At 39.1% G+C, this 144,179-nt stretch overlaps 2 protein-coding genes and 2 pseudogenes across 2 annotated transcripts in view; 1 reads left to right on the top strand and 3 right to left on the bottom strand.

Annotated features, from left to right (window-relative positions):
• Positions 1-23,258: 23,258 nt before the first annotated feature.
• Positions 23,259-23,402, bottom strand: LOC116457179 (U2 spliceosomal RNA; annotated as a pseudogene).
• A 25,900-nt stretch (positions 23,403-49,302) lies between these two features.
• MROH2B (maestro heat like repeat family member 2B) lies at positions 49,303-113,855 on the top strand. The gene is made up of 42 exons (XM_032135471.2): positions 49,303-49,820; positions 50,897-50,958; positions 53,393-53,503; positions 55,120-55,279; positions 56,478-56,576; positions 59,344-59,498; positions 63,176-63,316; positions 64,018-64,110; positions 64,200-64,269; positions 65,527-65,640; positions 66,533-66,606; positions 68,800-68,922; positions 70,299-70,412; positions 71,956-72,112; positions 72,251-72,291; positions 72,924-73,065; positions 73,629-73,672; positions 75,538-75,645; positions 79,193-79,309; positions 81,801-81,908; positions 82,472-82,624; positions 88,304-88,330; positions 89,036-89,155; positions 89,375-89,454; positions 92,674-92,809; positions 92,906-93,001; positions 93,261-93,350; positions 93,721-93,841; positions 96,233-96,330; positions 99,000-99,152; positions 101,640-101,797; positions 102,482-102,608; positions 103,096-103,283; positions 104,427-104,567; positions 106,239-106,353; positions 106,959-107,105; positions 107,351-107,533; positions 111,038-111,193; positions 111,524-111,655; positions 112,096-112,198; positions 113,198-113,263; positions 113,712-113,855. Exons 1-42 carry the CDS (start codon positions 49,793-49,795, stop codon positions 113,816-113,818), a joined length of 4,758 nt encoding a protein of 1,585 aa, XP_031991362.1. The 5' UTR covers positions 49,303-49,792; the 3' UTR covers positions 113,819-113,855.
• Positions 113,856-128,982: 15,127 nt separating this feature from the next.
• Positions 128,983-144,179, bottom strand: part of C7 (complement C7) — an 80,010-nt gene continuing 64,813 nt past the window's right edge. Inside the window, exons 15-18 of the mRNA XM_032135469.2 lie at positions 139,582-139,773; positions 135,070-135,160; positions 132,012-132,196; positions 128,983-130,528 (exon numbers count right to left, since the gene is read on the bottom strand). Coding sequence (XP_031991360.1) covers positions 130,347-130,528; positions 132,012-132,196; positions 135,070-135,160; positions 139,582-139,773 — 650 coding nt within the window. The 3' untranslated portion in view covers positions 128,983-130,346. The remainder of the gene's footprint in view (positions 130,529-132,011; positions 132,197-135,069; positions 135,161-139,581; positions 139,774-144,179) is intronic.
• On the bottom strand, positions 143,186-144,090 carry LOC116456699 (large ribosomal subunit protein uL18-like; annotated as a pseudogene).

Raw genomic sequence — 144,179 nt, 5'->3', positions numbered from 1 at the left:
GCACTGTCTGGTGTCTGCCTCGATGAGCTTAGGTGAGTGCCCCTGGGCACCTCCGGGGGGCCGAGGCCGAATGTGGTCCCTAGTGGTGGAAAGCGGGGACCTACCTGGGGTTCCAGCGCCTGGCCCATAGTCTTAGGTCCTGGATTCCCCCTTGGCCCCACAGCCTCATGGAAGCTGAGGCCCTGGGGGTCTGGCCTCTGTTGCATTATTATTTCTCTAGAACAATTTTCATTTTTAAATTTTGCAAAGTGCTCTTACCTGTGTGATCTCCTCTGGGTTTCTTTCTTTTTGTAGAGACGGGGGTGTCACTTTGTTGCCCAGGCTGGTCTCAAACTCCTGGCCTCAAGGGATCCTCCCTCCTTGGCCTCTCAAAGTGCTGGGATGACAGGTGCGAGCTACCGCAACTGGCTGCCTCTGAGTTTCCAGCCTCGTTGGCCTTCCAGCCCATTTAAGCTGTTGGGCCTAGACTCGGGAAAGGTTTGTTGAATGGGGAACAAAGAAGTGAATTCCTTCATTTTACAAACGTTTCGTAAGCAACCACTCAGTGTTAGGTGCCGTGCCAGCACAGAAGAGACCTGGTGCCCAAAGCTTGGAGCCACCATACAAAGCAGTATGGAAGTACAGAGGAGAGAAAGAAAGCTTCATTAGACCCATTGCTTGCTGTATTCTCCCTTGTACTTGCCTGACATATACTGTATTTACTGGCTTGTTTATTGACTTCCCTACCAGGCACTCAACTTTATTCACTGCTGTGTATCCTTAGTGCCTAGAACAGTGCTTGGAACATGATTCATCGATTCCAGGCAAATCAGAGAAACAAGCAGCATGAGCAGAAATATGTAGAATTTGCTATTATGCTGAAGCATGATTGTTGTTTGAGAAGTCCAGCATTGCTGTGGGTATAGCTCAAGGGTAGAGCATTTGACTGCAGAAGTGCAGCATTGAGTACACTTAACAATAAAGAATATATTAAATTCTTTCCAAAATTGGCTAGGCATAGTGGCTCACACCTGTAATCCTAGCACTTTGGGAGACCAAGGCGGGCAGATCATGACGTCAAGAGACGGAGACCATCCTGGCCAACATGGCGAAATCCCATCTCTACTAAAAATATAAAAATTAGCCAAGCGTGGTGGCACATGCCTGTAGTCCCAGTTACTCTTGAGGCTGAGGCAGGAGAATTGCTTGAACCGGGAGGTGGAGGTTACAGTGAGCTGAGATCGTGCCACTGCACTCCAGCCTGGCGACAGTACGAGACTCTGTAAAAAAAAAAAAAAAAAAAACAAACCAAGATAATTATTAAAAAAATTAAAAAAAAAAAAAAAAAAAAAAAAAAAAAAAAAATTCTTTCCAAGATTAAAAAAAAAAAGAAAGAAAGAAATAGGACATTAAAATACCTGTGATTATTATGTTCCAGACTATTTAAAAAAAAGAAGAAGAAGAAGGAAATAAGGCTAATGTAGCTAGACCATATAAGCAAGTGAGATACAAGACTAAAGAAATAGGCAAGAGTTGATCATGTAGAGCCTTCTAGGTCATGGTAAAAAATATATATTTTTTTAATTCTAAGTAATGGTTTTAAGTAAGAAAGTAAAATAACCCAGTTTACATTTTAAAAAGCAGAATCAAGAAAACCATGTAAGGAGCTATAACTCTTATCCAGGTGAGAGATGATGGTAGCTTGGACTGGGATTGTTGTAGAGGATTCAAAATATATTTTGGAGGTAGAACCAACACGACTTTCTGTTGGATTGAATGTAATTGACTGGAAAAAGAAAGCCATCAAAGATAACTCTCAGGTTTCTGGTTAAGCAAGATGCAGTAGATTGGTAGTAAAATAGAATAGGAAGCAAAAGCAAAGTCCCACTGAAGTTCAGAGGTTTTCCTAAGATTACTAACTAGTTAGTAGCAAAACAAGGACTGAAGGCCAGGCGTGGTGGCACGTGCCTGTAATCCCAGCACTTCAGAAGGCCAAGGCAGGTGGATCACTTGAGGTTGGAAGTTCGAGATCAGCCTAGCCAATATGGTGAAATCCTGTCCCTACTAAAAATACAAAAATTAGCCAGGCTTGGTGGCATGCACCTGTAGTCCCAGGTACTCAGGGGGCTGAGGCAGGAGGCTCACTTGTACCCAGGAAGCAGAGGTTACAGTGAGCCGAGTTCGTGCCATTGCATTTCAGCCTGGGCTTCGCACCAAGAATCTGTCTCAAAAAAAAAAAAACAAACAAACAAGGACTAGAATATAGGTCTCCTGACTCTTAGTCCAGTACTCTCTAGTATACTAAATTAACTTTTCCTTAGGAATTGTGTTCAGTAGTATTACATCTGTACATATTTTAAAGACAATACACACAAAAAATTTGTATTTAGAAGTCCAGTTTCCAAGAGTGGTCAATTAATTAATTCTGTGGCTTTCACCATAGGCAGCAAATGAAAATGTTTTCAGAGCTAGGAAACCTAAGATGGATAAAGATCAAGTTGTAGGATGACAGAGAATGGGGCGGGGGCATCCTTTGATGAACCTGCAGCATATATACCATCAGGAGGCATCCAAATTCAATTTTTAAAATATTTTCAACCACTTTCTTGGTGAAACTAAAACAGATTATTACATACAGTTTACCTGCTAATTAGATGCAAATATGCTTGTTACCATGTTATTTTACCTTCGAACATAAGCAAAAGATAGGCCATTCCTGTCTAGGTACTCTCTTTTTGCTTAACCACTTATTGAAAATGGCAATGTGTTTCTTTTTCCTTTTTTTTTTTTTTTTTGAGACAGAGCCTCACTTTGTCACCCAGGCTGGAGTGCAGTGGCTCAATCTCAGCTCACTGCAACCTTCGCCTCAATGGTTCAAGCGATTCTCCAGCCTCAGCCTCCCTAGTAGCTGGGATTACAGGTGTGCACCATCACACCCAACTAATTTTTGTATTTTTAGTAGAGATGGGGTTTCTCCATGTTGGCCAATCTGGTCTCAAACTCCTGATCTCAGGTGATCCACCTGCCTTTGCCTCCCAAAGTGCTGGGATTATAGGCATGAGCCACCGCACTTGTCTGGCAATGTGTTTCTAATTACGTGAATATTTATATTTAAGATAGAAGTCCAAATTTTATTCCATAAACAAAGAACTAAAACAGGGCCAAGCCTAACTGAACTAGTGATCAAAATATATTGCAATGCAGGGATTATGATTAATACAACGCTTTACAACTAAAATCCAAATTAATTAATGGGATTATCTTGCCTGATACATTTATATTTCCCTAAAGATATAATGCTAGGAATCCTCAACCTCATCACAGAAGGAAGAAACAATAGAAAGAAGAAGAAAAGGATGAACACAAAGAAGAAGCTGCCAGCGATTTTATCATATGGGTATTTAACAAGAAACCTTTGGGGAAAAAAATTGACACAGAAGAAACTATTTTACATCTATTCCATGAAATTACTTTTGCTTAAAGAAAATGTTTAATTGTTTATGTTTCAGCTGGGAAGGCAACCAGCTACAATATTTCTTAACAGTTTGTAATTTCTAAATATATTAATATAGAACCAAATTTAGCAGGGATCCATGTACTTGCCTTTGACAAAATGCCTGGATTATATGCTTGATTCTTAATTTGTAATTTAGAAATTACAAAACTGTCAAGGAATATTTTAGCTGGATGGCTTCCCAACTGAATTTGGTAGTTTGCCCCCTTCTGCTTAGAAAAATATATGAGCGTACACCAAAATTGTGTGCATATAGGAAATCCAACACTGACTTTACAATAATTCATATAAAAAAACTGAGACTTTCAGGTGATGACAAGCTTAGTGTGAACCAATACTGCAATAATTACCACTACTACTACTGTTACTACTGTTACCACTGATAATAATAGCAATATTTGATTCCAGTCAAAGTAGTATTATAAGGTTGCCCATTACATAAACAACTTTATTATCTACCCATAGCAATGATAAAATATGTGCATATATTTTGGAAGTTGTATTTGTGCTTAAGATGATATTAACTAGACATTCATAAATCAGAAATAATGAAGTTGGGTTAGGACCCCAGACCTTGTGAGCTTCCAGATCAATCCAGAACAAATATGTAGGTGATCAATTTCTAGGTGGTTGATTAGAAACCATAAACCCCAAACACATTTTAGACATGAGGGTGAGTTTTGTAGCATGAATCCAGGGGTGACTGGGGCTCCTTGCCATGGCCAAAGTCTTTATAAAAAGGTCCATCCATGCTAGAGAGGGTATCAACATTTAAGATTCCAAACTTGGGTGAAGCAAACCTGCTAACTTAGGAAATGACTCTGATAATCCTTCAGGATCACACACCCGTGCCACCAAAATAAGGTCTGATTCCAAGCCGAGGATTTCAGCATACTGGGCAAAGGCAGTTGTAACATACAAACATAGAGATATGTGTAGGGCAAAAGGAGGGAAAAATACATACAGGTGTACTTAAACATACACATAAATTCTACACAAGATGAACTGGGAAATGAAAATTTCCAAGCGCATGAGAACAATGAGCATCATAAAGATCAAAAGACAGGCGAAATTACTCTAGAATAATAGCAAATATTAAAGCATTCTTCTAAGAGGGACTTTAAAATCCTCATAGTTATGAGGAGGAGGAAAAGGAATACAATAAAAATGATAACAATATTGACACAAAATAATGGCAGCTAAAATATATTGAGTACTTTTGTCACTAAAGTTGACTGACTTATTTAATACAACAAATCACTGAGGAAAATATAGGAGGAAATGGCAATTTTTGCCTGAGCACCATTAAATCACTGAAACTCTACTTAGCTTCTCAATTTCTAGACACTGGCATTAGCAAACACCCTAAGAGAAAAAAAAAAATGGTGCCAAATGCTGGAGATTCTTTTGTGAACTTCCCTTCACCCCCCTGAGTCTTACTCTCACTTCCAAAAGCAAAATCAATAATTACGGAGCAAAGACAGGAAGGTATGAATCAAGAATAAGTAGAGCTAGAGGAAAACTAAAATCGTAGAAATGAAAAATACAATCACTGAAACAAGAAAGGTTAGGATAAAAATCCAACTGATGAGAGAGTTGGTGAACTGGAAGATAGTAGTTAGGAATATACCCAAAACAAAATATAGAGGATAAAGAAAAAAATCTTAGAAGATACAAAATAAGGAGAATAGATTGAGAAACTGCAACATATACCTCATAATTGTTCCAAAATTAAAGAACAGAGAACATGGTTGAAAATTTTGCTGAATTAAAGAAAAACAGAAGTCATCAGGAGGAAAATTATTGGTGCACAACAGAACAAATTAAAGTAAATCCACACCACTGAGTTGTATTGTAATAAGAGTGATGTTTCCATAGAGTGGCACACTGCTCTGAGCGCCTCACATAGGAATCTGCTTCTGGCAACAGGGTTTTCAGATTATTCTTCCAACTGAGAACAACTCAGAAGTACGGAATTTTTTTTAGTTTATGTAAAAGCATAAGAAAAGTCCCAAGAAAGTGAAGGTCTGGGGTACCACCGTCTAAGCAGAGGAAAGAGGCCCAAAGAGCTAAGCTCTTCCCCTTAAGGGAATTGCCAACTCTGAAAATGGCAGCTGAGGGCCGAGAAGCTGAGCGGAGCTTTACACCAATTTATGAGGCTACAAAAATTTGAGTTCAGTGATCACACACAAAGAGGATCCCTAAGAAATACCACATGGTTTTGATTGAAGTTTTATAGAGCTACACCCTAGGAATAATGCTGAACTAGAATTAAACCACATGTAGGTTCATCATGGTCAAGCGGTTAAAAACCAGATGGAAAAAAAAAAACAAAATAAAAAACAAAAACAAAAACTTGAAAGCTGTAAAGAAAAAAAAAAAAAAAAGAAAAAATCCCTTCAAAGGAACTAACCTTTTAATTAACAAATTAACCTCACAGCTGATTTCTAGACAGAAATAGTAGAAGCCAAAGACAATAAAATTATATTTTGAAAGAACAGAAAGAAAACATCTGCTATATCAATTTCTATATACAGCAAAAATACCTTCCAAAAACAACCTGATAAAAATAAATTTTTAAAGAAAAACACAGAGAATTTTTCATGAACAAAGCTGCATTAAAATAACAAATGTCATCATGTAGATAGAAGGAAAATGATTCAAGTGGAAAGTCTAATTTGTGGGTAAGTGAACACAGACTGAATAAACAATATGTGGGGGGATATATCTTTGTGGGGATTAAAATAAAATATGAAGAAAAATAACGACGGAATTAAATGTATGAAAATGACACCACATAATTTGAGAAAAGGATAAATGCAGTTAAAGTGTTCTAAGGCCTTCACATTGCCTAAAACATGTCCATGTATTAATTTATATTAGACTTTTATAACTCAGGATTGCAGACTGTAATCTCTGGATCAATAGCAACTAAACAATAGTAAAAACATATATAGTTATAACTTAATACTTCAAGTGTAAGGAATAAAATATAATTTAAAACAAGTCAAAAGGAGGAAAAAGAGATTAAGCATGGTTAAGACAACTGGAAGGCAAATATCAGGATAAAAAATATGTAACGGTAATTACATTCAATATAAAACAAGTACATTTCATCAGTTTGGGTCCTCCATGAAGCAGGTACCAAGATGAAATGAGAGGTGCAAAGCATTCATTGGCAAAAATAAAAATAATAAGAGAAAGCAGAAGTATACAGAAAGAGTCTCAGACCACCATGCAGGTCTGATACCTACAAAAAAATAGGAGGAAAGAAGGAGGATGGAGAGGGGAAAATACCAGGCTGCAATGCAGCTCTAAGGAAGTGTCAGCCAGTCTGATGTGGAGCCCCAGAGCAAAGATTGCCAGACATGGGAAAGAAAACGCTTGGCTCTGGTACCCCTGCCATGCTTACTCATTGGTTGAGAACAACCTAAGTAAAGAATGACCTTGGGCTGAATGCAGCAGTAGATCCCAAAGCAGTTGGAGGCTGTCAACTAACAACACTCCTTACAGTAGCTTCTCTCGTAAAAATATCTGTGCAACATACCTTATAGGTGTCACAGTCCACCCTTTGAGCTATATGGATTCACATCTCCACACATGTTCACACAGCAACTTCTGTGTGCCTTCCTTCCTGAGGAAAACATAGAAAAGGAAAGTTAGTAAGACAAACTGTTTCCCCTGCCACTACGATTGACCATGGGCTGCAACTGGTGCTCACTGTGTCCCTACTTCACTATCCATCCTCAATTCTCCTTACCCTCTGCTATCATTGCTGTGAGTTTTAATGCTTATCTGATAATATTACCCAAAGCCTCATTTCTGAAATGTCTGAGACTCTGGTAATCAGACTCTCCTCAGGACAGGGTTGCTGCGTTTGTGTATTCGCAATTACAACTGGGGAAGAAAGTAACAAAATGGACCCACTTGGATCTCTTGGATTCCATATTCCTTGGAATATCATATATTTGTGCCGTTTCCATTGTTAAAGCATCCCTACTTACATGATCCTGGGTATATCATTTTGATCTCTAAAGTCTTAATTCTGGATATACTACTTCTATTGTGCAATGGGCCACAGCTGGCTTCTCTGGTCTTATGATTTGGCAGGTCTGGCAGAACCCAGATTATAATAAGAAATTAGGGATGCATGGTCACTTGGTACCCATGATTAAGTGTTCTACCAGGACTCAGTAGCACTCAAGGGGCTGTTTCTCAGAAAGTATATCATTCTGTACTGCATATGGCTTGGTCTTTCTCCAGAACAACAGAAGCCTGAATTGTAATTATTTCACTGGTGCTGGCCATAAATTCCATAATGAATCCTTTTTAAACATAGCATACTTCCAATAGCATAGTGTTGACTGGACCATATGGTGCAAGGGCAAGGGTGCTGTGTCATAGCTGATAGCCTTTTGTGTATACGGGCCAGGGCACAGTTTCCAGGTATAGAATATACTGCCTCTAGAACAAAAAGAGGGCCATTAGGCATTGTGCAGCAATTTATATTTTATATTGGAAGAGATATCCTGACACACTCCTGAGTATGTGCCCTAAAAACTTTACCCATGTGTCAAGGCCATAAGTCTCCATAAATGTATCTTCCATCCTCTGGATTACCAAGACCTAGTTACCTCTTGCTTGTCTTGCCCAATCAGCATGATATCATCAGTGTAATAATGGGTCAGTGTGGTCTTCTGTGGGATACCCAGATGGTCCAGGTGGTTCCAATCTCCTTGAACTATGTTATGACAGAAAGTCATAGAGTTAGTATCTAAGGCGAAACTAAATTAATTGTTGTTCACATGGGTGCACATTGTTTCTATTCTACTGAGAATGGAAAAGAACACATTTACCAAATAAAGGACACATAGTATGTACCTGAGACATAATTGCTCTGCTCCACCAATGATACCATATCTGGCATGGCAACTGCAGTTGGGGCTGTCCCTTGGGTGACAGTGGAGGAGTGGACTTTAGCATCCATCTAATTTCTACAGGGGCCAGAGCGGCTAACCAGATGGATATGATAGGAACCTCCACCCATGCATCTTTTAGATCTTTAAATTTGACAGTAGTTTTCATACATACACACCAGAATAGTTTTATATTTAATATGTTCTCTGGCATTTGAGACAGTTTCAAGTCTTACATTTGTCCTTTCCCCACACAGTAGCTCTTAACCCACAAGCCAAAAACGCCATGTGAAGCTTTGTTGGCAACTATGGCAATCCCAATTATACACTAGTGACAAGGAATGGGCCCCTTATAAGGCAGGCTTTAGCCAGCACTCCATATTTTATCCAGCTCACCGGTGTCTCCACACTAAGAAAGAAGCTGCAGTGATCCTTCAAGTCTCAAGGTGTCAATGTCAACTAGGACTCTGTGTCCAGTAGTCCTCAAAAATATGTGGACATTGTCATTTCCCCTATGTACAGTATATAGTGACCCAAGTAAATGGCCCTAAGTCCATTTGTGGAAGACCTAGAGATATTTTTATAGTACTTACTTGCCATGGCACTGCAGGATTTTTCTTCTTGATCTTGCCATCCCTAGATTTATTGAATTCCTAATCTGACAATTGGCTAACCATGGAAAAGTCAGCTGAGCAAGGAATCACGTTGTTTTATTCGGCAGCCATTTCCCAGCCTTCAGTTCCTTTATTCTTGCCTTCTTCAGATGGTAAATGTAAGCAGTACCCCCTGTGGCTGTCCCCCTCATTGGCTGCCCCTCTGAGACATACCCAATGTTCTGAATGAATAGAGTGTCCTCTGGGTCTTTCCATGTAAGGTAATCCTCTGGTGAGTCTTCTGGCCTCATAATATATCCACTCTAGCTGCTCATCTCTCAGCATTTTTGCTTCCTCTAAAATCTGCCTTAGCAACTCAAGCATTTCAGTTTCACTCAGCAGGACTACTACTTTTTCCAGGCTTCTAAGAACCATCCAAGCCGTTAAATTTACCCATCCCCTAGGGTCTCTGACAGGGTGTTAAATCCCATGTTTGAGAAAGTATTCATAAGTCAGTGAAGCCTTACTTTTGTTTTAAAAAAGATATCAAATACAAACCAAAGTATTTTCACCTGAAATGTATGATATCTGTGATTTTCTTTCAATATTCCAACAGAAAGCTAAATAAAATACAATGTTTATGCATGGAGAGTGCTGAATGAACTTAGAATATGAAAATTTTAGTAATCATTGAAACTGGTTGATAGACACATAAGAGTATGTATCTTCCCTCTTTTGTGTGTATATTTGAAAATATCCATAATGAAAAGATAAACAACAAAAAGATATTAGAAAGCTCCAAATATTTTATTTTCCTGTGGAGTTTCAATGTTGGATTTTTTTAATGGAAGGTAGAAAGAAAAGTTTAAATGTAATGAGACTGGGCAATGTAAGAAGAGAGCAAATGAAAGAAGAGAAAGGAAAGAGGAAGATAAAAAGAGGAGGAGGAGGAAGGGGGAGAAAAAAAGGAATGCCCTGTATATAATAGGGTCTGGTGGAGATAAAAAACTTATGTATAATTGAAATACCTCCTCTTCGACATTTTTTGTTTGCCTTCACTTTAGTTGAAATACCTTGTTCCCACATAAGCAAGTTCCACTATTAAACTCAAGTGATAATATATCACTGCATTCATTTCCTTTCTTTAAGATACTTCAATCAAGTTTTCAAATGGTTATATAAGTAAAGTGAATTATGAGGCTGAGAGAGAAAAAGTAGCAAATAACTTTTGTAGATTTAGAAAAGAAGGCAAGTTTCAGAAACCACAAATGATTTGTCCACATTGCTGAAATTAATAAGAATGAAGTTAATTTCCCAGCACTTTGGGAGGCCGAGGCAGATGGGATCGCTTGAGGTCAGGAGTTTGAGACCAGCCTGGCCAACACGGTGAAGCCCCATCTCTACTAAAAATACAAAAATTAGCTGGTGTGGTGGTGCGTGCCTGTAGTCCCAGCTACTCAGGAAGCTGAGGCAGGACAGTCACTTGAACCTGGGAGGTGGAGGTTGCAGTGAGCCGAGATCGTGCCACTGCACTCCAGCTTAGTCAACAGAGCAAGACTCCGTCTCAAAAAAAAAAAAATGAAGCTAACTTAAGACAACTACCAAAATAAAAATCTTTCCCATCTCTGTCCATCACTGTTTCTTTGGTAATTTATTTTTTCTCTAATAATTGAAAAACTATACCAGTAATATACAATAAGATTCATATTATGAAAGACTGTTCATTCTTCTCCATTTGCCTATTCTTCTCTCCATAGATAGTGTCACAGAAGAGAGAAGATAATATGGGTATAGGTATAAACATGAGTAAAGATAAAAATAAGATAGACATATAGATTATGTAGATATAAAGACAGATCTTTTTTACACACATAGGGCCATATTTTACATATTGGTCTGCAACCTGTTTATTCTATTAACAATAGGTCTTTGATATCTTGCCATATCAGTACATATATGTCTACTTCATGACATTTTATATTATAATTATAACATGCTCTACTTAATGACTTTCCAACTGATGAATGTCATGGATTGACTTGTGTTTCCCTAAAAGATATATTAAAATCCTAACCTTCAGTATTGGTGAATGTGACCTCATTTCGATAGAGTATTTGCAGATGTAATTAAGTTACAATGAGGCATACTGAATTAAGTTGTGCTGAAATGGCTGGTGTCTTTATAAGAGACAGAGACACAGAGATGCAGACACAGGACAGAATACTAGGGATTGCTGACAAACCACCAGCAGCTTGGAATAGGCAAGAAAGGATTCTGCTCTAAAGGTTTCAAGAGGGAGTATGTCTTTGCTAATGCCTTGTTTTTTGACTTCTAGCCTCCAGAACTGTAGGATGATTAATTTTTGTTGTTTTAAGCTGCCATTTTGTGGTATGTTGTTATGGCAGCCTTAGGAAACTAATGCAGTGAATATTTAGATTATTTACAAATGTTTACACTGCAATACCATCTATGTGCACAGGGAATATCTCTCTTTAATACATCATCCAAACTCAATCAATCAACAATTTCAAAACATTCCAAGAGAGAAGATGTCCTAGGACTCAGGGGGATCTCACTTAAAATCATAGAGGAAAATTCATATAACTGTGATGGTCATTGTTATAATACTAAAAAAAGACACTTATGGTTTGAGGGATGTTCTGTATAGTATTTAAAGGAGGCACAATTATTTCACTGAGAAAAGATAGTTGTGTTCAATTACTGATAAATTTTTTTAAACAACTATACCCTGGAAAGACCTAGCCAGAGCAATCAGAGAACAGAAAGAAATAAAGGGCATCCAAATTGAAAAAGCAGAAGTCAAACTGTCACTGTTCATTGATGATATGATTGTATATCTAGAAAACTCTAAAGACTCAGCCAAAAAATTCAGATCTGACAAATGAATTCAGTAAAGTCTCAGGTTACAAAATCAATGTACACAAATCAGTAGCACTGCTGTACATCAACAATGACCAAGCTGAGAATTAAATCAAGGACTCAATCCCCTTTACAACAGCTGCACATATATATATATGTGTGTGTGCGTGTGAGTAGGAGAAAATAATAAGTATATTCCTATAATATTTAGGAATATACTTAACCAAGGAGGTGAAAAATATCTACAAGGAAAACTACAAAACACTGCTGAAAGAAATCATAGACAACACAAATCAATGGAAACACATCCCATGCTCACGGATGGGAAGAATCAATATTGTGAAAATGACCATACCGCCCGAAGCAATCTACAGATTCCATGTCACTTCCATCAAAATACCATCATCATTCACAAAACTGGAAAAAAAAATCCTAAAATTCATATGGAACCAAAAAGGAGCCTGCATGCCAAAGCAATACTAAGCAAACAGAACAAAACTAGAGGCATCACATTACCTGACTATATGACAAGGATATCATCACCAAAACAGCATGGTACTGGTATTTATACAAAAAGGGACGTAGACTGCCCGGGTGTGGTGGCTCATGCCTATAATCCCAGCACTTCAGGAGGCCAAGGTGGGTGGATCATGAAGTCAGGAGTTTGAGACCATTCTGGCTAACACAGTGAAACCCCATCTCTACTAAAAAATACAAAAAAAATTAGCCAGGCGTGGTAGCAGGCACCTGTAGTCCCGACCTGTAGTCGGAGAGGCTGAGGCAGGAGAATGGCGTGAACCCAGGAGGCGGAGCTTGCAGTGAGCCGAGATTGCACCACTGCACTCCAGCCTGGGCAACAGAGCAAGACTCTGCCTCAAAAAAAAAAAAAAAAAAAGTCATGTAGACCAATGGAATAGCATAGAGAACCCAGAAATAAAGCCGAATACTTACAGCCAACTGATCTTTGACAAAGCATATAAAAACATAAATTGAGGAAGAGGCACCCTATTTAATAAATGGTGCTTGGAAAACTGGCAAGCCACGTGTAAAAGAATGAAACTGGATCCCCATTTCACCTCATACAAAAATCACCTCAAGATGGATCACAGACTTAAATCTAACACCTGAAACCATAACAATTCTAGAAGATAACATCAGAGAAACTCATCTGGACATTGGCTTAGGCAAAGGATTCATGACTAAGACACCAAAAGCAAATGCAACAAATACAAAAATAAATACATGGGGCTAAAAAGCTTCTGCAGAGCAAAAAAAACATGTAGAGTGAGCAGACAACCCATAGAGTAGGAGAAAATATTCAGAAACTACGCATTTGACAAAAGTCTAGTGTTCGGAATCTGCAAGGAACTCAAACAAATCAACAAGAAAAAAACAAATAATCTCATCAAAAAATATGCAAAGGACGTGAATAGACATTTCTCAAAAGAAGGTATGCAAGCAGCCAACAACATTTCTTCCTGGCCTTTTGGCTAAGATCAAGTGTACAAACAGCCAACAAACATGAAAAAGTGGTCAACATCGCTAATCAGGGAAATGCAAATTAAAAACACAATGAGATACACCTAACTCCTGAAAGAATGGCCATAATTAAAATGTCAAAAAACAATAGATGTTGGCATGGATGTGATGCAAGTGGAACACTTTTACACTGTTTGTGGGAATGTAAATTAGTACATCCACTATGGAAAAAACTATGGCGATTCCTTAAAGAACTAAAATTAGAACTACCATTTGATCAGCAATCCCACTACTAATTATCTACCCATGGGAAAAGAAGTCATTATATGAAAAAGGCACATGCACATGCATGTTTATAGAAGCACAATTTGCAATTGCAAAGATATGGATCGAATCTAAGTTCTCATCAACCAACGAGTAGATAAAGAAAATGTGGTATGTATACACCACAGAACACCACTCAGCCATAAAAAGGAACAAAATAATGTCTTTTGCAGCAACTTAGATGGAGCTGCAGCCCATTATTCTAAGTGAAGTAACTCAGGAATGAAAAACCAAATATCATATGTTCTCACTTATAAGTGAAAGCTAAGCTATGAGGATGCAAAAGCACAATAATAATATAATAGACTTTGGGGACTTGGTTGGGGTAAGATTTGGAGGGGAGTGAGGAATAAAAGATTATATATTAGGTACAGTGTACACTGCTCAGGTGATGGGTGCATTAAAATCTCAGAAGTCATCACTAAAGAACTTATCCATGTAACCAAAAACGCCCTGTACCCTCAAAACTTTTGAAATTCTTTTAAAAATAAAATTAAGAGATACTCTGCAACTTAATTATACAAGAATGGTATAATACTATATATCAAACTTGAACAATTTATGCAATCATCTTACAGAAAAACATTCTTATAAACTACAGATATTTAAATTATTTTCACTATAGTGTTTAGTATATATTTTTTATATAAATTGAATCACACTATGATATATTGTTCTGTGACTATTTTTTCACTTAATATGTTTGGAGTATTTTTCATGAAGGAATATGCAGAGAAATCATATTTCTCTCTCTCTCTCTCTCTCTACTACATTGTTAGAAATTAAGAGGCAACCGACATTCAACATTTGGCTATTACAAATCATGCAGTATTGAGCATCACTGAACAAAAATTTTCATCCAGAAGTATGTCTAAGCATCAGATTTCTAGAAGTGGGATTTCTAGATCAAGTGAGATGATATACAAATCACAAATAAGCATACACATCATACATCATTAGGGAATAGCAAATTAAAACAACAGTGAGATACTGCTACACACCTTTTTAAATGGCTAAAATCCAAACACTGAAAACATCAAATACTGACAAGGATATGAAACAATGGGAACTCTAATTCATTTACTGATGGAATCCAAAATGGTACAGCCAGTTTGGAAGACAGTCTGGCAGTTTCTTACAAAACTAAACATAGTCTTACCATACAATCCAGCAATTATGCTCTTTAGTATTTACCAAATGAGTTGAAAACGTTTATGTCCACACAAAAACCTGCACATGAATGTTTATAGCACTTTACTTATTATTGCCAAATCTTGTAAGCAATCAAGATGTCCTTCAATTGGTAAATGGATACAGAAACTGTAGTACATCTATACAATGAAATATTGTTCACCAATAAAAAGAAAAGAGCTCAAGTCATGAAAAGACACAGAGAAGCCTTAAATGCATATTACTAAGTGAAATAAGCTAGTCTGAAACAGATACATAATATATGATTCCAACTATATGACACTGTGAGAAAAGCACAGCTATGGAGACAGTAAAAAGATCAGCTGTTGCCAGGGAATTAGGGGGAGAGAGGGATGATTAGGTAGATAGAGCACAGAGGATTTTTAGGGCAGTAAAATTATCTTCTATGATACTGTAATGGCAGATACGTGATATTATACATTTGTTAAAACCCAAATAACTATATAACACATAGAGTGAATCCTAATATAAACTGCGCACTTTAGTTAATGTATTAATACTGGTTCACCAATTGTAACAAGTATACCACACAAATGAAAGATAATGATAACAGAGGAAACTGGTGAGAAGGAAGATTATATGAGGACTCTGTACTTTCTACTCAATTTTTATGTAAATCTAAAACTGCTCTAAAAAATGCCCACTTTTCTATTCAACACCATGTTGGCTACTATATATATATTTTTTTACCTTTGTCAATCTGAGTGCAAAAAGACATCAATTACTATTTGGGTTGCATACTATTTTTCAGAAAAACATTTAATATATACAAAAAGTAGTACTTATAAGTTATGGTCACATACTAACTTATTTTTCCATTTACATGCTATTAGAGAATAGCAAATATAATTGATGCTGCTTGGAAGAAGCAAAAATCTAAAAAGACCCTCAATAATCTGTCTCTGTCAACTTCTTACTAAAGCTTCAATCAATAAATAATGGCACAAACAGAAGTTCCAAGCAAATGAAAGGATTAAATATATTTTTCATGATAGCTATAAAAAATATTGGAAATTAAGGGTGACAAATATTTTTAAGCATAAAATAAATGAAGAAATTATGAAGACAATGATCTTTTTTATTCCAAAAAATATATAATTTCTGCTCTTCAAAACAAATAAAAATCCCACCAAAATAAGAAGGTAAAGAACTGCCCAAATTGTTTTTGTGAACTTTCTAGGCTAGAGCTCACCACTTTCTTTCTCATTGAGCTTACTGGATTCTAACCATGCTTAATACACAATACCAGAGAAAGGTGCTAACACTTTGGAGGAATATAAACTCACAACCCAAAATAATAATAAATTTAAGGAGCACAACTTCTTCCAAAAAAAATTGATCAACATATACCATTGGAAATGAAATAAATATAATAACAGTCCGAGAATTTTTAAATAAGTATGATAAATATACAAAAGGAAATTAAGAAATTATGAGTAGGAAATAAAAGTAATGAACTTTTTAAATTAATAATTAAAGTTAGAAATACTAGATCAGAAAAAGGTAAATTGAAAAAACACAATCAATGAGATAAATACTAAAATGAATACACGTGAACAAAGAATTAATGAATTCTTTCTAGCAATTCCAGAAATGTTCCTAATGAAATAGAAAGAAGAGAATAATGCAAAAATATGAAAAGAAAATTTAAGAAAAATGAAAATAAGATTACAATTGCCAGCATGTAGATAATAAAACTTCCAGAAGCAGACAAATATAAAAATAATGAGGAGGAGATACTTAGAAAATAATTGTTATCATCCTTCAGAGTCAAGTAAGATAAATACCTTCACATTGAAGGAATACAGAGAATACCCTACAGGAGAGACTAAAACTTTATCTAGATGCAATATAGTAAATGTTAAGAATATAAAAAATAGGCCGGGTGTGGTGGCTCACACCTTTAATCCCAGCACTTTTGGAGGCCGAGGCAGGTGGATCACCTGAGGTCAGGAGTTCAAACCAGCCTGGCCAACATGGTGAAGCCCTGTTTCTACTAAACATACAAAAATTAGCAGGGTGTGGTGGTGCATGCCTGTAATCCCAGCTATTCGGGAGGCTGAGGCAGGAGAATCACTTGAACCTGGGAGGTGGAGGTAGCAGTGAGCCAAGATAGCCCCATTGCACTCCAGCCTGAGCAACAAGAGCCAAACTCTGTCCCCGCCCCACCCCCCCCAAAAATATATATAAAAAAATGAAGAAAAAATAAAGCTTCGGGGAAGGAAGAGCAAATTCCCTACAAAGGAAAAAGAATCCGTTTTAATCAGACCCTCAAATAGCATCAATGGATGCAAGAAGAAAATGAAAGAACAGTTTTAAAATGTCAACAGGAAAGAACTTAAACCTTGAATTGTATACCCAGACAAATTGTCACTCAGATGTAAAGGTTGAATAAAAATATTCCTAGACATAAAAGGCCTTAGAAGATTTGTCACAAAAAGTCCGTTATTGGATAATTTTGAGAAAAGCACTCAAATTATTAATAGAAAACAAACAAACACAGGAGATTCTGTAAGAGAAATTAAGGGTAATCAAACACACTTTCATAAATTTTATTGCTAAAAAATAAAGAAATCAATACCAAAAAAATTACGTATATCAAATAACCCATAAGAAGACATAACAAAAAAATCTAACTGTGAATGGCGGGGGCAGGTGAGAAAGAAATAAAGGGACAGGGGAGATGCTGATACTCTGTTTTCTAGCAAAAGACATGATTTCAGGATGAGGAGAAATTACTTAATGGCTACCGTGTACATTATTCAGGTGATAAATTAAAGCCTTGACTTCATCACTACTTAATGTATCCATGTAACAATATTACACTTGTACCCCATAATTTTGATTTTTTTTAAAAAAAAGAAATGTTAAAAGTAAAAGAATAGAAAACTATCATGCAAATAAAGATATGTATAGTTAAATTAAAAAAAAAATTATCATGGAGATGAGTTAGTACATAATTATACAATGTTCAATTCACCAGGAAAATGTAGCACTTTAAAACATGTATGCATCAAATAAAGTAACCTTAATATAAATAAAGCAAAAGTTGATAACATGTAGGGGGAATTTAGTAAATCATCTTTATAGTAGATGATTTTAATATATCTCAAAACTGTTGACAGGTGATGCAGAAAACAATTTGGAAGAGTTTTAGATGGTTTGAACACAAGTAAAGTATCATGATGAACATATTCTTATGTGACTCACAGTCCAGAAAGTAATCTTGAAGAGATCCTGGAGTTCATTTAGGGCATATGCATACCAATGCTGTTGACAGCAATCAGAGATCTTGTGATTCTCCCTTCCCTGATATGTTAAAGTACAGTTCCTTACGTAGCCACTCAAAGGGAAAGGGAGGAACTAAGCCCTCATGGCCATTTGACACAAAAGGTTTGTCCCTCCTCACATATATAGAAGTCTGCACTCAACTAAAGTATAGATTCTCCCAAACCATGCATACAACATTTACAAAATTTGACCATCTACTGAAACATATCAGTTCCCAACCAATTTTGATGAATAGATGCAATAAAAAGTGTGTTCTCCAACCATAATACATTTCAGATAGGAGCTAATAACAAAAATGATAAATTATGAATACCTGCATATTAGAAAATCTGTTAAAATATATTTTTAAATATCTCTTAGGTCAAGAAAGATACCATAATAAAAAATTTTAAATACTTACAAATGAATGATAATCAAAACTGATATTATCAAAATTTCTGGGAGGTAGTGACAGTGGTGCTTCATGTATTAGAATTATATTTTTAGATCATATACCTTTAAGGCTAGAGATTACAGAGCTAAAACAACAGAATAAATCTAAAAGAAGTAAAAAGATCATAAAGATGAGAAAAGATACAAATGAAATTTTTTAAAATATATAATGGAATCAACCAAATCAAATTCACAATTCTAATTAAATAGACAATATTTTTGGTATGAATGGTCATGGAGGGAAAACAGAGAGACAAGAAATAATATTTTAAATGAAAAATGGAGCATAACTGTGAACACTGCAGAGACTGAAAAGAAAATGAGGGAATACAATTTAATGCTAACAAATTTGAAAGCTTAAGAATAATTAATAAATGCCTTTAAAATTTTAACAAAACTGACTAAAGGAGATGTAGAAAGATTGCATTTTCCTATAACTAGTAGAGGATATAAAGTAAAAATTTTAAAATTTCCTACAGAGAAAAAAGCAGGTCTAGATGGTCATACAGTTTATTCTGAAGCAGTGGTCCCCTACCTTTTTGGCAACAGGGACCAGTTTCATGGAAGACAATTTTTCCACAGGATGGAGCAAGGAGGGGAAGAATGGAGGGGATGGGTGGATGGTTTGGGGATGAAACTGTTCCACCTCAGATCATCAGGCATTAGATTCTCTTAAGGAGCAAACAACCTAGATCCCTCCATGCAAGGTTCACAATAAGGCTCCTGCTCCTATGAGAATCTAATGCTCCCGTTGATCTGACAGGAGGTGGGGCTCAGGCGATAATGCTTACTTACCCGGGGCTCACCTCCTCCTCACTGGTTCATGGTCCAGGGGGCTGAGGACCCCTGTAATCTAAACAATTATTCCAGAAGATAGTATTAGAGGAAACAGACTTCAATTCACTTGTCAAGTCTTTAACAATAAGAGAAGACAAGATACAGCATATAAAAGAAAAATTGCAAGCTCATTATATCCATGATAAATACAGATGTAAAAACTATAATGAAAATACTAGCAAACCTTACTCAAAAGTGTATGAAAACGTATTATCCCCAAATTGTTTATCCCAGAATTACAAGCTGAGTTAATATTAGAAAATCTATAAATACCATTTTCTATCTATATGAGTAAATTGAGATCAATATTTTATTAAATTCAAAACCCATTCATGATAAAGCTCTGGCTCTTAGAAAACTAGAAATGGAAAGATAACTATTTTTTTAACCTACAAGCATGATCTTATGTGAGGAAACATCAAAGGAGTTGCTATATGAGATCAGATGGTTTTATAAGTGTTTGGCAAGTTCCTCCTTCACTTGCTTCTCCTGGTAAAGAAGGCGCCCGCTTCCCCTTCACCTTCTGCCATGATTGTAATTTTCCCGAGGCCTCCACAGTCATGTGGAACTGTGAGTAAATTAAACATCTTTTGTTTATAAATTACCCAGTCTCAGGTAGAATATTTACAGCAGTATGAGAATGGACTAATACAGCCCTTCATAATATAGAAAAAAAAATCAATAAATATCCAAGAAAATGCAAATCAAATCGCAATGAAAAATAAATGTACTCCCATACTATTAGGAAAAATAAAATCTGACAATACTAAGCATAAGAAGATAGCTACTGTTGGGTTCATTTATGTATGGCTGATGGAGTGTAATTATCATAAACACTTTGGAACATACTGTAGTATTGTACTGTATAGTTAAGCAGCCATATATTCTACAACTTAGCAATTCCACTTATAAGGGTATAACTAGGAGAAATTCCTGTACTTTTTGCCTGCAGACATGAGAAAAAGTCCATATTATTTCTAGGTTGTAATAGTGAAAAACTAGAAATAACCAAAGTGTCACAAAAATTCTCATTATAGAAAATATGGGTAAAAATAAAGAAGAAAATACAGGAATGTTATCTTCAGTATTTTTCCTATGTGTAAATACAATTTAATGGAATAATACTATAAATGCAGTTTTGTATTCTAACCTTTTGAGTTCACAAATGGGCTGATATTCAGCTGGAAGGCACAGTACAACCCTTTTAGTTTCCAAAATATCAAAATATTTCCACGGTGGTCAGAAATCGCTGTTGGCCCAAGTCTGCTCATTTGCCCCTAGGAAACTTGCCTCAGCTCCACTCCTGGACTTCCTTACATTTCAACCACTAGAGGAATATTTCTGACACTGTCGGAGGGTTCCAGATCTCTACTCCAGCATAATGGTCAGAATCGCATCTGATAAGTTGCACCTGTACCATACAAGTATACTATGCCCATGTAATGCATTTTTTAAATTATCACAATGCCTGTGTCATGGATATGCCATAATTTATTCAATTATGTTCTCATTATTGCACAATTAAGGTCTTAAATATATTTTCATTTTATAAATATCACTGTTAGTGGTATCCTTGTTTCATTGTTTGTGAAATTGCAACTAGGTCACAAAAAGATGAATACTGCTAAAGCACTTGGTATATGCTGCCTAATTTCAACAATACTTTTAAAACACGGCATTTGTTTGACTTGAAAAATACTCTGTAAAGCAAAGGAACCTCCAAGTCCAAAAGGTCCTGAAAATGTAAGAGCACTCCACTATAAGAATTTTCACAACAACTAAAAGAAATATGTACTGGAATTTAACATTTAAAAAAACTTTCTTGTTAGATATTGTTTCTTTCATTTGATACTCAAAACAATTCTGTAGAAGTGGTAAGACAGATATTTCCATTGGTAACTTGCTCAAAACCAATCAATTAAGAATTTATACAGGAAGACTAAAATGAATCTTCTACATCCATGTGCATTTTCCCTATTTCATAGCTTTCAATTTGATTTAATACTGTATGTGCACATTAGTTAATAGTAACCCTTTTCAAATGAGTGTCACTAGAGGTTTATTCTCATCTTTCAGTTCAATTTTGACATTGCAGAAACAGCCACTAGGAGCTAGTACTGACTTTATCCAGATTGTACCCATAATATCCTCAAAGCTGGGTGACCTCTATTCCCTGCTCATAAATGCACTCCAGTTGCTGATGAGGTTAGACAAAATGTCATGGTTTATTTTTATCTCTGACATAAGAGTTTTTATATCACTCCCACTCAATTTGTAGAAAACAAATAAAAATTGAGGTGCTCTAGGAAAGAAAAATATCTTGAATAGTCCTAAGGAACCCAAAAGAGGGTATATTTATTCCCAGAATTACTTGTTTCACTTTGAGTGGAAAATTCATTTGGTCTCATCTTTCCATTCTGCCTCATCTACACAAATTGGCATCCTTTGCAAAGCCTATATTATTCTGCAATAAAAATATCCCTGAATTTTTTTTGTTTGGGGGGAATTTGATGCATCCCTTGACAGCAAATCTGTTTCCATCCAGTTTTGTAATGTGAATTTAGTTTTAAACACATCCCCTTATGCACTCCCAGGATGCAGCACCTCTCTGTTACTTTAGACTTCAATCTGCTGCAGGTTCAGAGAATGCTGTGGTTTGTTTGTGGTTCATGTTTACTTTTAGAGTTATATGACTTCCATTAGAAATCACAAATCTATCTTAACTCAGTTTAGACTCGTGTTCTGACAAAAATGTTTATGCCAGGAGAGTTCCAATAAGCAGGTTTTGAAAGATAATTGAAGGAACTAATTTCCTAGGGAGGCATGATAGCCTTAGAATATGTTCATCTGCATCTCTCTGGTAGAATTTAAAGAGTCCTAGGTATTTGATTCATGTCACCAAACAATGTTAGGTGATGATTTATTGAAAGATAGAGATTGTTAAATGAGTCTGATAAATAAAGAACAACCCCATAAAGAAAGATGTAAAGATAATTGAAAGAAAAAATGTTTGCAGAGGGAGAGACCTGCCGTTCGTTAAGTGCCTGCTAGGCTCTAAATACTTCATGCAATCATAAAAAGTAGATATTACTACAATCCTCATTTTAGAGATGACAAAACTGATCGTATAAATAGCAGAGCCAAGATGTGAATCGAGGTCTGTTTGTTACAAAACCACCGATCTTTTCAGTTTTGTGTACTACAGTGCATATGTTGAATAAGCATGTGATCTGGCCTTAGTGGTAGGTTGCATTCATGCTCTCAACTCTTCACTGCTTCCTATGAAGATGCCCTTTGCCATGTAAATTCATAGGGCCCTGTCACTGTGGAAAGAGGTACCCCTCATATCTCAATTCTAGTTCCAGTATGTGACTTACTTTGGCCAGTGGGATATTAATAGGCATTATGTAAGCAGTGGCTTGAAGAGCATCTGCCTGATTGAACTTGTGCAACAGGGCAAGTCCAATCATGCAAATGAGCACCAGCACCATGAGAAAGACTCACTGGTCCAGAGAGAGGATGAAAAACACATGAATCGAATCCACCCAGCTTGAACCAGATGAGCCCAGTGAGTTGCAGGCACATGAGTGAACATAGCCATGACAACTAGAACCATCCAGCCACACCACTCCCAGTTCAGCCACTTTGGTCAACCTACAGATCTGTGAAAATAAATGCTATTGTTTCAAGCCACTGAGTTTTGAGATGATTTGTTATCAACAATTTTGTGGCAATTGCTGATGCATATACCTTCTTATACCCTGTACCGTAGGCACAAGGAATTAGGTTGTGATGCATGTTTTTCTTTTCTTTTTAATCCTACAGGTTGCAAAACTTACAAAAGATTGAATATTGTTTCTATACGCAGTTAAGGAAAATTTTTCAAAGAATTAATCCTAGACGTGTTCCCTACACTTGATCTTAGCCAAAAGGCCAAGAAGCGATGAAGTGTTCCCTAAAAGTCTTTGAAATATTGAAATGGCCAGCCATAATACACAATTAAACAACTATGAAATAAAAAGTCCCATTTAAAGTTTATAAAGTTTTTTAATCTTCCTCATTTTTCTTATTATTGCCCTTTTACTAACACTCAGGGCATGCTTCTATTTCATATATTCTTTAGTGGCTGCAGCCCACCTCTTAGAATAGGTCTTTGTGGCTATATATCAAACTTTTACCCATACTTGGAGACTTAGTTCCAATTTTCTCTCCTTAATAAATATTGCTATCAGCTAGTCTCCCTTTCTATCCTAATGACTTGTCACTAGCCAAAAATAATCTCTGTCACACAGTTTTTCCATGGCAATTTATCTGCCCCTTTTTATAGCCTCTTAATGCTTTTCAGTAGAGTTTTGAGGTATTTTTGTGCATTCTAACCCATCTGCTATACAGTAGGTCACAAGCTGAATTTTGCCTCCAGAAGCCAGGATGAAAATGATGATTAAATAGAGCTGACAAATGGCAATCAAGGGTGGTGGGGGTTCTAGTGAAACAAAAGAGCATATCCCATCAGACGGGAGAAAACTGCACTGGGGTCCACCTAGTTTTTGTCAACAAGAGAGTATAACATCAGAGTTGACAAATCTTCCAATTTTTAAGAAGATTAAAAAATTCACATTTTTATGTAAAATTTCCCAACTTTATGTGAAAATATTCACCTTAAAATATTGCTATGGTAGATTTGGTTACTGTTTTTGATTTCATTCTATCCCTGTAATAAAATTACATACCCACTTTCTTGAGGCAGAATACAATACCCTGCCCCACTAAGAAAGGCATTCACTATACATTGTACTCCAAGTCTAACCAGAGTTTTAAATGTGCCACCAGTAGTATCTGATCACAAAATGAGAGACACATGGAGCAGACCTGAACCCTGACCTGCAAGCAGAGTCACCCCAGCTGACCTGAAGACACAGGAGCAAAAAAGTTAAATATGTGTTGTGTGCCATTGAGATTTCCAGGGCTGTACTGTACACAACATTTTTGTGTCTAGAATCTGACTTTTAAAATTGGCCATACATTTTAAAAGAAAAGTTAAAGCACAAAACATTCTGGTAACCAAGTTTCACTCACAGCCTCTAGGTCTCAACCTCCATTACTGGGAGCTTTTTGAAGTGTGAAACAGGTTCACTGGGCACTGCTTACCAACTTGATTGAGGCTGATGAGACAGAATACACTCACATGTAACAAGCTACATAAAGCAGCTTTATTACTTATAGATAGACTGCAAGAGGAAACAGAAGCCTAGGATTTCCCCCAAGGCTCAGAAAAGCTGCCCATAGCAGATGGATTCTCAACTGCACATGCCCCAGTTGTACCATAGATAACTGACCCCAAAAAACAGCCTGCCCCGGGTTTTAAACACCAAGGTCGTGGAGCTCTCTGGGCTAAATCATTGAAGGATATCATGTTTCCAGCAGGAGACTGGAACAGAGCCTAGGCTAATCTGGCCAGCTTCTCCTTATCTCATGATCTTACGTCTTCAGCACATTCTGCAGTTATTTTTGAGAACTACAGGCAAGAAAGTGAGGAGATATGGGTTGGTCCAAGGACACCTGGAGAACTGTCCTACATGAGAGGCATTCACAGTGAGTGTACTTCTATTTAATTTCCTTGTTTCTCATCTTTGCAATATCAAACATTCTGTCCATTACAGGGAAAAAAAAAAAAACCTAACGTTTTGCCTAAGAACTGCCACTTTACATCAAATCTATTCTTTTGAAAGATAAAAAACGTAATTTGCAGAGTCAGATTACGGGCAGATCAATCATAAAACAATGCTGAGTCATCACTAGAGTAAACTAACTAGAGTTTCCACACACCATTACATACATAAACCCTACAAAAGTAAATAGCACCCTTGAAGGGAAATTTGATAAGGCTCCTCTTCATCACCGTCTTACCTCTATTGAGTATTCTGAGACAAGTAGGAGCTATCTCATTTAGCAACAAGCCGACAATTCAAAGTTGGCTGCAGTACTAATCCTGGATAACTAAAAATGTTATCCATAAAGAAGTTTATTTCTCTCTCTAGAGGTTTTGTTTGGCTGTCCTTGTTGGTACACGGACTCAGCAGTGTCTGAGACAGGTCTTCTACAGTACTTTTCTGCCACCCTAAATGACACCATTATTCTCAAGTCAAAATGACACACTACAATATCCACATTCCAGTCCACAAGGAGGTGAAAGGAAGCAGAGATCGGCCTCCTTTACTTGAATAGGCATGATCTTGAAGTTGTACACAGCACCTCTGCTCACATCCTAAAGGCCAGAGCATTGTCACATGGTTCCTTGATGGCAAGGAAGGCTGGGAAATGTAGTTTTTATGGAAATGTTGCTACCCAGCTAAAGCTTTTCAATTACTATTGAAGCAGAGAATATGTATTTAAGAGACAGTTAACAGTCTCTGTGTAACATTCAGATACACATTTTGACAACTTTTTAAACATTCGTTCTGCTTTGGTCAGTGCATGTTAATTCATAAGTAGATCTGTCTTTCTGTACATTTCTTTAATACAAATCACTTTTCTCCCTTACTTCCACTAAATAAATATGAAGAAAGAGGTTTTGAGAAATACATTTAAAATAGGGCCATAATTTTAGTCTGCCTGAAATGGCCAGAGGATTTTTCTTGCTACCACAGGATCGATATTGGGTAAACGTCATTTTGAAATAAAAAATGTATGACTTTCACAAGTGATACTCAGGCAAGTGAACTGTATTTATTCACTACATGGTTAGTGGTCACCTATTTATTGAAGAACAGCCATGGGCAAGTCATTTTGTGAGGCAGAAGGCATACAAATACATAGCAAGATGCACGTGATCCTTGTCTTCATGATATCAACCACATAACCAAAAATAGAAACATGATTACAAATGGAAGTGAGTGCAATTAAAGTTTATTCAGAGTGCTTGGCAGTATGTAGACAATGGGGATATGAAGATAAATGAGCCCTTAGAGACCACAAAAACTTCTCCTTTTGCCCTCCAGCATTGACTCTAGCTCTCTTTGTGTATCTTTTGCATTGAGGGGAGACCTAAGGGATTCTCAAAAAATATGCCGCTCAGAAAGTTAGCTTATTAGCTTCCAGACACCACAGAGTTACATCTGTTAAGAGTGATGTATTAATACAGCAATTAATTTTTACTCTAATATAGTTTTCTTCAAAAAAAAAAAAGCTGAGTAGCCTGTATGAATAATAGAAAAGAGCTCAAGGATGTGTTTGTTCCAAACCATGCTCTCTCTTTCTCTCCTGGAAGTCTTGTTGAACTGCCAAAATGATAATGGACTTCATTAAAAGTACTCCAACAATCAGTGCTCAGCAGAAATGAAGGAGTATGCTGGGAAGTTGCCATTGCTGTGCCAAGATTCTGGGTCTAAAAAAAGAAACAGGTTTTCCTTTACAGGAGAGTAAGGTACAAAATGAAGTAGCAGCTCTAGATTATATGTTATCAAGGACTTTTTAGAGTACCATGGTTTCTGTTTTTAGGGTTTTTCATTGTACACACTAATATTTTTCTATTTTATTATCAATATCTTATGACTACTACCCTTACAAAATGCCACTGTATATCCCCTGCCTCCTGGAATAGTTGCCCCTTTCTGCACTGTTGCCTCCGCCATGACACGCACAGGCTCCAGGATGATATTCACTCAATTCTCATCTCGGCCTTTAGCCCACACAAGCATCTTGCTCCTGCTGTCCTCCTCAGTGTTCAGCAAAATCACATGACTTAAACAACCAAGAATTCCATGTTCTAACACACAATGAGCACCTTCTGGCCTTGGTAAGGATAGTAGGAAGGGGGATTATCCCTGAAGTCAGGAGAACTTGGACAGTTTGCCAGGTCTCTGGGAACTTTGGTCTCCACAATAGTAAAACATAGTTAAGAATGACTGACCTCCTTTACCTTGTGAGGTTTTAATGAGACCAAGTATATGAAAGCACTTTGAAGATGACAGCGTATGCTATATAAGCCAAAGGAATGAGGATCAGGGTATTCCCTAAACACACTGGATATAGGATGTTTTAAAGATCCTGAAAATCTTGCTGTCTTTATGACTTCACCCCTCCCCCAAATCTCAATATAAACCAGCTTATCATAATACCTGCAATTTTCACTGTAACTGTTGTTGCTTTAGATTGGAATTTAGGTCTTCAAAAGTTTCTCTGAAAATACACATGTACCCAGTATTAATAACAACTGAAACTGGAGGGCAGATACAGAGAGAAATGTATCAGATTATTTCATTTTGTTCTTGCCATATGGAATATTGGATACCTTAGAAAATGGGACAACATGGAGAAAGCTGGACTGAATAAAGAAGTCTAGTTTCACTGAACTAATTATGTGCTAGGGTAGGACACAAGCAGGATGAAATTAGGATTCGTCTCAAAAAGGAAATGTGGAGGCAAGTGTTACAGAGAAACTCCATCTACTTAACCACTTGACTCAAATCTAGAGAATAAGGATTAAGTCTGGCTGTAAAGGTTAATTACCTTTCTTCCCCAGTCCCTCTTATCACATCCTCTGTGAGTCATGATTTCTTCCTTTATGAAATATAAATAGTAATGCTCACCTTTTAGGTTTATTGAAGGAATAAACATCAAAATAATAAAATGCACTAAGAGACAGTGTCTGGGATATAGTATGTGTTCAATAAATACTTTCCATGGACGCTTATTGTGTGAAGTTGTTATTAGGTGTGCAAAATAAAGAGTTGGCATAAAGGGGGAAACAACATTTAAATTCTTCTCTTGGTGGGACTTTTCCTCTCTTTTTTAAGTACTTCATATTCAAGGACAAATACAAAACAGAAGCAAGAGACTCTAAGAATTATCCAGGGGTGTTCAAAATTTAGAAGGCAGTGAGGCATGCAAGCATGAAAGACCACAGGACTTTGAGGACAGGGCTTGAAGGAAGGACTTAGAAAAAGAACAGTATGTCAGTGTTGTAAGGGGGTCACTGAGAACAGATAAAAGAGATAAAGCTGGGTGATTCAATCTTAAGTGACTTCCAACCTCTCCATGAATGAGAATTACTTTTGAAGGAAAAGTTAAAAGAAGCAAAATTAGGCAAGATAGATGAGAGTAGTGAGCAAGTGCCTAGCCATGTTAATGGAAGTCCAAGCTTCGATTGGAGTTAAATCACATTTAGCTTAACTCCTATTTGGGATTTCTTGGGCTTCATGGATCTGGATGTTCATTTTCTTTAGATCTGGGGAGCTTTATTTAAACAGCTTCTGCCTCCTTTATTTTTCTCTGCCTCTTCTGCAACACCCATAATACGTATATTGGTTCATTTGATGGTGTCCCATCACAGGCTTTCCTAATTCTTTTCAATTTTTTCTTTTTATTTCTCTGAGTAATTTCAAATTCTTATGCTTTATCAAGTCTACTGTTGAAGCTTTCTATGAAATTTTTCGTTTCATATATTGTATTCTTCAGCTCTAAAATTTCTGCTTTGTTTTTTATGATTTGTATCTCTTTATTGTACTTCTCATTTGTATTTTGCATTTCTGATTTTATTTAGTTGCTTATCTGTGTTTTCTTATATCTCACTAAAATGATTATTTTGAATTCTTTATCAGGTAGTTCACACATTTGCATTTTTAAGGTTACTGGAGCTTCATTTTATTCGTTTGGTGACATGATATTTCCCTGATTATTTGTGATCCTTGTGGCCATGCATTGGTGTCTGCACATTTGAGGAAACTGGTACTTATTCTGGTATTTACAGATTGGCTTTGGCCAGCAAAGCCCTTCATCAGTCAGCCCATTCAGAGATCATGAGTAGGCTTGCTGTTGGAGCCTTCAGGCAGGCAGGACTGGTGCCTAAGTCTGCAGTGGATAATGATGTGCCTGGATTTGTGAGGCCCAGTCCGGAGTCTGAGTCTGTAGGTGTGGCCTGGAGCCTGAGGCCACTGGGGCTGGTCTAGCATTGGAGAAGGCCTGGAAGCTCAATTCACAAATGCCAACCTAAAATCTGAAGCCTTGAGCACAAGGCTGATACTCAGTTTTATTGGGGAAGGCCTGGTGGTCAGGTCCACAACAAAGTCTGGTGCTCACTTCACTCTCCTACTCAGAAGCAGAGTATATCTTTCTCTGCACTGTGCTGGCTAGGCTGTGGGAAAGTGTGACATGTGTCATTTGAAACTGTCCTTCCTAATCTCTTCAATGATTTTGTTGTTCTTATTTCTGTATTATACCCAGGTGCTGTAATCTCTCACCTAAATACCTTAGCTCTTATGAAGGTATTTTTGCACATTGAGTTTTTCAAATTGATGTTTCTGCAAAGGGATGAGCACAAACAATCCTATTCTACCATCTTGCTGACATCACTAGGCTACATTTTTTATTATTATTATACTTTAAGTTCTGGGATAAATGTGCAGAACGTGCAGGTTTGTTACAAAGGTATACATGTGCCATGGTGGTTTGCTGCACCTATCAACCCGTCATCTACATTAGGTATTTCTCCTAATGCTATACCTCCCCCAGCCACCCACCCCTTGACAGGCCCCGGTGTGTGATGTTCCCCTCCCTGTGTCCATGTGTTCTCATTGTTCAACTCACACTTACGAATGAGAACATGCAGTGTTTGGTTTTCTGTTCTTGTGTTAGTTGGCTGAGAATGACAGTTTCCAGCTTCATCCATGTCTCTGCAAAGGACATGAACTCATCCTTTTTCATGGCTGCATAGTATTCCATGGTATATATGTGCCACATTTTCTTTATCCAGTCTATCATTGATGGACATTTGGGTTGGTTCCAAGTCTTTGCTATTGTGAATAGTGCCACAATAAACATATGTGTGCATGTGTCTTTATAGTAGAATGATTTATAATTCTTTGGGTATATACCCAGTAATGGGATTGCTGGGTTAAATGTTATTTTTGGTTCTAGATTATTGAGGAATTGCCACACTGTCTTCCACAATGGTTGAACTAATTTACACTCCCACCAACAGCATAAAAGTGTTCCTATTTCTCCACATCCTCTCCAACATCTGTTGTTTCCTGACATTTTAATGATCACCATTCTGACTGGCATGAGATGGCATCTCATTTTGGCTTTGATTTGCATTTTTCTAATAACCAGTGATGATGAGCTTTTTTTCATACGTTTGTAGGCCACATAAATGTCTTCTTTTGAGAAGTGTCTGTTCATATCCTTCACCCACTTTTTGATGGGGTTGATTTTAATTGGATTGGTTGATTTTAATCTCTTTCACTCAAATATAAGTTAAGGAGGGTCTTATATTTTGGAAATTCAAGTAAAAAAACTGTGAGTTAATTTGAGCATAGAAACACAATGTAATTGAACTGCAAAGAAATTTTAAAACCTTACATCTTAGGCTAAACTAAGAGAAATTTGATGTTCATATCAGTATGAAATATTCTGATCAGTTATTGATAACATAGAGGGGCTTCTAAACACTATCAATCCTTCAGAGAAAGTGAGAAAGACAGTAAGAGACCTGGAAATCAAATTATTAAAGGAACTATTAAGAGATCATTTAGAAACTTTTTTCCTAGAAAATAAAAAATCTTTGAGGTGTAGAGGGTTTCTGAAAATCTTTTTAAATATCTTAAATACCACTATACAGAAGAGAGAACATGAATTTTTCCTACTATGAAGAACAGAAGTATGGCCAAAGATGTGATTTTCAAAGTTAAAGAAATTGTCTCATAAGGTTGAACTTTCTAGTAATTTGAGTTGTGTCAAAATGGAATAGTCTTCCTGTGTACAAGTAGCAAAGTCTCTGTCCCTGGAAGTTTTTTAGAATAAGCCCAGTCACCATCTGCTAAGAATAGGACGGGGAATGGGGAAGGAAAAGAGAGTCTATAGTAGGAAAGAGGTTCCCTTGTATGAGCATCTGATTTTAGATTGAAAAATCCTCCAATTTTAAGGTCATTTCATCCATACATATTACTCCATATACCAAAAAAAAGAGAGAGATTTCATAGTAATTAGCCTGATGATATTCCTGCAGTGGAGAAAGCTATATCCAACAATGAATTCAGCACAAATTGAAACAAAAAGGCCCCTGTGAGAATTGCTAATTCAATACCTAAATAAAACTGTATAAATTTAAAAGTGCATAGTACTTATTTAATAAATTTTTAAGTGATATTTCTTGACAGACAAGATAAATATTTAAGCGCCAACTTTACAACCACAAATCTGTCTAAATACTATAACTTTAGAATGAGATACTTTGCCAATTTATAATGCAAATGAGGTATACAGACATACACACATCCATGCATGCTTTTTAAGGAATTCCTTCTTAGATTGTATCAATTTGTCTTTGTAAGTGTTTATAGCTGAATTGTACAGTATTGATGTCTTTAAGCTTACTTTTTTCTTTTCCTTGATACTGCTTTTTATTCTTATACTATGATTATTTAATTGCATCAAAAACTAATATGTTCCAAATAGCACAACTAAATTATTTAGATTGTATTGATTATTTAATTTGATGATGAGGGAGAAATTTTTTCACTCTTTACATAGAAATCAAATTAATAAAGTCCCAATTAAAATATATACATTTAAAGATATTTAAGAGACATATCGGCCGGGCGCAGTGGCTCACGTCTGTAATCCCAGCACTTTGGGAGGTCGAGGCAGGTGGATCACGAGGTCAGGAGATCAAGACCATCCTGGCTAACACAGTGAAACCCCGTCTCCACTAAAAAAATACAAAAAATTAGCCAGGCATTGTGGCAGGCACCTGTAGTCTCAGCTACTCGGGAGGCTGAGGCAGGAGAATGGTGTGAACCCGGGAGGCAGAGCTTGCAGTGAGCCGAGATCACGCCCATGCACTCCAGCCTGGGTGACAGAGAGAGACTCCATCTCAAAAAAACAAACAAAAAAAAGAGACATATCGACTAATTGCAATAGATGAGTCATAACTTGATCTTACTTAAACAAACTCTAAATATAATGATACTATGAGAAAATTGAGCTCTGACTAGGTCTTATTTTTTCTTGGCATACTCTTTTGAACCCTTACCTTTTAGGAAAAAAAAGTCTACAATATTTAGGAATGAATTATATAACATCTGGTATTTGCTTCAAAATAATATGCGAATGAAGGAAATAGGGATAGAAATAAAACATGATGAGCAATAACTTGATAATTATTAAAACTAGGATGTAAACATATACAATCATTCATTATGCAATTATCTCTTTTTATATATGTCTGATAATCTTCATATTTTAAAAATAAAGTTCAATCTCAATTAGACATTTGTCTCCCAAAGTCTTCAACCAGCAACCATCAAACTTTCTCATTTCACTGCATTTTTTTTCCAAACTCCTATATTTTCCCAAATAATTCAGCTCTCATCTCACACTTATAATCCTCAAACAGAAAAACAAAAGTCTTGTTGCTAACCACCCCCAGCCTGGAAAGAGCACATTAAAGATTATCATTAATAATTATGCTTAGAGCCTATCCCTTGATATCTTGCTTCTCACACTAAAACATATGTTTCATCAGCTAGCCTATGCGTAGTTCTCCTTGTATATCATTATGCTAGAATTTTTTAAACAAAGAAAATGTGTTACCAAAAACTTTATTATCAAAACAGCATCAAAGTTATTGTGTGTGTGTGCATGCACATACTCGCAGGTATCGTGAATATATGCATCTGTACATCTTTGATCAAGAGGCCCAAAAGCTTAAATGAGAGTTGAAAAAATGAATACTTTTGAGAGCTTCTGAGTTAAATAAAATGACAATTCAACATGGAGTAAAACTAATAAATTAGGACAACGATATAAAGCATAGTCTCTATTTGAATTTATTTTTTATAACCCAAACTAATTTTATCATCCTGCCTCTACTCTCATTCACTGTTCATGATTTACATATAGAAGACTGACTAACAGAAGAAAAATGTTATCAAACATGGGAAGTAAGTGGCTATTTCTGGCCACCACAGATCTTTAGTCATAGTTGCAGATTTAGGCTTGTGGCAATCTTGCATATCCTTAAACGTTGGGAACATGAAAGAATTATTATTCTAATAGATACCATAGATGCTCTATTTGAAAGATATTCACAGCCCTTTTCTTCCTTACCTTCCTCTATTGAGAAGCATTGAAACTACTAAAATACATGGTTTCCCAACCTACACTGCAGTGAAGAGTGGCTATGTGACCAAGTTCTTCCCAATAATATGTGAATGAAATTCACTGTGAATGTCTTCTCTTTCCAAATTGAAAATGTAAACTCCCACATGAAGAAAGTTTTGTATTTTACCTTCTTCCTGCCTGGAATGCAAACATGAGCTCTGGATATGTAGCAGTCATCTTGTAACTAAAGGTCAAATAACATGCTAAAGATAGTGAAAAAGAAAAAGAGCATAGATCTGTAACACATTACTGAAGAGCTGTTTTAGCCCTGGCTACCTGTCTCCAGGTGAGCTTTGTACAAGAGAACAAAAACATTATAGATTTAGGCAACTGTTGAGTGCTTTCTGGGTTTGTTTTTTGTTTGGGGGTTCATTATTTGGGGTTTTGGTGGGAGGGGAAGGGAGACATATTCCTAACTTACACGCTACTATTCCTGGGAGCAAAATAGGTAGCAGAAGTTCGTAAGACTTGAACAGCATAAATGCATACAAGAATCTTGGCAGACTTCTGATGCTGACAAAGATAAAGTAACAGGAACTGAATTTACCCTTCCACTGAAATAACTGAAAATAAAAGCAACCCAGATTCTTATAGTCTAAGAAATATCAGCTTTCAGACACTGGACACCATTGATGCAGGAATTGATCTCTGAGAGAGGGAAAAACTATGAGGTTAGCCCCAATGATTGCCCAAGCTCACTTTCTGGAGAAAGTTTCTGAGTGCCAGCACAGGAAAGAGAAACCAGAAGGAGCCTGGAGGTATCCTTGAGTTGGAGAGATGGAGCTGGGAGTCTGGGAATGGCAAAGTGGATACAGTTTAAGCAGAAGAATACTGGACAGGAGAGAGGTGCATACAGAGAAAACTCTGAAGATCTCCAGAGTATTCCCCTCTAGTCTTCAGTTGAGTACCTACTAGGATACGCATATAAGGAAAACTGAAGCTGGGAAACAAACCATGCAAAAAGAAAAGAATCAATAATCTCCAAAGTTCACACAGGTTTAGGAATAACCCATATTTTCAACCAGCCAGAGTGGAAAGCTTTATAATTCATGGGACATCAGATATACTCAAAAGAATATACCAAATTAGCCTTATATTAAGATTATCTGGTCCCTACATTTTACAAAACTTACAAACAAGCTTTGAAAGGATCAAATTGTTTCAAAATAACAAGTGAATCACAGAAAAAAGCTCAAGAGTATCTAACACCCAACAAAATAAAATTCACAATATCTACTATCTAATGGAGGGAAAGCATTCAAAAAAGCAGAAAATACAATCAACCATAATAAGAAAAAACAAATAGAAGCATATTAAGAAATGACACAGATGATAGAATTAATAGACAAGAACATTAAAACAGTGTTTATAACTCTATTGCAGATACTAAAGAAACTAGAGGAAAAATTGATCCAATTGGATAGAGACACAAAGGGTACATATAAGGTCTCCAAATAAAACTTCTAGAAATGAAAACAATTGTGTGAAATAAAAAATACAGGCCAGGCACAACGGCTCACACCTGTAATCCCAGCACTTTGGGAGGCTGAGACACGTGGATCACTTGATGTCAGGAGTTTGAGACCAGTCTAGCCAACATGGTGAAACCCCACCACTACTAAAAATATAAAAATTAGCCAGGCATGGTGGTGGGCGCCTGTAACCCCAGCTACTTGCGAGGCTGAGGCAGGAGAATCGCTTGAACCTAGGAGGTGTAGGCTGCAGTGAGCTGAGATACCTGCACCCCAGCCTGGGCAACAGAGTGAGACTCCATCTTAGGACAGAAAAACAAAAAATACACCAGGTGGTGCATCAGTTTAGACAATGCTGAAAGAAATATTGGAGACAAAGCAATAGAAAATATCCAAAATAAAATACAAAAGGATAAAAAAGAGATGAAAAATTAACAGAGCATCAGCGAGTTATAAGTCAACTTCAAGTGGCCTAATATATGTATCATTGGAGTCCCTGATGAAGTGAAGCAAAAGAAAGAACAAGAGATAATAAAATTGGAAACATACTGGCTAAAATATTTCCAAAATTTGATAAAAATTATAAATTAATATATTCAAGCAACTTAGTGAACTCCAAACAAAAGAAACATGAAGAAAAGTATACCAAGCTGCAACATAACCAAATTGCTTAAAATAAGTGATAAAAAGAACCTTAAAACTCAGCTAGACCAAAAACTACACATTACATACATAACACTTTCTGTTAAAATTAGCCCTGTGTTAAGATTGTTTCCAACATTTTACAAAGCTTACAAGCATTTTCTTAAAATCAGAAATCATAATATTAAGACCTCAATGAGCAGAAAGTTGCTGGAATGATGTGGTCTCATTAGGCTGTTTTGGTATAATTCTGTCAACAAGAGCAATAACAGCAAAAATGCCAGATAACAAATAATGCTAACATGGTACAACGTATTTTCCTTGCATTATTCACTTAATCTATACAACTAACAATCTTACAGATGATGTAACTAAGGCTCAGATGGATTAAATAATCTTACTGGTAAAAAATCTCTAATATTAATGGATGTATATCTACTTCCTCTTTTAGTAAGTACAAACTATGGAAATGAGTGCCAGGTTTGTCCTTCTAAGCTTCTGTACTCGTTTCTGTGCACTACAGAAGCAGACGAAGAGTTAAATATATGAATACTAGGGCCAGCAATGAAAGTTATGTTTTGTTTTAGATCTACTTTGTTTTTTTATTTGCTTCTTTTCCAGAAAATATTCCTATCATATTTGAACGCTATTGGTAACCAGAAAATTTACTATTTGAAACTGTATCTAATATTTTACTATCACTTTTTGATTTATATGTTTTTGAACAGTTTCACCTAATGAATTATTTCTATAAAACTTACTGACCATTTCTAGAATTCTAAAGTCTCTAACTGTAACATGAGAATATTCACATTTTTATGGCACATCTAGAGGCCATTGAAACCACCAAAAGCATGAATCAAAAGTATGTTTTTAATCCTATAAAAGTAAACAAAAGACAACAGGCACATGTTTATTTCTTTTTTAAAAAAGGAAAAAAATTCAAAATGTAAGAGAATCATTCAGAGGCAATGAAATTGTATTTTAATCCTTAAAATATAATACTAATAACTTTTTCTTCTAAGATTATTTACTTGGGCAATTATGACATCCAAGTCATTCATTATAAGAAGCTGAGATAATGAAAGTATCCTCCTTTGAATTATTTAGCTGCCACAAAAAGTGAGTTCTTCAGTTAAAAAAAAAAAAAAAGATGTCTCATGTCTCATTTCTCACTAACACAACCTACAGGTCCAGGAGCTGACAGTTAAAATCTAGTCCTAAAAGTTCTGGCCAAGGTATAATGAGCTCCGAAAAGCAGAAGGCCCCAATTACCAAGATGCCAAGCCACTAGGTAACGTCTTCAGAGGTAAAGGGCTCTGTTATTTCTCTCACTACCCCAAATTATAAAGATAGGCTGAGTTCTTTTCTCAGCAACTGTCAGTAACAAAGCTAGATATGCCTAACAAAAGAGGCTCTGAGAAATACCATACTAGTAAATTACTTGTATGAGTCACCATGCCTGGCCAAGATTATATTCTTAAGCTCTTTCTAAATTCCTAAAGGGATAACTTTCAAACCATTCTCTCAATTTTAAAGTGCAGCATGCTTGATGACATACAGAAAAGTAGCTATTGTTTACACTTTCATATTAGCAATTTATAGCTTGTATCTCTCAAGGATTTTTAATCAAGAAACATTAACCAAAGCTTGGTCATTGTGTTAAGCTTTGAGATGTATTATCCTGCCTTACCTTATTATCTACAGCAATGGCTGCTGTGCATTCAGTCCTTAGAGAGTTCTCTAACCTCCAGTCCCTACATCACTGGCTGCTGCTGTCATTGCAAGGGAAAAGGAAATCTTCATGCTGGGTTTATATGGGGAAAGGTGTAAGAAAATTCCTTATTCACATAGGATTTGTTTTAGTCCATTTTGTGATGCTATAATAGAATGCCACAGACTGGATAATTTATAAAGAATATATACTTACTTCTTATTATCCTGGACGCCTAGTTTAATACCAAAGTACCAGAATCTGGTGAGCATTCTTGCTGTATCATCCCATGGCAGGAAATAAAAGATCAAAAGAGCACACACATCCAAGAAAGATGAGAGGGGTTGGGAAAAGGGGAACAAACTCATCCTTTTCTTAGGAACCCACTCCCTTGGTAACCACATTAATCCATTCATGAGGTCAGAGATCTCATGACCTAGCTAATCACCTCTTAAAAGTCCCATCTCGCAACACTGTTGCATTGGGATGAAATTTCCAACACATAAACTTTGAGAGATGTATTCAAACCATGCATAGCAAGGTTCCAATATTTTAAAGTTTTATTTATAATTTTGCTGCTTTAGAATTAGAAACAGCATTGCAAATGTTTTTAGTGGTACAAAGAATGCGAAAACAAAGTTGCTTGCCAGAGGAAATGATCCTTAGGTCAACTAACCTTATCTCCTTTTTCATGTATCAGTCCAGAGACTGGTGTATTAGTCCGTTCTCACACTGTGAATAAAGACATGCCTGAGACTGGGTAATTTATGAAGAAAAAGAGGTTTGATTGACTCACAGTTCCACGTGGATGGGGAGGCCTGACAATCATGGCAGAAGGAGAAGGAGGAGCAAAGTCACATCTTACATGGTGGCAAGCAAGAGAGGATGTACAGGAGAACTTCCCTTTATAAAACTGTCAGATCTAGTGAGACTTATTCACTATGATAAGAACAGCACAGGAAAGACCCACCCCATGATTCAATTACCTCTCACTGGGTGCCTCTCACAACACATGGAATTTATGGAAGCTACAATTTAAAATGAGATTTTAGTGGGGCCACAGCCAAACCATATCAACTGGGTTGATTTTCCCACAGTAATAAAACTAGTTCGAAGCAGAATCTAAAGGCAATTCAAGTTTCTGAACTTGAAGTCTCATACTGTTTCTCCTCTTCTTTTTTATTTCGGATATGAAGGCTGCTCTATAAAAAGGATATTGAATATATATTTTATCATAGTAACATCTGAACACTATATATTTACAATAAAAAGCAACTGAAAACAATAACAGTCTAAATCTTGGTAAATCACAAGTTGAGAACCAAATCAAGAACTCAATTCCTTTTACAAAGCAAAAAGAAAGAAAAAACCACCTTAGAATATACCTAACCAAGGATGTAAAATATCTCTACAAGGATAACTACAAAACACTGCTGAAAGAAATAGATGACACAAACAAATAAAAATCCATCCCATACTCATGGGTTACAAGAATCAGTATCATGAAAATATACATACTTCCCAAAGCAATCTGCAGATTCAGTGCAATTCCTTATCAAAATACCAACATCATTTTCCACAGAATTAGGAAAAAAATCATAAGATTCATATGGAGCCAAAAAAGAACCCAAATAGCCAAGGCAATTGTAACCAAAAAGAACAAATCTAGAGGCATCACATTACCTGATTTCAAATTATACTACAAGGCTATAGTATCAAAACAGCATGATACTTGTATAAAAGCAGATGCATAGATTAATGGAAGAGAATAGAGAAGCCAGAAATAAAGCCAAATACTTACCAACAACTGATCTGCAGGCATACGAAAACATAAATTGGGGAACGGACATCTCGTTTAATAAATGGTGCTGGGAAAACTGACTAGCCAAGTGTGGAAGAATGATATTGGATCCCCATCTCTCCCCATATACAAAAATGAACTTAAGATGAATTAAAGACGTAAATCTAACACCTGAAACCATAAAAATGCTAGAAGGAAACCTAGGAAAATCTCTTCTATATGTTGGCCTAGGCAAAGAATTTATGACTAAGACCTCAAAAGAAAATGTAACAAAAACAAAAGTAAATAAATGGAACCTAATTAAATGAAGAGCTTCTTCTTCATAGCAAAAGAAATAATCATCATAGTAAACAGACAACTCCCAGAATGGGATAAAATATTTGCAAACTATGCATCCACAAAAGATTAATATTTAGAATCTACAAGGCATGTAAATAAATCAACAAGAAAAAAAAAATCCCATCAGAAAGTGGGCAAATTACATGAATTGACACTTCTCAAAAGAAGAGATACAAACAACCAACAAACATGAAAAAGATGCTCCACATCATTAATCCTCAGGGAAATGGAAATTAAAACCACATTGAGATACCACCTTATCCTAGCCAGAATGGTCATTATTAAAAAGCCAAAACAAAATAGTTGTTGATGGGGATGTGGTGCAAAAGGGAACACTTATACACTTCTGGTGGGAATGTAAATTAATACAACTTCTAGGGAAAATAGTATGAAGATTTCTCAAAGAACTAAAAGTAGATCTACCATTTGATACAGCAATCCCACTACAGGTATCTACCCAAAAGAAAAGAAGTCATTATATCAAAAAGATACTTGCATACAAATGTTCATTACAGCACAATTCACAGTTGCAAAGATATGGAAGCAACCTAAGTGCCCATTAACCAATGAATGGGTAAAGAAAATGTGGTATATATACACCATGAAATACTACTCAGGCATAAAAAAGAACGAAAGAATGTCTTTTGCAGTAACTTGGATGGAGCTGGAGGCCATTACTGAAGTAACTCAGGAATGGAAAACCAAATGCCATATATTCTCCCTTATAAATGGGAGCTAAGCTATGGGTATGCAAAGACATACAGAGTAGTATATTGGACATTGGAGACTCAGAAGTGGGGAGGGTTGGAGATGGATGAGTGATACCAAACTATATATTGGGTACAGTGTATACTACTCAGGTGGTGGGTGCACTAAAATCTCAGAAATCACCACTATACAATTCATCCATATAACCAAAAACTATCCTTCAAAAGCTATTGAAATTTTAGAAATTAAAATTTAAAAAATAAATCTTCCAAATCAAATAGAAAAATCAATAAATTGCTATGATTTACTCATGTAGAAGAAGAAAAAATAATTAGAGGATCTGCAGTCTTCTACTTGGAGAAGAAGACAGGTTTCTCCGAATGCTATGAAGAGGACTCATCTCTACTTTCAAGGACCAACTCAAGTCCTACAATCATGCTTTGCAGACAAAATTCACAACTCTTTCATGACCTTTGTTTACTCCTCTATTATAACGATCACTATCCTGGCTCATTTTTCCATTTGTTATACCAGTGGACTGGCTTCTCCCCTAGAGTGCAAGTTCCTTGAGGTTAGGAAGAGGTTCTCTTTTTATTATTTGTCCAAGAATACCTATCATGGGCTTCTTGCCTACTAAGTAGTCAGTAAATGTGTGCTGAATTCAGCTAAAGTGAATTTTACTGGAAATTATTCTGTTGTTGTATTTACTACAAGTAGAAAAGCAAAGGAAAAAGAGTAAAAAATAATAATAATAGGAGAGAAAACAGAGAACAGAGAATAGGAAAGGAGAGGAGAAGAAGACAGGAGAGAGAGGAGGAGAGGAAGGAAGTGGAAAGGGAGGAGGAAGGGAAAAGGAAAGAAGGGAAATGGGGCTACTGACATCAAAGGCATAATTACTTCTATATGATGTTGCCAGCTAATATTTCTTTCCCTTTTATATATTAGAGTATAAGAGATTAGGCTTATCTCAGGGTGGTGGAGCCAAGATGGCCCAATAGGAACAGCTCCAGTCTACAGCTCCCAGCGAGAGCGATGCAGAAGATGGGTTTCTGCATTTGCAACTGAGGTACTGGGTTCATCTCACTGGGGAGTGCCAGACAGTGGGTGCAGGACAGTGGTTGCAGTGCACCGTGCATGAGCCGAAGCAGGGCGAGACATCACCTCACCCGGGAAGCACAAGTGGTCAGGGAATTCCCTTTCCTAGTCAAAGAAAGGGGTGACAGATGGCACCTGGAAAATTGGGTCACTCCCACCCTAATACTGTGCTTTTCCAACAGGCTTAACAAATGGCACACTAGGAGATTATATCCCGCACCAGGCTCGGAGGGTCCTACGCCCACCCAGCTTCGCTCATTGCTAGCACAGCAGTCTGAGATCAAACTGCAAGGCAGCAGTGAGCCTGGGGGAGGGGGACCTGCCATTGCCAAGGCTTGAGTAGGTAAACAAAGCAGCCAGGAAGCTCAAACTGGGTGGAGGCCACCACAGCTCAAGGAGGCCTGCCTGCCTCTGTAGACTCCACCTCTGGGGGCAGGGCACAGACAAACAAAAGGCAGCAGTAACCTTTGCAGACTTAAATGTCCCTGTCTAACAGCTTTGAAGAGAGTAGTAGTTCTCCCAGCACACAGCTGGAGATCTGAGAACAGGCAGACTGCCTCCTCGAATGGGTCCCTGACCCCTGAGTAGCCTAAATGGGAGGCACCCCTCAGCAGGAGCAGACTGAGACCTCAAACGGCCAGGTACTCCTCTGAGACAGAACTTCCAGAGGAATGATCAGGCAGCAGCATTTGCAGTTCACCAATATCTGCTGTTCTGCAGCCACCACTGCTGATACCCAGGCAAACAGGGTCTGGAGTGGACCTCCAGCAAACTCCAACAGACCTGCAGCTGAGGGTCCTGACTGTTAGAAGGAAAACTAACAGACAGAAAGTACATCCACATGAAAAACCCATCTGAACGTCACCATCATCAAAGACCTAAGGTAGATAAAACCACAAAGACGGGGGAAAAACAGAGCAGAAAAACGAGAAACTCTAAAAATCAGAGTGCCTCTCCTCCTCCAAAGGAACACAGCTCCTCACCAGCAACGGAACAAAGCTGGAGGGAGAATGACTTTGACAAGTTGAGAGAAGAAGGCTTCAGAAGATCAAACCACTCCGAGCTAAAGGAGAAAGTTCGAACCAATGGCAAAGAAGTTAAAAACCTTGAAAAAAAATTAGACGAATGGCTAACTAGAATAACCAATGCAGAGAAGTCCTTAAAGGACCTGATAGAACTGAAAACCACAGCACAAGAACTACATGATGAATGCACAAGCATCAGTAGCTGATGCGATCAACTGGAAGAAAGGGTATCAGTGATGGAAGATGAAATGAAGTGAGAAGAGAAGTTTAGAGAAAAAAGCATAAAAAGAAACGAAAAAGCCTCCAAGAAATATGGGACTATGTGAAAAGACCAAATCTACGTCTGACTGGTGTACCGGAAAGTGACGGTGAGAATGGAACCAAGTAGGAAAACACTCTGCAGGATATTATCCAGGAGCACTTCCCCAATCTAGCAAGGCAGGCCAACATTCAAATTCAGGAAATACACAGAACACCACAAAGATACTCCTCGAGAAGAGCAACTCCAAGACACGTAATTGTCAGATTCACCAAAGTAGAAATGAAGGAAAAAATGTTAAGGGCAGCCAGAGAGAAAGGTCGGGTTACCCACAAAGGGAAGCCCATCAGACTAACAGCTGATCTCTCCGCAGAAACTCTGCAACCCAGAAGAGAGTGGGGGCCAATATTCAACATTCTTAAAAAAAAGAATTTTCAACCAAGAACTTCATATGCAGCCAAACTAAGCTTCATAAGTGAAGGAGAAATAAAATACTTTACAGAAAAGCAAATGCTGAGAGATTTTGTCACCACCAGGCCTGCCCTAAAAGAGCTCCTGAAGGAAGCACTAAACATGGAAAGGAACAACCGGTACCAGCCCCTGCAAAAACATACCAAATTGTAAAGACCATCAAGGCTAGGAAGAAACTGCATCAACTAACGAGCAAAATAACCAGCTAACATCATAATGACAGGATCAAAATCACACATAACAGTATTAACCTTAGATGTAAATCGGCTAAATGCTCCAATTAAAAGACACAGACCGGCAAATTGGAAAAAGAGTCAAGACCCATCAGTGTGCTGTATTCAGGACACCCATCTCATGTGCAGAGACACACATAGGCTCAAAATAAAGGGATGGAGGAAGATCTATCAAGCAAATGGAAAACAAAACATGCCAGGGGTTGCAATCCTAGTCTCTGATAAAACAGACTTTAAACCAACAAAGATCAAAAGAGACAAAGAAGGCCATTACATAATGGTAAAGGGATCAATTCAACAAGAAGAGCTAACTATCCTAAATATATATGCACCCAATACAGGAGCACCCAGATTCATAAAGCAAGTCCTTAGTGACCTACAAAGAGACTTAACCTCCCCCACAATAATAACGGGAGAATTTAACACCCCACTGTCAACATTTGACAGATCAACGAGACAGAAAGTTAACAAGGATATCCAGGAATTGAACTCAGCTCTACACCAAGTGGACCTAATAGACATCTACAGAACTCTCTCCCCAAATCAACAGAATATACATTCTTTTCAGCACCACACCACACCTATTCCAAAACTGACCACATAGTTGGAAGTAAAGCTCTCCTCAGCAAATGTAAAAGAACAGAAATTATAACAAACTGTCTTTCAGACCGCAGTGCAATCAAACCAGAACACAGGATTAAGAAACTCACTCAGAACCACTCAAATACATGGAAACTGAACAACCTGCTCCTGAATGACTACTAGGTACATAACGAAATGAAGGCAGAAATAAAGATGTTCTTTGAAACCAAAGAGAACAAAGACACAACATACCAGAAACTCTGGGATTCAAAGCAGTGTGTAGAGGGAAATTTATAGCATTAAATGCCCACAAGAGAAAGCAGGAAAAATCTAAAATTGACACCCTAACATCACAATTAAAAGAACTAGAAAAGCAAGAGCAAACACATTCAAAAGCTAGCAGAAGGCAAGAAATAACTAAGATCAGAGCAGAACTGAAGGAAATAGAGACACAAAAAAACCGTTCAAAAAATCAATGAATTCAGGAGCTGGTTTTTTGAAAAGATCAACAAAATTGATAGACCGCTAGCAAGACTAATGAAGAAAAAAAGAGAGAAGAATCAAATAGATGCAATAAAACAAGACAAAGGGGATATCACCACCAATCCCACAGAAATACAAACTAGAATAATATAAACACCTCTACACAAATAAACTAGAAAATCTAGAAGAAATGGATAAATTCCTCGACACGCACACACTCCCAAGACTAAAGCAGGAAGAAGTTGAATCTCTGAATAGACCAATAACAGGCTCTGAAATTGAGGCAATAATAGCTTACCAACCAAAAACAGTCCAGGACCAGACAGATTCACAGCCGAATTCTACCAGAGGTACAAGGAGGAGCCTGTACCATTCCTTCTGAAACTATTCCAATCAATAGAAAAAGAGGGAATCCTCCCTAGCTCATTTTATGAGGCCAGCATCATCCTGATACCAAAGCCTGGCAGAGACACAACCAAAAAAGAGAATTTTAGACTAATACCCCTGATGAACATCGATGCAAAAATCCTCAATAAAATACTGGCAAACCGAATCCAGCAGCACATCAAAAAGCTTATCCACCATGATCAAGTGGGCTTCATCCCTGGGATGGAAGGCTGGTTCAACATATGCAAATCAATAAATGTAATCCAGCATATAAACAGAACCAAAGTCAAAAACCACATGATTATCTCAATAGATGCAGAAAAGGCCTTTGACAAAATTCAACAACGCTTCATGCTAAAAACTCTCAATAAATTAGGTATTGATGGGACGTATCTCAAAATAAGAGCCATCTATGACAAACCCACAGCCAATATCATACTGAATGGACAAAAACTGGAAGCATTCCCTTTGAAAACCGGCACAAGACAGGGATGCCCTTTCTCACCACTCCTATTCAACATAGTGTTGGAAGTTCTGGTCAGGGCAATCAGGCAAGAGAAAGAAACAAAGGGTATTCAATTAGGAAAAGAGGAACTCGAATTGTCCCTGTTTGCCAATGACATGATTGTATATCTAGAAAACCCCATCTTCTCAGCCCAAAATCTCTTTAAGCTGATAAGCAACTTCAGCAAAGTCTCAGGATACAAAATCAATGTGCAAAAATCAAAAGCATTCTTATACACCAATAACAGACAAACAGAGAGTCAAATCATGAGTGAACTCCCATTCACAATTGCTTCAAAGAGAATAAAATACCTAGGAATCCAACTTACAAGGGATGTGAAGGGTCTCTTCAAGGAGAACTACAAACCACTGCTCAATGAAATAAAAGAGGACACAAACAAATGGAAGAACACTCCATGCTCATGGGTAGGAAGAATCAATATCGTGAAAATGGCCATACTGCCCAAGGTAATTTATAGATTCAATGCCATCCCCGTCAATCTACCAATGACTTTCTTCACAGAATTGGAAAAAACTACTTTAAAGTTCACATGGAACCAAAAAAGAGCCCGCATTGCCAAGTCAATCCTAAGCCAAAAGAACAAAGCTGGAGGCATCACGCTACCTGACTTCAATCTATATTACAAGGCTACAGTAACCAAAACAGCATGGTACTGGTACCAAAACAGAGATATAGACCAATGGAACAGAATAGAGCCCTCAGAAATAATGCCACATATCTACAACTATCTGATCTTTGACAAACCTGACAAAAACAAGCAATGAGGAAAGGATTCCCTACTTAATAAATGGTGCTGGGAAAACTGGCTAGCCATATGTAGAAAGCTGAAATTGGATCCCTTCCTTACACCTTATACAAAAATTAATTCAAGATGGATTAAAGACTGAAATGTTAGACCTAAAACCATAAAAACCCTAGAAGAAAAACAAGGCAATACCATTCAGGACATAGGCATGGGCAAGGACTTCGTGTCTAAAACACCAAAAGCAATGGCAACAAAAGCCAAAATTGACGAATGGGATCTAATTAAACTAAAGAGCTTCTGCACAGCAAAAGAAACTACCATCAGAGTGAACAGGCAACCTACAAAATGGGAGAAAATTTTTGCAACCTACTCATGTGACAAAGGGCTAATATCCAGAATCTACAATGAACTCAAACAAATTTACAAGAAAAAAACAAACAACCCCATCAAAAAGTGGGTGAAGGATATGAACAGACACATCTCAAGAAAGAACATTTATGCAGCCAAAAAACACATGAAAAAATGCTCATCATCACTGGCCATCAGAGAAATGCAAATCAAAACCACAGTGAGATACCATCTCACACCAGTTAGAATGGCCATCATTAAAAAGTCAGGAAACAACAGGTGCTGGAGAGGATGTGGAGAAATAGGAACACTTTTACACTGTTGGTGGGAATGTAAACTAGTTCAACCATTGTGGAAGTCAGTGTGGCGATTCCTCAGGGATCTAGAACTAGAAATACCATTTGACCCAGCCATCCCATTACTGAGTATATACCCAAAGGATTATAAATCATGCTCCTATAAAGATACATGCACACGTATGTTTATTGCGGCACTATTCACAATAGCAAAGACTTGGAACCAACCCAAATGAGCAACAACGATAGACTGGATTAAGAAAATGTGGCACTTATACACCATGGAATACTATGCAGCCATAAAAAATGATAAGTTCATGTCCTTTATAGGGACAGGATGAAGTTGGAAACCATCATTCTCAGCAAACTATCGCAAAGACAAAAAACCAAACACTACATGTTCTCACTCATAGGTGGGAATTGAACAATGAGAACACATGGACACAGGTAGGGGAACATCACACACCAGGGACTGTTGTGGGGTTGGGGGAGGGGGGAGGGATAGCATTAGGAGATATACCTAATGCTAAATGACGAGTTAATGGGTGCAGCACACCAACATGGCACATGTATACATATGTAACAAATCTGCACGTTGTGCACATGTACCCTAAAACTTAAAGTATAATAATAATAAAATTTTAAAAAAAAAGAGATTAGGCTTATCTTGTGAAACTGACAAATCAAATAAAACAGAGCTTAATTTCACTTTTAATAAATTTTATAAAAATCAAACACTTCATTTGAAAAATAAAAGGATAAATCTCAAAGTTTAAATTAATTGCAGTATACATTAAAATCATCTACAATTAAACTATTAAAACCATAAAATTTAAATTTTTATAATGTTTCTGTATTATTTCTATGTATCTATTCTTCTGTAGCTTTATATTTTACCTTTACTGCCTTATTAATATTTTTGTCTGATAACATCATGTGGGAACATCATAGGCCTGGGATTGGGTAGCTTCATTTGACAAGTTACATTGAAAGGGGATGGCTACCACATACCCAGCAAGACACTCTAATTCCTTAGCATGCTAGATTTAGGCTCCCTCACAAATATCTAGAAACAGTACTTAATTAGTTAGCACATGCCATCCTATTCAATTTGAGAATTCGTGTTTAGGATCCTCCTAGAGTCTTAGAGAAATCAAACCCATATTGTGTTACCCTCGTGTAATGAGAAGAGGAAGAAATAATGGGAAGACGCAACAAGCAGGCCACTGAAAAATGAAATAAAATGACAGCAAATCAGCTGTTTTGAGGATGTGGGGATTTTAAAACTATCTGCAGTATTGGTTTCAATGAGTGAATTTACTTTGTCTGAAAGGATTTTAGCAAAAAGTTGTGTTTTGATTGCAGTGATGAAGAAATTAAAAGTCAATATAAATCAATTATCTCCTAACTTCTCTAATCTCTGTGAAATCAAGGAAGTCTTTATGTACAGACATACAGAAAAATCATTTGTCACCATTCACAAAAATATTAAGAAAATGGTTGTAACAATTACCTAAATGGCTAGCTTTCTTATTGATTCTGCTGTACATTGTTCTTTAAGACTCTAAGAGCACATAATTTCTAACATCATTTTTACCCTTATAGGGAATCTGTTGTTTTATTTACTACAAGTAGACTTAACATGTTATGATGTTAAGAGTTTCGGGATGCCTCTAATCACCCCAGTACCTCCCTGACTCACCAATCTTGGCCTATTCTTCAGTGAGTCATGATGCTGGGGAAGAGCTCCTTGCCCAACCACAACAAACATTCTTCAGTTAACTTCTATTCACTGATCCACTAATGAATCCTTGGTCAGTGCTTTTCAAAGTTCAGTGAACCTAAGAATCACCAGGGGCGCACATTAAATATATAGATTGCTGCCCCCTCATTCTAATTTACAGGGTCTGAAGTGGGGCCTGGGAATTCACATTTTAAATAAGGATACCAAGTAAATCCCATGATAAGGTCACTTGCAGACAAAACTCTGAAAGTGATGCTGACTTGGGAAGCGGAAAATGTTGAGGATCTCTTTAATACAGTGCAAAATGTCTATGAGAAAAATGATGAATTCACAGGTTTAGTTGGAAGCACTCGACCTTTGAATCTGTAATAAGCTTTGCCGATGAACGTAAGATGGCCAAAAAAGCAGCAGCAGATGAAAATTGTCATGAGCTCCCCTCCTCAGCCCCTTCTACATTTAGCCCTATAGACGAGCAGTACCCCCTTCCCATTCTCTATCATCCTCCACATTCACATAGAGCCTGGACATACATTGAAGATTGTCATCACATAGATTTATAGTTGGGGACCAGATTTCAATTCATGCTAGAAAATTTGAAAACATTATGGAAAATTGGTCTAGATAAAAAATAATTTGAAAACCAAAAGAAAGCTGAAGACAGAGAAAAAGCCTGAGCCTGGAGTGAGACCAAGATCCTGAACATGCCAGTGAGGAATTAATAGAGAGGGAGGTAGAGAGGGCTTCTCTTTGCTGCTGTCAGTTGGACATTCCATCCAACTGCCCCTGAAGTGCATTCCAGTCCACTGAGCACGCTCAGTTCATATGACTGACTTTCACTAAGTATAACAATCAATGAGTTCACCATAAAGCCTTTCCCAACATCAGGACAGTAAAGCGACTACTGAAAACCATTCCTGAATTTGTGATCAATGGACTCAAGTTTAGGGAAAGGAGCACCTTTGGTCTGCAACAATGGTTTGAATCCCAGTCTCTAATTACTTCTTTCCCAAATACTCTGGTCACCAAAGGGACAATATTTGGTGAGATGCAGCCATTTTGTTGGTTAGCAGGAGTTCAGACGCAAGAAAATGTCATAGTGGTAGAATACAGTATCAACTTCAACAACAAGCCCATCGCTGGAAGCTCCCAGACCATTGTGCGAATCACGTGGAGGAGGCACTTTCATTTAGAGAGGCTTATGTGAACCTTATGTGAGAAACTTGCCAACCTGCCTCTTTGATTTTTTAGCTTTACTGTTTCTAATACTTAGGTGCTATCTTTTAGAGACCCTGAAACAGCCAAGACATGACACTTAGTACAGAGGAATCCATAGGTAAGCATCATCAGATCCTGAGAAGTCAAGGCTCTTCCCTGTGTTCTGTTTCTGTGGAATTATAAGCATATATGAGGGCTGGGAGTGGTGTGTCATTGTGGGAGGACTGTGCACCTCAAAGGATTTATGAAGTGGTATGCTAAATACATAATAAAACCATGCTGGTTGTGAAGGACGAGTAATAGACTGGAAGCCTAAGAGATGGTTGTGCTTTAAAATTTATAGTCTACCTGAGGAGAAAGTGGCTACATATCAAAGAAAGGCAGTTGTTATTTAATTTTAAATACTAGAAGAGTCCTTTGGAAGTATTTCTCCCAATTTCCAGGTATGGCTGCCTTTCTGCTTTGCCAAAAAGATTGCCCTAAATGAGTATGTTGTTTGGTGTGGAGGTTCATAAGAAATCTTCATCTCCAAAAGCATTTCTCCTACAAACTTGCCACGTAGCTTGAAATTGCTGAATTCCTTTGACTCAATTTTTTTTCCAGTTTTCTAGAGTGCTTTATTCAAAAACATATATTCCTAGAAAATGCAAGTCAAACACATTTAGGTCATTGTCAGAAAACAGGAAGCCTTCATGAGCATGGGACAAAAAGAGGGAGTCAGCAGGCACGGGAGAATAGGTGGAGTTGAAAAGGGTATGGAAAAAGAAGATGGGAGAGGTATTGAGGGGAGGACGAGTGAAAAATAAACAGCTATGTTGCACCCCTGCCTTCTAATGCTTAAGTCAGAAGTGAGAAATTCACCTCATTGACTCTTAGAGCTAAACCCTGCAAGAGAGAATTTACAAGGCAACGCCCACTTGCCTGGAGGGATAAATAGGAATCCAGCATCTTTTATCTTCCCTTTCACATTTGATTCAGGTTTCAAAAATAATAGTAATAACTGAGCATCTGCTAGTTTCACTTATGTCATGGATATGAATAAAACAGTTCCTTCCATCAAAGAGCTAGCAGTCAAGGGAGAGAGAGAAAGAGAGAGAGGATAAATGAATGAATGAACTTTCTGTGTTGATTACAAAATAATTAACAGGAGGGCATTTCAGCATATATTTTAATATATTTTTCTGTACATTTTAGAGATGTTTGGGGATATTAACCTCACTCTTGGCATGCTGAACAAGGAAGATATTGTTAACAAGGTAGGGAAAACAGAGAAAAATCTTTTTCCCTTTTCCAGTCTTCTTGTTGCAACATTTCGTATATATTTTTCTTTGCCTCAACTTTCTCATTTTTCTCTGGCTTGTTACATGGCATTAGATTTTTCAGTAAATGCAGTTGTAATGAAAGTCATTGTAATGTTTAAGCAATGATATTTAGCATTTCAAGAATCACAGCATCTATGTCTAGAAAATAGCAAAAAAAATTCCTTTTTATAACTGTATACAGGCAGATGTGGAAAAGTGTATGTCAGACTGACAAACACGTGGATGAGACTGTTTCCTTTATAATTTGAGGGTTATTACAAAAATCCCAAAAGCTCTTCCCTGCTCATCTATAATGCTATTTCACAGCTGGAAGTTTACCTAAGAATTGAAGGCTTTTCACATTTCAACAACCTTTTATAAAATAAAAGAAATAACTGCCCTTCATCGAACACTTATCTGGGAAGTAAAATGCTAGATATTTTCCAAACAACAGTGTATTGTACAATATTCACTCCTCAGAACAATTTTATCAGGTAGGTATTGTTATTTCCATTTGATAACTGAGAAAAAATTAGGCAGAGAGAAGTTACATGACTTGCTTAACTAAGAACAGCAGGACTGTATCCAAAAGCAAGCCCATCTGACCCCAAAAAAATGTTGGTAATCATTATTCAGTGTTGTCTGCTTGTGAAGGGCAGTGCCTATGCCTTTATCTCTTAATTCAGTGGTTCTCAACCCTGACCATATATTAGAATCCCTTAGAGGGTTTTGGGAAAATATCAACACCCAGGCCCTACTACCAGGGATTCTGATTGGATCAGTCTGTGAAAAGCTTGAGCATTTAAAGCACCTGGAGGTAATCCAAACATTTAGGTACGGTTGAAAACCATTACATGAATCTCTCGGTAGAAGTCACCTTTCCGAAAGAACACTATTTCTCAAACATTGGGAATCACTTGGAGAATAACCTCCGGATCCCAGAAGCACTGAAGGAAAATTTCCAGTAAAGGGATCAGGGAATATATATTTTTAACAAGCACTTCCTAGTTATTTTATGGTGAGTCTAGTTAAAGAATAATAATAGCCAGCATAACCAAGAGGTTAAGGTGCCAGCTAAAATTCAGAATATTGGTTTCAAATTGTAGCATCAGTACGTGACACTAACTACATTAAGCTCCCTGGGGCTCAATTTCCTCATCTATAAAATGAATATATTTGTGGTACCTAATACAGGGACTTGTGAGCATTAATAAAATGCTCCAGATGATGAGTCTGGCACAGTTCCAGGAATGTGGTGCGAGCTCCTTGCCAAAGAACAAAGCCCACAGACAGGAGAGTAAGCACATAGAGCAAGGAAAGGACTCACAGAGATAGTTAGGCAGGCCCAGAAAACACAGGGAAGAAAGCAAAGAAAAATTATGCGTTATTCTTAAACCTCCCAAGGACCAGCCCTGAGGAGTAATGCAAAGGATGCTATTTAACAACTTAAGCATGGGGGGAGTGGCTAGAGGTGCATGTTGAAGCTGTTGGAGATTTCAGAACACCAGTCTCTTTCATCATCCAGAGGACACATAGCCACCTAAAAGATTTACAAGAGCCCTCACACAGGGCATCGAGTCAAGAAGGTTGTCCACAACTTTCTGTCTGCAGAGGCATGAATGAAACAAGGGCCTGTAAATGTCCCTTAGGATCCAGTTTCATAGCTTAGCAGCCTCTTGGGGGGTTACAGTGTGTTCCCTAGTACCATATCACTCCCTGGTAGTAAGGGCAGCAATTAGGCTGACAGGCATTTCCATTCCCCTGAGTGTCCCATAACAGTGATTTTCAAAAGACATGCAATGGCAGGTAGCCTTTCCTAGTCTTCAATTAGATCTTGCCATAGAAATGTAGCCAAGTTAAAACAGTTTTTAGAATTAACTTTGCTCTTTAGCCTTTGACTCCTAAAGATGCACGTTATGTTCAGAAAGCCTCAACTAAGGCCAGGCAGGGTGGCTCATGCCTGTAATCCCAGCACTTTGGGAGGCCGAGGCAAGTGGATCACCTGAGGTCCCGAGTTAGAGACCAGCCTAGCCAACAAGCAAAAACCCCATCTCTACTAAAAATACAAAAATTAGTTGGGCATGGTGGCACACACCTGCAATCCTTGCTACTCAGGAGGTTGAGGCAGGAGAATCACTTGAACCCAGGAGGCGGAGGTTGCAGTGACCTGAGATCATGCCATTGCACTCCAGCCAGGCCAAAAAGAGCAAAACTCCATCTTAAAAAAAAAAAAAAGAAAGAAAGAAAGCCTCGATTAAGACATATAATATGAAATCTACTGTGTAGTAAAGATATATTGCTTACTTTAATGGTGTTATTCATTAGGATTTCATTTGATTCCTTTATTTTTGCTAGCCAAATTTCTGTGTATGCCTTTGTATGTTCACAGGAAGACATTTACAGTCATCTCACTTCTGTTATTCAGAATACTGACATCTTGGATGATGCAATTGTCCAACGGTTGATTTATTATGCTTCTAAGGATATGAGAGACAACAATGTAAGTTTGGTTCATGATGGTGAAAAGGGTCTTTAAGTGACCCAACTGCACCCATGTGGACATCAGTAAGCTCTTCTACACTGTTGCCGGGACCACAAATCACTTGTATTTGTTCTTCGTGGTAACTTGGATATCATTGTAATGCCTGATATTTACTCCTTCACAGATGAGGAAACTGAGGCAAAGATAAGAATGATTTTAGAGGTGATATTATCCAACCTCTTTTTAGATGAGGAAGTTCACCATTAAAGATATATTTTTTTCAAAGTAACACAGCTATCTATTGACAGAACTAGTAACATAACTAGAAACCACTGTTCTTGGCTTCTATATGACTTATTTCTTTATGTAACTACTTATCTTAGATTGATAGACAACACAGCAAAAATAATAATAATTTGTAGAAATACTTTGAATCCTAGGATGATGTTATTTCTTCCAGAAAGAAGTATTACTTGTTCCTGCCAAGGGCACTAACAATTTATGATTGCTCTCAGGGCTTGAGATTTTTGGGTCACTTCTATAACTGCAAAATTGGATTGTCATTCATGAGCGTACCAATTTAAGTTTTCATCTGAACACAGCCCTTTGGTGTCTTAGCCCAAAAGACAAGAGGTGGGATGACCAAAGTCTCACCACCGGTTGGCCCTGAACTCTGACTATTGCTTCAAAATGCAACAAAACAGTCCCAAATGCAGGGCTTATCTCTCTAGATCAATAATCTTTTCCAGGCCTCAACTCAGTAATTCATTCCAACCTATATTGTGAGTTTGCTGATGGTTTTATGAGTATGTATTTTTAATATCTTATCTGGGTCTTTTGTATTTTCCTCAGGAGGGGGTTTGATCAAATTTACCTAGCTTACCATCACCAAAATCAGAAGTTTTTCCCAATACCACCAATATTGGACATAATTAGGCCAGATTAACACCAAAACCAAAGCTCTCAATTCCTAGCCCATTTCCTTTCACTTTTCCTTTCAGTCTTTCAACCACAGTAATTTGCATCACTTAAACATAAAATGTAAGTCCTGTGTCCATGGTACCAGATCAATCAGCAAGAAAACAGCTACTGACCTCCAAGTTTACTAGAACTCTATTAAAACCAGCATTTTAAATGCATTCAAATTACCTCTGCTTTCCCAGCTACTGACGCCTACCAAGAGTTTCTCACTATGGTTTTGTAACAGCCTGTTCTCCCTTCGTCCCAACGCTAGAGGAGCTTATAAATAGTGCGGCTGTATAGTAGAGAACAGGCTGCTGGAAAACTATGGTGAAAGATTCTTGGTAGGTGTCAGTTGCTGGGAAAGCAGAGGTAACTTGATTGCACTTTTAAAAACTGGTTTTAATAGTGTTCTTGCAGATTTGGGGGTCAGTAGACGTTTTCGCAGACTCCAAAAGAAGAGAAGGTGGGAGGAATGGTGAGGGTTCACTAGAAGCCCAAATCTCACCATTACACAGTTGAACCATGTGACCAAACCTGCACATGTACCCCCTGAATCTATAATTTTAAAAGTAAATAAACGCATACATAAATACTATGCTTACTAGCTCTCCTCCGTAGACTCACTCTGCCCCTTTTCTAGTTGTTATTGTTATTTTTCTTTTCCTCCTCAGATGCTCAGAGAAATCAGAATGCTAGCTGGTGAGGTTTTGGTGTCTCTTGCTGCACATGATTTCAACTCTGTGATGTATGAAGTACAAAGTAACTTCAGGATCTTAGAGCTACCAAATGAATTCGTTGTGCTTGCCCTGGCTGAATTGGCAACCAGCTATGGTATAGCGGGAATATTCTCCAGTTTTCCCTGGGAAATGACAACTCCTAATTGTCTAAAAGCTAAATGGGAGCAAATGGTAGAAGAGATAGCATCTCTACCTTCTTCTGTACCAAGAAATATTGATAGAGGGATGTGGGCAGCTGTTTAAAATGAGCATGGATGATTCTGCTGCCCAGCCACTGGTCCAGACTGCTCTGAATTTGGCCACTCTCCCATCCTCACCTTCCCCTTCATCCAGCTTTGCATTTGCAGAAGCACATTTTCTGTAAGGTGTATTCTACAAACCACTGAACACTTACATGAAATAGGGATCCCTACCATTTATTTCTACACTACTTTATTTAACAGATATTTAGGAATCACCTGTTACATATGTTTACATATACTTTGGGGATACAGGAAAGATCTGGTGAGAGAGATTGACATTAATAAATTAATTATCCAACTAAGCAATTGCTGGCAGCATTGGTGGTATAGTGGTGAGCATAGCTGCCTTCCAAATAAGCAACTGCCACTTAACAACAGGCACAAGTGGCTGTGTAGCTAGAACGTTATTTTCTTTTTTTATTATTATTATTATACTTTGGGTTTTAGGGTACATGTGCACAATATGCAGGTTCGTTACATACGTATCCATGTGCCATGTTGGTGTGCTGCACCCATTAACTCGTCATTTAGCATTAGATATATCTCCTAATGTTGTCCCTCTCCCCTCCCCCCACCCCACAACAGTCCCTGTAGTGTGATGTTCCCCTCCCTGTGTCTATGTGTTTTCATTGTTCAATTCCCACCTATGAGTGAGAACATGCGGTGCTTGGTTTTTTGTCCTTGCGATAGTTTACTGAGAATGATGGTTTCCAGTTTCATCCATGTCCCTACAAAGGACATGAACTCATCATTTTTTATGGCTGCATAGTATTCCATGGTGTATATGTGCCACATTTTCTTAATCCAGTCTATCGTTGTTGGACATTTGGGTTGGTAGAACCTTATTTTCAACTAGCCCCTCCTTGATTATCTAACTACAGCCTAGTATTAAGGTGGGGTAGAGATGGGGGAATTATAGAAACATCTTTCTACTGCACCTCATCTGCCTCCTCCATGCAGCCCTGAAATGCTTCTTGTTGATTTGGAGTCACAGAACCCCAAATTTGAGAAGATAAATAACACCTGTCTCCTTTCTGCCCCTCACTCCAGTATCCCAGAGTATTCCCTTCATGATGATGACCCTGCTCACCATGCAAACCATGCTCAGGCTGGCTGAGGATGAAAGGATGAAGGGGACTTTCTGTATTGGTGGGTATCCTGAGGATTTCCTTTTTGCTTAAAACCAGACTGTGAACTGTCTTACAAATGAAGCAAAATTCTTGTTTTCCCTTTAACTCCAATCTTGTCCTTTTGAACAATAATAGCTACCACTTACTGAGTGCCTACCACATGGAAAGTCCTCAGCAGGGAGTTATCTCATTCAATCATCACAGCAATTCTGCAAGATAAGTACTATTTGCCCATTGTATAGAGGAGAAACTGAGGTTCAAGCAAAGTAAAGAATTTTCCCAAAATGATGACACAGTCAAAGAGATATAGAGGTGGCATTCAAACCCAGGTCTATGGGAACACCCAGTCTACACTCTTCACTGCCCTGTACAACTTCCATTTTGACTGAACTTCTTCTCTAATTGGACAACACTTTCTTGGCAATGATTGTCAGCATTTACCAGCTCTTAGCATAGGTTAAATTTTGGCATCTGATTATAAGGTAATATTGTAATAATGATAACTAAACAAAGTAATCAAACTACAAGCAATCATAAAATCAAGAAAAATAGGCAAGCAAACTATGGTCACAAACTCCTCTACTCAAAACTGAAATATGTCACAGAAATGAAGAGCCTACAGAGAAGAACGTGCCCTGGAATTCCCAGGAAGCAGTGTTTGCAGTGTACAGGGAGGTTTCTTGGATGAGACTGGAGACCTGGTCTCTTGTCTCTGCTCAGCCACTGAGCCACCAGGTGACCCTGCCCTTCTCTCAGTCCCAGTTTCAGCTCTAAAAACATCAGAATAAGTGATTGCTACATTCCCTTCCACTTCCAACATAGGCTAACACTACTATTTTGTAATTTAAAAGCCCACGCTGTCAGGAATGTCTTCTTTACCTATCAACAAAGGCTCTTCTATTCCATTTTTCCCATTTCTTCTTGTTCTGTCATCAAAGTAATATTTTTATCTGATACATATTGAGAACTTGCTATGTGCCCGGACACTGCCCTGGGTATTTTAAGATTACTATTTCATTTAACTCTCACAGCAACCACATTAGATGGGTAGCATTTTTTCCACCTTTTTACAAGTGAGAACATTGGACTTAGAAAGTTTCAAACAGCTTGCCTTAGGTCACACAGTCAGTACATGGCAGAGCCAAGACTGTCAACTATGACAGTCTGACTCAAGGACCTGTGCAGCTATACTAGACTAACCCACTTTCAATACTTTTTACTATTCCTACTTATTATCATAGCTAACACTGTGTTCCCACAAATAAACTTTGGAGCCTCTAACAGCATTTCTACCTTTAATATTAACAACCAAGAATGTAAAATTAAATAAAACTGGAAATCCTCATGAACATTACTAAGGGAATTCTCTGTGTTATAAAATTATCTAAGTGCCTTTGGTCTTAAAGCACCTTTTTGCCTGACTGCCACTAAAGAAAAGGTATAAAATGAAATAGATATCTATCCATCCATCCATTCAGCCATCCATCCATTCATCCATACCTAGTCATTTGATCAATCAGCAAATTAGCAGACATTGTGCTGGCTGCTTCACATACCATGAACCAGCAAGATATCATCCCTTACTTCAGGTTGCTTACAGGTCAGTTAGAAACGTACACACACATACACACGCACACACACACACACAGACACACACACATACACCAAGAAATAAACTATTATAAAGTATAGCTAGAGATTCTCAAAGAAATTATAAGGAGTTTGGAGAGACTGTGAATGAGCCACTAAATGGCCGGCTCTACAGCTATAACGTGCTTCGGGTGTTTTCCACGGTATTTTGTGAATGGGAGGAGTCCCTGAAGAATGGACTAATTAATTTTCTTTATCATCTAGCAAAATAAGTGGCACACAAGGGCTGAAGAAAAAATATTATTATTATTTTATGCATTTCATGCAAATATATATGGATTCGTGGCCCAAATGGTATTTTGGCAGGCCTAAGATTTCTTTTTAATTTTATTGAAGTAAAATATAGACACAGAAAATCATGCAAATCAGAAGTGTACATGTTGATGAGTTATTTCAAAGTGAAGTTGCCCATCTGGCCACTACTTAGGTCAAGAAGTGGGAGATTGTCAGAGCCCAGAAGCCACCTCATATTACCTTCAAAGGGTAACCACAATCCTAACTTCAAACACCATTAGCTTTGTCTGTTTGTAATATTCATCCATGTTGTTCTGTGGAGCTATCGCCCATTTTTATTTCTGTATTCTATTACATGTCTATAGAATGTAATAGAATTCTACCTATTAGCAGCTATTTATACTATATTCTGTTTGGGGCTATTACCAAAACAAAAAGCTAATATGAACGTATTCTTGTACAGACTTTTAGTGCTCATATCTACACATATCTAATGGCTATATACATAAGACTAGAATACTTGGGTCAAATGGAATGTATATTCAACTTTGTTAAATAGTGCCAAAGAGTTCTGCAAAGTGCTTGAACCAATTCACCCTTCTACCAGCAGTATGTGAGAATACCAGCTGCACCTTAGTCTTGTTAACACTTGGCATTGACTGTCTTAAATTTTAGACATTCTGGATAGTAGTGTCTCATTATGCTTTTAATTTGCATTTCACTATTGTGGCTGGGCACTTTCTATATGTGTATTTGATGCAGTCGTAAGATCATCTAAAAACCATTACATATTTACTAATCATCAGCACTCTCTTCTCAAATTATCTCTCTTCTCAAATTATTTTATCATCTGTCCCATCTTTATATTTTTCTCAGTCTGTGGTTGTGTGTTTTAAATACAGCCCTTGAGAAATTCAGCAAAGCCATTTACAGATATGTCAACCACTGGAGAGATTTTCCCTACCCCAGACTGGATGCCAACCGACTGTCTGACAAGGTCTTCATGCTGTTCCAGTATATAATGGAGAAGTGGGCCCCATTGGCCTTACCCATGCAGGTGAGTGGGCCTCAGGATGCCTCAAGCTGGATGTCCTTATATACTGGTTGAAATTTCTCTTCTCTTTGTGACATGATAATTAGGCTCAGTATTTTTGGAAGCCATTGGTTGTATTTTGAGATTTATCAATTTTTTCTTTTTTTCCACCTATTTCAAATCACTATTTATTTATTCTTTCAGTTAATGTTTATTGAATCCCCATGACATGCCAGGCACTATTTCAGATGCTGAGGTTGTAGCAGGAATTAAATAAACCAAAATCCCACACTCATGAAATTGACATTTCAGTATGTGGAAAGAACAATCAATAAGATAAAATGAGTAAAAATCCCAGAAAGTTAGATATTTCACATTTTATATATTAAAACTCATATTTGAGCTGAGTCACTAATTAGGAAAAAATAGCAGTCCACAGGTGCTTCTTGTGTCTATGAATATCATGATTAAATAAAATAACATCTAAAGAATATACTTGGCTGTTTCAAAATACTGCAGTGCCTTGTCCTTGTAAAGAATAGATTACAAAGTGCATTCGCATGTATCTTGCTTTAAAAGTGTATTCCCTTTATCTTGCTTAATTGCTATAGTTTTTTTGAGCACGCTAAATGATATCCTATTTAGGTCTCTTCATTGCTTTATTATAAAAGGTTTAACACTTAGCAGCTTTCTCTAGTTTAATTTCTTTTCAACACTTTAAACTATTAAAGCATTTATTTTTTAACATCCTGAGGTAGTTAAATCGTTAGCAACATGGAACTTTAAAAATATCCTGTAGGGAAGTTTTTTCTTCAAGGCACCTGGAAAACAAATTCAATGCATCTGTTTAATGACTACTCTCCTTGCTCCCCGCAGGAAGAGCCAGGAAAGTGAACAGAAGGTACAAAAGTGATAAGGGTGCACAGAGAGGGAAGCACTAACTGCCCTGGTGAGCTGCAACATTGGAATTGAGCCTTGCAGCCCATGAAGCTGCTCACCACAGCGAAGATGCATTCCCTACAGAGGGACTAAAACCTACTGAGGCAGAGGTTGAAAATGGGGTAGCATGAACGCCTGAGTGAGTGTGATGGGAGATGGGGAAGGGAAGAGAGAAAAAAAGATATAAGGCAGAAAGAAATGAAACCAGAAAGATGGCCTTAGTCACATAATGAAGAGCCTTAGCTGCTACATACAAGTTTGGACTTTTTTTTAATAAACAAGAAACCCTTGAAAGGTTTTAAGCAAGGATTTGAGAACTGCAGTAGAAAAAGCATTATAATATCAACATTAAAAATAGAGGGGTATGGGGTGGACTAAGATAAGACTACCTGCTAGGAGGCTATAGAAATATTCCAGCTCATAAGTGGTAAAGAGATCAATTAACATAGTGTTCGTGGAACTGATCAGAGGAGTCAGATGCTGAAGAATAGAATGACCAGGACTTGGCATCAATTGGATGCTTATTACGATGGAGCTACCTGGGATGGTTTCCTAGGTTTCTGACTCAGGTGATCTTGGGATCATCAGTTTAAACGAGGAGGAATTACAAATGTGAGACAGTACAAAATGGGTTTGATGTAGACATTTTGATTTGAATACCTATGGTACAGTCAAGTGGAGATATTAGTAGGTTTGAGGATATTCAGGTTTGGAGTTAAAAAGGAAAAGCAAAAACTGGACATACAGATTTGAGTATCATCGTTGCCTAAGTGACAACCAAATAAGTGGACTTAGATGGAGTTGTTTAAAGAGTATATAGAGTGGGAAAGTGGCAAAAACAGAGTTCTGGAGGGCATCAATATTAAGGGGAAAGCAAGGGAGAAGAACCCATGATGGAGAATAGGGAATGTGCTAAGAGTGTAGGAGAGTCAAGCAGAATGCGATCTTAGAAGCTTAGAAAGGAGAAGTTTTCAAGAAGCAAAGATGTAGTCCTGAGTGTTACAGCACTCAAGAAAAATCTCGACAAGTGTCCATTGCTTGGAAATGTGTGGTGGAAGAACCACCCAGCTAATACATAGTATTTAATGAAGTAAATGATAGTTGCCATTAGCCACTAAGTTTTGAGATGATGTGTTGTAAAATGTAGCTGATACAAAAAATTTATCAAACATTAGATAGAAAAGGCAGAATAGGCCGGGCGCGGTGGCTCACGCTTGTAATCCCAGCATTTTGGGAGGCCGAGGCGGGCGGATCACAAGGTCAGGAGATCGAGATCACGGTGAAACCTCGTCTCTACTACAAATACAAAAAATTAGCCAGGCGTGGTGGCGGGCGCCTGTAGTCCCAGCTACTCGGAGAGGCTGAGGCAGGAGAATGGCGTGAACCCGGGAGGCGGAGCTTGCAGTGAGCCGAGATTGCGCCACTGCACTCCAGTCTGGGCGACAGAGCGACCCTCCGCTTCAAAAAAGGCTGGAGTGCAATGGAGAAAAAGAAAAGGCAGAATATAGAACTCTATAAGAATGATGTCAATTTTTAACAAATTAAAATTCATGGAAAACATAGGAAATAATAAGTCAAATAAAAAATATACTAAAATATACCAGTGTTTATCCATGGGTACTATGTGTATTATGTTTTCTTCAACATAACATTTGTGATTTCTACATTTTTATAATCAGAATTTATCACATTTATATTTCATACTCTGGAAGTTGTTGATTTTCCACACTGAATGGCAGCAAGATTCTAGTGGATTGAGAGGTGAATGGGAGGTGAGAGGTAGAGACAGCAAATAAAGACCATATCTTGGAAACGCTTTGCTCCAAGGGCAGGAAAGACAAACAGAGTCAGGTGGGTGTAATAGTTGGGGTCAAAGTGAGGTGGAATCAATGAAGATTCTTTTTTTTTTTTTTTTTTTTTTGAGACGGAGTCTCACTCTGTTGCCCAGGCTGGAGTGCAGTGGTGTGCCGTCTCCACCCACTGCAAGCTCCGCCTCCCAGGTTCAAGTGGTTCTCCTGCTTCAGCCTCCCAAGTAGCTGGGATTACAGGCGCCCACCACCATGCCCAGCTAATTTTTGTATTTTTAGTAGAGACGGGGATTTCACCATGTTGGTCAGGCTGGTCTCGATTTCCTAACCTCAGGCAATCCACCTGCCTTGGCCTCTCAAAGTGCTGAGATTACAGGCGTGAGCCATCCTGCCGGCTTGAAGATTCTTTAAGATGAGGTAAGTTCTAGATTGCTTAATATACTAAAAGAAAGTGACTATTAGAGAGAGGTTTAAAAAATAGAAAAGCTCTGTCTCAAAAAAATACAATAAAATAAAATCTGGTATTACAAAAATTAGCCAGGCATGGTGGTGGGCGCCTGTAATCCCAGATACTCAGGAGGCTGAGGCGGGAGAATTGCTTGAACCTGGGATGCGGAGTTTGCAGTGAGGTGAGATAGTGCCACTGCACTCCAGCCTAGGCAACAAAGAGAGACTCTGTTTCAAAAAAATACAATAAAATAAAAAATAGGAGACAAGGGCAAGTATTGAAAGGAGTATCAGTATAAATATATATGTAAATACAAATATAGCTCTGTCCCATGCAATGATCTTAACCTGAACATTTTTTAAAGATTTTAAAGAATTTAAAGAACTATTTCTTGGCTGAAAGCAGTGAGGAAAGTTTTGAGGAGTACCTAAAGCTCTTGGTGTTCTGAAAACCTATGAAAAACATAAGGAAGTTTCAGAAATGGTATTTGTTTGCTGCCTGTACAGACTCTGAGCATCGTTAAGGCCCACGGGCCCACGGTGAGCTTGCTGCTGCATCGGGAAGACTTCCGTGGATACGCCCTGGGCCAGGTGCCCTGGCTCCTGAACCAGCATAAAGACAAAGAGATTGATTTCCATGTCACTCAGGTAAGAGCCATACCCTAAAGGAACTGAATCAGAGAACCCGCTTGCAACTCTCCCGGAGGCTATTAAGTCTCAAAAGACCCTAAGGAGCTTCAACTCCTGTTTGGGCAGCTGACTTTCAATATCTCTTGAGGAATATGAGGTAGGAAAAAGATTGTATCGCTGGATGATGGGAACTTCAGAAAGGGATTAAGAACGTTCATTCTGGGCCTGGCTCAGTGGCTCACAACTGTAATTTCAGCACTTTGGGAGGCCGAGGCGGGTGGATCACTTGAGGTCAGGAGTTTGAGACAAGACTGCCCAATGGGATGAAACCCCGTCTCTACTAAAAATGCAAAAATTAGCCGGGCATGGTGGCGCATGCCCATAGTCCCAGCTACTCCGGGGGCTGAGGCAGAAGAATCGCTTGAACCAGAGAGGCGGAGGTTGCAGTGAGCCGAGATCGCGCCATTGCACTCCAGCCTGGGTGACAGAACAAGACGCCCTCTCAAAAAAAAAAAAGGGGGGGGGAATATTCATTCATTCATTCCAAGCTACGGAGGCACTGAACAGGGTGGAAGGGGCCAGAATCATTCAAGAAAACGTGTAACTGCAGGAAGATGAGGAACTTGTTTTTCTCTCAAAACACAATTATTTGCCTTCCACATCCTGTGCAGCTGCTTCCCTGGCAGCCTCCAACTAACCTGTGGGAGTTTCCACTTTAGAGCCTAAAACAAATACTGACTGCAGCAGTTCTTTATGACATTGGCCTTCCAAGGAGCTTGAGAAGATCCATCTTTATCAATTTACTCCAGCAGGTAAGAAGACCATGATGTCAACTCCAATTTTTAATTTCAACCGGTTTTCTGTTTTTAACATCTACCACCTGACTTCCACCCCCATTCAGATCTGCAGAGCTCCAGAGCCTCCAGTAAAGGAAAATGAAATGGAAGCTTCAAGCTGTTTTCTCATTCTAGGTAGGACCAGCATCCAGAAGGCTTTTAATAAAAATGTCCCCAAGTGATGATGATGACAATGGTAAAAGGAGGGCAAACTGTCACATTAACTTACTTTCACACACACAAACACACACACTGTTTCTTTAACTCACAGTTTTCTGTGCCTGCCACTCGCCCCACAAGTTCCCAGGAGGAGCACGATGGGAAGAATGGCCAGTGATGCCAGGGTTCCCACGACTGGGATAGGTCCAGGGAGATAAAAATGTTCAGTTCTCAAACCAAGAAAGTCTCAGGAAAACTGGAGTGAGTTGACAATCCTAAAAATAGGAAATTTCTTTTTTTTTTCTTTTTTTGGTATTTGAGATTATTTGAGTCTGTGTCAAACCAGTCACCCTTTTTTCTTCCTGGTCGTCTCTTAGTGTCTACACCTCTTTAACCATCAGTCACTCCATCTCTCTCTCTCTGTCCTTCACTCTATCCTTTTTTATCTTGACCTTACTAATGTAAGGTCACCTGATTAGAAGGCCTGACTTGGGATACACGGGGGGGCACTAAAATCCCAGGGTCAGAATCCAAAACTATGCTCCCATACAGTCCCTGAGGAGGAGGGACAGCAGCAATCCAATACCGCCTGCACCTCTGCACTCCCCCAAATACTACATCACTTCTACCTCCTTGCATACCTTTCTGTCATGTGTATGCATACCTTTCTACTTCTCTCCTCACTGGCCCCTTTGTCTCTATACTTTCTTCTCCCTGACCTCTGCCTAGCTAACTAATTCACCTTACCTCTGATGCTTTCTAGAATAAACCACTGTCCTCCAACCAGGCCTTTTTTCACCCCTCCTTGCTTCAACACCTGCAGCTCTCACAGCTGGGGAAGCATCACTGCCATCTCTTCCTCCATCTTCACATGGTGTTCTCACTGTGCCCCATGTCTCTTCTCCTTTTCCTGTAAGGACACCAGTCATATTAAATTCAGGCCCACTCTAACAACCTTCTTAACTTCATTATATCTGCAAAGACCCTCGTTTTTAAATAAGGCCACATTCACAGATATGAACAGAAGTGGCCTAGGCACAGCAAGCTCTCTTAGGAACCAAACTGCTTAATTAATTCTGTGATACTGAAGAAGCATGGACGTAATAAAATCAAATTACCAACTGAAAAGTGCCTTGGATAATCTTCATGATGAATTTCCCTCCTCCCATTCACAAGTATTTTACCTAGGATGAAAATGAGTTCTTACAGCTCTAGTGTTTCTTGAACCTGCAGCCCATTCCAATCCTGGAGAGCTGATGGAATTTTTTGATGAACAAATAAGAAGTAATAATGAAGCCATTCGAATGGGAATCTTGACTTTGTTAAGATCGGCTGTCAGTGCTGATGGTAAGCAAGAGGGTTGAAGCCAACATGGTTTATTTCATACCAAGAAGGAGACTGAAGCCTATGCACTCTCTAATCCTATCCTACATCTTTTGGATGCTTATATAACATCATGTGCAAATGAAACTCTGTCTTCTCAATCTTCCACAATCTACAATTCCTTTCAACAGGCATCTTTAGTTACTTCTCTTCTTTCGTAACATTTATGGGTGCACCCAGTTGAGAAGAATTTTTGAGAATTAAAGTTAGAATTTAGAAGCTCTTGTAGGTTGATTAAATGGTCCAATATTAAGGGGTGTGTGGGAGGGAGTGTACAATTCTCTAGAGACTGATACGTTTACAAAAAAGCAGAATTTAATGAATTGCCATATTTTATTCCAGGAAGTACATATTTTCATAACATCGAATGCATCTTACAATTGAATGCATCTTTAATTATAATTAGCCACTATTTTTTGGTGCAATATGAAATAATGGTGCATGATAAAATTAGTGATATCTTAGATTTGCTAAAATACAAAAATTCATTTTTGCATAGTATGATATAGTTTTTTAACACTCAGTTAGCACTTTGATTTACTGAAGAATCAGCAGATGAATATGAAGCAGTCTCACAATATTTAGATCTGATCCACCAGGAATGATATATTGAAACCACTATGGAACCTAACATTTTAAACAAAATGAAACAAATGTAATAAGAAACAAAGAAAGCACTGGATATCATTAAAGATTTGGAAACAAAGAGGATGGGAGGGAATTGAAAAAAAAATAGGTTGTTAAAAACAAGAGACTTCACAATTATGTGCCATAATTCTGATAGCTTTTCATCAGTCCTAGAACATACTGTACTTCGATTGAGTCAGGCCTCTCAATTTCTCCCTCTGTCTTTCAGAGCCCAGGTTGAGGGATCACATCATTTCAATAGAAAGAACAGTCAAAATCGTCATGGGTGATCTCAGTACAAAAGTAAGAGAATTAATGGAAACTTTTGTCGATGGTAACTTTAAGAATAAATGAAATTATTTTGATTCTTTAAGGATCTACTTATGAGACTATTTTATAAAGAACTCTGTGGTCAATTCCATTTTTAAAAGAACTCCATCTTTTCCAAAAAGATAAACTTCATCAAGGTAGAGGCCTAAAGTACACACAGCTAAAGGACATCTCAGTGAAAAGATTTTTGCTTATTTAAAATAATTGTAGGAAATCAGTGGATTAACACATGAGTAGAATAAGAGCAAAGAGACTGTACCTCACTATGCCAATGCACTTCAGATAGTTTAAAAATTACTTGTTAATTATAAAGATAATGTATCTTCATCCAGGAAATAATAATCCCTAAACCTTGGTCTTAGCATAAACATCCTACTTTCCAACCAGACACTACCTAAAGCAAGTCATGCACATAGTGGATTGCTCAATATTCCTGATTATTTGATTAAAGTGTTCTAAGGCACAGTGGCTCACGCCTGTAATCCCAACACTTTGGGAGGCCGAGGTAGGTGGATCATTTGAGGTCAGGAGTTCGAGACCAGCCTGGTCAACATGGTGAAATCCCATCTCTACTAAAAATACAAAAATTAGCCATGTGTGGTGGCTCATGCCTGTAGTCCCAGCTATTCATGAGGCTGAGGCACAAGAATCACTTGAGCCCGGGAGGTGGAGGTTGCAGTGAGCCCAGACTGCACCACTGCATTCCAGCCTGGGCAACAGAGTAAGACACTCTCTTAAAAAAAAAAAAAAAAAAAGTGTTCTATGTTAGAAGTTATAGAACTTATACTGGGAAAACAAGAAACATTATCAAATATATTTTTGTAAGAATACCACATTTTATTTGGAATAAAATGTTAGACAGAAGCCAATTAAGAGGAATAAATTCTTTTAAGAAGCTTCGACTGCCAGTGACAACGTTTAAAATAGTAAAAGCTTTGCAATAAAAAGCAATAGAATGATTATACAAAAAAAACCTGGCCTAGTAACTGACAAAAGACAAAACAAGAATTACGAGAAGAGTTTAGGATAGCATAAAGAGCATAGATCTTTGAGGAAGGCCAACTCCCCAGGCAAAAATAGAGAAAAGGTGTACCTCTTCTCTAGGTAGACTACTCAGAGTCTTTATGCTAATTGTTTTGGCCACCATATAACTCTGCTTCCCTGTTCAAAATGGTTTTTTTCTTCCCACTCTCTTTTCAAAGACCTGTTCACTAAGGGATTGGTTCTCATGTTTCTATTCTCCAGAGAAGCAACATAATAAATGAATTAAAACCAAATTATTATATATACTATAATACAAGTTCATAAAAGTTCACTCTAATTTCTAGGGCCAGATATATTTCAGAATTGACAAGTTTTCAGCTTTTAGAAAAACATTACTCTGATAGAAACCCACAATCGAAATCCATGAATATTTCTGCAAGAAAATTAATGCATACCCACACAGCATAGAATAAGATTACAAATAGTTTTAAAACCATTCAGTTTGGGTTTTGCCACCAAATGAGTTGGCACTAAATTTAAGAAACAAAATTCCAGTTTTCATAGTTGTTTGGACTTAGAAATTGTGAATAAGCAGTTGTGGGCCTGTAGTTCAATCTGTTATCTTTCATTGAGTATTTTAAAAGCGAAGCAGTGTTTTAGCCCAAAGTTACCCAACAATTCATAATCTATAGTGATAGACAATATGTCTTTGGGAGCCAAGGAGAAAGATTTTGGCTAAAGAGAGCATTTCTGGTGACTCATAACCTATCAGTCACTTTCTGCTCCATCTATTTATACACGTTGAGCGTCACTAATCCAAAGGAAGTATGAAATGCTTCAAAATCCAAAACTTTTTGAGCACCAACATGACACTCAAAGGTCATGCTCAAAGAAAATGCTCATTATAGCATTTCGGAATTTGGATTTTCAGATTAGGAATGCTCAACCAGTAAGTATAATGCGAACATTTCAAAATCTGAAAAAAAAATCCAAAATTTGAACATTTCTGATCCCAAGCATTTCGAATAAGGATTATTCAACCTGTATTAACATTATTCAATTTATGTTCCTTTTTCAAAAATGTTCCCACTTAATTATCCTTAAGATTATAGAATAAAAGAAGGTAAATTTCCCTTCTGCAAAACATAGTAAAATGTTGCTATTGCATTGTTCTTACCCTAGATAAGAAATTCTGTTCTTCTTCTCATCCAAACCATGTGTGAAAAGTCCTATATTGAAGCTCGGGAAGGATGGCCATTGATTGATTATGTCTTCTCCCAGGTTGCAACGTTGAACAGGAATCTGGTATGCAGAGGCTACAGTTTTGAGTGATGCACTATAAAAAGTACAGTTCACTCAACTATGTTTCTTTTTAAAAAAATGATTAGGGTCCTTAATCTGTCACAGGAGTAGAGTAAAAAAATAAATAAATTTTAAAAAGATTAAAAATGACTGGAGTTCAATTAAATAACTGATTTTGAAGTAATATTTTAATCATCACTTTTATTGATAATTTTTACAGCCTCTAGTTTTCTCTTCTTTTTTTTTTTTTTTTTTTGCTAAAATCACCTCTAACTTATAATAAACACAAGATAGTTTAAATCAGTTTTCCTTAAGTTAACCCAGCCACCAAAAGCTTGGATTGGTGTTGTCTGAAGAGGGGCACAGAGACTGGATTGCTTCTGAGAAAGCAATAGAGATATCAATACTTGCTGCGATGGTGTCTTAGTTCATTCAGGCTGGTATAGCAAAATACCATGGAGCAGTGAAGTAATTCTATGAAGTGCATTTCTAAAATAGCACACTTCTGAAATCATAAATAAGTTTATTAGGGTTCTAACCCTTTGCTGTATACAAACAGAAATGTATCTGTTATATGAATGAGAAAAAACTGTATGCTGATGGAGCATGCTTTTAAAATCCTTTAAAAACACTCACCATATATAAAGGGAAATAGCATAAAATGATGTTTTATAAACAAAAAGTATTTATTTCTCACAGTTCAAGATGCGAGGAAGTCCATGATTGTCTAATGAGTGCCTGCTTCCTAACAGATGGTGATTTCTCACTGTGTCCTCACATAGTGGAAGGGACTAGCTAGCTCTCCAGGGTCTCCTTCATGAGGGCATGAATTCCAAACACTAGGGACTTTCTCTTATGACCTAATCACCTTCCAAAGACCACACCTCCTAATACCATCACCTTGGGCGTTCAGATTTCAACATATGAATTTTGGGAAAACACAAACACTCAGATCACACAACTGAGGTCAGCTTTCTTTGGATAAATAGGCTAAAAAATATGTGCTTATGATCTCTGTGATTTTAGCAAATTAGTCACAACTGAAATAACAGTTCACTCCACAAAGAAGCATGCTTTGAAAATTTTGCCCTGAAGAAAATGGCAAAGGCCTGAGAAGAAGAGGGGATATCTGCAGTTGAAGGAGCCTCACAATTTCTGTTTCTCTCTTTTAGCAAGGGTTGTGTTTTCCAACTAATTCCTCCAAGGGGTCCTTTCAAACAGGGATTAGATGTTGAAGGCCAAGATTTCTAGGTTCCATGAGCCCCTTAACTTGAGTGACTACATCCTCTACTCCAGAGTCTAAGAACACACCCAAGGAAAGTCAGAGGGGACCAACCTTAGGAGTCATTAACAAGTCACCTGTTTGATCTTTCTTGAAGGAGAAACCAGTGAAAACTAACTTTCATGAGAATGAAAAGGAAGAGGAATCTGTCCGAGAAACAAGCCTTGAGGTCTTAAAAACCCTGGACCCACTGGTCATCGGAATGCCTCAGGTAAGGGGTCTTTTGTCACCACTTACAGTTACTTTGATCACCTTCTTAAAGCCCAGCCTGTGTAAGAATAAAGACATGAGTTTGTTCTCCATTTGTCATCAGCTTCTTGATGCTCTGACTAGAGGCAGTGTATTGCAACGCTGTGTCCAACACATAGTGATTCCTCAAAAACAGATGTTGAATTAATATAAAGTATCTTACATCTGGATAGTTCATGACAATTTATATATATATATTAATATACTATTTCTCTTCTTCCTCTAACGCATACAGTAATATGAAGTAGTGGTTTTAATGCAACCGATGCCAAACTTACCCTATTCCATCTGGGAAAGTGTTAAAAGCAGCCATTCTCAGGCCTCACTGGAGACCTGATCATTTGAAACTCAAGGGGAAGAGCCTTGGAATCTGTAGTGCCCAGAAGTACATAGCACAGCCAGAAGACAACCAACAGACCATACCATTTAAGTGGTAGATCAGAGGCTTCATCCAGGATGATATGTGGTTCCTGAGTTATCTGGGATATTTATTTAAAATGCAGATTTCCAGGTCACATACCAGACCTACCGAATCAGCAAAACTGGACATAGAGACCAAAAGTCTACAATCAACTAAGTTCCAATATTTCTGATACATACTAACGTTTAAGACCTTCTGATATAGAAGTAAATGATGAAAAAAATAACCTAGGGTCAAACCCTAAAGGGCCTGGAATGCCAAACTTTTACCTTATGGTTGATAAACCAATGAAAATTTTAAGCAAGAGATAAACATTTAAAATGATAATTGTAGGGAATCAGCAGATTCACACATGAGTAGACTAAGAGCAAAGAGACTATATAGTAGATCAGATGCAACTTGTAGGAACTACAGCAATGTCATTGCAATACAAATGAGACACGAAAGGGCACGAGACATCTTACAATGAAAAAAGGACGGAGTCTGGTGATTAAATATAGATGACAAAGAAGAGAGAAGAGTGCAAGTTGACACCAAGATTTCCATTAGGACAAGAGAGTTTTCTAAGGGACATAAACCATACTAAAGAAACCACAATGCTTCAGACTTCCAGAGCAGGAAGGTCAGAGCCTGAAGCACAGAGGACAGCAGCAGCCCATTCACTATCCTCTCCCAAGCTTCTCAGCTGGGGCAGTCACACTCCAATCCTGGAGTTTGGGGAAGTACTTGGGGGATTTTTGGTTGTCACATTGACAAGAGGAATACTGGCACTTTGTGAGTGGGGCTTAGGGATGCTAGCATTCCCCTAGTGTCTCGAGCAGTCCCTCACAACAAAGAATTGTCCTGCCCCACATTCCAGCAACATCCCCATGGAGAAATACTGACCAACACTCACTACAGCTAACACCTGAAAATCAATGTGCTGTGCAGAGGCTTCATTTAATGATCTCATCTTGACTTGGCCCGAAAAGCAAAATAATAACAGGAGAAAAGCTTCTAAATCAGAGAAAAACATGCAGTGAGGACCAGGGAGAAATAATGGAAAAGAATAAGTAATCCTTGCATCATGCCCTATTTTCCACAGGTGCTATGGCCAAGGATCCTGACTTTTGTGGTACCTGCAGAATACACAGAAGCTCTGGAGCCCCTGTTTAGTATCATCAGAATTCTGATTATGGCAGAGGAGAAGAAGAAGCACAGTGCCAAGGAGTCGACAGCACTTGTCATCTCTACGGGAGCTGGTCTGTACACTCATAAACATAGAAAAGCTTTTCTATTATGAGGGATCCATTTCCAGGAAGGCTACAGTGCTTTGACCTTAAACCCAACCCCAATCTCTAACCCCTACAGTGATGATGAAAATTGCTTTCTCTTTCTAGTGAAACTTCCTTCACCACAGCAGCTACTGGCCAGACTTCTGGTGAGTGAGTTACAAAGAACCAAAGTAGAACAAATTTAAGCTGATGAGGACAATTCAGTTCCAAATAAGTGCTAATATAAATTATATAGGCTCTAAACAAAAAGAAACACTAAAAAGCCATAATAAATTTTCTGCTATACTGGTAACATTCATGAATATTTATTATTGACACGATTACCTTCCCACTCTGAAATACTTGTTAAACTTTACTTATAATTTTAAAGTAAGCATATACTGAATCTCATTCATAAGTACCATCAAACAAATTCCACACCTGTTGTTTGGATTTCCCATCTCTCTCTTTGGCCCCATATGGATGACTTACTCAAGCACTATTTCCTTGTGCCTTTATTTAATTAATTGATATATTTAAGTGTTAGTTCTTTCCACTTATTTTTGGTTGGTGCTTTCCATGTATTTTTTTCACCTTCATCTTCAGGGAAAAAGAAATGGGAGAAGGGCTATCTAAGTGTTAGCTTCATTCTAGAATAAATAAGAATAGACTGTGATGATTTGTTAAAAGATTATCCAATGCAGAAATCAAAGGAATTGGAACAATGGTAAAAAGGAAAAAATAAGTGGGGCTTTTAAAGGCCCTTAAATTGATGAGCTCTTTCTCTTCTATCCTTCAGGTAATATCTATGACTGCCAGTTTAGGGGAGTTACGTGGGGCTGGTGCAATAGGGCTTTTGAAGATACTGCCTGAGATAATTCACCCAAAATTGGTAGACCTATGGAAAACACGTTTACCTGAGCTTCTGCAGCCTCTGGAAGGTACGAGGGAGTGGGGCCAGGTCTTTACCCAGGGGGGGCAAGAACATAAAGAAATGATGCACCATTTCTCTGTGTAAAGCCATTATTGCTCATTTTAGGCAATAAAAACGATGAACTTGATATGCAAGGTAGATAGCTATTTTTTTCTTCTTGACTCCTTATGTTCTGTTTCTCTGCCAATATTCATACTACAAGAAGACTTAGTAGGTAACATTCTCAGCAGGAATTTTTACTTTTGCTCTCGTCTTTTTCTTGTATCTAGAGAAATTCTATTTTAGCATTGTTCTAAAAAGTTATTAATCATGTTAGAATATCAGAATATGGTCATTTCCGTAGTCATCGAAATTAGCAAAAAGCCTAGATTTTTATGATGGATTGAAGACCTTCTCTCTACCTAGCACTTTAAAGTTGCCAGTGTAGTAAATTTGATCTCAGATAAGCATTATGAGCAAAAAGAAAGCTTAAAATAGAACTCTAGCATCACTGGAGGCCTGGCAGGGGAGAATTTGAGTCTTGGGGTGGTTTTGTTTTTTTGCAATTATTGCATCAATTTTTGTTTCTAGGAAAGAATATCAGTACCGTTCTATGGGAAACCATGCTGCTTCAGGTAAGGCTGGCTTCTAGAATAATTGTTGATAATGGCATGATGAAATCAGCTGAAGTTACCCATCCTAAATTAAAGGAACTAGATTCCTGAGGATAAAAAACAAACTTTTCTTTTCTTTGGGAAAGAGCTAGAATGTTGGAAGTGATCACTTAAGGATAATGTTCTTTAAATAGCCATAATTTGAACTACAATCTTAAATCCACTTGATCAAGTTTCACACAGTTTTGAAGATTTTACTTAGCAATATTTTTCCTGTGTCTTTCTTAAACCTTCTCTAATTTTCGAGTTTTTACTTCTTGCAACTTTATTCTTTTACCAGCCACATAATGAACAGCAGATGAATATAATTTCCAGTTCCATGCCCCTAAACACAACTGTATTTCCTCTTCTATTTGTGGCTCAATATCTTTTTCCTAATAACCAAAAAACAAAGGGCCACATTTTATCCCATTTCCAAAAAAGAATTTCCTCTCTCACCCATGAATTTCTTGGAGCTTTACAACTAAACAGCACCACAGGTGATACCAAATCCCAGAAATAGTAAATTGCAGACAGGCAGTGGACATTGGCTTTACAAAGATGTGACTTCAGAAACTTGCAGGAGGGATGAAGCCCACAGACAGGGAGCTTTTAATATATAAGGTTTTCAGTTTATAAGGCACCTACCTAGGAATTACCTATGGCTTCTTAGAAGAGTCAATTTTCAATGATCTCTGCACAGTACTCCCTCTGCCTCCTATCTCCCTTCCAGATTCAGAATCTCTAGGGGTGGTACCTGAGAAATGGCATGTTTTAAAGGTTTCCATCAGTGATTCTTATCCAATATAAAATTTGAAAGTGACTGCTCTACTCTCCTGGTCCTCAATTCTAGGATCCACCTCTCCTCCTATATTTATGGTTCTTTTATGTTCCCTTCCCTCTCCCAAAATTCCTACCAGATTTCCTTCTGCTACCATTTTAAAATAACTGTCTTTACTAAGGAGAAAAATATTTTTTTTCTAGTAGGAAGTCTTGACAACAGTTCCTTTTCCTCTTCCAATTTTGAATATTTTCTGGTCTTTTTTTTTTCCAAAACTGCCTGCACATGTCTTCTTCTCTTAAATTTCCGAAACTATTTAATTCCTTTAAAGAACCCACGAATGAGCTCCTATTAAAAACAGGCATACACGTCCTTTCATTGGTTTTGTTTAGCATTGTGTCTTTTTCTAAGCTTAAAGTTGAAAAAATGTAGGAGAAATAATATATATATTGCAATGTGTTTGTCCAAAAGAAAAAAAAACACCTTTCTATGTATTGTTCAAAGAAGAAGGACATGGGTTCAAAGGATTGATTGTGACCCTGTCTCATAGGTATCAGTAAAACCAGGAATCTTTAGTTACTAGAGTTGAAGTTTGCAGAAATGTACCTGTACATCAAAATGTGCCTGTTCTTTAAGACATTTAATTCCTGATTCCAAAAATCTCCATCGTGTTTGCGTTTTTTTTTTTAGTATGTAATCAGTTAAATTAATATCAACAAATGGAGTTTTTCCAAATCTACCGAAACTAGAAAAATGCCAACTTTAAGTTTCAGATCGGATTAGTTTCTATTTTAGGTCTTTTAGCAATATTTATTTAAACGAAGAAAAGGAAGTTGCTTTTCCGCATTCTGTGTATCTTATTCTCCATGTAAATTCAGAACATATCAGGAAATGTTTTTTAGAATAAACTAAGAGGAAAGTTTCAAAGGAATTAGTTATTTTATGGGAAAAGGAATAATACTATTTAAAATATATTTAAACTTTTAAAAGATAAAATAACCAAAAAAATGCCAAGGAAGCACATGAAACGGTCATATTCATATCTATCTTCCACTTCCTACAACAGTTGCTCAAAGAATCCTTATGGAAGATCAATGATGTGGCCTGGACCATTCAGCTGACTCGGGATTTCAAACAGCAGATGGGCAGTTACAGCAACACCTCCATTGAGAAGGTTGGCTTTTCAGTTGAGGGGGAAACCTTAGCTTTTACCTATGATCCAAAATGGCTGCTCTAGCTCCATCTTGTCTGTATTACAATCAAAGGGAGGGAGGAATATTTAAAAAAAAAGAGTTCCCTCTTTTTAAGGCCACTACCTGAAAGTTGAATATGACCTTCTCTGCACCTCACTTTTGGCCCAAATTTACTCATATGGCTGCAGGTATCTGCGAGGAAGACTGAGAGGTAAATAAGATAGATATGCGCCTGACTAATATTCAGAGGTTCTATCTAGAGGAGGAAGAAGAATAGATACTGGAAGGCTAACAGCAGTGCTTAATGTCAGCTTCTGTCTCGGCTTCCATTATGCCAGTCTTGTGAGGCTGGCTATCAAAAAGAATCTACTACAATTTAACAAAAGCTTATAGCTAAAAGAATACTCAAAAGCCAGTTCTAGGAAAGGGTGCCCAAAGAAATAGGTTTTAATTTCCAGTGACAAAGAGGTATGGCCATGGATAACAATGATTAAAGGACCCACAGCCATGTGTCAGTCAACAGGACAAATCAGAGCAATAAAGTATTTTTCAAACATTATTCCTTTCCATGTTTTTACAATCAGTTCTTCTATCCCTCTGTCTCTAAATGGCCCCTACCTAAGCTTCCACCTTGTAGCCATCCATTCCAAATGGGGTTTGGAGCCAGTTTCCCCTTATTACTACTAGTGGGGCCTTAGGTAAATTATTTTATCTCTCTGGATTCTCACCATACTTATCAATAAAATAGAAGCAATACCCACCTCTGAGGGTTGTAGTATTCTGAGGGTTCAATGAGATAAAGTATATAAAGTCCCTGGTAAAGTGCTTGACATAGGGAATGTGCTCCATATAAAAGTAGCTTTGATCACATGGTCTTTATTATGCTAATACCATTCATAAGTTTATTTTCCTGGAAAAATATTTAAGTTTCTCAGTTCCAGTACTCAGTATTTCTTTCCACAAAGTATTCATTATCAATCTTCAATTCACATCTGTAATTTTCAAAATTCTCCTCATCGATCGACTCTCTAGTTTGGTGCAGAGTACTGATTCTCCAAATGGGTTTACCAAACCTGCCAACACACATTAGGAAAATTTGGCAAGTAATGCTCCATCTTCTTGTAACACAAACTAGCTCTGTGCACCTCATGTCATGCTATTTATTCAACAGCTTCCAGACCCACAAGATTACTCTAGAATAATGGTGGCACCGGTAGGCAGAGCAATTTAAGTAATTAGCTGCCTAGATGCTCTCAAGCCTTACACTGAACAAGAGTAAAGTAAGAATGTACTAATTAGCTTTTGCTGCATCACAAACTACCCCTAGTAGTGGTTTAAAATAACAGCCACCTATTTAGCTCGCAATTTTATACTTTGACACTTTGGGCTGGGTTCAGGTGGGTAGTCATCTAATCTCAACTAGGCTCACAAGGTATATTTGAGGTTGGCTGGTATATGATGAATTTTTTTTTTTTTTTGAGATGGAGTCTTGCTCTGTCACCCAGGCTGGAGTGCAGTGGCACGATCTTGGACCACTGCAACCTCTGCCTCCCAGGTTCAAGTGATTCTCCTGCCTCAGCCTCTTGAGTAGCTGGGACTACAGGCATGTGCCACCACACCCGGCTAATTTTTTTTTTTTTTCTTTTTTTGTATTTTTAGTAGAGATGGGGTTTCACCGTGTTAGCCAGGATGGTCTCAATCTCCTGACCTCATGATCCACCCACCTCAGCCTGCCAGAGCGCTGGGATTACAGGCGTGAGCCACCATGCCCGGCCTATGATGCATCTTAACTAGCACAGCTGATTTCTGTTGCTGTTGTTCTCTCATACGCTAGCAAGCTAGCCCAAGCTAAGTCTCAGGGTGATAGCAACAAAGCATGCAAGGACTCTTGAGGCCTAGGCTCAGAACTGACCCGTTATCATTTTTGCCACATTCTATCGGCCAAAGCAAGTCAAAAAGCCAGCCCAGATTCAAATAAATGAGGAAATAGACTCCTTTTTTGATTGAAGGAGCTGCAACACCCCATAGTAAGGAGACACGGACAGAAGTAGGATAGAAAAGTTGCTATTTTTGCACTCTACCACATTTTCTCCCAATGCTAGGCTTCTAATTTCTTGGATTCCATGTGAAGCCTCAAAGCAGGAATGTACTATGCACTGGACCAAAATCCACAGAGAAGCAACAGGTCAGCAGGACTGGGAGGCACTAAGACTAACATTTTACACCTAAGTCGAACTTTCCCTTCATGACATCAATTTTTTCCTGCAGCACAAGACTTTCCCAGGTTCTTTCCAGTCTTTCCCCCAAGGTGGGCTTAAATAGACTTTAGCAGCTTTGTCCCCAATTCATATTTACTTCAGTATTGTACACAGTTTCCTCCACTATAATTTCCTTATTATAGGGACTTTGGCCTGAATAAGTGAAAGTGGGGTGGATGCAACCTGGTCAGATTCTCACTCTGATTGAGGCTACTGTCACTCTGGGAGTTGAGGTAACAGCAACTGCTCCACCTCTTTTTAACCTTATGCCCTCCTCTCATTTCAAGCCAGACTGATCTGCACATTACTCCTGAATGTACTAATTTAACCTGGTCTGTGTCTATTAGAATTTCTTGTCCTCCTGCTCCACAGATTTTCCTATTGTCAATAATAACCACTCATTCGGAACAGTCCTGCCAGCTGTGCAGAGTCCTTGAACTGCACCACCCACTAGCCAGTTTTGTCTCTTGTGTGTGACAATATGGGGATTCTAAATAAATGCCAATCTGATACTATATAGCTAGGAACGATTTGAACCTTATAAAACAAATTAAAGCCATCTTCAAAATAACGCGTTGGGCATGGTGGCTCATACCTGAAATCCCAGCAGTTTGGGAGGCTGAAGCAGGCAGCTCCCTTGAGGTCAGGAGTTTGAGATCAGCCTGGCCAACATGGTGAAACCCTGTCTCCACTAAAAATACAAAAATTAACCAGGCATGGTGGCACACACCTGTAATCCCAGCTACTCAGGAGGCTGAGGCATGAAAATCTCTTGAACCCAGGAGGCAGAGGTTGCAGTGAGCTAAGATCGCACCACTGCACTCCAGCCTGGGCAAACAGGGCGAGACCCCATCTTAAAAAAAAAAAAAAAAAAAAAAAAAACCCTCTTTTTATTGAGCATGTCCAATGAGCATTTGTTGAGCACATATTAACAATCAGGAACTATACAGTGGCAATAATGAATAAGACCCTCTGCTACAATGAACCCAAATCCTAAGCATGGAGACAAGCAAGAAAATAAACAATTACAATGGGGAGTGAAGTATATTTTAGTGGCAGGACACCAGGTAGAGAGGAATATAGGAGGGCACAGATGGAGGGAAGAGCCTGGAGGAAGGAAACACTCTCAAGAAGAGAGAATACTTGAGGTACATGGTTATTAAGTCACCCAATTTCTTTCCTTCAGATGATTATTTTAACTCTTTCCACTTTTCATCAGAGTCTTGCTTTCCAACCTTTAAAATCCTGTTGCTTATCTTTTGTTTTCCAGAAATTCCTTTGGAAAGCCTTGGGAACCACCTTAGCATCCTGCCAAGATTCAGACTTCGTAAACTCACAGATTAAGGAGTTTCTGACTGCTCCCAACCAACTGGGGGATCAAAGACAGGTGGGACCCCTTGCTCTCAATTTCCTCTTATGATGATAACAACACAACTAATCCTACCCACAAAACCTCTGACAGCTTTTATAATAATGTTCTACTTAATCAGAAGTATCAATTAATACACTCAGAATAGCCTAACAGAATTTTTCAGAAAAGTTAGGCTTTTCTATTTAAAAATCAATACTTCATTTTTAACCAAGTTTATGAAAATATTGAAAAATGAATTTCAATAATTCTTACCTAACCAGACCTTGGCTTGACTTAGAGCGTGATTGTGAGCATCAAAATGATTGAATTTACAAGCTGAAAGTTACTTATAGACTAATCTAGAGAGAATGTAAAGATAACCTGAAGTGCTTCTGCAAAGCTCTACCTACTTCCTACCATAGCCTGTGGCTATAGAGCATATGTAAATGTGGAGGAAGGAGAAGATGTGTATTTTGTTGTTGTTGTTGAGACAGAGTCTCGCTCTGTCACCCGGGATGGAGTGCAGTGGCACGATCTTGGTTCACTGCAAACTCTGCCTCCCAGGTTCAAGTGATTCTCCTGCCTCATTCTCCCAAGTAGCTGGGATTACAGGCATCTGCTACCATGCCTGGCTAATTTTATATTTTTAGTAGGTAGGGTTTCGCCATGTTGGCCAGGCTGGTCTCGAACTCCTGACCTCACGTGATCCACCCACCTCAGCCTTCCAAAGTGCTGGGATTACAGGCGTGAGCCACCGCGCCCTGCTGAAGATGTCTATTTTTAAAACAAACAAATAAACCAACAAAAAATAGTTCCCAGGCTGATAAAGACCACCAGTATAAAAAAAGTATAGTGTGTTATACTTTCTCCTCAGAAATTATGAGATATTTAGGGTTCTTTCTCACACATTAAATGGCCAGAAACCACTAGACTTTACTGAACTTTTGAAACTGCTTTTATATTACTATTACTTCCTTTTTCTTGTCAGATATTGTCATTTATTGCTGTTGGCACCATCTCTAATATCATTTTTTCCATCTTTGTTCTGGTATAAGTTAAGAAACAAAGTAAGCTGATTTTAGATATAAGCATATAATAAGACTCTCATTCAAGGTCTGAGGGTTTCACAAACTTTAAAAAATAAATCATGGCCGGGCACAGTGGCTCACGGCTGTAATCCCAGCACTTTGGGAGGCTGAGGCAGGCGGATTACGAGGTCAGGAGTTCGAGACCAGTCTGGCCAACATAGTGAAACCCCGTCTCTACTAAAAATACAAAAAATTAGTCGGGTATGTTGGTGTACACCTGTAATCCCAGCTACTCGGGAAGCTGAGGCAAGAGAATCACGTGAACCCAGGAGGCGGAGGTTGCAGCAAGCCAAGATCGCACCATTGCACTCCAGCCTGGGCAACAGTGTGAGACTTCATCTCAAAAAATAAATAAATAAAAATAAAAATTGTGACGTCCAACTGAGCTCCTCAAATACCTTTTTTACTTTAAGTCCTTGAATATGTCTTACATACTCAAGTTGCTTTATAAATGACCTCTGGATGAATAAAGTGTTAACACGTGACTTTCATAACCCACTGAGCCTACTTGGTTTTCAGTCTCCTAAGCATAATGCTTTCAATCATGTGAGGCCAGAGTTCCGATTCTAGCTTCATACTAGAATGATTATTATCTAGACTCTACAAGAATGGTCTAGTCTATGAGTTTTCATGATGGGTCTGGCAGGGTTATGCGACTGAATGACATATAACAGGTTTCAGGAACAAATTGCCATGAAGGAACTCTGGTGAAATCAGCTTTGGACAAGAGAGGTGGGGACAGAGGGGATATATAACCTAAGAGTGTGAAACAAGAGCTGCCAACTTTCAGAAATTTAACCTCTTAAGATACAATAAAGTTTCAGGAACAGAATGAGTCTTTAAAAGCATCAGTCAATTCAAGTTGAAAATCTTGGGGATGGCCTAAAAGGCCCTACTGTGACAAACCCCCCACCTCCTGTCTGACTCATTTTGCACTGCTCTCCTCCCTAACTACTCACTCAGCCCTCTCAGCGGACTTCGGGAGCTTTGCACTTACCTTCTCTCTGATTGAAACGCTCCTTTCCAGATAGTCTAATGGCTCACTCCCTCACGCATTTCAAGGCTCTGCTCATTGTCACCTTGTCCATGAGACCATCTCTGACTATCCTAAAATAGGATTTTTAAAATAAAAATGCAAACTTTCCCCAATCCTCACTACCTATTCCTGCCTTACTTATCTTCATAGCACTCATCACCATCTGCACATTGTATATTTACCTGTTTACTGAATTGATGTGTTTACTTATTTCACTTCCCTGTTGCTTCCCTGTCAGTTCTCCTGGTTGTATACTTCCCAAAGATGGGGACTTTGGTATGTTCTGCAAACTACTGTACCCCCAGCACCTAAAAGGGTACCTGGCACATAATAGGTGCTCAGTAAATATTTGTTGAATAAATAAATGGTTAAACTCAAAATGTCATACCTTTTCTGATTTTAGGGAATAACATCTATTTTAGGATACTGTGCCGAGAACCATTTGGATATTGTTTTAAAAGTTCTTAAAACATTCCAAGATCAGGAAAAGTTTTTCATGAATCGATGTAAGGTAAGAAGAATCATCTCCTTCAAAGTTCTCAGTATTGCAAGGCCAGACAACCCTGATTTCTTCAGCGAATATCCTTTCTTATATTATACTTACTCCTGTCCCCAGATTCTTATTCCAGGTCAGAACTGTCCAAGCCCAGTCTTTATAGGATGATTAGCTATATGAAAAGTCTACTTTATTTTCTCTGACCCTAAAGCTGATCTGGAAGATCCTAAATGCACTCTGCATGTGTCTAAGGTTGTCTCTCTACCAACCGCTCAGCCCTCATGAGTAGCTCCTCTCATGTAGCTCCTCTCATGCTTCCCCTGAAGGAAAGGAGCCTGATAAGTATATAATTAACAAAAGCTTCTCCCAGTTACCTCTCTGAAGGCCTGATCATCCCACAGGACCATCCTGGCTGTTTACATTTAAACAGGCAAGAGTATATTCATTTTAGACTTATTTGAATCATGCCAGTCCAGTTTCTTATCCCCTATAGTGGTCCATGGGATTAGGAAAAAAATATGAGAGAAAATAAAACTCCTTTGGTCACATTTTTCATGTCTCCCTTTCCCGGTTTTCAGAGCCTTTTTTCTGGGAAAAAGAGCCTGACCAAGACAGATGTCATGGTCATCTATGGAGCTGTGGCCCTCCATGCTCCCAAGAAGCAACTTCTCTCCAGGCTTAATCAAGATATCGTATCCCAAGTCCTGTTTCTTCATGGCCAGTGCTCTCAGGTAATGCCCATTGCATGGCTGCCTCCATTTCTAGGCTGGGGTTCCTAAAACTTGCAGGGCTCAGTTCCTGGGAAGCTTTTTTCCTTCCCAGTCTTGGGTACGTTTTCATCAGCAGCATGAAAACAGACTAATACAGGAAATGTCTCATGGATTACTATGCAGCCATAAAAAAGAATAAAACATGTGTTTTGCAGCAACATGGATGGCTGCATCCTTCAGCCTCAAAGGATACAGGCCAAAAGAAAGATAGGTAGGAATGGTATGTTTGGGAAATGAGAACATCTGGGAACAGAAAAATTTATTTTAAAATAGCATCAGGTAATCTATTTTCTTTCCTAAGGCCCTGAGCAGTTCATGTCCTACCACTGCTGTGATGCAGTGATTGTCCCAGATCAATCGTATCCGTAGTGATCTCACCCTTGTTTGAACTTAAAACAGTTACTCCCGTACTATTTTAGGGCACCTGGCTTATTACTTCCCTGTAATAGTATCAGAAGTGTTAGCCCATGGTATTTCTTTAACTTTTTATATGATAAGACTTACAAACTACCTTGAACAGTGTCTCACAAATAGTAAGTGTCATATACATATTTTAAGTGAATAAAATATGTCATTCATCAAGCTATTCAGTTCACTTGTGTTGCACTGTTTTCCCCTCCACGTTCATCCCAGCCACCCTGACCCTCCTTGATGCTTCTCAAACATACCAAGAATGTTCTACCTTCAGAGCCACCAAACTGAGTTGAAATTTATCTGATCATTCTGTCTTCCATAGCATTTTATTTGTATCTTTAATAAATTGCTTTATACATATTGTGAATTCACCCGTTTTGCTGACAAATACCAGGCTGGCCACCTAAGAATCACATAAGAATCAAGTAAAAAATGTAGCTTCCTAGAGTTGTTTTCTAGGGAAATTAGTTTAGTAGGTCTTGGGAAACTCTGGAAATCTGTATGCTTAAAATTTCGAGTGATTATTTATAGATCGATGTGGGAAGCTTTCATAGATTATGTGCACATCTGCTTCTCCTGTTAGATTGTCAGCACCTTGATGTTAAGGACTCCTTTAGCTTCTCATCTGTGTCTCCACAAACTACATGTTGATGCATAAGTGCTCTTCACATTTATTCGTATGTACATGTGATAAGAATAGACTCGTAAGGACTCACGAAATTGTAGTCATCAGCATATGCTAGTGGAAGGGTATAGGGTACTGATCCTCACACCTTAGTTGCATAAGAATTGCCTGGAGAGCCTGTCAAAAATAGAGATGCCTAATGAATCACAGTCTTCAGAGTTGAATCACTGAATTTGTATTTTCAACATGCTCCTCAAGAGTTGACTCTGATGCCCCCAAAATCTGAGAAGCAATGATGAGAATAGAAAACATAATAAAATTTGTTTTATGTTACATTAACTTATAGTCAATCATTAGAGACCAGCCTGAGCAACATAGTGAGACCTCATCTCTACAAGAAATTATTTTTTTAAGCATGTAATCTCAGCACTTTGTGAGGCCAAAGTTGAAGGACCACTTGAGGCTAGGGGTTTGAAACTAGCCTGGGCAAAGTATCAAGACCTCATCTATAAAAATAAATAAAACAATTGCCCAGGTGGGGTGGTACATACCATTAGTCCCAGTGCACTCTAGCCTGGGTGACAGAGCAAGACCTTGTCTCTAAAAGTAGATAAATAAAAGAGGAAAGAAAATAAGGATGATTAAGATAAAGATTACTGTACACTTTCAGGGTACAGTCAGTTCTGCTATAACAAAACACATACACAAGATAATATAGGTAAAAACATAAGGAGGAAATGAGGCTGAGGCATAACACTCAAAAAACTCCATCAGCGATACACTCTTTTTAGTTTAGAAGCCCCTCCTGGACAGATTATTTCTTTTCATAGATCTGAACAAAATTATTTCCCATTGAATTTTTTTCAACTTTTAGATACAGGAGGTACACATGCAGGTTTGTTGCATGGGTATATTGCACCCAGGTAGTGAGCATAGTACCCAACAGTTAGTTTTTTTTACCCTTGTCCCCCTCTAATAGTCCACAGTGTCTTGTTCCCATGATTATGTGCTCAATATTTAGCTCACACTTATTTGGTTTTCTGCCCCTGCATTAATTCTTAGTATTATGTCCTCCAGCTCCATCCATGTTGCTGCAAAAGACACGATTTTATTATTTTTTATGGCTGCATAGTAATCCATGGTATATTTACTGTATTAGTCCATTTTCACTCTGCTGATAAAGACATACCTGAGACTGGGAAGAAAACAATGTTTAATGGACTTACAGTTCCACATGGCTGGGGATGCCTCACAATCACAGCAGGAGGTGAAAGGCATGTCTCATGCGGCAGCAGACAAGAGAAGAGAGCTTGTGCAGGGAAACTCCCTCCTTTTTTTATTTTTTTATTTTTATTATTATACTTTAAGTTTTAGGGTACATGTGCACAATATGCAGGTTTGTTACATATCTATCCATGTGCCATGTTGGTGTGCTGCACCCATTAACTCATCATTTAGCATTAGGTATATCTCCTAATGCTGTCCCTCCCCCCTCCCCCCACCCCACAACAGTCACCGGAGTGTGGTGTTACCCTTCCTGTGTCCGTGTGTTCTCATTGTTCAATTCCCACCTATGAGTGAGAACATGCGGTGTTTGGTTTTTTGTCCTTGCGATAGTTTACTGAGAATGATGGTTTCCAGTTTCATCCATGTCCCTACAAAGGACATGAACTCATCATTTTTTATGGCTGCATAGTATTCCATGGTGTATATATGCCACATTTTCTTAATCCAGTCTATTGTTGTTGGACATTTGGGTTGGTTCCAAGTCTTTGCTATTGTGAATAGTGCCGCAATAAACATACGTGTGCATGTGTCTTTATAGCAGCATGATTTATAGTCCTTTGGGTATATACCCAGTAATGGGATGGCTGAGTCAAATGGTATTTCTAGTTCTAGATCCCTGAGGAATTGCCACACTGACTTCCACAATGGTTGAACTAGTTTACAGTCCCACCAACAGTGTAAAAGTGTTCCTATTTCTCCACATCCCCTCCAGCACCTGTTGTTTCCTGACTTTTTAAGGATCTCCATTCTAACTGGTGTGAGATGGTATCTCATTGTGGTTTTGATTTGCATTTCTCTGATGGCCAGTGATGATGAGTGAAACTCCCTCTTATATAATCATCAGATCTCATAAGACTTATTCACTATCATGAGAGCAGCACAGGAAAGACCTGCCCCCATGATTCAATTACTTCCCACCAAGTCCCTCCCACAACTTATGGGAATTCAAGATGAGATTTGGGTGGGGACACAGCCAAACCATATCTATGTATAAATGTGGGGTGTGTGTGTGTGTGTGTGTGTGTGTGTGTGTATCTTCCACATTTTTTATCCAGTCCTCCATGGTTGATTCCATGTCTTTGCTATTGTGAATAATGCAGCAATGAACATATGAGTGCATGTGTCTTGTTGGTAAAATGATCCATTTTTTTAGTATATTCCCAGTAATGGAATCACTGGATGGAATGGTAGCTCTGTTTTAAGTTCTTTGAGAAATCTCCAATCTGCTTTCCACAGTGCCTGAACTAATTTACATTCCCACCAACAGTGTATAAACATTCCCTTTTCTCCCCAGTCTCACCAGCATGTGTTTTTGTTTTTGTTTTGCTTTTTTTGTAATAGCCATTCTGACCAGTATAAGACAGTATTTCATTGTGGGTTTGATTTGCATTTCTTTGATGGTTAGTGATGATGAGCATTTTTTCATGTTTGTTGACCACTTATATGTCCTCTTTTGTGAAGTGTCTGTTCATGTCCTTTGTTCACTTTTTATTGGGGTTGTTTGTTCTTTGCTTGTTTATTTGTTGAAGTTCCTTGTAGATTCTGGATATTAGACCTTTGTCAGATGCATAGTTTGAGGGTATTTCCTCCCATTCTGTAGGTTGTCTGTTTACTTTGTTGATATTTTCTTTTGCTGTGCAGAAGCTCTTTAGTTTAATTAGATCCCACTTGTCAATTAAATCTTTAATCTACCTTGGGTTAAATTTGATACATAGTGAAAGGTAACCTTGGGTTAATTTTGATACATAGTGAAAGGTAAGGGTCTAGTTTCATTTATCTGCATATGGCTATCCAGTTATCCCAGGAACATTATTTATTGAATAGGGAGTCCTTTCCCTATTGCTTTTTTGTTGTTGTTGTCAGCCTTGTCAAAGATCATATGGTGTATGACTTTATTTCTGAGTTTTCTATTCTGTTCTATTGGTTTATGTGTCTGTTTTTGTGCCAGCACCATGCTGTTTTAATTACTATAGCCTTATAGTATAGTTTGAAGTCAGGTAGTATGATACTTCCATCTTGGTATTGCTGTGGCTATTTAGGGTTTTCTTGTTGGTCCATATGAATTTTATAATAGTTTTTTTTCTAATTCTGTGAAGAATGACATTGATAATTTGATAGGAATACCGTTGTATCTGTAAATTGCTTTGGGCAGTGTGATCATTCTAACAATATTGATGCTTCCTATCTGTGAGCATGGAATGTTTTTCCATGTATTTGTGTCATCTCTGATTTCTTTCAGCAGTGTTTTGTAGTTCTCATAAAGATCTTTCATGACCTTAGTTAACTGTATCCCTAGGTATTTCATTTTCTTTGTGGCTATTGTAAATGAGATTATGTTCTTGATTTGACTCTCAGCCTGGACATTATTGGTGTATGAAAATGCTACTGATTTTTGTACATTGACTTTGTACCCTGAAACCTTACTGAAATCATTAATCAGTTCCAGCAGCCTTTTGGTAGAGTTTTTAGGGTTTCCTGTCTATTAACTCATTTTGCCAGTGAATAGGAATCTTTTTTAAAAAAATTAAAAATACTGAAATGCTACCCAAAAAATGGCATTTTACCCTGAAACACTTGAAGTCAGTTGTGAAAGTTGGAACTTCCTATGAAATGGTAAAAGGAATGAGGGTTATCTGAAATCTAATGGACTGTTGTAATACCAGATTTGGATGGGAAAGGATCATAGCACACAGTAGACTGAGGTAGCTGGTAGATTCATGGGGTGTGTGCATGTGTGTGCTTTGAGTATTCCTACGTGGCTCAGTTCAACTGTGCACCTTTCCTCTCACAGAGGAAACTGCACACAAGCAAATGTGAATTTAGCATGTACTAAAAGTATTCTCTGATACAGTATGTCAATCTCATTGGAACAAATCTGCATTTTCAACACAAATGTTATAGCAGAACTCACTGTACCCACAGTTCCAGAGTTAGCTGCCCTTTGACTTTTCATTTTATAGTTTTTCACTTCTCATTTCCCTAAGAGCCTTTACCCTTTTTCCTTACCAATGTCTGTTGAGCCTCTTTAAACTAATTGTGAAGGCTGAAAACACAAGACTCGAAGTCTCTACCCTGCCTTATGCAGCTTACTCATGACTCACCTGGGGGAAAGACTCTGCAAATGTACAAGATCTTACTTTAAAAATGGAAGAAGTGAATTGCCCCGCTCCCCTTGGCAAGACCCCCCTTGGCAAGGCTCTACCTCCTGCTTTACTATTGTCCTTCAGGTTGATGGGTGGGTCCTTTTGTTGGGTTGGGTGTATCTCTGACTGCTACTCATTGAGTATCTAATTTTGCCTTTGATTTTTTTTTAGGTTCTGGGCATGTCTGTGATGAACAAGGTAGGAGATATAGATGATAGATAGATAGATAGATGATAGATAGATAGATGATAGATAGATAGATAGATAGATAGATAGATAGATAGATAGATAGATAATGACCCCCTGAAGTGTGCCAAGCAAAGATGTCCTTTTGATTTGATTCCAGTTGAAAGGTTTCCAACACGTAACAATCCAATTCTGAAGTCAGAATCCATGATCCTAATCCAGGGCAGAACAAGGAACTATATTCTGGTTCCAGGGTCTTTAGAAGTTGAGCTACATTTTTCAAACTTTGGGTTGTGACCCACCAGTTGACTATGAAATCAATTTGACAGGTCGCAACCAGAAAAATTCTTTAATGAAATAACATAGTACTTTACATATAAAAACTGTAACTATTATTTCTGTTATATATTAAACATATTTGGGGCATATAGGTACTAGGTGGAATTGTAAACTGTTTCCTACTGTTGTTTATGGTCAAAAAGGTTTGAAAGCCACTGCTCTAGAGGACCTTCATTCTATTGTGGGTGGTAGGGAGGAAAAGTGGCCTTTGTTTCTCACTTTCCCTGTGACTTAGACCCTAGTCTGGAGTAGAGATGGCAAAGGAAGCAAAGATTCTCACTCCTGTCTGGGAACATATTTCAAAGCTAGGTCACATGTTAATAGACCTGAGTGTGGTGCCTTAGACCTTGACTTGCATTATAAATGCTTTTGCTTTAGGACATGGATCTGCAAATGAGTTTCACAAGAAGCATCACTGAGATTGGCATTGCTGTCCAAGATGCTGAGGATCAGGGGTTCCAGTTTTCCTACAAAGAGATGCTGATTGGTTATGTGCTGGTGAGTGTGCAGAGAGGGAATAAGAAAGGCCCTGAGTATTCAATTACCAAGAGTTCAGGACTATCTTTTTAAAAAGTGAATAGACTTCACCAGTCCCACATAACAGATCTCTTCCTTGTTTATGACCCAGGGCACCCAATGGTCCGATGAGGTTGCAGCTGCATCTGGTAACTTTCCTGAGCCTTTCTGAAACATTTAATCTCCTTATTTATGTTGCAGGACTTCATTAGAGGCGAGCCCCTGGATTCCTTAGCTAGCCCTATTCGGTGGAAAGCCTTAATCGCCATTAGATATCTCAGGTAGATAATTTTTTGTCTACCTGTATTTTCTCCCTTATCCTCCTCCTGATCAACTAACATCTGTTAGTGCAGACTTCAGTACACACTCCCAAAACTGAACACAGTTCATTAATGGGAGCTTCAAACTGGGGCTTTTTCTCCTTCCAAAGAGTTACGGATCTGGCTGAGAAATTGGTCATTTGAGGACTGACAGAGACTGAAGAGCTACTCAGAGGAATTATATGTATTGATATATGAGGACTAAAATTTCTCTGCAAAAGGAAATTCCTCTTTCTAGATCTTGGCCTCCAGGCAAATTTTAATCTTTCAATTAAGATCTTATGAAAGCCCTAATCACATTCTAGTTGGTTAGCAGCAATAAACCTAAAAAGAAAATAATTTTTGGCACATTTTAAAAATAATATTTTCACCCTGCAGTAAAAGAAATAGAAGTTAAAACCACAATAAGATAGCATCTCACGCCAATCAGAATGGCTATTACTACAAACTCAAAGAAAGATGCTGATAAGGTTGTGGAGAAAAGGGAGCACTTATACACTGCAGCTGGGAATGTAAACTAGTTCAGCTACTGTGGAAAGCAGTTTGAGTATATCTTAAAGAACTTAAAGGAGAGCTACAATTCAACCCAGCAATCCCATTCCTTGGTATATACCCAGGGGATAATATAAATAGCTCTACTGTAAAGACATATGCATGCATATGTTCACTGCAGCACTATTCACAGCAGCAAAGACGTGAAATCAACCTAGATGCCCATCAGTGGTCAACTGGATAAAGAAAATGTGATACATTACACTATAGAATACTACACAGCCATACAAATGAATAAAATCTGTCTTTTGCAGTAACACGAATGGAGCTGGAAGCCATAAACCTAAACAAATTAATGCAGGAAAACCAAATACCACTAATTTTATAAGTGAGAGCTAAATATTGAGTACACATGGACACAAATAAGGAAACAATAGACACTGGGGCCTAGTTGTGGGTGGAGGTTGGGAGGAGTGTGAGAATTTAAAAACTGTCTGGTTCTATGCTTATTGATGAGATAATCTGTACACCAAATCCTCATGACATACAATTTACCCATAAAACAAACTCACACATGTACCCTCTGAACCTAAAATAAAAGATGGAAGAAACAAAAAGAAAAAGAAGTCTTCTGTAAAGATTGGGAAATCACAAAAATTTTTTTAAAAATAATAAAAACCACCCATAGTGTCTCTGTTGCCAACACTTTGGTCTATTTCCTTGATGTGGTTTGACTTTGGATCCCCACCCAAATCTCATCTCAAATTGTAATCCCCAAATGTTGAGGAAGAGACCTGTAATCTCCACGTGTCAAGGGAGTGGGGTGATTAGATCATGGGAGTGGTTTCCCCCATGCTGTTCTCGTGATAGTGAGTGAGTTCTCATGAGATCTGATAGTTTTATAAGTGTTTGGCTGTTCCTCCTTCACATGCTTACTCTCCTCTGCTGCGTTGTGAAAACGTGCCTGCTTTCCCTTTGCCTTTGGCCACAATTGTAAGTTTCCTGAGGCTTCCTGAGCCATGTGGAACTGTGAGTCAATTAAACCTCTTTCCTTTATAAATTACCTAGTCTCAGGTATTTCTTTATAGCACTGTGAAAATGTGCTAATACATTCCTGTAAGTCTTTATTTATAGTCCTCCATCTTTATAACAGAGTTGAGATTCTACTCTGCATATGATTTTTCATCCTGCTTTTTCTAACTTCACCTTACATATTTCCACATTATCACCAATTCTTCACAAACATCATACTTTTCTTAGTTTTTAGTTTTTGTTAATGTTTAATTGTGGCAAAATAAATAAGATATAAAATTTATAATCAGCCGTTTTTAAGTGTACAGTTCAGTATTGTTAAGTACATGCATATTGTTGGCTAAAAGTACTTGGCTTTATTTTTCGGTTCTTTATTCTGTTCCATCAGTCTAAGTGCCTATTTTTATACCAGTGCCATGCTGTTTCAGTAACTATAGTTTTATATAAAGTCAGGTAATGTAATGACTCCAGATTTGTTCTTTTTTCTTACTATTGCTTTGGCTATGTGGGCTCTTTTTTTATTCCATATGAATTTTAGAATTGGTTTTCCTATATCCTATGAAAAATGATGATGGTATTTTAATGCGAATTGCATTGAATATATAGATTGCTTTGGGCAGTATGGGCATCTTCACAATATTGATTCTTCCCTTCCTTGAGTATGAGATGTGTTTCCATTTCTTTGTGTCATCTATGATTTCTCTTAGCAGTGTTTTGTAGTTTTCCTTGTAGAGATCTTTCACTTCCTTAGTTAAGTATATTTCTGGGTATTTAATTTTTTTTCAGCTGTTGTAAAACGGATTATTGTTGGTATATAGCAGAGCTACTGATTTGTGTATATTGATTTTTGTGACCCAAAACTTTGTTTTTTATAGCCATTCTAATGGGTATGAGGTGGTATTTTCTTGTGGTTTTGATTTGCATTATCCTGATGATTAGTGATGTCTATCATCATTTCATATATTTGTTAGCTATTTGTATATCTTTTTTTGGAGAAATGTCTACTCAAGTCCTTTCCTCATTTTTAAAATCAAGTTGTTTGGTGTTTCCTTGTTTAATTATAGTATTTTTTAAATTTATTCTGGACATTAACCTCTTATCAGACATATGATTTGCCAATATTTTCTCCCATTTAATAGGTTGCCTTTTCACTCTGCTGATTATATCCTTTGATGCACAAAAGTTTTTGTTTTGTTTTGTTTTTTTCAACTTTTATTTTAGATTTGAAATTGATAAAAGTCACTGCTGCAGACTTACAATCTAGTTGAGGAGATACATATCTCTCTCTGTCATTCTCTGTCTCTCTCTTTCTCACTCTCTCTCTCACACACACACACACACAAGATGGAGAAAACAAGTAGGTAATGCTGTCACAGATCATATAATAAAGTGTTAAGGAACACAAAGTGAGTGATGATTTGTTCATCAATCTAATCTAAAGAATGGAGGCGTATTGACTATGCTCATCAGTGCAGTCTGATTCTGTGATCCCATCTCTCCCTACTCCTGTCACCACCTCTGTCAACATCCCAACATGTCAGAAAATGTGACACATTAGTCACATGGTCAGATGTGATTGGCAGTTCTTGGGAACTCCACCGGGTATGTTCTGATGGTCACTGTAATATCCATTCCTCCACCTGGTTCTCATTTCAGTAAACTGAAACCTCAGCTCTCACTACAAGACCACCTTAACATTCTTGAGGAGAATATTCGGAGGCTGCTGCCCCTTCCACCTCTGGAAAATCTGAAAAGTGAAGGCCAGACAGACAAGGACAAGGAGCACATTCAAGTATGCACTAGAGAGGCCTAAGTAGGATGACAATCTGCAGTGGGACCTTACTTTCTCACCCCAGCCTGAGACTCACACACACATATTTGATTTCAGTTTCTCTATGAACGATCCATGGATGCCCTAGGAAAACTTCTGAAGACCATGATGTGGGATAATGTGAATGCAGAGGACTGTCAAGAAATGTTTAATGTGAGTAGAGCCTCCACTCAAACTGATTCTCGTTCTGCCTAACCGTTCTTCAATGTCCACTCCAAACTCTCCTGCATTTTCTTCACATGAAGACATCCAGCTGGACCTACCCACACCCCACATACAGCCATCTACTTAAAAATTGTTTGTGGGGAGGTGAGCACCCTGTCACAGAAGAGGCAGAGACAGAAAGAGAGAATATGAAACTAGGTGAATATGAAGAATACTAAGGAAAGAACATTTATTCTTTGACCAACAGCTTCTCCGAATGTGGCTTGTTTCACAAAAAGAGTGGGAAAGAGAAAGAGCCTTCCAGATCACCGCGAAAGTGCTGACAAATGATATTGAGGTAAGTAATCCCCTAGAATGAATAGACTTTATTGCTTGTGAACAGCAGGTATCTCTGAGACCTCTGGAATCCAAAACTCCTGCATGATGGATCTTGCATCTCAGAGTGAAGTGCTTTTTGGAGCACTCTTGGAGAGAGATCTAACTTCAGAGTGCAACTCACACGAATTGAGCTATTGGGTTTTCTTTACATGCATGCTTACTTCTCCACTGCCCTTAAAAATAGGCATCTTTTAGGAGAAAGTGCAAGATCAAATTTCATTCTAAGGACCTGCAGAGAGAAAATAAGAGACTTGAGATCCAGTGTTGGGAATGTCCTGGGATATGACCAAGCTACCCCATCACAATTGGGTGCCTCCTTTCTTCTGCAGGCACCAGAGAACTTTAAAATCGGTTCACTGCTTGGACTCCTGGCTCCTCACTCCTGTGATACCCTGCCCACCATCCGTCAGGCGGCTGCTAGCTCGACTATTGGTCTGTTCTATATAAAAGGTGAGGGAAAGGTGGGGAACCCACAAATGAAGAAAAGAAACCCATCTTGTTTTATTCTCCGCTTTTCTCCTTATACACCTGTCTCTCTCCTTCCTCCCCTCTCCTCTCTCCTCTTTCCTCATTTTCCTCCTTTTCTCCTCTCCTCTCCGCTCCCCATCTCTCTCTCTGTCTCTCTCTCTCTCTCTCTCTCTGTTTCTCCTTCCCTCTCCAGTTCAGCAATTTCTGTTTTAATACCTTAATTATATCACAGACTCTGTCTCCTAGATCTGAAACAAGTATTTCTTTCCTCAGTGGCTCTGTTTTCTCATTTTTTAAAACAGAGATAATAACACTGAAGCATTATAAAGATCCATTAAAGCAGGTAAAATGTTTTGAGAGTCTCCGATTTAAATCACTAAGCAATTGGGCATATTAGCAATGCTTCCTCTATCACATGGTTTTCTTCAGGAGAAAATTGCACTATTATCATGGTACTAAGTGCCTTTCAAAGCTCTCTAAGAGACAGAACTTTGTGGAAATTTTCAGAGCAGGAGCTCCTCCTGCTCTCCAAGTACATGTGAATAACTGTCAATACCACAAAATATTAGGAATTTTTAAACCTCCGTCTCAGGCTGAAACCAATAATCAGGGCTCCCTGTCCAGGTTAATTGAGTCCATGGTTCACCAAGGACAGCCGTACATTGTGTGTGTGCAGTTCTGCAGAGTAGACGCAGCCAGAAACTGTCTAGACTTAATGCCACCTCATGCCTGCCTATGTTCTACACATCATTCTTTTAGGTATTCAAAATATTTATTGAATGCCTTTCCATGTGTCAGGCACTGTTTTAATGCTGGGGACACAGAGATATTACAGTTCCAATATTCACATTTTATAAGTGTGTTAAAGCCAAAAGGTAGGATTTGGTTGGGGGAGAGAGATAGTCAGTCAAAAGAAAAGAAAAAACTCTTCAGCAGAGTCAAAGTAGGTACAAAAGTCCTTTGGGATATAGGAAGATAATTGATTAAGGATATAGGTTTTTACAAAGTCAGGAAAAAAATAGAATTAAGGAAGTGAGAACTAAAGAACCATTCCAGGCTGGACGTGGTGGGTCACCCTGTAATCCCAGCACTTTGGGAGCCTGAAGCATATGGGTCACTTGAGGTCAGGAGTTCAAGACCAGCCTGGTCAACATGGTGAAACCCCATTGTCTACCAAAAATACAAAAAATTAGCCAGGAGTGGTGGTGGATGCCTGTAATCCGAGCTACTCGGGAGGCTGAGGCATGAGAATCACTTGAACCTGGAAGGGAGAGGTTGCAGTGAGCTGAGATCAAGCCTATGCACTCCAGCCTGGGAGACTGTCTCAAAAAAAAAAAAAAAAAAAAAACCATTACAGTAATAACAGAAATATGCCAGTAGGGAACTCATAGGAAGAAAGGAATTTTGATTCTATTATTGTTCTACCTATTTTTCCTTTAGCCCATTTCATTTTCCTAAAATATGAAAAATTCAGGTCCTCAAACACTCTTTGTTAATAGAACTCCCACACTTTATAATTTACATCAACATTTTCGCTGATGGACCAAACAAGCAGGGTGAAGAGAAAGAACATGTATTGCTAAAACACCTACTAGACACAAATAACAAGTGTGATACTAAATTAAATACCCATCGATACTCGTGGACGTTTCTCACTTAGTTTTGAAAGGGGGGAGTCTGAAATTAAGAAGTTTTCAGTTACTTGGACCACTGAAAGTAGAGTAGCTGGGCTTTGAGCTCGGGTGCATCTGACTTCAAAGTCCACATGTGTCCCACTGGGCTAGGCTGCCTTCCATAGAATGGTTCGTGTGTTAGTTTCCATGATTAATATACATTCAAATAATAAACAGAAAATCTTTATTGGTTAAGTCTGCATTTATAAATTGATATCAACAACCACTTACACAGTTGCTGATGTAAACTTCTCATTACAATAATTACTTTTCAGTTTCCCCAATGAGGGAGCTCACTGAAGAAGAGAAATCCAAGAGAGACAGCAGCATAGCAGAGTAGTTGGAACCTGGGCATTTGTGTCAGACAGACCAGGGCTGAAATTCAGACTCTCCTATTTTTATTCACCGTGTGCCTTGGGCAATGTCTTCACATCTCTGTCCCCGCTTTCTCATCTGCAAAACCAAGAACAGAACAGGAGAGTCTACCTCAGATAATGTTGATGAGTAATAAATGAGATTGTTGTATGCAGAGTATTCGCATGGTGCCCAGCATGTAGAAACCACTCAGTATGTATTAGCACTTATGTTCACCATCTCATCAGACAGCAGCTAATTCAGTGTCATATCAAAATATAGCCAGCCTCTTCAACCCCTATTAGGTCTTTGAACACTTAAACATTTCTCCCTTTGTTGATTTTAGGCATTCACTTGGAAGTGGAAAGACTGCAGGGTTTGCAGGAAGGGCTGGAAAGTGATGACGTGCAGGTTCAGATCAAGATTTCTTCTAAAATAGCTAAGGTAATAAATATGTAGGAGAGGCCAGGGGATGTAAAGATTCTGGATTGATTTCCAAATGAGTAAGCTACATACTCCCCACTGCAAAAGAAGATAGATATTCAAGCTGAATGAAGGACCCGTGGTCCTGTCATTTTCTAACTTAGAGTACACATGCCTAGTCAACACTCATTACTGATCATTTCTATGATATGGTGGGAAACTTTGTAGACCAAGTGTCCTTCCCCAAAATGTGGGATGCTGTAGGTTGGAGTAGAAAGAACAAGAGCTTTGGAGTTAATCAGATGCACTCTGTGTGCACTGATTGAAGTTCAGTCTCCTCATCCTCAAGAAACAAAAACAAAAGACCATTTTGTGGTTGTTGTGAGGACTGGCCAATCAATTTAATCACTCATTCAGTCATGCATTCACTTACCTCCCTTCTCCTGAGCACCTACCATATGCAAAGCTCTATTCTAGGCACTAAGAAAGCAGAAAACACAATTCCTGTTTCACTGAGCTTGCATCTTAGTAAAGGAAATCCAAAAAATAAGCATAATATCAGATAACGATAACTGAGAAAAATAAAGTCAAGAAAGGGAATAAAGAAGAGGTAAGAGGTGATCCTCTGGAGAAGGACACCCTGAAAGAGATAATCATGGAAATATCTGGAAAAGAGAATTCCAGGAAGAGGGAAAACAGCAAGTGCAAAGCCTCTGAAGTGTAGAAAGAGGGGGTAATGAGATCCCAAGAGATAACCAGAGGCTGATCCAAGGGCCTTCTGGGCCTTTTTAAGGAACTTGATTTTTTTGTTCTTTTTTTTATTATTATTATTATATTTTAAGTTTTAGGTTACATGTGCACAACGTGCAAGTTTGTTACATATGTATACATGTGCTATGTTGGTGTGCTACACCCATTAACTCATCATTTAACATTAGGTGTATCTCCTAATGCTATCTCTCCCCCCTCCCCACATCCCACAACAGTCCCCAGTGTGTGATGTTCCCCTTCTTGTGTCCATGTGTTCTCATTGTTCAATTCCCACCTATGAGTGAGAACATGCGGTGTTCGGAACTTGTTTTTTGCTCTATTTGAAATCAAAAGCCAATGGAGGGTTCTGAGAAGAGTCAGGCCACTATACATAATTACGCCAATTTTGAAATGCAAAAGGGCACCCTCACGTAAGACTACATCATTCATAATGTAGACATTACAGATTTATGTTGGCGTTATGGCAATTTTCCACAGGTAGCAGTAAAGGATCCCGCAAAATCAGTATGTTATGACAATATACTTACAGAGAGAAGTGAAATATCTTGAGGACGGAGCTCATATTCCTAGTGTGCAAATGCCTCTTCTAGGCTGACAGTGGTTCTGAGAGGAAAAACACAACCAGACTTACATTTCTGAAGGGCCACTCTGGCAGCTATGTGGAGACTTGAATGTAGACTGTTAAGAGCAAAATTAGGGAAGTCAGTTTGGAGGAAACTGCAAGACTCCAGCTATCAAATGAGGCAATTAGAAACAAGGAAGGTGGCTGTAGCAGAGACACGAGTAATTGATCAGCAAATGACAGAGAAGCCATTTGAGGGACAGGAAGGGAACATATGTCAAATGCCTTAAAAGGTGCCCGACACATAATAGGTGCTCAAAAACGTGAGTTCCCTTCCTTCCTTTGCTCCTGAATCAACATCCGTCCCACTGTGAGACAAAACAGCTAACCATGAAGCTTGGACAACAGGCAAGCATTTAGAGTTACATAGAATGGTAGCCATGGTATAGTCCTTTCATCTTGGAACCATAATAACTCAGCAAATGGCTTGGATGTGCAAATATTCAAGGAAAGGAGTTCGTATTTTCTCAACATCATCCAGCCACTTAGTGCAAGGGGAAGACTATTGTAAATAGGAACGTTCTAGTGTCTACAAACTCATAATCATTACCATCTTGCTTAGTTAAATCCCCAGATAATGATCCTGGAACTCATTCAGACACCAGCTTTTCACCTGCCTTCCCACCCCTTTTTCATTAATGCACACACACAGACATACACACTCAAATTCACACACTGCTATCAACCAAGCATTCTGTATAGTTCTTGTACCTAGAGACAACAATTGCAAAGTTTTTCCATTTTATTGACCTTTTATGGACTGTTCTTAATATTGAAATATAGAAGAGCAAGAAACAAGGCTCATAAGAATCAATACTCCATATGTACACTGTCCACCACCTGAGTATTCAGCATGGTACTTAATACATATTGATAGATTTTCCTGAATTCTCAAGGTTTAGGTATTATGTGGCAGATTCAAGACATGTTTCTATGATATATGAATGTATGTAAAAGGACTTTATAATGTACATATTGCTATATAAACATTCTGCATTATTTTTCCCTATGCAGTATGCTGTAACTTTCGGCTTGGAGAGGAAATTGCCTTAGCAGGCTTAGGATTCAATAAATATGAAGTGATAAAAAAGGCAACTCCATGGAAAGTTTGCTTAGTAATAAAAGGTCATGTCTATGTCCTGTTCTAGTATTTTCTCTAGTTTCTGTGGCCTCAGTCAAAACTGTTGAAAAGTTCAGTGACTTCTAACATCCAAAACAAACCACAACAGCATGTTGTAAGTATCTAGATAGAAAATGGGGTGGTTGATTACACGAATCTTTCTGGGTGCATTTTCAGATTGTCGGTAAATTCATCCCAAATGAAGAAATTCTGATGTTCCTAGAGGAAATGCTGGATGGTCTGGAGAGCCTCAACCCCACTTGTACAAAGGCCTGTGGCATATGGATGATCACCGTCCTGAAGGAGCAGGGAGCTGCTCTGGAAGATCAGGTGAACTGATAGCCAGTTTTACAACTGAACAGAATTCTATCACTTCTGAAATGCCAAGTCGGCCACCGCCTCTGTTTGTCCACTGATGGGCAGCATGCAAAGGCTTGCACAACCTCAAGAGGCCTCATTAGAGACCTACACTGCGTGTTTAACAACAAGGCTCACGTTCAGGCCCTGTCTCAATTGCCTCTCTTGTCTTTTAATATAAAAGCTTTTCAAACTGTCTCACTCTGGCTAGAGGAAGCAGCTCTGAACCAAGGCCATTTGGATGATGGAAAACTGGGTTGTTAGAGATGTAAGGATAAGAGTGACCATGTGGATGCCTTTGAGACAACCACCAAGGGCAGGAGTTTCTAATTTCACTGCTACCCTTCAGGCTTTTCTCCCACACCCCATAGCGTTTATTGTCTGATAAGCAAGGCTGCCACTGGATTGGGGAAAGTCCTCAATTCTTCTTCCCAGCTGGAGAGTTAAGCAGAGTGAACAGGATTTAAATTCAGGAAGCTTGGTTAAGAGCTCCAAATGGAGATGCCTCTCTTTTCTCTTCTGAAGTCAAAAATAGAATACAAGTTATTCAAACATTAATAAGAAGGAAAAAATGGGCTGGGTGTGGTGGCTCACACCTGTAATCCCAGCACTTTGGGAGGCCAAGGCAGGTGGATCACTTGAGGACAGGAGTTTGAGACCAGCCTGAGCAACATGGAAAAACCTCATCTCTACTAAAAATACAAAAATTAGCTGGGCATGGTGGCAAGCGCCTGTGATTCCAGGTACTTGGGAGGCTGAGGCAGGAGAATCACTTGAACCAGGGAGGCGCAGGTTGCAGGGAGCTGAGATTGTGCAACTGCACTCCAGCCTGGGCAATAGAGCAAGACTCGGTCTCAAAAAAAAAAAAAAAGGAAAAAATCTTTAACTAAATGAAAGCAACTCAAAGAGAGTAAGAGAAAGAAGTTCTTGTCCCTATAGTCCAGTCAACTACCCTCAATTTAAAAACTCTCCAAAGCACAGCTTTTGTGTTAAGGGCATTGAAAATTACCTCTGTGCTAATTACTTTTCAGTAAGTCTTTTTGAAAACATTTACTGAGCACGTACTATGTGGTAGGCACTGGGCTAGACATGGGACAGCCAAAATTGCTAAATGTGGAACGCCCATATATTTGTGTGTAGAGCATAAACAGTTGTTCACACAATAGTTAAAGGCTTACAATAGGGACCTAAATCCTCTCCAAGCATCATTGACCTGGGAATCTGTGGTAATCATAAATGGGGGCTATTTATAACTAAGGAATTATAATTCAGAGAAAATATATTTAAAATAAATGTCTAACTTAAATGTCTATCCAAAATAATAGAGAGAAATGTCTACTAGAAGCAAAGTTACTTCAACATAGATATATGCCTTTGTCCATGTCAAAAATCCAAATGTATGATATCGTTCCCTACTTCCCATAGATTAACATCCAAAGTCCTAAAGGTGGCATTCAGTGCTCTGAGATCTGGGTTCATCTTTTCTGTCAAGTCATCTTTCTTCTATTACCCTCTGCACTCCAACCTGAACCATTCTCCTACACTAGAAATCTCAGCATTTTCTTATGCCCATGTTCCTACGATTTTTAAAAAATTGATTTTTTTAGAGCAGTTTTAGGTTCACAGCAAAATTAAGCACAGTTCCCATCTACCCGCTCCCCTCACATACGCACAGCCTCCCAACTGTCAATATCTCCCACCAGAGGAGATTTGTTACGATCAGTAAACCTACACTGACACATCGTTATCACCCAAAGTCCGCAGTTCCATGGACTTTAGGGTTTAGGGTTCACTCCTGGTGTTGTACAGTCTGTGGGTTTGACAAACGTATAATGACATGTATCCACCAGTATAAGATCATACCGAGTGGTTGCACTGCCCTAAAAATCCTCTGTGCTCCACCTATTCTCATGTCTTATAACTTTACATCTTTATCTGTGTTCTTCTTTCTGACAAGGATGCCCTTCCCCACCATCTGTCTCCACCTTGCCTTTTGAAATTGCTACAAATGCTTCAAGACCCAAACCAAATGGCCCTCCAATGTGATTCAGTTCCTCCTGGATTCCCCTCTCGGTTGTATGCACCTCATGTATACCATTTGCCATAGACTGCTTTGACTACAGGCCTTTAGGTCTGTGATTGATATTCTTTATTGGATCACTCACTCCTTTTGCAAAAGGGATACATCTTTTTCATCTTTGGTAAATTCCAACAATGGCAAACACAGCACCTGTCATAATACACCCTTTCACAAAATGTTTCCTAAATTTAATTAGGAACAAATACCCAATTCACGAATAAACTTCCCGAGTGAGAAATAGGCCACATGTGAAATCAATTATTATTTTTAACATTATTTAGAATTCATCAGCTGCCCATCCATGACAGGTACCTGCTCTGAGTCATTCACATAGAGGGAAAATGGCAACTTAATGTTTGACTTGGCTTGTTTCTCTTTAGCTATTGGAGATCTTAGACACAATTTACCATCACATGCCAGTCCTCAGACAAAAAGAAGAAAGTTTTCAGTTCATGCTAGAAGCCATCTCCCAGATAGCCAGCTTTCATATGGATACAGTTGTTGTCAACCTTTTACAGAAGCCTCTGCCCTTCGACAGGTAGATCCTTATTGAACTGATTCCTTCTCCTAGGGAAGGCCTCTCTGAAAGGCACTGGGGAGGGATTTATGGTTTGAGAGCAAGACAGCAAACAAAGGTTGAAAATAGCTCATCTGAATAACAATTTAACAATTGGTATTTGAATCACAAGTAATGTTTTTCCAAGTGCTTTTCATATATGTAAGATATATATGTATTGCATAATAATATTTTTAACAATACCCCATAGGAATAAGAGAATATTAAAAAGTGAATATTCTCCTCTTTCTGGTGGCCTAGAATGCACCTACATGAGAGGTTCCCATCTTAGTGGACTTTATTTTTATTTTTATTTTCTTTTTTGAGACGGAGTCTCGCTCTGTCGCCCAGGCTGGAGTGCAGTGGGGCAATCTCGGCTCACTGCAAGCTCCGCCTCCCGGGTTCACGCCATTCTCCTGCCTCAGCCTCTCCGAGTAGCTGGAACTACAGGCGCCCGCCACCACGCCCGGCCAAAGTTCCGTAACCCAAGGCTAGAATGCTGAATTGTTATGTAAAACATCTTTCTTATCCCCAGGCATGGCAGCATGTCCATCTGCCCTTGAAATTGTGATTAGTCATAATGTGATTTTAGAGTGAGTCAGATGGAAAAGCTTACAGCCCGAGGGGTTGTGCCTTATCTACCAATTTCCTGCTTTGCCACCCTAGGGACACAAAGACATTGTGGAAGGCGCTGGCTGAAAAGCCAGCCTCCAGTGGGAAACTCTTGCAAGCCTTAATAGACAAACTGGAGACTGAGTTAGAAGATGACATCGCCAGGGTTGAGGCAATTTCAGTGAGTTGGACAGCCTGAACCCATCAGTTGCCTGAGACTGTGCCGTCTTCTATGATCTATCCCCACCTGGAGCTTGGTGCTGTCACATTAATGACACCTCCTTCTTCTCTCATACCCTAACTTTACTCCAGTTTATAGTTATGGCTGTACTTTTGTCTGTGGCTGATCATTTTTAGAAGCAAATTTCTCATCAACCCGCCAAAAAATCTATGTATCTATATTTCTAGATAAGTCTGTAAGATATCCAAAGGACCCTTTTTGTTGAAAAACTCCAATGCTGAAAACATTTTATTTTACATGACTAGTGTCCCCTGGCAGTCACAGGACTAACATGGCAGTCCCTGAGTTGAGAAATTTCCAGACAATAAACCCTCCCTTTTCTGTGTGTTTTTACTGGTGGAGAAAACAAAGTTGAAAATCAGCCCAGAGAGAAGATGGCCTTGGAGGAAATGAGACTGCCTGACCAAAAGGCCCTTACTCCCCTCAGGTGGCCTGTGCTATGTATGAAGTGATCTCAATGGGCACCTCTGTCACCGGCTTGTATCCAGAGCTGTTCACTCTCCTCCTGAAGCTGGTTAGCTGCACCCTGGGCCAGAAGATGCCCACTTCTCCCTGGAGCCGCAGGCGGCATGTGATGCAGCAGGGAGAACAGCAGCAGATCCCAGACCCCTGCAGGTAAACGGCCAATCAGGAAGCATCTTCCACAGCGGTCCTAATCCCAGACTCCAGGAGTGGTGCTGCGGAAGTCAGGGTCTGTGCTTTCTGTCATAGCATCCATTGTCCATGAAGAAACAAGGCTCTGCTGTCCCTAAGCCATGACACCATAGTTCTTCTTGAGCCAGTATCCAGTGTAGCTACACAGAATAGTCACTTAAAGAATAAGGGGCTATGCTTTCTTTCCTAGAGGAACTACTGTATTATCTTTGGTTTCTATCATTGAGATCTTTCTAGAAAGGCTGGAGTCTTGTGATCTTCAAGGCCACCAGGGAAAGAAGAAAAATAAAAATAAATACCATATTTCATAAACTCTGAGACTTCAGCAACTGAAAAAAAGTAATTTTTTGCATACCATTGAGAAAACAGAAAAGGACTCCAAAGTAAGCTGTGAATCAATGCTTTCTTAAACTTTAAAATTTTTATTCTGTACTTATCAAAAGAACTCTTTTAGGATTATGAGGTATGAATTTTCATTTTATATCACATCATTCTGTTTCCCTGCCTTTTGCATAGCTTTTCATTCCAATGTAAAATTATACTGCAACATTTTTAAAGACACTTGAAACACCATTTAGATTCAACACGTATTAGGTTGGTGCAAAAGTAATTGCTGTTTTTACCATTAAAAGTAATAGTTCCAATAATACATGTAACTTTACTAAAATGATGGTAATATAAAGAGCTATATCTGAATCAGGCAGCACATGTGAATGCACAGACAATAGCAACTACATCACAAGTACTGTCTGGCCAAGAACAATTGTAACACACATCTACTGCAAGATGCATCCTGATTTCAGAGATGCTGTTTCAGAATCAGTGAAATATGGTATTTTTCACTTTTTATTCTTATGGACTATTTTTTCTTATGGGGGGAGAGTTGACAAGATTTTGTGGCATTACTTGCTGGCCCACATCATCTGCATGTCCCCATGGATCCCAAGGCTAAAATGTGAGCATAGCGCTGCCTGTTTTTGCCTTACACAACATCCCCTAGTCCAGGGGTGGGAAAGCATTGTGAGGAGTGGGAAGGTAAACTTGGGAATTTGCGATTCCCTATAAGGGTCAACTTAGTTTTGTCATGCTGACTGTCTCCTTTAGGCTTTCAACTGCTACTTTAAAATGTTTGCAAGCCCAAGCCATGAGAGAAGGCCTTGCAAAGGAATCTGATGAGGGGGACAACTTATGGACTCTACTCAGCAGTCCCAGTACCCATCACATAGGCGTATGTTCACTGGCCAGGTAATGTGCACATTTTCTAGAACCAGATACAAAGAAGAAAACAAAAACAAAAACAAACGAAAAAAAGCGTGCAATACAGGCAACTTCACTGAGCATAATTGATTCACTTAGGACTAATAGTCGAAGGAGGACAAATAGGAAAGAAAGAAAAGGGAGTGGGAAGAGATGGTAAGATCAGCCCCACACACACCACTCACCTCAAGAAACATGATTCAGGTGAACATCTTTAGACAAATTCCACTTATTTTTTGAAAGAAATATTTAATATTCACATACCTAGAATTCTGTTGAACACTTTTTTAATCAGCTTTTGAAAAATTTTTTTATTTTTTTATTTCAGTAGGTTTTTGGGGAACAGGAGGTGTTTGAGTACATGAATAAGTTCTTTAGTGATGATTTCTGAGATTTTGGTGCACCCATCACCTGAGGAGTGTACACTGCACCCAATGTGTAGTCTTATCCCTCACCCCATTCCTGCCCTTCCCCAAACCCCCAAAGCCCAATGTATCATTCTTATGCCTTTGCGTCCTAATAGCTTAGCTTCCACATATGAGACAGAACGTACAATATTTGGTTTTCCATTCCTAAGTTACTTCACATAGAATAATAGTCTCCAATTCCATCCAGGTTGCTGTGAATGCCATTATTTCACTCCTTTTTATGGCTGAGTAGTATTCCATGGTATATATATATACCACATTTTCTTTATCCACTCATTGATTAATGGGCATTTGGGCTGGTTTTATATTTTTGCAATTGCAAATTGTGCTGCTGTAAACATGCGTATGCAAGTATCTTTTTTGTATAATGACTTCTTTTCCTCTGGGTAGATACCTAGTAGTGGGATTGCTGAATCAACTGGTGGATCTACTTTTAGTTCTTTAAGACGCTCCACTGTTTTCCATAGTGGTTGTACTAGTTTGAATTCCCACCAAGAGTGAAAAAGTATTCTCTTTTCACGGCATCCATGCCAACATGTTTTTTTTTTATTATTATTATTTTATTATGGTCATGCTTGCAGGAGTAAGGTGGTATCACACTGTGGTTTTGATTTCCATTTCCCTGATCATTAGTGATGTTAAGCATTTTTCCATGTTTGTTGGCCATTTGTATATCTTCTTTTGAGAATTATTTATTCATGTCCTTAGCCTGCTTTTTGATGGGATTGTTTAGACAAACTACATTTAAATTGGACGGTTGGATAGGCCATTTTAAAATTTAAGCCTTGGTGGGCTTTCATCAAGCATCCCCTTTTTTTTTTTTCTATTTCTTTTTTTTTTTATTGGAGACAGAATCTTGCTCTTCGCCCAGGCTGGAGTGTTCAGTGGCGTGATCTCGGCTGACTGCAACCTCTGCCTCCTGGGTTCAAACAATTCTCCTGCCTCAGCCTCCTGAATAGCTGGGACTACAGGCACACACCGCCATGCCTGGCTAATTTTTTGTATTTTAGTAGATATGGGGTTTCACCATGTTGCCCAGGCTGGTCTCGCACTCCTGAGCTCAGGCAATCCACCTGCCTCGGCCTCCCAAAGTGCTAGGATTATAGGCACGAGCCACCACCCCCAGCCAAGCATTCCTTTTTAGACAAATTACTTGCCTGATGAACAAACAGACTAAGATTTCCTCCATTGTTTAGAAAAATAAGTCTCTGCTAAAATGTGCGTTTTCTAGGAGCATGGCAGTGTGGCAACACGGAGTCATATTGGACATCATGGAACAGCTGCTCTCATCTCTCACCTCCTCCTCGGAGAACTACCGGATAACTGGCACAGCTTTCTTCTCTGAGGCAAGGGAGAGCAGCCATCAGAGCACACTCACTGGGTCCCCATGGGGTACTTCTCTTACGGTCTGGAGCCCAGTGTGCACTGGAACCAGGGAAGAGAGACTTCAAAGTGGGGGGCTTTAATAGAGGAGAGACCAGCTACTGCCAGATATATGGTACCTAAGCAGGGGGTGAAAGAGGAAAAATAGACCACCTCACCCACCTCCTGTCCTCTAGTTTGCAGAAGGCAGAGAAAGGGGGACAATAAATCTGTGAGGAATGAAACAAAGCCTTGTAGTACTGACGCTTCAAATTCCGGCCTAAAGACTATTCCAGCCAATCCAGAGAAGGAAAACTATCAGTCATTCCTGTTTTCCCTACCCCATTTTCCATTGAGACTAGACATCTCTTATGCAGGTAAGCGGGTTCACATCACCATGTGAGCTTGACCTGTGAGCTGCTCACATCCAGAGCTCAGCTTCAGCAAGTCTTGCTGGTTCACCAGAGGGCTTCCTCCTCCGCTCCACAAGCAGTGGGGTCCTCTCTTTAATTGTACTTATGATGTCTTTGGCACTCTTCTGAAGGGGGGCCACGCCCTTAACTAAATGGGAGGAGTGTGTTGATTTCAGCTCATGAAGGAGCCAATCCTTTGGAAGCATGGGAATCTGCGAGATGTGCTGAGCTTGATGGATCAAAGCGCCTGGGACTCCAACGCCACTCTGAGGCAGATGGCCATCCGAGGGCTCGGCAACACAGCATCCGGGGCTCCTCACAAGGTAAAAGGCGTTCTAAGGGGAAATGGTCCACTTAAGTAGAGTTTTGAAATAATTATTTACTAACCCACACCTAGTAGTTGCATAAAAATTAATTGGAAATCCAGATACATTGCTGAAGTGGTAGTTCTTGGTTTGAAGTACATGTGACCCTGACAAAATTTCAGTCCTCTTGTCTGAGGACTCCTACCCTCTTCCAGATACGCATAGAACAATTTTCAAGATTAAGAGGTCTTATTTCAAAATAGGTGAAGAAACATAAGCAGTTAATGCTAGAATCTATCATCAGAGGCCTGTATCACCTAGCTCGCACCGAAGTCGTCTGTGAAAGCTTGAAGGCCCTAAAAAAGATCCTGGAGCTGCTGACAGACCAAGACGTGAGCTTCTACTTCAAGGAAATAGTGCTGCAAATAAGGACCTTCTTTGAAGATGTAAGTGAGCCTGTTTAGGAACTTCCCTCCCCAGAAGTGAGTGAACAGAAAAAGGTTTAGGTAGTGCTCGCGGAAGACATTGTCAGTTTCCCACCCATATTCCTTGGCCTGCCCCGGAGAGGTCACCTGCAGACAATCTCCACGCAAGCGGTTCGCTTCCTGTGTCTCTCTGCCTGAGGGCGCTCCATGGCCTGGCAGTCATGATTGGTCTAAGCTGGGTGAGCCAGAATTGTTGGGGGAAGAAATGCCCTGGGAAGGACCCTCAAACAATCAGAGACAAGGGTTTGTAGATAAATTTCCCAGCTTCCTCACCTCTCAGAAAGGGTTGATTGGCTGTTACAGAGACCTTAGGACCCACTGAGTTTAAACTATTTACTGTCTGGCCTTTCAGAGAAAACGTTTGCCAACTGTTCATCTACTCCATAATCCCAATTTCAAAAAAGATCAGTCAGCAGTCCTAGGCAGAGAAGGGTCATTTTCCCCTATGCCTTCCAGGAAGCACATTTTCGTATTTATTTTTTGGCTATTCATTGCCATCAATGTAAAAATGCATTTTTAATCTAAACCTATTATTTTGTAATCTAAACCTGCTTCCTCATATGCTATTGTCAGAGGAGATGGAAAACTGCTAGTTGCCTTCTCTAGTGCATTCTTCATAAACATTAAGGCTTTATTCGATTACCTATTTACCTTACAGTCTGCAGACTTGAGAAGTCTTCATTTCCATCATTATTCATCATAAACCTAATTTTTCTGCTCATTAAATATTTTGCAAGCCTGTGACTGAGTTGGACCTCTAAATGAGGCTCAAGAAGTATTGAATAGAATCTAAGGATATATTACCTCTCAAATCCAACCTTTTCCTATTTCTTTGCTCCGTTATTTTTTTAATTTTGCCCTTTCTTCCTGATTTTGGCATGCTAATTATATGAACCTCTAGATTTTAGTCTGTAATATATGCCCACAGCATTCTTCAGTTTCGTATTTTTGCAGTTTTTCTTGTCTATGTGCTAGCCTAGACCTGGCCTTTGAAAACGTCTTTCTGCTTGTTTCCAACTATTTCCTCCAATTAACCAATATCACTTTTAGGCCAGACATGGTGGCTCATGCCTGTAATCCCAGCACTTTGGGAGGCTGAGGCAGGTGGATCACCTGGGGTCAGAAGTTTGAGACCAGCCTGGCCAACATGGTGAAACCCCATCTCTAGTAAAAATACAAAAATTAGCTGGGAGTGGTGGTGCGTGCCTGTAGTCCCAGCTACTCGGGAGACTGAGACAGGATAATCGCTTGAACACGGGAGGCAGAGGTTGCAGTGAGCTGAGATCATGCCACTGCACTGCAGCCTGGGCAACAAGAGTGAAACTCCATCTCAAAAAAAAAAAAAGCAACTTTTAATTATCTTGTCCTCAAAAATGCTTACTGGGGTAAAAATAACAAAGATACTCTTTTTCTTCATTGTACAGGGCTGAAGTCACCCCTTCAGAACCCCAGCTGTTAAGTCTCCTGGATTGTTGTTGATCTGATAATAATTCTCTTAGATCTGAGCCTCCAGTAAATCACAAGTCCACTTAACAATTTTGTGGTCAAGATAATGTTTCTCAGTATTATCAGAGAAGGTTAAAATGTGCTAAAGTCTTGCTGGTTGTTAGCTCAGACTTTGCTTATCTCTAATAGGTGTCAACTCCATCACGTTTGCATAAAAGTAAAGTTAGACAAAACTTTGGCTCTTATTTGTTCTCCAGTAATGCCATCTTTACATAAATATATTTAACTTATACTTATGATCTATTGCCCTGATATTTTTATGTAGATTAAGCATAGCTTTCTATAATCTCCAAGTTTTCTTTCTTTGTTTCTTTCAATATTTAAATACTTTCTTAGACTTTTCAAAATATGGTGACACTTGAATGAAATGGTAGAACAGAAAATGTGGCTGCTGCCCCATGCTCCGTTCCCTTCTTGCTACCGTTCCCCACACTGTCACCCTGAGCAATCACTTTACCCTCTGTGACTCCATGTTCTCAAGTGAACATGAGGACCTTGGACTAGACATTCTCTAATGTTTCTCCCAGCATCCAAAATCCTTTTGCCACTTTTTCTTTCTGATTTTTCATCATCTTGATTGGTTGATTGTTCCTGGACCTGTCATTAGCTCATTGATTTTGCAAAATTCAAACTTTTTTAACTAAATGTCTCTCTACCTTTTTGGTACCTTGTTTTTGGTTAGCTTTCTCTTTCTAAAGAGGTATCTTTTAAAAAATATATCCTGACCTTATTCCTAATAAATCTTAAAAATGTGTTTCTACTTTCATTTTCATTATACAAGGTCACATCTGAGCTTTTCTGGCCTTTTCCCAACAAGCTATCATTTTTTTAGAAGATCTATATTAACTTTATTGTTTATCTAAGTAATATTCTGCTATTCAGGACTGCTTTTTCTTTAATCCCTTTTTGTTCATATGGGTATTTTAAACTAGCTTTCTGGGCCTAAAAATAAAAAACCTTCCGTGAAATTCATCTCACTTCATTTCTTCCCTGTCGTAACTCTGAAACAACTCCAATGAGGTAATAGGAGGCCATCTTCCTCCACTACCTTTCTCTTGTTTTCCTTTTTTTTTTTTGAGACAGAGTCTCGCTCTGTCACCCAGGCTGGAATGCAGTGGCACGATCTTGGCTCACTGCAGCCTCCTCCTGTCAGATTCAAGCAATTCTCGTGCCTCAGCCTCCCAAGTAGCTGTGACTACAGGCACGCGCCACCAGGCCTGGATAATTTTTATATTTTTAGTAGAGACAGGGTTTCACCATTTTGGCCAGGCTGGTCTCAAACTCCTGACTTCAGGTGATCTGCCTGTCTCAGCCTCCCAAAGTGCTGGGATTACAAGCATGAGCCACCGCACCCGGCCTCTCTTGGTTTCCTAAAATCACTGCCTGCCATCCTGGACAAAAAACAAGAAAGTTCCATAACTTCACATACTGAAGAGTAGAGCTAGGCACTTCTGTGTTTAACCTCTCTAAGAACCAAGGCCCAAATTCCCAAACTGCCTGGAATCCCTGTAGAAAATATTTGGTGCCATGGAGAATAGTACTAGGCCTTGGACAATTAAGATTAGAGGCCCCATAATTCTAGGCTAGTAACGCAACCAAACTAAGTAAAATACACAACTAGCAGAAGCCCTCCCTGGCTTTCTCTATGAGTACCCCTGTGTATCATTCCTGTGGTCATGGTCACACTTCCCCACTGGCTACTCAAAGATGGAAATCAACTCTCTGGCATCACATAAACCCCAGACCCAGGGTTTTTTAAACTCATGTAGTATGGAGAGAAAGCTTCAGGGAAAGAAAGCGAGTTCTTGGAACATTTAGAGGCTGTGACTATGATGGTCCAGTGCCTGGGTTCCAGCCTTCTTTTGCTGAAGTGGGAAGGGTGGGATGAGAGCCGAGAGTGTGCTGGCAGGGAATGGCCTCTGAGAGGATATTCACCACGACATGCATTCATCATCACAGGAGCAGGATGATGTGCGATTGACTGCCATCTTGTTATTTGAGGACCTGGCATCCCTAACAGGAAGAAGGTGGAAGATTTTTTTTGCTGAAGAAATAAAAAAGAGCCTGATATCATTCCTTCTGCACCTTTGGGATCCCAACCCCAAGATTGGAGTTGTAAGTGCTCTCCACAGACACCTGCACCTCCTGCTCTCCCCATGGCTGAGAAGTACCAATAAGCCTGGTCTAGCTGCACCGGGAGCCAGATCTAAAATCACCCATTAGCACTGAACCTGAAAACCTCTTCTCCAATTCTAGGTTCTTCTTACCATCTCTTCCCGAGTTTACTCTTCCATCCTTGAAACTGGGAAGGTGCCAGCAATGACTATAAAGCCATTCACACCACTGAATTTTACTGCTTCTTTCCCAGTACTATTCAGCATTTTCTCCCTTCTGGAAGGAGATCCTAACGTTCTGGATTGTGATGCAGAAAACTCTGTTTTCCAGGCTTGCCGTGATGTCTTGATGGTCTGCATTCCCTTTTTGGGCCTCCAGGAACTCTATGGGGTAATAGACCATCTCCTTGATCAGGAACTACCAAGGGCCAGGGATTTCTATAGGCAATTCTGTGTGAAACTGGTGAGTGTCCAATAGATGCCGCCTCCAAAAAAGGCAGGACAAGGGTCTAGACAAATCCCAGAAGGGCAAACAATGTAGCAAGGAATTTCTGGCCAGAGCCAGAACTGCCTTGGAAGGATGGCAGTGATATCCTGATTTCACAGGATATAGTGACATAGAGGTATCCTGCCACAGGACCCTCTGCTCCATTCCCAAGTCCTGACTGGGATATATTCTCCTTGGTTCCTAAAATTCATATCTGTTGATTAATCCCTTAAACTCTGATGCCTTCCTGATTAAATGTAGATCAAAATACCCATAAGACAATTTTCAGCCAATTAATTTATGGCTGTGTGAGTGCTCACTGGCCTTTACAAATCCGTTCTGAGGACCTATAGGATGCCGAATGTCACAAAGGTTCACTTTCCAGTTGCCCTCTTTGTAATTCACATCTCTTCTAGGCCAAGAAAAACCAGGAAATTCTGTGGATCCTCCACACACACTCCTTCACCTTCTTCACCAGCAGCTGGGAGGTGATCAGGAGTGCAGCTGTCAAACTCACAGGTGAGTACACATCCCCACTTCCTATCCAGATATGTCTGCTTTTTCCATCTAGTTTTGCTTTGACCAGAAGCTGTCCAGTATGAACACTAGTATGACTGGTATAACTTTTTTATTAAAGCCCAGAAAGGGCTTTTATCTTACATCTTGTAACATCCTCCCTTGAAGAAACCTGCTTCCTTTTGCAGTGAAAACTCATAACCTCTCCTGACTCACCTACACTCATTCTCCTCCCATCTGAGCCCTTCATGCTCCTTCTGGCTCCAAGTCTTTGCTCCTTCTTTTTCCTAGATCTTTGCTCCCAGCTGCTGCCCTTACAGAAACACTTTTCTTCACCTCATCCCATAAGATAACCCATACTCAATATCCAAAGCTCAGTTCAAGCTGAGAGCTTTGGCAACATGATACAAGTGGGAAGTATGTTCATGTAGGGGCCAGCAGCTCCTGGCTCTGCTATGTGATTCTGGAAATTGACTTAACTTTATGTTACCTCTCTGTCTGATGTATAAAATAAAACATAAGTAAATCTCCAAAGATCCTTCTGTCATGAAATTCTAAGTCTTACTTTGAAGCCTGTTCCAACTAATTCAGCCCACAGACAACAGGCCCACTCCATTCACTGCCTTTAAGGCCAAATTAAAAATCTGAAGACTCCTTGTTGAATCATACATATGATCCCCCCCCCCGACTATATTATGAATTTTTTGAAGACGGAGACCCTATCTTACACACATTTGAAATCCCAACAACTAGCCTCCTCAGAAGATCATTGTGTGAACTCTGCCAAATACTCTGGATAAGTGACTACTTGCAGACATGGCACTCAGGACCCAATAGAAGTCACCCTGACATCATTCTAAGGGGTGCAAGGAAGCCATATAGTTTGCTCATTCACCAGCCTACCATTTACCTTCTCATCAGGTGCAGAGTCTAACCTGATCTACCTTTCATGCCTTCTTCCTCTATAATGAAATTAGTAACATTGTCTCCTGTTAACTTTAGATGCTGTTGTTCTCAATTTGACCAGCCAATATGTGGAGTTATTAGACAGAGAACAACTGACCACACGTGAGTACCAACCTAGTTTCTTCCCAGCATATTGTTACATTCTTAGGAAGAGAAAATATTGCTGCTCTAAGTTCCACGTCAGCCTAGAACTTGAAAATCTTAGTACCAATTATTGTCTCTGATGCTCTCTAGACACTAGAATTTCTCCAGGGTATAAAGCAACCAGCTCCAGCCCTTTGCAGGCATCAGAAACACCAATAGACTACAACTTTCCAATTGCCTAAACCTACTGATCACAAGGTCAGGGCCTTCTCTTCCCTTATTTCAATATTAAAATCATTTCTTGTAGTTCCACATCCTACCTTTTAGTATAAAACGTGAGCATGAGGACCTGAGCTCCACTTGGGTCTGACCCTCAGTGCTAAAAAGTTGGGCCTTGGCTTAGTTTGCCCTTCTTGCTGGGCTCTGACTCTCCTCATCCACTTATTTGCTATTCTTGCCATTTCAGGGCTCCAAGCACTTCGTCAAGACCCGTGTATTAGTGTCCAGAGAGCAGCTGAGGCTGCTTTGCAGACCCTCCTGAGAAGGTGTAAAGAGACAAGCATTCCTCTGTAAGCCATCAAGAAATAAACTGCTGGCTTTTCCTGTATCTGACTCCGGTCTTCATCCTATTACCTCACAAACTTGCAGCATTTTGAGGAAAGAGATGCTGCCTAGGATGGGGATATTGAAGTGGTGGTATATTTCTTCCTCTCCAGAATCTCCTTGGTGGCTTCCATTAGCAAAAAGCAATTCCCACAAGTTCACTTCAGGGATAACCTGTGATTTGGATTGTGACAGCCACACGGCTTTGCCTAGGTTAGCCCTCTGTCTTGAGAAAGTAAGTCCAGACGGATATCAAAAAGTGGCAGAATTTGACCCACATAATTCTGCTGCCACTAAAAAGAGGTCCACTGTTATTTTCCGCATGTAGCCCTTTCCTGTCAGATCTTTGTCAGCTTTGAATTACTACCCACACTCCTCTTTTTAAAATCAGTCTTATGATAAACTTTAACCTGCCTATTCTCTCCCAGGTTGTAATTTATGTGTCAAGACTATGCCAGGTACTTTTCTACAAAAGACCCTGTCTGGCATTCTATTAAATATCATCATTTCCTTTCTACTTTTATCCCAGAGCAACAGTGCATATGCACGCTCACAAGCATGTGTATGTGTGTGTGTGGGAGTGCATTCATTTCCTCATAGTATCTGGATTATTATTCTTTCTTGTTTTTCACAACGCATAAGTAAAAGGTTACATACATGAAATTACATACCTAAAAAGAAGTTTCTTTTTTTTTTTTTTTTTTTTTTTTTTGAGGCAGAGTCTCTCTCTGTCACCCAGACTGGAATGCAATGGTGCGATCTCAGCTTACTGCAACCTCCACCTCCCAGGTTCAAGCGATTCTCCTGCCTCAGCCACCTGAGTAGCTGGGATTACAGGTACCCACCACCACGCCAAGCTAATTTTTGTATGTTTTAGTAGAGACAGGGTTTCACCATGTTGGTCAGGCTGGTCTTGAACTCCTGACCTCAGGTGATCCATCTGCCTTGGCCTCCCAAAGTGCTGAGATTACAGATATAAGCCACTGCCCCCAGCCCTAAAAAGAAGTTTCTAACACAGATACTGGCACTCATTTAAAAGCACCATCATGATCATCTATTAGCACCATTATTAATATATTACTTTAGAATGTCCCTGCAAATTTTTATTACTTATATTCTGATGTCTTCATCTCCAAGCTCTTTGGGAAACCATCTTTGTTTCTACAAAACCTAGGGAGCAATAGAATCTTTTGGGTAAGAGATTATGGACTAGGAGTCCATTTCTTTATTCATTTAACAAATATTTATTGAATGCCTACAGTTTTTTAAGGCATTGTTACGGCCACTGGAACCACAACAGGGAGGGAAAATAGAAAAATTGTGCCTTCACAGTGCTCATATTCTATAAAATCTGTGTATAAATTCCAAGAAATGGAGCCAGCCTCTCAGATAGCCCCAGTGATTCCTGCTTCCTGGTATTCATGCCCCTGGGAAGTCCCCTCCTACAATGAATAAAACTGACCTGTGCAACCAATACAATATTTCAGAAATGATGGTATATGACTTGCAAGACAAGATCATAAGTGATAGTGCATTCTCTTGATTCATTCATTCTGGAAGAAGCTAGCTGATGTGTCCTAAGGACACTCAAGCAGCCCTGTGGAGAGGTCTAGGTAGCAAAAAACTCCTGCAAACAATGAGCACTGAGCTGCAAGGCATGTAAGTGAATCATCTCTGGAATGGACCCAAGAGCCCGATAGTCTACAGATGACTGAAACCCCAGCTCACTCACACATTGGCTGAAACCTAGGAGTGTGAGATAAAATACACCTGCTCAGTTAAATTTGAATTTCAGATAAATGTTGAATTTTTTTGGTAAAAATATATCCTAGTTATATATTACACTAAAAAATTATTTCTTGTTTATCATAAATTCAAATTTAGCTGAGCATCTTATATTTTTATTAGCAAAATCTAGCAATTCTAGCAAAATCTATTGAGAATCTTTAACCAGAATCATTAACCAAGTTATTCCCAAATTCCTGAACCATGAAACTGTGTGAGATAATAAAACTTTGGGAAAAAACTTTTGTGTTTTAAGCCACTAGGTTTTGAGGTAATTTGCTAGGCACCAGTAGGTAACTGTTACACGGAGAGTCCATGAGTCCATGATCCCACCAAAGTTGTATACGAATTTCTGTATAGAATTGCATAGGTGCATTTTCTGGGTAATGGCTTTCATTAACTTCTTAATGGAGTCAGAAGCTATTCCCAAGCACAACATATGTGAAACAGAGCAAAAAAAAAAAGAAGGCAAAAGACATGGGTTTAGTTGACCTCTTTTGGCAGGTTATTTTAAGTCAAATGACATTGCAAAATAGTGCTATCCAATATAACTTCTGCAATGATGGAAATCATTTTTTCTTTCTTTAGTGACCAACATGGTAGTTACTAGCCATGTGTATCAACTGAGCATTTGAAATGTAGGTAGTTGAGGAATTCGATTTTTAATTTTATCTAATTTCATCTAATTTTAATTATTTTATGATTTATCAATTTTTAAAAATCAAACCTAATATTTAATTAATTTTAATTAACAGAAATTTAAATAGTCATGTATAGCTAGTAATTATGGTATTGTACAGGAGAGTTTCAGAATGTAGGGCAAAAAGTATTAATAGAATTTGGGTTGAGCCACCCCAGACCTATAGGATGTCCTTGACAGGAGTGTAAATTCACTCACATAGGACTTTGTCGGGTATTTATATATCTCCACCACAGCCCCCATCCTGGCATGCAGCATAGGACCTTTCTCATAGATTGATTGATCGAAATTAGGTAGAATGGCCACACAAAACACACATTGCCTCTGAACCTTTAACTGTCTAAACCCTCATCTTAGATTCACCTTGTTCTAAGACTCTCTTTCTCACAAATCCTGGTTCCACCACTTACTAGCCATTTGACTTCGAAAAACCACTTAACCTCTCTGTGCTTCAATTTCCACAACTGTAAAATCAGGATAATAATTTGATTATTATTATCTGACTAAATATGTTAGTCCATTCAGGATGCTGCAACAAAATATCTTAGTAATCTGCAGGCCATAGAATTTATGCTTACAGTTCTGGGACTGAGAAGTCCAAGATCAAGGTGCCAGTAGATTTGGTGTCTGGTGAGGTCTCATTCTTCATATGTTCCTTCTTGCTGTTCCTTCTTGCTGTGTTCCTTCTTGCTGTTCCTTCTTGCTGTGTTCCTTCTTCCTGTGTCCTCACATGGTGGAAGAGGCAGACAAACTTCCTCAGACCTCTATTATAAGGGCACTAATCCCATTCAGGGGGGTGGAACCTAATCAACTTCCAAAGGCTCCACCTCTTAACACCATCACCTTGGGCACTAGGTTTCAACAAATGAATTAGGGAGAAACACAAACATTCATACTATAGCACAAGTAAAGCATTTAGAAGCCCGGCACAGAATCATTGTTTAATCAATATTTATATTGTTAACTATGCAATATAAATATTATGATATTAGCAAATTTATCATTATAATCACAAATATTACCATAAACTCAGTGGTTGGTATATAAACCCAGCTGATGATCTCAGCCCCACGTGGCCATATTCCTGGCCCTGTGAATATTGCTGCCCTTCATAGGAGACTGAAGATGAGGTGGCCCTCTAATTCAGGAGATCTCAGCTCAGCATCTGGTGCTCCTGCTCTGCCTGCTTCATAGTTGTTTCTCTTGCCAGACCCCATTAAAGTCTTCTTACTTGCTCTCATAACATACAGTACACCACAGTCAGGCTTTGTAACAGGAGACATATTTAGATCTCCTTTTCATCCCCAACAAATATTCCTACCATTCCCCCTCAGAGAGTTGTCACTAGTCCTCCTTGATACTTCTCTTCCCAGTCAGTCCCCCAGGGCCCTCTGTGGCTCATTTCTATAGTTCAAACACATGCAGGTTACTCAACTAAGAAAGTCTCATATGGTTTGGCTGTGTCTTCACACAAATATCATCTTGAATTACAGTTCCCATAATCCCCACATGTCATGGGAGGGACCCAGTGGAAAGTAATTGAATGATGGGGCAGTTACCCTCATGCTGTTCTTGGGATGGTGAGTGAGTTCTCACAAGATCTGATGGTTTTATAAGGAGCTTTTCTCCCTTTGCTCAGCACTGCTCTCTCCTGCTGCCTTGTGAAGAAGGATGTTTTTGCTTCCCCTCCCATGTTAATTGTGAGTTTCCTGAGGCCTTTTCAGCCATGCAGAACTGTGAGTCAATTAAACCTTTTTCTTTTATAAATTACCCGGCCTTGGGTATTTCTTCACAGCAGCATGTGAAGGGATTAATACAGTAAATTTGTACTGCAGAGAGTGGGTTGTTGTTGTGAAGATACCTAAAAATGGGAAAGCAACTTTGGAACTGGGTAAAAGGCAGAGGTTAGAACAGTTTAGAGGGCTCAGAAGAAGACAGGAAAATGTGGGAAAATTTGGAACTTCCTAGAGACTTGTGGAATGGCTTTGACTAAAATGGTGACAAGTGATATGGGTAATGAAGTCCAGGCTGAGGCGGTCTCAGATGGAGAGGAGGAACTTGTTGGGAACTGGAGGAAAGGTGACTCTTGCTATGCAGATACTGGCAGCATTTTGCCCCTGACCTAGAGATCTGTGAAACTTTTAACTAGAGAGAGATTGTTTACTGTATCTAGAGGAAGAAATTTCTAAGTGGCAAAGCATTCAATAAAAAGCAGAACATAAAGTTTGGAAACTTTGCAGCCCGATGATGTGATAGAAAAGAAAATCTTATTTTCTGGGAAGAAATTCAAGCTGGCTGCAGAAATTTGCATAAGTAACAAGGAGCTGAATTTTAATCACCAAGACAATGGGGAATATGTCTCCAGGGCATATCAGAGACCTTCATGGCAGCCCCTTCCATCACAGGCCTGGAGGTGTAGGAGGGCAAAATGGTTTCATGGACAGGGCCCAGGGCCACCCTGCTCTGTGCAGCCTCGAAACAGGGTTCCCTGCATCCCAGCTGCTTCAGCTCCAACCATGGCTAAAAGGGGCCAATGTACAGCTCAGATCGTTGCTTCAGAGGGTGCAAGCCCCAAGCCTTGGTGGCTTACATGTGGTGTTGGGCTTGCAGGTCCACAGATGTCAAGAATAAAGATTTGGGAACCTCTGCCTAGATTTCAGAGGATGTATGGAAGTACCTGGATGTCCAGGCAGAAGTTTGCTTCAGGGTCAAAGCTCTCATGAAGAACCTCTGCTAGGGTAGTGCAGAAGGGAAATGTGGGGTCAGAGCTCCCACACAGAGTCCCCACTGGGGTACTGCCTAGTGGAGCTGTGAAAAGAGGGCCACTGTCTTCCAAATCCCAGAATGGTAGATCCACTAACATCTTGAACCATGCACCTGGAAAAGCTGCAGACACTCAATGTCAGCCCATGAAAGCAGCCAGGAAGGGGGGCTGTACCCCACAAAGCCACAGGGGCAGAGCTGCCTAAGGCCATGGGAGCCCACCTCTTGCATCAGCATGCCCTGAATGTGAGACACGGAGTCAAAGAAGACCATTTTTGAAACCTTAAGGTTTAATGGCTGCCCTATTGGATTTCAGATTTGCATGGGGCCTATGGCCTCTTTGTTTTGGCCAATTTCTCTCATTTGGAATGGGTGTATTTACCCAATGCCTGTACCTCCATTGTATCTACAAAGTAACTAAATTGCTTTTGATTTTACAGGCTCATAGGCAGAAGGGACTTGCCTTGTCTCAGATGAGACTTTGGACTTGGACTTTTGAGCTAATGCTGGAATGAGTTAAGACTTGATAGGACTGTTGGAAAGGTATGATTGTGTTTTATGTGAGGACATGAGATTTGGGACAGGCCAGGGGTAGAATAATATGGCTTGGCTGTGTCCTCACCCAAATCTCAGCTTGAATTGTAGTTCCCATAATCCTCATGTCATGGGAGGGACCTGATGGGAGGTAAATGAATGATGGGGGCAATGACCCTCATGCTGTTCTCATGATAGCGAGTGAGTTCTTATGGGGGTAATGACCCTCATGCTGCTCTCATGATAGTGAGTGAGTTCTCATGAGATGTGATGGTTTTATAAGGGGCTTTTCCCCCTTTTCTCAGCTCTTCCTTCTCCTGCTGCCATATGAAGAAGGACGTGTTTGCTTCCCCTTCCACCACGATTGTAAGTTTTCTGAATCCTTCCCAGCCAGGCAGAACTGTGAGCCAATTAAGCCTCTTTCCTTTATAAATTACCTAGTCTTGGGTATTTCTTCATAGCAGTGTGAGAAGGAACTAATACAGTCTACCTGAGGGTCTCAGGGAAATAGAGTTGCAGAGGAAAAGCATGTTCAAGTATTCTTGAAGAAATTACAGATTTCTTTTAGTCTCACTCCTGTTGTTTTTCTCACTATTAGTTGCACATATAATCATTTTTCAATTTATGTTTACTTTAGGATGGAGATTTTGTAATGTTCATGGACTGCCTAATGGCTGAGTACTGCTCTGAAGCACTCTGAATCATGTTATATTGCTACTCAGAACTCTGCCCTTTAACCCAACAGTGGAAGCCAGTGTTCTGCTGGTAAATCAGGCCTGTTTAGTTTGGCTGACCCTGCCATGAAGGCAGTTTTACCAGAAAAAAAGAACAAAGATCACAGACAGGAAGAAACAAATAGGCTTCCAGTAAAGAAGCCAGAGAAATTGCTCAACTGGAGTTGTCCCAGTTACTACCACTGTTTCAAAGGATAAAGTACAGAAAGAGGCACTTCTGAAGCACTCACCAGGCTCTAAAATTAGAGCAAAGTTTTCTAATGGTGTTTTACTCTTTCTTGAGCTAGTCTCCAACCCCACCATCATCCTTCAGATTTCCTGAGTATAGAAGTAGAGAATGCATAGTCAATTAGAAGGGCTAGTAACCTGTGAGCTAATCAGGAGCCCTGGCAGAGAAAAACTTTCTGATAAACGGTTTTATGTAGCTGCAGCCTGGGAATTATCATTTCTTCAGATTTCTCTTTCTTATGGCATCCCTTAAACCATGACAAGCAGAAAATGTGACAGAGTCGAGGAACATGAGGGAGGGACAGTGGAATTCATTACAAAAATGCATGAGTGTGTGTGTGTGTGTGTGTGTATGTACGTGTGTGTGTGTGTGTGTATAAAATCACCAAGTCATGACCTGTAAAAAGGACATTTGCTTTCTACTTCTACTTTGTCAGACTTTCTTTATCCAACAAAAACATCCTTACTTATTTGTATTCCTTCTGGACAAACTGTCCTGGATTTTATTTATTGAGTTATGTGGTTATCCTAAAGGCAAGATAAATTTGGGGAATATAACTTTCCAAATATATGTGTCTCATAGCTTCTTTTTCGATTTGGGAGCCACTGAAAAACACAAGATAAGAAATCCCTTCTCTTACATTACCTACCACTACCTCCAAATATTCAGGGTCTGAGGATTAAAATAGTCAATACCCTAGCACTTTCTTAACTGCACAGTGGTCAAAAGAGGCTCTATCTTGGAGATGGAGAGCCTTGGAAACTGCTTATTAGCCTGCAGTACAGGTTAACTAGGACTTTTTCAATTTTTCAAAGAGAATAGGGGGTGTTTGAATCTACCTTTATGCTGCTTCCAGTGGAATCATAAGAAAACCATTCATTATCCAATCCGCAGAGGCTGTGCTCAGGGTTGAGACAGTGGGAATGTGCCTGCCCTGTGGATGGGGCAGATAGGCCTGTGGGAAGGGCTTGATGGTGGCAGTTTCCTGATCTGTTACATTCAACAGAGGACAGAATGAAGCGCTTTTGACAATAGCAGAAAAGTTTTATTAAGAGATAAAGATGACCAAATAGCAAACGGACCAAATGTTGAATGACAAATTGAGTTAATCTTTATTCAGGAGACAGTGGGCAACCAAAAGGGTTTCTTGATCAATATAGTAAAATGATAAAATCAGCACCGTAGGACAAGATTAACAGAGTAGATAAACTGGTAAATCAGACACTGGCTGATAGGTTTTTAGACTAAGGAAATATATAAAGAAATGACAGAGGTGGCCGGGCGCAGTGGCTCACTCCTGTAATCCCAGCACTTTGGGAGACCGAGGCAGGCGGATCACCTGAGGTCGGGAGTTTGAGACCAGCCTGGCCAACATGGAGCAACCCTATGTCTACTAAAAATACAAAATTAGCCCGGCATGGTGGCACATGCCTGTAATCCCAGCTACTCAGGAGGCTGAGGCGGGAGAATCACTTGAACCAGGGAGGCGCAGGTTGCAGTCAGCCGAGATTGCACCATTGCACTCCAGCCTGGGCAACAAGAGCAAAACTCCGTCTCAAAAAAAAAAGAAAAAAGAAAAAAGAAATGACAAAGATAATTTTGCTTGGAAGATTTAAAGGGGTGAATCAAAGAAAACTGAGAATTTAAGCTTAAATGACTAGGATAATACAATGAAGCTGCTTCTTTCCCAAGATAGGTGCTTGTTTCCAAAACTGCACAGCATGGAAATAAGAAAATACCCTCAGAGGCCAGGGGCGGTAGCTCACACCTATAATCCTAGACTTTTGGGAGGCCAAGACAGGAGGACTGCTGGAGCCCAGGAGTTCAAGGCCAACCTAGACAACATCATGAGACCCCATCTCCACCAAAAATTTAAAAAGTTAGCTGGCCATGGTGACATGCTCCCGTAGTCCCAGCTACTCAGGAGGCTGAGGTAGGAAAATCACTGGAGCCCAGGAGGTCGAGGCTGCAGTGAGCCATGATGACACCACTGCACTCCAACCTGGCTGACAGCAAAACTCTGTCTCAAAAATAAGCAAATAAAAAAAAAATACCCTCAGTGATGTTGCATTCCACTTTTGCGAAGCAGATCACCATGCAATTCATGTTTGGACTTGAATGAGAGGCTTATTTTAAATGCTATTATATTTAAGAAATTTCTGCTTTTGACCATTATGGAGTGACAGGAATTAGATTTCCTCTTCCACCTTAATCAACTAGAAAAAAATGAAAGTCAATGGTTTTTAAACATTTGACAACAGTCATTGAAGGATTATGATTCCCAAGAGAAGGGAAACAAATGAGGTGAGACTTAGACTTGTCACGGCTTACTTCCCGGTGGCGATTTCCAGGCCACTGCACAGGTAGGTGGATTTCAAACAGTGTCCATTGGCTTCACTGAATTGAAGAACTAAAACTCAGTTTGGGGAGTCAAGGCGTTAGAATTTATAGAGTAAATTGCCTGAGACAAAGGAGCTGCACAAGGAGGAATGAGAGCTCTCAAGCTCAGCAGAGTGGGACCCTTGCTGATCTATGCTGAGTGCTGACTGGAAGCTGAGCTGTGTACAAGTGAGGGAGAGAAACACCAGAAACAAGTAAGTCTAACAATTCCTAAAATTCACACAAGGAGGGATCGTTTTGTACCAACCAGAATGGAAGGACGTAATATAAACTCTAGATTAATGGTAGCTTTTGATTGCACTAAAAGAGCTAACCTATTCTAAGTAAGTTAGCTGTGCATTAGAATCAAATCCAGCATGAAACAATGTAAAATTTGTCAAAAAATTGTAAGTCATTCAAAAAAGAAATAATATTAACCAGAAGAAACTTTTTAAAAATAATTGAAATGGACCCATAAATGCCAAAATTGATTGAATTAATATATTAAAACTTTTAATGCTATTAAAAATGTACTCCATATGCTCAAGACAATGAGGACAAAAATAGAAGATATTAAAAATTAATAAATTATATAAATATATATTTTATATATATATCCCTTAGGATATATATGATATCATATATCTATATCTATCTGACTGGTCTGTTTCTCTGAAGAACCTTAATAAAGATTTATGTACTGAGAGTGGTTCTAGAGAAACAGAATTTCAAGGACAAGTTTTCTGATTTGGATCTGAGTTTAAAGATGCTAATGACTCTATTTCCAGTAGTAAAAGGAGCACTTATACACCATGGCATGAACTAGTAATAGAGATACACGAATTATCTGCATTGGATATTTCTGATCAACCACTTATAAGAACCAAGGAACTAGGCAACTAGCAGCATTTACTGGCACATGATAAGCACTACTGAAGTTTTAGCTTTAAATGTTAACATTGCTCTTTTCTGGTATTCAAGTCTTTGCATTACACATCTGAAGACTGAGGACCAGTGTTCTGTCTCAGAAGAAATGGTGATTCCAGCCTACATCGCTGAGCACCTGTATTAGGTCTTTGAGGCATTGCTATTTCAATATGAGAGAAAACTGTCTCCCCAGCATCTGCAGACACAATATATCTGATTTATAAATTTAGTTTGATCTCTTTGCATTACTTGCCAGGATTGCCAAAGGGCAAGCTTTTGAAGCAAAATTCCTCACAAACCCACTGAATGAAGCAACAGTTTCACCCAAAATATCACACCAGTTCACAGTCTCTACTACAGACTGAATATTTGTGTCCCCCCACCCATTCATATGTTAAAGCTTTAATCCCCAATGCAATGGTATTTGGAGGTAGATTCTTTGGGGGATATTAGGTATAGATGAGGTCATGAGGGTGGGGCCCTTTTGATGATGTTAGTGCCCCGATAAGGAGAGTAAGAGACCAGAGCTCCCTCTCTGTCCACTATGTGAGGACACAGAGACAAGGTGGCCATCTGCAAACTAGGAAGCAGGCCCTCGATAGACACTAAATTTGTCATCTTGGACTTTCTGGCCTCCAGAACTGTGAAAAATAAATGTTGTTTAAGCCACCCAGTCTGTGGCATTCTGTTATAGAGACCTGAACCAACTAAGACAGTCCCATCGAAATGGGAAAGAATGTTTATTGCAGGATCATAATTCCTGGTATACATCCAAAAGAACTGTTGGCTCCAGTCGCCTCCACTGTTAGAAGCAGGACTAGGAGTCTCTTCATAAGCCAAAGTCCCAAGATCAACTTTTCCAAAACTTAGGCCTATTTGTCAACATTGTTTAGATCTCAGTCATTGCTAAGCTTCCTCCTTAAGCCTTCTGGCTCCTTGTCTACCACAATTTTCAACTTCCCTACCCTCAATCAGTGCTCCACAGGGAAGGTTACAGGAAACCTCCACCTATATTCAAAACAAGGAAGGAAGATAATTAGGAGGATCATACTACCCATGGAACAAAAGAAAAGTCTTGCCTATTTAAGTCTATGCTAGCATTTCATAATACTAGCACTCTAGCTATAGCAAGAAACCACCCCTACACGACTCATTAACTATGCTGCTGTCTGGCAAGACACAACTAGCATATAATATCTGCAAGGTCTACAAGACAGTAAAGGGGCCAGCACTAGAGTGAAACAGGATGAGCTCTACTCTGGGAGATAGAGATTTTTTTAAGACTAGATTTTCTGCTCACTAGCTGTGAGACTGTGGAAAGTGACTGTAAAATGGACATTTTATTGAGCATATACAGCCAGTGTACTGAGCAATGAGGATAAGTCACTATTTTCACCAAGCTATAGGAGATTTGGGAACCAGATTTCCTCAAAAGTGTCTTTCTCTGCCACATTTAATGAATCTGTGCCCATGTCCATGCTAAACAGCCAATCATTACATTATTAAGAGACTCAAGATACTTTGGAGGCTCATTATCATCATAGCAAAGCTGCTTAATCCTATAGGGTCACAAGGGGGTCCAGTCAGTGGGCTTGAATACAGCTTTATATAATGCCTGACTTCAGGAGTTGCTCTTGGTGCTATCTGTGCTAAAAAGAGTTTCTGGACTTAGAGTTCAGTTGTGGCCCCTTATTAAATACTGTCATAATGCACACGTGGGTTGTATACGGCCTAATGATACACCAATCCTGAGCCTTTCATGTTAATCCATTTTCTCTTAGGGATGCCAGGCAAAACTTTTTCTTTAATAAGAAAATTACATTTTACTGTTGCTGAAAATTCCTTGACCTCTCTGTGTTCCCAGTTGACTTGGGCAGCTGATTATTTTGTAATAGACCCTCAAGCCAACATCACACGTGCTTCGTTTTTCAGTCAATGTTTCTCTGTCTTGGACATCATTGATCTGCCATATACCTAAGTCCCCTTCCCTGGAATTCAGTGCAAGTCTTCTCTCATAGAGATGCATGGAAATAACAGTGATAACAGAGCAGTTCCTATGTTTGTCTTTTCACAGGAAATTGTCCTCAGACTATGAATCGAAAAGAACATTTTCACGTTTTCTTCTCTTGCCCACCTTCTCACCTCCAGCCCACCCCTTCTCAAACAACAGGAGTCTTTCCATCTGGTCTTGTTAACCCTTGGCTAAGGAAGCAAATTTTTCTATGTGATTGATATTTTGAAGGTAAATCTAGAGCTTTGCCTTCACAGCCTGACAAGAATAAATAAAAAGACAAATTGTAGGTGCTTTGGTTATCACAGCAGGCGCTCCTATCATGGCATCAGCCTTCTTGTCCACAAATGTGTGAGTGGCCTGAAAGTCCAAGGTAATTGAAAGGCAGGCATAAACATTTCTGTTTTCTCAGATATTAACGGAAATTGCCTCCTACTGAGGTCAGTTTTCTGGCTTAGTGTTCTGAGAAAGAAACAGGCCATTCTATTTCTAACACAAGTATTGAGTACGCTTTAACTAGTCCATCAAGGAAGAAAAATCTCAGTGGACTGGTATGGCTACTCAGTTCTGCCAATCCCATACTAAGAATGGCCCAATTTATCTCTTTCTATCTCTCCTGCCTCCCCTTTTCTTTTCTCTTCTCTTCTTTGTCTATCCACTCTACTTCAGAGAAGAGAAAGAGAAATATTGGATACCCCTGAACACCCACTTCATCTTGTGCCCAAAGTATGCAATATCTCAATTTATCTTTGAGTTTATGATGGTGACCACTTCCACTAGCTATTATGCTGTGAAAATAACTCAAATGCCTGTGGTGGGTGAGTATGTGTGTATAAGTGAGTAAGTTTGTGTGTATTATGTGTGAGTATGTGTGCATTATCTCCAAATAATCCAAATGCCTGTGGTGGATGAGTATGTGTGTATAAGAAATGTGAATAGGAACATAAAGAAAATATAGAAAAATGATAAACCATGGTGCCATGGTTTGCACATGTTTCCCAAAGTTCACATGTTGGAAACTTTACCTCCAGTGCAAGTGCTGGGAGGCAAGGCTTCATAAGAAGTGATTAGGACACGAGGGCTCTGTTGCTATGAATGGATTGTGTTGTTATAATAGGAATGGGTTAGTTATCATGAGGGTGCTTTTGTTATAAAAACGAGTTCAGCCCCCGCTCCCTCTTGCTCTCACTTGCCCTTCCACGTTTTGCCATAGGATGATGCAGCATGAAGGCCCTGCCAGATGCCAGCAGAATGCTCATGGACTTCCCAGCCTTCAGAACCAGCAGCCAAATAAATTTATGCTAATTATAAATTACCCAGTTGGTGATATTCTGTTATAACAGCATAAAACAGACTGAGATAGGATGGGTCTCAGCAAAAAATATTGATTAATACACATACCTTGACCAAAAGAAAAAGTGATTAATAATTGGACACATAAGTGGACACATAATAAGCCGGGCACATAAATGGACACATACTAGGCTGTTTTAGGGAATGCTGTATAAACTAGCTGCTCAGCACTTGCAGGTCTTAGCAGTTACAAAACAACTAGATGGTTCACAAGACTCATGTGAAGCTGAGATTAGCCATAATCTGCCCAGCAAAGAGGGCAACCCTCAATCAGATTAGCCAGTTAGCTGGCTAGTTGCTAGGTAATCCAAAGTTCCAGGGGTCACTTGTCAGATTTCCTGCTTGGCACTGCACATCCCTACCATACCCTACCTGAATACCAAGAACCTTCCTTCTCTTTCAAGGTGATTACAAGTCATCCTGCACTGGGAAGGAAGGTTACATTAATAACAGTTTGAATGGGGCCCATTAAATCTCAGCGCTTAGACAAGCAGCATTACTTTTGATCGATTAGGAAATACATAAGATGTCACAGGAAGGCACTTCTCAAAACGATTAGGAAACATTCTCAGGCACCTTCTCTGCCCAGGTAACTTGTAGCGTCCTCATGAGTGGTAAGCGATGATCTGTAGGATGTGCCTTGGCCTCCACATAGCTCCCTGAAGCTAGTGATGATTAATGCACCAGCCAATTTCCTTCTCTCCGTCTGTTCCTTCTGAGGGCCAAATGACTCTAATCTCAGCAATGCTTTCTGCCCTCTGCCTCCTCCAAGGCTCTATCCCCTTCTAACCCAGATGACCCTCACCTGATCTGAGGCACAGGGAAGGGCAGGAAGATGGAATTCTTACACTCTGTATTCTTTTTCCATTTATTTTTGTGGCATAAAATCATTCCATTAGCTTTCCTCAAAGCCTCTCCATAGGCGTTCAAGAACTTATTTTGGAAGTTTCAAAACATTTTTAAAAATTTAATCTTAAAAATGATTTTCTCCTTGCTGACCTGCTGTGACAATCCTAATTCTCCACAGGCAATTGTGAATGCCTCTGTTGGACTAGAGGAAAGGTCAGCACAAGAATGGTCAGAAAAGAAAAGGAGGAAAAAAATATAGTATTTCAAGATAACACCTCTTCAAGACAACATTCACTGCTCCTCTCCTTCTCCTCTCCTTCACTTCTCCTTCAATAACTCTGCTGAAATTCCTTTCTCAAACCTCTTAGTTACATCTACTCATTTCCTTTTTTTCAGACCTCAATCTCTGATGATATTTGATAATGCTGACCACATCCTCTGTATTATTTACGAAGGGGGCATGGTGATACATAAGCGGTAGGAATCTAACTCCATACCAGCTTAAGCTAAGAGGAGAAATTATTGGAAGGATACTGAGGTATTTCCTTCCAAATGAATTACTTGTTCAACCTTTTGTCTCAGGGTCTGCATCCAGGCCTAGCATGTTCAAATGTGTCCTCCCATCCAGAGTAGAAATTAACTCTGTAATAACCTCTAACAAATGCAGTTGCAATGTCTGAATGTCATTGTTTTTAACCAATTGAAACCTGCCTCCTTGTAACTTCAACATATTATATCTGCATCTTCCCTTAGGGCACACTTTGATACAAAAAGCTAGATCTGGATCAGACATAAAACTTCAGGCAAGAACACATTAACCATTCATCATGAAAATCTTCTCCAAAATGAAACATCATACAAATGAAACAATTCTGAAGAATAGCATCTTTAATGAGTTTTCTAATCCTTGTCATCTGAAGTTTTGAAATATATTTACAGGGCCAAAACAATACAGAGATAGTATTTGTATAATAAAGCATATTTTAAATTTCATTTAAGCCCTCTCATTTCTCCTCCCACAGCTGCTGTTTTGTTTTGATGAAAGAGAAATAAGAAATAAATAAAAGGTCAATGCTTCAAACTAATCTAGCTGTGTACTCCCTGAAAACTCTGGGACTGTATCCACATTAGGGAAAACTATTCTCAAATGCACAATCCCTCATGCCTCAGGCATGAACTGATGTTCTTTCAAAAGAAAAAAGAAGAGGGGAAAACTTCCAGTCCTATGTTTGACACATACTAAAACCCCAAAGAGAAGACTGAATTGTATTTGTTCTCAGACAAGACACCCCTGTGACCACAGCATAATGAATTCTGCTCTGACATTTTAGTGTTTCAATCTCCCGACAAGAGTAAGTATTCCAGCCAGGCTTGGTGGTTCACGTCTGTAATCCCAGCACTTTGGGAGGCCAAGGCGGGCGGATTACCTGAGGTCAGGAGTTGGAGACGAGCGTGGCCAACATGATGAAACCCCATCTCTACTAAAAATGCAAAAATTAGCTGGGCATGGTGGCGGGCACCTGTAATCCCAGCTACTTGGGAGGCTGAGGCACAAGAATCGCTTGAACCCAGGAGGCGGAGTTTGCAGGGAGATGAGATCGTGCCACTGCGCTCCAGCCTGGGCAACAAAGTGAGACTCTGTCTTTAAAAAAGAAAAAAAAAGAATAAGGAATTCCTATCTGTGGTGGTTGACTCTATAGGATGAAGTGTGAGATTACTACTCAGGATAGAAATAGTTTGTGTCTGTCATTTTTTTCAAGGTCCTCTTTGTATTTGGTTCCATTGAGGAAAACCAACCTCTCTAATCAGGAGATCACGTTCTTTCTGTTGTCCTAGTCATTTTGTAGAGTGTGTTCTGGCCCATTGGCTGTGTCAATCATACGTAATAAAATGATAGGCCTGAATGGAGCATTCAAGTTTCTCTAGCGCAATCCTCTAATTTTACAGATTTTAAAAAACCAAGGCCCAGAGAAGGTAACACGTATTTCAAGAACACGCAGCCAGCCTGTGCAAAGGCTCATATCCTTACTGACATTAAAAAGGAGGCAAAAGACTAATGCGATTCAGATTTGGGAGAACAAAGGATTGTGTTTATACAGATGGCTGGGAGTTGAGGAGGAAGGTAGACACTGGAGAAGAAGGAAAAGCTGTCTAGTGCCCAGTTGTGCAGACGTTTTCACTCAGCCCCAGCTGCCTGCTGGATTCCAGGCAAGCTGACCAGGGCCTCCAGGAGCCTACTGGGTTTCCGCAGCACAAGGCCTTATGCTGGTGACAAAGATGCTCTGCCCTCTGCATCTCAGAGCGCCTGCCTCACATTCAGACATAGTCTGCTCCTTGCCGTTCACTTCCACACAAATGCTAAACCCTTCTTCCTCGCACTCCGATGCTTCTCGGCAGACACATTTGCTGCTCTCACCTGGAAAAGTAAGCAAAAGAGGTTTAATGGTACACTGTGGAGGTGGGGGAGTCAAAGCACATCACCTCCAAAGTAATAATGTGGTGATCAGAGCTATAGAAGCTCCTGCCTGGAATGATATAATAAATTATCCCCTGGAAAAGCAGTAGGACCAGGAAATTAGGGCATTTTGCTCCACTCCAAAGAAATAGGTTTTGAGGTTGGTAGCAGGCTTTATATTGGTTAGACCCACATGAGGTGGTTTTATCCAAGTCAAGAGCTCTTCATCTGTCTCTTACATACATGCTGCTGTCCATATGGGGCAGAAATTGAGGTCAAATGAGAAGCCCTCAACAAAGAACCAAGTCAAGACTCAAACAAAGAGAGATAGAAAAAAAGAGAACTTAACTTGCTTTGAGAGAGAGCATGACATGCAAAAGGCTACAAATCCCAAAAATCAAACCAGAAATGAGTTAGGGAGGCAAGGAGCCTGTGCATGGAAAGTCCATGGTTGGAATACACCAGCCAGGAGTCTTCCAAAGATGAGTAACAAGGTCAGCCGGCAGACAGTGGTGACCGCCTAACCAAAAGTGACCCAGATGTGGCTAGAGTCACATATGTATGTCATCAGTCTGTGCTGCAAACCTTGAGGGAGTGAGGGGACAGGCGCCAGTGGGTACAGGCCAAGAGGGCAGAGAGTGAAGAGCTGACAGAGAACTTACAAGTCATAGAGTCCAGCTCCCAAATTTACAGATAGGGAAGCCCAGACAGTGACTCGGCTCTGGAGACCCAGCCATTCCCCTTTCACAGTTCTGCCCAAATCATGGGAGGTTTGCCGTGCTCTTGGGGGAGTTCAAGATCACTGTAAGTGCTACTTAAACATAGTGTTAGCAAATATTGAATCACAAGGTGAGAAAGTAACTTCTTCTTCTATTTTCTTCAAATCCGTCTGATTACTTCTAGAAGAAAGTGTCGGCTTGGTGCTAGTATGTTTTTAACACCCCTCTAACACTAGCTAAACTCACAGAGAAACAGCATAGTCAATGTTGGACCAGTATCTGGCTAGAGTCCACAACTTTATTTTGTTCCATTACATATAACTTTTATAGTTACCTAGTATTTATGGCAAGTGATACCTCCTTTTAAGGACATGATATAAAGTTTTCATTTTAAAGTTATTTTTATGTCAGACTTTTAAAAAATGAGTACACAATATGGATAATACAAGGACAGAGTAAAAATCTTGAAGGTGGCATGGAATCACCCCTGTTTGGGAGAACATTTCCACATCAGGAAAGTGGGAATCTTATCCTCTGAGATCTGTGATCTGTGCCCCTCTCCAGTGAGGGGTATAGGAGAGGTCAGTACATGTCAAATCAGTCTGAGTTTTTAACATCCTCAAGTATCTTCTTCGGCCCACTGCTAAACTAGAAACTACATTTGTAAAATCCTCAGCACTGTGACTTTAGCATTCTTATACTTACAAATATGAAAGGCCCCTTACCATCACATTTTCCCCACAGTGGGCAGGCACCACAGGCTTTCTCAGCTGAGGCAGTCAGAGTACAGCTGTCCCTACCAGCAAGGGTGTAATTTCTACCCTGACAGTGGAGAACATGCATCTTGCAGACTGTCAGAGGCAGTATCCTTTTGCTTCTCTCATCTCGAGCACATACATCCAAGGAAGATCTGAAAAGAATTTTTAATGACATTATTTACAAGATTTTTGTTCGTAAAAGCTGAGAAGGAGAAACGAAAAGTGATGCTCTGACCTTAGTGCCCCCAGATGTTATCACCCACAGCAAAAAAAAAAAAAAAGGTGGAAAATCAAATCCCCTTCATTCCTAGGTCCAACTCACTTAGGTCTTCAAAATGAACATATTTGTATTTACTCTTCATTTGCTCACAATTTTTCTAAGTGTAGATATCTAGTGTTGATCTAGTTCCATCTAGAACAGATCAGGTACAGCAAATTAGATAAGAAGGCAAGGTCTGCTAACAACAGCTGACAAAGAAGGAGACACAAAGCCAGTGGAGACCAAGCATTCAGTGTGATCATAGTCAAATGGGACCATTAATTGCAGGAGAAATGAGCTCATCCCAGCCCAACAGTCAAGAGTTCATGTCCATAAAACTACATCGTCCAAAAATGGATGACCCTAAATCATCACGGGAAGATGAAACTGTATTTTTCAATGCTACTTTTAAAAGTATCTATGTTTACAAAATAGTTTAGAAATATTTCCATAAGGTTAGGCGCCTATAATCCCAGTGCTTTGGGAGGCCGATGCAGGTGGATCATTTGAGGTCAGGAGTTCAAGAGCAGGATGGCCAACATGGCGAAACCCCATCTCTACTAAGCATACAAAAATTAGCTGGGCGTGGTGGTGCACATCTGTAATCCCAGCTACTCGGGAGGCTGAAGCATGAGAATCACTTGAACCCAGGAGGCAGAGGTTGCAGTGAGCCGAGATTGCACTACTGCACTCCAGCCTGGATGACTGAATGAAACTGTGTCCCCCCCAAAAAAAAAAGAAATATTTCCATAAAATGTGCTACCTTTTTCATAGCATTGGTGCTAAAATAGTGGAAAAAAATAGCTATTTAGAAATGTCGCTATCAGAAAACTCCACATTTCTGAACGCTGATAGACACGGAGGGCATTACTGTCACTGAAACCTTAGACAACAGAGCATTTTTGTATACCAGATGGAGTCAGAAAGAGTCTATATTCACACACTTTATCTAGTTCTAATATTTTCCTTTTCTACCAAAAGCTAAATTTACTTGGAGTTATTTATAAAACAGAAACAAATCCTGTTGTTTTGAATCTATCTTTTCATGTTTATTGAAACTTTAAATAGAACTACTTACAACAGCTGAAAGGGTAAAGACCTTACAATACCACCTTGTTGCCAGTACCTGAGACCATGGAATGACATGGAGATTTATACCATAACTATTAACAACGAGCTGCAGATAAACTAAATGAAATGGGGAAGTTGGAAAGAGGATGAAAATGACTCAAAATAAACAATAATTATTAAAGATTAGCAGCAAAGTCAGAATATTAGAATCAGAATGTATCTAGGCTGACCACAATTTCCATCACACCATTTAGTTATTTATATTCCTCTTCACACCAGAAATTACTATATACAATAACAATTACCCACTGTAGCTTCAAGAAGTTGGATATCGGTTTTGATAACCAAAATCACTGAAAACCAAGTAATTAGTGTTTTGGTTCTTTTTTTTTTTTTTTTCTTTTTGAGATAGGGTCTAGCTCTGTCACCCAAGCTGGAGTGCAGTGGCATGAATGTGGCTCACTGAAGCCTCAACCTCCCTGGCCTCAAGCAATCCTCCCACCTCAGTCTCCTGAGTAGCTGGGACTACAGGAGTGTGCCACCACACCCAGCTAATTTTTGTATTTTTTGTAGAGAAGGGGTTCCACCATGTTGCCCAGGCTGGTCTTGAACTCCTGAGCTCAAGCAATTGGCCCACCTTGGCCTCCCAAAGTGCTGGGAGTGCAGGCGTGAGCCACCGCACCAGGTCATGTGTTGGTTCTTAATTTTAAAAATGGCCACTAAGTCTAAGGGCTGGATATTTCTTATTTCCTCCCCGGATCCACTTTCCACTCTTCTCCACCTGCCTGGGAGGCTGACATGTGTGGGCCACATCATGGACTTCCTCGGCCTCTAGCTTCAGTTGGTTTGATCAATGGTGAGCACTGACTGGCAGGAGACTCGAGGCAGGAAAGAGAGTGCAGTTGAGGTATTTATGCCCCTGGCTCATGCCTGTGGGATCTCTGAGGTCCCTAAAATGAGAGTGTCAGCTCCTCCTCAGGGCCATCTCTACACAGCCCTCTCTGTCTCCAGTTTTTCCTGAATGCCCCTCTCCTTACTCCTTGGACCTGGGTATGGCTATATGGTCAAGCTGTTAGTCTAGGAATACCGCCATGGGACTTGTAGTTTCCTTTCCTCTGTTCACATTTTTGTAAATATTCCTGCTAATAAAACTTTTCTTGTCCTAATTTAATTGTGCCATCTCTATCCTACTAAGACCGTGACACAGACATCTATTAACTACTTTGAGATATCCTCCTACAATGGAATGATTTCAAATTGGTGGCATTCTTAACCATGCAAATCTAGAGAAGATGCTTCAAGAATCAACAAAAGCAGCTGCTGTTTCCCTATCAGTATTGCTTTAAGAGTTTATGTGCCAAAGGAATTTCAGTTCTAATCCTCTAATCCTCTAAAGTTCTAAATCCTCAGCTGACAGTTTGCCATTTTGCTCCATTTTATATATAAAACAAGCAGTGCTCAAGTAGTCCTGCAGCCTTCTCCACTAGCCAGATTAGAACACTGCTTAATGCCATGGCTGTCAGCCCTTAGTGACCCAGGCAAATAACAGGCAGCAGATGGACTACATCAAAATGCAAACAAAGACCCTTAACTCTTGGTAAGCTACACCTTCCATCCAACAGACACTAGCATCTAAGAAACTATCCCTTATCATTAATAAAACAAAACAGAGAAGTGAGCAAAGGCGGCACTTACCCACATTCGTAGGGCATTTTACAAACACATCTTGAATTCTGCAGTTTCTCCCAGCGCTGACATTTAGGCACTGGCTGTGTTAACGGATTGTCTAAGAAAGGATAAGGGAGATGTGGTCATTAGGAAAAAAGCTTCTTCATAGTAAACAAGGTATTATTTTAATTGCTGGACCAGGGTCTGTAGTATTCTCAAACTGCAATGTGTTTGCATAGTAACAATAGTAATAATAATCAAGCTATGATACATTTTACAAGCTATAGAGAGTTTCTAGAGCCACATTACAAATAACTGCATTAGTAGTAATAGCTACCATCTCATGAACATTTATATTTGTCATGCACTTTTTATACATTGGGATATTTATGCCTCCCTAACAAATGCCCACCTAAGAAATCAGAAAATTAAGAGTAAAAAAAGTTAGGAAGTTGGTGCTACTTCACCCATTTAACAAACTGGCCCAGGCAGCATTTAATTCTACATTGGTCTGAATCCAAGGACAATAAAGTGGCTCCCTTTCAAGAAGCTGGTGCTTATAAACTGTTTGTTGTTTGGACTGCAGTCTGCCTGCTGTGCCCATAATGAGGCAGAAAGCAGCAACATCACTTGACTTATACACAGAGAACTCCCTGGTATGCCAAGAAGATCTACAATAACCTCTTACGTCTAAGTGGTCTCCCTCAACAGTGAATAAATGTCTGGGGGTCCTTACACTAATAAAATTCTTTCTATAACTTTGTGTTTTACAGAAACTGACAATTCAGTCATCATTTCAATTTTGACAGGTAAACACCGTGGTCCAGCTTACGAGAGGATAATGTGACCGCCATCCTCTCCACTATCCCTGATTGCAATGGGAATGATCTAAAAACATCCTGACTTTTTTAACCTCCTAACAGCTTTATTACAATGAAATTCATTGCCATACACTTTTGCATCATAAAACTAGATAGTCATTTACTATATCTATAAAGGTAGTTTATCTGAAGAGGATTTTTTATGAATACACAAACTATGGAATACTTCCTTACTCTGGAAAATTCAAGAGCCTTGGACATGACATTACAATCTTGTGAACATTCAGAAACCTGTAAAAATGGTGGCAATGTGAAGTATGCCTGCCATGGTCAGCAGTCTCAATAACAAGATTCATTATTAAAACACTTCTCTTGGCTGGGTGCGGTGGCTCACGCCTGTAATCTCAGCACTTTGGGGGGCCAAGGCAGGTGGATCACTTGAGGTCAGGAGTTCGCGACCAGCCTAGCCAACATGGTGAAGCCTTGTCTCTACTAAAAATACAAAAATTAGCTGGGCGTGGTGGCACGTGCCTGTAATCTCAGCTACTTAGGAGGCTGAGGCAGGAGAATCGCTTGAGCCCGGGAGGTGGAGGTTGCAGTGAACCGAGATTGCGCCATTGCAGTCCAGCCAGCCTGGGCAAGCGAGACCTTGTCTCAGAAAAAAAAAAAAAAACACTTCTCTTTAAAATGATATTATCCTAAATGCAATGTAGTACCTGAACTGGACCCTAGAACATAAAAGAGACATTAGTGGTAAAACAGGAGATATTTGAATACAGTGTACAGTTTAGTCAATAGCATTGTACTAATATTAATTTTTTAGTTTTAACCAAGTTGTGTTATGTAAGATGTTAATATTAAGGAAGATGGGTGAAGGGTGTGTAGAAATTATATCTGTGACTTTGCTGAAATCTAAAATTATTCCAAAATGAAATTTTTAAAAAATGGTATTATCTACATCAGTGCTTCTTAACCAGGGGCAGTTTTGTCCCCCAGGGGACATCTGGAAATCACTAGAGACATCTTTGGTGTTCACAACTGCAGAATGTTATTGGCATAGGAGGATGCTACTGTTGGGTAGAGACCAGGGATGCTGCTAAACACCCTGCAATGCACAGAAGAGGCTCCCATAGCAAAGAATTATCAGACCTAAAATTCCAATAGAGTTGAGGTTGAGAAGCTTTAATCTAGATGTACCAAAACTTAAGGTCAATGATCAAGCCATGTAAATTAGTTCTGCACTGTGGTTAAAAATTTACTTTAGGACAAAGCCTGAAATTTTAGATTTTAAAAGTATGCTTAAATTATTATAATGTCAAGCCAGGCGTGGTGGCTCACGCCTGTAATCCCAGCACTTTGGGAGGCTGAGGTGGGTGGATCACGAGGTCGGGAGATCGAGACCATCCTAACACAGCGAAACCCCGTTTCTACTAAAAATACAAAAAAAAATTAGCTGGGCATGGTGGCGAACACATGTAGTCCCAGCTATTCAGGAGGCTGAGGCAGGAGAATGGTGTGAACCCAGGAGGCAGAACTTGCAGTGAGCTGAGATTGTGCCACTGCCCTCCAGCCTGGGCAACAGAATGAGACTCCATCTCAAAAGAAATAAAAGAAATTTATTATAATGTCTTTGTGAAAAAAAAAAAACGATAGAATTACCTAGCCCAGAGAATTTTTGCATTTAAGAAGAACATAGCTTTGTTGCCTTTACAGCTTGGTTAACCAAATACACACTCTTAAGGCCCACCGAAAGTATGTGCTTTTGCTATTTTAAAAGCAAATTTATTCCCATCAAGACTAACTACAGGGACAGTAGGGGAAAGTGAGGAATTAATGTTTAATGGATATGGAGCTTCAGTTTGGAAATATGAAAAAAAATGTGGTGATGGTTGTACAACAATGGGAATTACTTAATGCCACTGAACCATACATTTAAAAATGGATAAAATGGTAAATGTTATGTTATGTATGTTTTACTACAATAAAAAAAAAGACTAAATATTAGAACAGCCAACATTTTAAAACATCAACTTTAGAAGCTGGTAAGTCTTGGATTTTTTTTTTTGTTATAGGCTTAGGAGTAGTTACTGTTATTCACATCTTCAGAAAAACATACAGATCTGCAAAACAACTGTAATTAAAACTCACTTTAATAGAATTTTCTACTGGGTAAATGAAACTTCATACCAAACTGTGGGGTAAAATAGCTGAAGTAGCATTTTAGACAGACTAGTCTACAATCTCATTTGGAACAAAAGTGCAACCTCATCAACTGTATATTGTTCTCTTTCATTTTTAGAATTATAAGTACTGGTCCATTACTTTAAATATTCCAAGTAAACTCATGTTTCTACTTCAGTGTTTACAGAACACAAAACAACTGTCCTCTGAGATGGAGCTTTGATAACTTAAGAGCACATCAGGACAGGCAGGGAGGGCACTCCAAGGATAAGCGTCTTGCCCATTGTTCTGCCTCTCATCCACTTAACATCGCAGCCCATATCTACCATCAGTATCTGAGTGCTCCATACCCTGTTGCATGGAGAACTTGGTTAGAAACATCTAATTCACCTCACACCATCACCTATGAAATCTAGTACTTCATCCTCACTACTAAAAATAAATTTCAGCATTTAATTAAAAATCACATACTAGAGGGATAATATCACATAAAATAGTATGCAAGTGAGTTTTTCTTCATTCTCATTTTTGTTACAAATACAATATTTTCCATTTATTTAAAAAATGTAAACAAAGAATAAATAAGGGGTTATTTTCAAACAAATCTATCTCATCTGAAATTACCTCTAAAAAGAAATAATTTGGCTTTCTAAATCCTTTCTACCTTAGGTTCTTAAAAGACCATTTTAATTTTCTTGGTGTTAAAACACTGGATTTTTGAGTTTCCACATTAAGAACAATTTCACGAATCACAACACTTTTCCTTCAGTAATGTCTGCTTTAAAGTGTTAAATGAAAATGCTTTCTAAATTTTCAATTTCAGAAATACTGATAAACTCTTTGAAAGCCCAAAAATGAAACATACAGAACTTTAAATAAATTATGATCTCAACTCTGTACTTAGGAAAAATGCAGGGGAAAAAAATCAAAAGGAAACAAACAAACAAAAAAAACCAGGTTTTAAAAAACCTTTCGCGGTGGCTCACGCCTGTAATCCCAGCACTTTGGGAGGCCGAGGTGGGCGGATCACGAGGTCAGGAGATCGAGACCACGGTGAAACCCCGTCTCTACTAAAAATACAAAAAATTAGCCAGGCGTGGTGGCGGGCGCCTGTAGTACCAGTTACTCGGAGAGGCTGAGGCAGGAGAATGGCGTGAACCCAGGAGGCGGAGCTTGCAGTGAGCCGAGATCGCACCACTGCACTCCAGCCTGGGCGACAAAGTGAGACACCGTCTCAAAAAAAAAAAAAAATCCTTTATTGTCTTGGAACTATAACAGATATAAAACTAATCTTTCACAAGGAGGGTTTAAGCTAAAAGTTTCAGAATCACCAGGCTATCCTTGCCTTTCCTTGCTTTCATGAGTCTTTCTGTGCCATGTGAAGAAAATCTGTTAGTCTACAAACTGACCCCATCTTAGGGAGCAAGAATGGAGGGAATGACTCATAGCTATGGTGACACAGTACCATGAAGGTCGCCACAAGGACTCTCACTTGCCTGGGTACAAGTGTCCTTGGATAGACACGGAAGCCACTCACCTTTTTGTACACAGCGGGCATTCTTCATCTCAGGACTCCACTTAAGGCTGGAGCCACAGAGAAATGCTGAAGGACCTTCTAAGGACATGCCACCTGAACAGGAAACAGTCACCTTCTCACCAACTGTGTAGAAAGGTTTTTGGGGGTGACTCTGTATGCCATCCGTCAGTACAGGTAGAACACAGGCAATTTCTAAAGATAAAAGAGAGCAAAATATAAGGGTCATTGCTCTCCTAAACTATCTTTTTAAAAAAGTGTTATGTGATGCGGATACACTTGTTCTGCTTTTTCATATTAGAGGACAAGGAGGAAGAAGTGAGTTCACTATTAGGGTGGACTGAAAGACATGTCACACACAGCCTGGCATGTAATTGACCCATGAATAACTAAACACCAAAACAGCTCCCCCTCTCCCACCCCCCCCAAAATGATGCGACAACTTAAAATGAACAACCCCAATAGAGTCCTAATGCCCAGCCCACTGTTGAAACTAAACTTTTCACAGCTGTCACTTATTTATGTGCTCTAGTGATGTTCCACCAGGAGAGTTTCATTAACTTTCATCCAGTTAGATATTTTGCCATCTGAAATTATTAAAGCACCACTTTTATTTATTTATTTATTTTTATTTTTTAGGGACAGGGTCTCTCTTTTTGCCCAGGCTGGAGAGCAGTGACTATTCATAGGTCTAATCAGTGTATACTACAGCCTCAAATTCCTGGGCTCAAACAAGCAATGGGGAAAGGATTTCCTATTTAATAAATGGTCCTGGGAAAACTGGCAAGCCATATGCAGAAAACAGAAACTGGACCCCTTCCTTATACCTTATACAAAAATTAACTCAAGATGGATTAAAGACTTAAATGTAAAACCTAAAACCATAAAAACCCTAGAAGAAAACCTATGCAATACCATTCAGGACATAGGCATGGGCAAAGACTTCATGACTAAAACACCAAAAGCAATTGCAACAAAAGCCAAAATTGACAAATGGGATCTAATTAAACTAAAGAGCTTCTGCTCAGCAAAAGAAACTATCATCAGAGTAAACAGGCAACCTACAGAATGGGAGAAAATGTTTGTAATCTATCTATCTGACAAGGGGCTAATATCCAGAATCTACAGGGAACTTAAACAAATTTACAAGAAAAAAAAACAAGCAACCCCATCAAAAAGTGGGCAAAGCATATGAACAGATATTTCTCAAAAGAAGACATTTATGCAGCCAACAAACATATGAAAAATGCTCATCATCACTGGTCACCAGAGAAATGCAAATCAAAACCATAATGAGATACCATCTCACACCAGTTAGAATGGTGATCATTAAGAAGTCTGGAAAGAACAGATGCTGGCGAGGATGTGGAGAAATAGGAACACTTTTACACTGTTGGTGGGAGTGTAAACTAGTTCAATCATTGTGGAAGACGGTATGGCAATTCCTCAAGGATCTAGAACCAGAAATACCATTTGACCCAGCAATCCCATTACTGGGTATATACCCAAAGGATTATAAATCATTCTACTGTAAAGACACATGCACACGTATGCTTATTGCAGCACTACTTACGATAGCAAATACTTGGAACCAACCCAAATGCCCATCAATGATAGACTGGATAAAGAAAATATGGCACATACACACCATGGAATACTATAATGGATTAATGTCCTTTGAGGAGACATGGATGAAGCTGGAAACCATCATCCTCAGCAAACTAACACAGGAACAGAAAATGCATGTTCTCACTCATAAGTGGGAGTTGAACAATGAGAACACATGGACACAGGGAGTGGAACATCATACACTAGGGCCTGTTGGGGGATGGGGGGCAAAGGGGAGGGAAAGCATTAGGAAAAATACCTAATGTATGCGGGGCTTAAAACCTAGATGATGGGCTGATAGATGCAGCAAACTACCATAGCACATGTATACCTATGTAACAAACCTGCATATTCAGCACATGTATCCCAGAACTTAAAGTAAAATTTAAAAAAATTTAAAACTCCTAGGCTCAAGCAATCCTCCTGACTCAACCTCCTGAGCAGTTGGGATCACAAACACATGCCACTACACCCAGCTAAAGCACCACCTTTAAACTTGCAGACATAAAAGTGTTCAGTGTTCCCTGACTTTCCATCTGTATTCTTTCTTACTCAGTTACATTCACTGGCTCAAATAGCTTACTTCAAAGAAGAACAGAGAAAAAGAAAAAACACACATAGTATAAACAGCAAGTCAGAATTCATGATTTAAAAAAAATCTTGCTAATATCCCTAATGGACTTTGGACAATATTCTACAAAGTATTGCTGTATCTTTACAGCATTGTCATCAGAAAACCCATTCATTCATTTATTCATTCAAAAACAGCATTTGATGGATGCACTGAAGGCTTTGACTTCACCACAATGAGATATATCAATGTAGCAAAATTGAGCTAATACCCCATGAATATATACAAAAATCCACAGCATTTTTTGAGTGCCTATATTTTGCCATTCTCCTGCCTCAGCCTCTCCGAGTAGCTGGGACTACGGGCACCCGCCACCACGCCCAGCTAATTTTTTGTATTTTTAGTAGAGATGGGGTTTCACCGTGGTCTCGATCTCCTGACCTCGTGATCCTCCCGCCTCGGCCTCCCAAAGTGCTGGGATTACAAGCGTGAGCCACCGCACCCGGCCTACCTTGACTTTTCAAAGGATTTTTTTTTTTTTTTTTTCGAGACAGAGTCTTGCTTATCGCCAGGCTGGAGTGCAGTGGCATGATCTCGCCTCACTGCAACCTCCACCTCCTGGGTTCAAGCGATTCTCCTGCCTCAGCCTCCTGAGTAGCTGGGACAATAGGCGTGCACCACCATGCCCAGCTAATTTTTGTATTTTTAGTAGAGACAGGGTTTCACCATGTTGGCCAGGATGGTCTCCATCTCTTGACCTCGTGATCTGTCCACCTTGGCCTCCCAAAGTGTTGAGATTACAGGCATGAGCCACCTCGCCTGGCCAGGATATTTTTATTAGGTAAGACATTCTAAGCTAGCAGTTATTTTTTATTTTATTTATTTATTTATTTATTTATTTATTTATTTATTTGAGACAGAGTTTCATTCTTGTCTCCCAGGCTGGATTGCAATGGTGCGATCTTGGCTCACTGCAACCTCTGCTTCCCAGGTTCAAGCAATTCTCCTGCCTCAGCCTCCTGAGTAGCTGGGGTTACAGACACCCACCACCACGCCCGGCGAATATTTGTATTTTTAGTAGAGATGGGGTTTCTTCATGTTGACCAGGCTGGTCTCAAACTCTTGACCTCAGGTGATCCCCACCCCTCGGCCTCCCAAAGGACTGGGATCACAGGTGTGAGCCACCATGCCTGGCTGCTCCCAGTTTTTTTTTTTTTTAAGTCATTTGAAGATATTATTAATATTACATTGCCCTCTGACAATTGTTTTCTAGGGAGAAGTCAACTTTTAGTCTTGCAGTTTTTTCTTTGGAAATCATGTCTTTTCTGTCTGACCACTTTCAAGAAGATTATTATTAATTATTGTTTTTTGCTTTGTCAATAAGTTTATTGTCCTTATCTGAAAAATCCTCATGAAAAATTGTTTGGTTTAGCTCTCAGCAGCCTGCTCCTGAACTCTGAGGAAGCTTGCCGTCTTCTGAGCTAACCAATCTTTCTTCTGGGCAAGTGACATTTTGAGATTGTTCCACTTCTTCTTTTTAACTTCTTTCTTGGGCTTCTTCTCATAGACTGGAATCTCTCGTATGGCAGCATGAGCTTTCTTATACATCTCCTCTATCATGTCTGGAGTTACGCCGTTCTCTATGTATTGAGATAACTTTTTCTTGTAAGCATCTTCATCTTCTTTCATTATGTAGTGCATGTAATCTGCAACATTCTGGCCCATGATGTGCTTCCAGTGTAGTTCTGCATTTAATTTCTTGCTTTCAGAATCATAACCGAGGACTCATTTGGTACTGTGAGGGATAGACAAGCCTCCATCCACAGCTCCCTTTAGGGTGTTAAAAACTTTATTGCCAGGGTAGTTCTGGCAAGACCTGCATCCAGATAGCAGGTAAAGGCACCCAGCTGACCATCGATGCTTTTCACACTGTATTCATCTCCAGTCATCTCCACTTGGCCTTCATAGATCTTGTCCATGCCAAAACTATTAAGAAGCCTGCAGGCCAGCAGCAGGCCAGTACAATATGCTTTAGCATCATTTGTCAGGCCAATCTTCACACCATATTTTGGCAGTTCATGTGCATACACTGCACGGACTATCACATTCCCTTCTATACAGGACTAAGCAATCTGAAAAATGATACCTCTGTTTGTTACACAAAGCATCATCCTGTATTTGGATGTGCTGTATTTATTTTTATCATGTATAACCAAGCATTTCCGAATATAGTAATCAGCTTTACCCTGTCGTCTTCTAAATTTCACTTAGTATCTTTTAAAGTAGGCCTTGTTATTAACAACTTTAACAAACCCCATCCTGTGGAACAGAGACCTGCGTTTGTGGCTTGACAGAGAGACCTGCAGGCCCAGTAGTGCTAGGGTGGGAAAAGGGTATTATTAATTATTTTTTGCTTTTGGTT

This window comes from Hylobates moloch, unplaced genomic scaffold, assembly GCF_009828535.3.
Source record: "Hylobates moloch isolate HMO894 unplaced genomic scaffold, HMol_V3 SCAFFOLD_17, whole genome shotgun sequence".
Taxonomy (NCBI): Eukaryota; Metazoa; Chordata; class Mammalia; order Primates; family Hylobatidae; genus Hylobates; species Hylobates moloch.
Note: the sequence above shows the minus strand (reverse complement) of the source record. Positions and strands in the feature narration are given on the sequence as shown.

What these genes read in the sequence shown, in the direction of transcription:
- MROH2B (XM_032135471.2), top strand. Translation starts at nt 49,793, where the DNA reads ATGACACTTAGTACAGAGGAATCCATAG. An exon ending in GAAGGGGACTTTCTGTATTG is followed by an intron (nt 56,577 to 59,343) that starts GTGGGTATCCTG and finishes TTTTAAATACAG; the next exon opens with CCCTTGAGAAATTCAGCAAA. An exon ending in AACTGGGGGATCAAAGACAG is followed by an intron (nt 79,310 to 81,800) that starts GTGGGACCCCTT and finishes TTCTGATTTTAG; the next exon opens with GGAATAACATCTATTTTAGG.